Genomic DNA, 144,179 nt, shown 5'->3' on the forward strand with positions numbered 1-144,179 from the left:
AAACCTGACACACTTCCATAGGCATGCATATATGTTAGAACCCTGGCTGCCATGGCAATCCCTTCGGAACCATCCCCTATCCCCGCATCTTGCAGATATTATACAGTTGGCACCCTGCAGTAATGGCCAAGACTGGATATAAATTTGATTTTGGCTGACAACAGGGTAGCAGTTGTAAAACACATATGGCACTCACGAATGATGGCACAGGCACAGTTCCTGAGCCTGTACCATCACAGCACTTTACTGTTATGGCGCAGGGCATTACCAACCATGTGGAGTGATGAAATAGTGTGGTGCTGAGCAGAAAGAGTTAATAATATGACACAGGCAAATTCTGTTGGATGACACAGATTGGATATTTTTTTTATCAAATATGTTTCATCCTTTTTTCTCTTTCCTAAAAATGTAAAAAAATATAAATAAACAAAGCACTGTAAATCTGATGGTCAGCAATAAGCTTAGAAAGTTTTAGGCAATAAAAAAAATAGATTTACTCATTTCCCTAGTTCTGTTGCTTTGGTGGCATACAGTTGCAGAGCTGTGGGGACGTGTAACAACAATCTATGGGGTTTTCCTAAATAAATATTTGTTGGTGTAAAGTGAATAAAATTGTTGCCCTGTCTGCCTGTTGGGATACTCATGTTATATGTGTGGGACTACACAAGTCCCAGCTGTATAGTACAATGACATTGCTGATAACACATAGGATCTTCCCCCTGTCTGTTCTTGTGCAATGCTCTGCAGACACTTCCTCACAGCCAGCAGAAGAGTACAGAGGAGAGAACTCCTCCGGTTATTGTCAGCTCTGTGTTTGCAGGGTGAGGAGGGAAGATTCTTTGCCCAGCATTTGTCTCTCCACTGCCTGGAGAAGAGGAACCCCTGCAGCTGCTCAGCAGATCGGCAGTGCAGGGAGTGCAGCCAGCAGATCGGCAGTGCAGGGGGCGTGGCTTGTTGCTCCAACCAGCAGTCTTCGCAGTGATGTTCTGTGCACTGACACAGACCTGCTCCTCCTGCTCCCTCCGGTTTATGCACGGAATGCCATCAGAGCAGGGAAAGAAGCTGACATCACAGGTCATGTGATGCTCATCAAACTAGGAGAACGGGGCCACTGTACATGAAGTAAGTGAACTAAAAAACCCTTAAATCTGCTTAGTTTGAAACATGCAAAGAACATGCTAAAACGGAGTGCTTCCATGGGTTCCATTCCATATCTCCGCACTGCAAAAAGATAGAACTTGATCTATCTTTTTGAGGAACGGACGGATCGCGACGACATTCAAGTGAATGGGGTCGCAATCCGCATGCGGCAGCCCCATGGCCGGTGCCCGTGCATTGCGGGCCACAGTTTGCGGTCCATAGCACGGGCACGAAGGGGCAGCAGTCGTGTGAATAAGCCCTAAACCGCATGATCTGCTGTCCAGAAACTATGATTTTGGTTTTAGCATCAACAATACATTCACATTCATTAGGTAATCGTTAATCTGTTGTTACTGGGCAGAGGTCTAGACCAATCACAGCCAGCTTCTCATACAGCAAGAGTTTTCACCAATCACAGCCAGCCTCACAGACAACCTGTCTGGGAATTTCCCCAGCTCCTGCTGCTAGAATCATTATTCACCAGAGACAGGGGCTGAAGAGACATTCACTCCACTGAGAGCTGAGTTTTATGGGAACAAGAGGCCAATATAGGTATTTAAAACAAGTTATATATTTTTTATATTGTAGTATTGTGTTTAGAACTGTATACTGAACTAGATATATATATGTGTTTACTTACAGTTTCACCAATTGCAACCATACAAATTCAATTGCAAAGTACAAATACAAATGGCAAATTGCAAGCTAGTGTTGCAAACTATGAACTACTACAAATACCATACAAACATATTGTAATCCAAATTGCATACAACTATACCAGATCATACTCAACCAATCTGCAAATAGTTACTGCTAACTGCATACAGCCATTTTGTGATATCTTTTCAACACGTGTTTTGTACATGGACTATCTGCTGCGAAGTTAATAAAGAAGTTATTTGAAGCATTTGGTGTGCTCTCTAAACCTACTGTTTCCATAGAACAGCGCTAAAGGAATTACAGAGTAATAGACAGTGTGGTTAGACTAAAAGTCAGAGATATCAAAATTCTTCTAATGCCACAGTGCAATAACAAAGAGGGGCCATTACATTAATAATAAAGAGGAGGACATTATATTAACCCCTTTAGGATACAGCCTTATTCCACCTTAAGGACTAGGCACTTTTTGGAAATCTGACCAGTGTCCCTTTATGTGGTAATAACTTTAAAACGCTTTGACTTATCCAGGCCATTCTGAGTTTTTTTGTCACATATTGTACTTCATGACACTTGTAAAATGGAGTAAAAAAAATATTTTTATTTATCAAAAATACCAAATTTGGAAAAAATATTTTTTCCAAGTTTCAATTTCTCTACTTCTAGAATGCATAGTAATACCTACAACAATAGTTATTACTTTACATTCCCCATATGTCTACTTCATGTTTGGATCATTTTGGGAATGACATTTTATTTTTTGGGGATGTTACAAGGCTTAGAAGTTTAGAAGCAAATCTTGACTTTTTCAGAAATGTTCAAAAACCCAATTTTCAAGGACCAGTTCAGATCTGAAGTCACTTTGTGAGGCTTACATAATAGAAACCACCCAAAAATGACCCCATCAAGGTATTCAAAACTGATTTAAAAAACTTTGTTAACCCTTTAGGTGTTCCACAAGATTTAATGGAAAATTAAGATACAATTTCAAAATTTCACTTTTTTGGCAGATTTTTCATTTTAATATTTTTTTTTTCCAGTTACAAAGCAAGTGTTAACAGCCAAACAAAACAAAATATTTATGGCTCTGATCCTGTAGTTTACAGAAACACCCCATATGTGGTTGTAAACCGCTGTATGGGCACACGGCAGGGCGCAGAAGGAAAGGAATGCCATATGTTTTTTGGAAGGCAGATTTTGCTGGACTGGTTTTTTGAAACTATGTCCCATTTGAAGCCCCCCTGATGCACCCCTATATTATACTTTTTGTGAGGCAAGGTAACAAGAAATAGCTGTTTTGGCACCGTTTTTATTTTTTATTTACAACATTCATCTGACAGGTTGGATCATGTGGTATTTTTATAGACCAGGTGGTCACTGACGCATCAATACCTAATATGTATACTTTTTTCTATTTATGTGAGTTTTACACAATGATTTCATTTGTGAAACCAAAAAAAATCATGTTTTAGTGTTTCCATAGTCTGAGAGCCATAGTTTTTTAAGTTTTTGGGCGATTATCTTAGGTAGGGTATAATTTTTGCAGGATGAGATGATGGTTTGATTGGCACTATTTTGGGGTGCGTATGACTTTTTGATCGCCTGCTATTACACTTTTTGTGATGTAAGGTGACAAAAAAATGGCTTTTTCTACACCGTTTTTATTTTTTTACGGTATTCACCTGAGGGGTTAGGTCATGTGATATTTTTATAGAGCAAGTCATTACGGATGCAGAGATACCTAATATGTATACTTTTTATTTATTTATGTACGTTTTACACAAAGATTTCATTTTTGAAACAAAAAAAATCATGTTTTAGTGTTTCCATAGTCTGAGAGCCATAGTTTTTACAGTTTTTGGGCGATTATCTTGGGTAGGGTACGATTTTTGCGGGATGAGATGACGGTTTGATTGGCACTATTTTGGGGTGTGTATGACTTTTTGATCGCTTGCTATTACACTTTTTGTGATGTAAGGTGACAAAAAATGTTTTTATTTTTTACCGTGTTCATCTGAACGGTTAGGTCATGTGATATTTTTATAGAGTCGGTCGATACGGACGCGGCGATACCTAATATGTATACTTTTTTTATTGATGTAAGTTTTACACAATAATATCATTTTTGAAACAAACAAAAAAAAAAAACATTTTAGTGTCTCCATATTCTGAAAGCCATAGTTTTTTTCATTTTTTAGGAGATTAACTTAGGTAGGGTCTAATTTTTTGCGGGATGAGATGACGGTTTGATTGGCACTATTTTTGGGTGCATATAACTTTTTGTGATGTAAGGTGACAAAAATTGTTTATTTAGCACAGTTTTTATTTTTTACGGTGTTCATCTGAGGGGGTAGGTCATGTGATATTTTTATAGAGCCGGTCGATACGGACACGGTGATACCTAATATGTACATTTTTTTACTTTATTTGGGAAAAATAAGTTTTTGTTTATTTTTACTTGAAACTTTTAATTTTTTGGGGGAAACTTTATTTTTAAAAAAAATTTTCACTTTATTTTTTGTCCCACTTTGGGACTTGAACTTTTGGCGGTCTAATCCTTTACAATGCATTCCAATACTTCTGTATTGGAATGCATTGGCTGTATGAGTAATACAGTGAGTATTACTCATACAGTTTCCGGCCTGTGAGATCCAGGGGGCTGGATCTCACAGGCTCGTCACAGGAAGGCAGCACCGATGCCTCAGGAAGGCATCGCGCTGCCTTCCATGCTATCGGGTCCCCCTACAGCCCCACGGGGACCCGATGGCACCGCTGCCAGCCGCAACATTGAAAAGCCGCAAACCGCACATTTAGCCAATGATTTGAGCAGGCACCTTTTTGACGTACCGGTACGTCATGTGTCCGGAAGAGGGTAATAATATAGAGGGGGACATTATATTAATAATAAAGAGGAGGCATTATATTAAAAATAAAGAAGGGGCCATTACATTAATAATTAAGAGAAGGACATTATATTAATAATAAAGAGGGTTCCATTATATTAATAATAAAGAGGGTTCCATTATATTAATAATAAATAGGGGTCCATTATAATAATAATACAGCGGGGGTCATTAATATTAATAATAATTCTAATACAGAGGGGGCCATTATAATACACAGGGGGAATAATATTATGGGGACTGGGGGACTAACTGTATGGCTCTAGCACAGTATTGGGGGGCAGCAGGATGACAGTGTTGAGACACCAGGAAGGAGAGATAGTAAAGTGAGGAACCTAAAAAATTTCTGTGAAACTCTGCAGAGACGAGAAGGAGCTGAAAGAAGGTATCATGGCGGTCTTATCTCTGAATGAAGACTTTGGGGAAAGTCTACATCACAGGAGACATCACTGGATGTAACAGGTATGGTGTATATATAATAATGTCCATCCACTTATCCTTTGGGGGAGGAGATTGAGAATTTGAGCCACCTGGCCGCATCCTGGCCCCAGACTTCAGGTCACACTGTGCGTGTTCTGAATTCTGGGGCCTCACACCCATCTACTACATTATCTGTACTCAGAGAGTTATCACTGTGTTATCTGAGTAGTGTTGGGTGCAAAATATTCGAATCGCGAATATTAATCGTGAACATCGGCACTTCGAGAATTGGCGAATAGAGTTGAGCGAACACCTGGATGTTCGGGTTCGAGAAGTTCGGCCGAACATCCCGGAAATGTTCGGGTTCGGGATCCGAACCCGATCCGAACTTCGTCCCGAACCCGAACCCCATTGAAGTCAATGGGGACCCGAACTTTTCGGCACTAAAAAGGCTGTAAAACAGCCCAGGAAAGAGCTAGAGGGCTGCAAAAGGCAGCAACATGTAGGTAAATCCCCTGCAAACAAATGTGGATAGGGAAATGAATTAAAATAAAAATTAAATAAATAAAAATTAACCAAAATCAATTGGAGAGAGGTTCCATAGCAGAGAATCTGGCTTCCCGTCACCCACCACTGGAACAGTCCATTCTCAGATATTTAGGCCCCGGCACCCAGGCAGAGGAGAGAGGTCCCGTAACAGAGAATCTGTCTTCATGTCAGCAGAGAATTAGTCTGCATGTCATAGCAGAGAATGAGGCTTCACGTCAGCCACCACTGCAACAGTCCATTGGCATATATTTAGGCCCAGCACCCAGGCAGAGGAGGGAGGTCCCGTAACAGAGAATCTGTCTTCATGTCAGCAGAGAATTAGTCTGCATGTCATAGCAGAGAATGAGGCTTCACGTCAGCCACCACTGCAACAGTCCATTGGCATATATTTAGGCCCAGCACCCAGGCAGAGGAGAGAGGTCCCGTAACAGACAATCTGGCTTCATGTCAGCAGAGAATCAGTCTTCATATCATAGCAGAGAATCAGGCTTCACGTCACCCACCACTGTAAGAGTCAATTTTCATAAATTTAGGCCCAGAACCCAGGCAGAGGAGAAAGGTCCCGTAACAGACAATCTGGCTTCATGTCAGCAGAGAATCAGTCTTCATATCATAGCAGAGAATCAGGCTTCACGTCACCCACCACTGTAAGAGTCAATTTTCATAAATTTAGGCCCAGAACCCAGGCAGAGGAGAAAGGTCCCGTAACAGACAATCTGGCTTCATGTCAGCAGAGAATCAGTCTTCATATCATAGCAGAGAATCAGGCTTCACGTCACCCACCACTGTAAGAGTCAATTTTCATAAATTTAGGCCCAGAACCCAGGCAGAGGAGAAAGGTCCCGTAACAGACAATCTGGCTTCATGTCAGCAGAGAATCAGTCTTCATATCATAGCAGAGAATCAGGCTTCACGTCACCCACCACTGTAAGAGTCAATTTTCATAAATTTAGGCCCAGAACCCAGGCAGAGGAGAAAGGTCCCGTAACAGACAATCTGGCTTCATGTCAGCAGAGAATCAGTCTTCATATCATAGCAGAGAATCAGGCTTCACGTCACCCACCACTGTAAGAGTCAATTTTCATAAATTTAGGCCCAGAACCCAGGCAGAGGAGAAAGGTCCCGTAACAGACAATCTGGCTTCATGTCAGCAGAGAATCAGTCTTCATATCATAGCAGAGAATCAGGCTTCACGTCACCCACCACTGTAAGAGTCAATTTTCATAAATTTAGGCCCAGAACCCAGGTAGAGGAGAAAGGTCCCGTAACAGACAATCTGGCTTCATGACAGCAGAGAATCAGTCTGCATGTCATAGCAGAGAATCAGGCTTCACGTCAGCCACCACTGCAACAGTCCATTGTCATAAATTTAGGCCCAGCACCCAGGCAGAGGAGAGAGGTCCCGTAACAGACAATCTGGCTTCATGTCAGCAGAGAATTAGTCTGCATGTCATAGCAGAGAATCAGGCTTCATGTCAGCCACCACTGCAACAGTCCATTGGCATATATTTAGGCCTAGCACACAGGCAGAGGAGAGGTTCATTCAACTTTGGGTAGCATCGCAATATAATGGTAAAATGAAAATAAAAATAGGATTGAATGAGGAAGTGCCCTGGAGTCCAATAATATATGGTTATGGGGAGGTAGTTAATGTCTAATCTGGACAAGGGACGGACAGGTCCTGTGGGATCCATGCCTGGTTCATTTTTATGAACGTCAGCTTGTCCACATTGGCTGTAGACAGGCGGCTGCGTTTGTCTGTAATGACGCCCCCTGCCGTGCTGAATACACGTTCAGACAAAACGCTGGCTGCCGGGCAGGCCAGCACCTCCAAGGCATAAAAGGCTAGCTCTGGCCACGTGGACAATTTAGAGACCCAGAAGTTGAATGGGGCCGAACCATCAGTCAGTACGTGGAGGGGTGTGCACACGTACTGTTCCACCATGTTAGTAAAATGTTGCCTCCTGCTAACACGTTGCGTATCAGGTGGTGGTGCAGTTAGCTGTGGCGTGTTGACAAAAGTTTTCCACATCTCTGCCATGCTAACCCTGCCCTCAGAGGAGCTGGCCGTGACACAGCTGCCTTGGCGACCTCTTGCTCCTCCTCTGCCTTGGCCTTGGGCTTCCACTTGTTCCCCTGTGACATTTGGGAATGCTCTCAGTAGCGCGTCTACCAACGTGCGCTTGTACTCGCGCATCTTCCTATCACGCTCCAGTGCAGGAAGTAAGGTGGGCACATTGTCTTTGTAGCGTGGATCCAGCAGGGTGGCAACCCAGTAGTCCGCACAGGTTAAAATGTGGGCAACTCTGCTGTCGTTGCGCAGGCACTGCAGCATGTAGTCGCTCATGTGTGCCAGGCTGCCCAGGGGTAAGGACAAGCTGTCCTCTGTGGGAGGCGTATCGTCATCGTCCTGCCTTTCCCCCCAGCCACGCACCAGTGATGGACCCGAGCTGCGTTGGGTGCCACCCCGCTGTGACCATGCTTCATCCTCATCCTCCTCCACCTCCTCCTCATCCTCGTCCTCCTCGTCCTCCAGTAGTGGGCCCTGGCTGGCCACATTTGTACCTGGCCTCTGCTGTTGCAAAAAACCTCCCTCTGAGTCACTTCGAAGAGACTGGCCTGAAAGTGCTAAAAATGACCCCTCTTCCTCATCCTCCTCCTCCTCCTCCTGGGCCACCTCCTGTTCCATCATCGCCCTAAGTGTTTTCTCAAGGAGACATAGAAGTGGTATTGTAACGCTGATAACGGTGTCATCGCCACTGGCCATGTTGGTGGAGTACTCGAAACAGCGCAACAGGGCACACAGGTCTCGCATGGAGGCCCAGTCATTGGTGGTGAAGTGGTGCTGTTCTGTAGTGCGACTGACCCGTGCGTGCTGCAGCTGAAACTCCACTATGGCCTGCTGCTGCTCGCACAGTCTGTCCAGCATGTGCAAGGTGGAGTTCCACCTGGTGGGCACGTCGCATATGAGGCGGTGAGCGGGAAGGCCGAAGTTACGCTGTAGCGCAGACAGGCGAGCAGCAGCAGGATGTGAACGCCGGAAGCGCGAACAGACGGCCCGCACTTTATGCAGCAGCTCTGACATGTCGGGGTAGTTGTGAATGAACTTCTGCACCACCAAATTCAGCACATGCGCCAAGCAAGGGATGTGCGTCAAATTGGCTAGTCCCAGAGCTGCAACGAGATTTCGCCCATTATCACACACCACCAGGCCGGGCTTGAGGCTCACCGGCAGCAACCACTCGTCGGTCTGTTGTTCTATACCCCGCCACAACTCCTGTGCGGTGTGGGGCCTGTCCCCCAAACATATGAGTTTCAGAATGGCCTGCTGACGTTTACCCCGGGCTGTGCTGAAGTTGGTGGTGAAGGTGTGTGGCTGACTGGATGAGCAGGTGGAAGAAGAGGAGGAGGAAGCCGAGAAGGAGGAGGTGGCAACAGGAGGCAAAGAATGTTGCCCTGCGATCCTTGGCGGCGGAAGGACGTGCGCCAAACAGCTCTCCGCCTGGGGCCCAGCTGCCACTACATTTACCCAGTGTGCAGTTAGGGAGATATAGCGTCCCTGGCCGTGCTTACTGGTCCACGTATCTGTGGTTAGGTGGACCTTGCTACAGATGGCGTTGCGCAGTGCACACTTGATTTTATCGGATACTTGGTTGTGCAGGGAAGGCACGGCTCTCTTGGAGAAGTAGTGCCGGCTGGGAACAACATACTGTGGGACAGCAAGCGACATGAGCTGTTTGAAGCTGTCTGTGTCCACCAGCCTAAATGACAGCATTTCATAGGCCAGTAGTTTAGAAATGCTGGCATTCAGGGCCAGGGATCGAGGGTGGCTAGGTGGGAATTTACGCTTTCTATCAAATGTTTGTGAGATGGAGAGCTGAACGCTGGCGTGTGACATGGTTGAGACGCTTGGTGACGGAGGTGGTGGTGGTGGTGTTGGTGGTACATCCCCTGTTTGCTGGGCGGCAGGTGCCAACGTTCCTCCAGAGGCGGAGGAAGAGGCCGAGGCGGCAGCAGCAGAATAGGCCGAGGCGGCAGCAGCAGAAGAGGTAGCAGGGGGAGCCTGAGTGACTTCCTTGGTTTTAAGGTGTTTACTCCACTGCAGTTCATGCTTTGCATGCAGGTGCCTGGTCATGCAGGTTGTGCTCAGGTTCAGAACGTTAATGCCTCGCTTCAGGCTCTGATGGCACAGCGTGCAAACCACTCGGGTCTTGTCGTCAGCACATTGTTTGAAGAAGTGCCATGCCAGGGAACTCCTTGAAGCTGCCTTTGGGGTGCTCGGTCCCAGATGGCGGCGGTCAGTAGCAGGCGGAGTCTCTTGGCGGCGGGTGTTCTGCTTTTGCCCACTGCTCCCTCTTTTGCTACGCTGTTGGCTCGGTCTCACCACTGCCTCTTCCTCCGAACTGTGAAAGTCAGTGGCACGACCTTCATTCCATGTGGGGTCTAGGACCTCATCGTCCCCTGCATCGTCTTCCACCCAGTCTTGATCCCTGACCTCCTGTTCAGTCTGCACACTGCAGAAAGACGCAGCAGTTGGCACCTGTGTTTCGTCATCATCAGAGACATGCTGAGGTGGTATTCCCATGTCCTCATCATCAGGAAACATAAGTGGTTGTGCGTCAGTGCATTCTATGTCTTTCACCGCTGGGGAAGGGCTAGGTGGATGCCCTTGGGAAACCCTGCCAGCGGAGTCTTCAAACAGCATAAGAGACTGCTGCATAACTTGAGGCTGAGACAGTTTCCCTGGTATGCATGGGGGTGATGTGACAGACTGATGGGGTTGGTTTTCAGGCGCCATCTGTGCGCTTTCTGCAGAAGACTGGGTGGGAGATAATGTGAACGTGCTGGATCCACTGTCGGCCACCCAATTGACTAATGCCTGTACCTGCTCAGGCCTTACCATCCTTAGAACGGCATTGGGCCCCACCATATATCGCTGTAAATTCTGGCGGCTACTGGGACCTGAAGTAGTTGGTACACTAGGACGTGTGGATGTGGCAGAACGGCCACGTCCTCTCCCAGCACCAGAGGGTCCACTAACACCACCACGACCATGTCCACGTCCGCGTCCCTTACTAGATGTTTTTCTCATTGTTATGGTTCACCACAACAACAAATATATTATTTGGCCCAATGTATTGTATTCAAATTCAGCGGGATATAAATTTGAGGCCTAGTATTTAGGCGCTGGGTGACCGGTATGGATTTAGTGACAGAATTAGACTTGGAAATGCACAGAAGCGTGTGTGTGTGAAGTTATTCTGAATGACCCAATGTGCACCTTGAATATTATATACCCTTTTAGGGATAGATTTCAAATAGCTCTGATATAGCAGAAACCACTAAATTATGAAATTGCTAAATTGGGAATTGTACTTCAACCCAGAACAAAAAATGTGCTTTGACGGACACTAAATATCTTGCCCAGCAACAACAGTACAACGGTGGGTAACGAGAGATTTAGAGGGAATTAAATTTGAGGCCTAGTATTTAGGCGCTGGGTCACCGGTATGGATTTAGTGACAGAATTAGACTTGGAAATACACAGTAGCGGGTGTGTGTGAAGTTATTCTGAATGACCCTATGTGCACCTTCAATATTATATACCCTTTTAGGGATAGATTTCAAATAGCTCTGATATAGCAGAAACCACTAAATTATGAAATTGCTAAATTGGGAATTGTACTTCAACCCAGAACAAAAAATGTGCTTTGACGGACACTAAATATCTTGCCCAGCAACAACAGTACAGCGGTGGGTAACGAGAGATTTAGAGGGAATTAAATTTGAGGCCTAGTATTTAGGCGCTGGGTCACCGGTATGGATTTAGTGACAGAATTAGACTTGGAAATGCACAGAAGCGTGTGTGTGAAGTTATTCTGAATGACCCAATGTGCACCTTCAATATTATATACCCTTTTTGGGATAGATTTCAAATAGCTCTGATATAGCAGGAACCACTAAATTATGAAATTGCTAAATTGGGAATTGTACTTCAACCCAGAACAAAAAATGTGCTTTGACGGACACTAAATATCTTGCCCAGCAACAACAGTACAACGGTGGGTAACGAGAGATTTAGAGGGAATTAAATTTGAGGCCTAGTATTTAGGCGCTGGGTGACAGGTATGGGTTTAGTGACAGAATTAGACTTGGAAATACACAGTAGCGGGTGTGTGTGAAGTTATTCTGAATGACCCTATGTGCACCTTCAATATTATATACCCTTTTTGGGATAGATTTCAAATAGCTCTGATATAGCAGAAACCACTAAATTATGAAATTGCTAAATTGGGAATTGTACTTCAACCCAGAACAAAAAATGTGCTTTGACGGACACTAAATATCTTGCCCAGCAACAACAGTACAGCGGTGGGTAACGAGAGATTTAGAGGGAATTAAATTTGAGGCCTAGTATTTAGGCGCTGGGTCACCGGTATGGATTTAGTGACAGAATTAGACTTGGAAATACACAGTAGCGGGTGTGTGTGAAGTTACTCTGAATGACCCTATGTGCACCTTCAATATTATATACCCTTTTTGGGATAGATTTCAAAGAGCTCTGATATAGCAGGAACCACTAAATTATGAAATTGCTAAATTGGGAATTGTATTTCAACCCAGAACAAGAAATGTGCTTGAACGGACACTAAATAACTCGCCCAGCTACAGCACTAGGGACAGATTTAGCTGGATATAAATTTGAGGCCTAGTATTTAGGCGCTGGGTGACCGGTATGGATTTAGTGACAGAATTAGACTGGGATATGGCCAAAAAATGAACAGACTATTGCTGGTTAAATGCACTTGGTGTGACAGCTTCACCCTGATGTAGGCTTTAGCCAAAAAACAACCACACCATTGAGGGTTAAATGCACTTGGTGACAGGCGCAGCTTGCCCCTGATTTTGTATATGGCCAAAAAATGAACAGACTATTGCTGGTTAAATGCACTTGGTGTGACAGCTTCACCCTGATGTAGGCTTTAGCCAAAAAACAACCACACCATTGAGGGTTAAATGCACTTGGTGACAGGCGCAGCTTGCCCCTGATTTTGTATATGGCCAAAAAATGAACAGACTATTGCTGGTTAAATGCACTTGGTGTGACAGCTTCACCCTGATGTAGGCTTTAGCCAAAAAACAACCACACCATTGAGGGTTAAATGCACTTGGTGACAGGCGCAGCTTGCCCCTGATTTTGTATATGGCCAAAAAATGAACAGACTATTGCTGGTTAAATGCACTTGGTGTCACAGCTTCACCCTGATGTAGGCTTTAGCCAAAAAACAACCACACCATTGAGGGTTAAATGCACTTGGTCGCAGCTTGTGCTGGCGCACCACAAGACACAAAATGGCCGCCGATCACCCCAGAAAAATGAGACTGACAAACGGTCTGTGCAGCCTAAAAACAGTGAGCAATTGAGGATCAGCAGCTCAATGATCCACAGCTGCAGATCGATCAGTTAATCAAGTCCTTTGGAGGAGTTAATCTGCCTAATCTCGCCCTACTGTCGCAGCCGCAACCTCTCCCTACGCTAATCAGAGCAGAGTGACGGGCGGCGCTATGTGACTCCAGCTTAAATAGAGGCTGGGTCACATGGTGCTCTGGCCAATCACAGCCATGCCAATAGTAGGCATGGCTGTGATGGCCTCTTGGGGCAAGTAGTATGACGCTTGTTGATTGGCTGCTTTGCAGCCTTTCAAAAAGCGCCAAGAAAGCGTCACAAAAGCGCGAAGAAAGCGACGAACACCGAACCCGAACCCGGACTTTTACGAAAATGTCCGGGTTCGGGTCCGTGTCACGGACACCCCAAAATTCGGTACGAACCCGAACTATACAGTTCGAGTTCGCTCATCCCTATTGGCGAATATAGTTTTGTTTTTTTCCATCAGTAACCTCCCTTCTTGCTTGTGGGCCAATGAGAAGACTGCAGTGTCTTTGTCTAAGCTTAGCAGCATCCCTAGCAACCAATAGGTAAGTTGTCTACCCCTTACTATATAAGAACCTTCCCAGCAGCCCTTGTATGCAGTATTTTGCAGTTCAGAGAGACACAGCAGTGTTATTGCTGTGCTCTGTGCTTTCCACTCATTACATTAGATAATTAGATAGCTTATACATATATGTATATAATGCAGATAGTCAGTGCAGGTTGTAATGTTCTGCCGTGCCAACCATTTTCTCCAGTCTCTGGAAACTTCTAGCAGCTTGGAAAATGTAGGAAAAGTGACCCATTCGTATTTCGCACGTATTACGTGAATATTACATTGCCAATTTTTCACAACCAAGAAAATAATCTCAAATTCGTGAATTTGCAAATATATGACGAATATTCGCCCAAATATTCATGAAATATCACAAAATTCGAATATAGCCCCTGCAGCTTATTACTATATCTGAGGTGTTACATAGGACTGCAAGTGACATCTACTACATTATCTGTACACAGAGAGTTATTACTGTTACCTGTTGTGTTACATAGGACTTCAGGTGAATCTACAACATTATCTGTACACAGAGTTATCACTGTGTTATCTGTGGTGTTACATAGGACTGCAAGTAAACTACTACATTATCTGTTAAAAGGGGCATGCTCACAGGCTTGCCCCAAGTACTGGCAACCCATGCCACACCACTGGAGGAGCAACATACAGTTATAATAAACAATGCTCCAGAATTGTCATTTCATTTAATTATTTACTAAAACAGACATGCCAGGATGGGTGACAGGTAGAGATGAGGGGTACCCGGACGCAAACCCAGACTTTTTCACTGAAGTCTGGATTCGGGTTCAGTGTTCAGGTGATTTTATTATTTTTTGGCCCCTTTCACACGGGCGAGAATTCCGTGCAGGTGCAATGCGTGAGGTGAATGCATTGCACCCGCACTGAATCCGGACCCATTCACTTTTATGGGGCTGTGCACATGAGCGGTAATTTTCACGCATCACTTGTGCGTTGCGTGAAAATCGCAGCACGCTTCTACTTTGTGAGTTTTTCACGCAACGCAGTCCCCATAGAAATGAATGGGGCTGCGTGAATATCGCAAGCATCCGCAAGCAAGTGCGGATGCGGTGCGATTTTCACGCATGGTTGCTAGGAGATGACCGGGATGGGGACCCAGTGATTATATTATTTTCCCCTATAACATGGTAATAAGGGAAACGAATAGCATTATTAATACAGAATGCTTACTAAAATAGGGCTGAAGGGGTTAAAAAAATATATCATAATTTACCTCACCTAAATCCACTTGTTCGCTCAGCCCGGCTTCTCTTCTTTCTTCTTCTTTGCTGTGCAGGAGGAAAATGACCTGTGGTGACGTCACTGCGCTCATCACATGGTCCATCACATGATCCATCACCATAGTGATGGATCATGTGATGGACCATGTGATGAGTGCAGTTATGTCATCAAAGGTCCTTTACCCAGGTCCTGAAGAAAGAAGACAGAAGAGGAGCTGGGCTGCGCGAGCAAGTGGATTAAGGCGAGTTTAAAAAAAAAAATGTTAACCCCTCCAGCCCTAATTTACTAAGCATTCTGTATAAAGAATGCTATTATTTTCCCTTATAACCATGTTATAAGGGAAAATAATTACATCTACACAACCTTCAACCCAAACCTGAACTTCAGTGAAGAAGTTAGGGTCTGGTTAACATATTCAGTTTTTTATCACGCGCGTGCAAAACACATTGCACCCGCGCGATAAAAACTGAACAACGGAACGCAATCGCAGTACCTACTCGCGCGGGTTTGCCGCAATGCACCCGGGATGCATCCGGAGCCAAAACGTGACGCCCGTGTAAAAGAGGCCTTAACAGTGACCTCCACTGTACCACGCTGCGCCTTTAATAAAGGGTTCCACAGTCCCCTTCTCCCTTTAAAGTGACCTCCACAGCGGCCTGCCCTCTTAAGAGTAACATCCACAGCATCCTCCACCCTTAACAGTGACCTCCACAATACTCCATCTCTTAACAGTGATTTCCACAACACCCGACCCCTTAACAGTGGCCTCTACAGCAATCTGCTCCTTAACACTGACCTCCATAGCGGACCGTCCCCTTAACTGTGACCTCCACAGCAGCCTGCCCCTAGGGTGGCCAGAGGTCTGGTTTTAGGCCGGACAGTCCGGCTTTTCAGACTCCCTGTCCTCTGTCCAGCAGCAGGGCCTGGGCAGACGTAGGGATGTCCAGTAGAACAGCTCACTCTCAGACAGCAGTACTGTGCTGTCTGAAGCGTGTGCTGCATGGAGAAAGTCACCCTCCCTCCCACCCCTGCAGCCGACATAAGTTGATTTTTACCTTCATTTTTTGCAATCTTTGTCAGCTGTGGAGTGGGATGGGGCATGGACTAACTGGGTCAGGGGGTGCCTTTGCGGTACCTGGGGGGTGGGTTTTTAAGTCCATCTTTTGAGGGTGGCCTGAATGGCCACCCTACCTGCCCCCTTAACTATGACCTCCACAGCACTCCGCTCCCTTAACAGTGTCATCCTCAGCGCTCTGCCCCTTCAAAGCTGACCTACAGCAGTAAGAATAATGGCTGGGTTGTTATGGAAACTTGGTGTAAAACTGTGTGTATGTGGAGACTAAGGACCTGCAAGCTTCTAATGGCTGATAAGGGACATTTGGGATATGAAGAGAAAGATCTGCAGGCTTCTATTGGCTAATCTAGGTCATGTGATGTGCCATATTTTAATTTTTTGGGAACGGTACATGCTAGAGAGCTGAGACCTGGTATAAAACCTGCTGTACCCGTGTGCCATATGTAGTGAGTGTAAATGTGACGGTGTGGATTTTTTTAGTGGACATACACACAGCTTTATATTTTAGATATGGCTGTTTTTTCTAACTTATAGGGGGTATTCCAGTTACTCAAATTTATATGTTTCCCCAAAATAATAATAATAAAAAGTTTAATATGGGCAGCATTGTGGCTCAGTGGTTAGCACTGGTTCCTTGCAGTGCCGGCGTCCTAGGTTTGAATCCAACCAAGGACAACAATGCATGGAGTTGGTATGTTCTCCCCGTGTTTGTGTAGGTTTCCTCCCACACTCCAAAGACATACTGATAGGGACCTTAGATTGTGAGCCCCATTGGGGACAGTTGGATGCTAATGTCTGTAAAAAGCGCTGCAGAATATAGTAGCGCTATATAAGTGCATAAATAAATAGTGTAATTTACAGTTTTCTAATGTTCTCCCACAGAAAAATAATACCTTTAGAGGTTCGTCTGCCTTGTGTTGTCATCCTGTTCCCTATGGTGACTGACCTGTGTCATCTGCCTTTCACTGGTCGTTCATGTGCAGTTGTTGCCCGTTTCCGTCCTAGTGAGATTTCATCTGTGGTAAGTATCACAACTTGTAATTGCTTTTTGTAGCCAGCTACTAGGTACTAAGCATGCAGGGTGCCCAAACTTTTGCTTTGGTCTCTTTTCCTTTGTTATTTTGAAAATGTTAAAGATGAAGTAAAAAAAGGTTTTTGCTTAAAATACAAAGGGAAAGGGTCATCTTTAACTCTATGCCTTTTGGAGATCATCTCAAAGTGCTTAGCTGTTCATAGTAACAGTCATTACTGCATGCCACTGTAAATGCAGCAAAATGATCGAGCAATAATTCCTGATCATTGCTCTGTATGATAACCTATGTAAATGGACCATAAGCTGAATATTTCTATTAGGATCCAGGCCCAGGTCAAAACCTTGATACAAAGAAACACTCCCATTAAAAAAAAAAAAAAAAATACAATATTTCAGATTGCAAATCTCTAGATAACATTTCTTGTGTTTCTTTTGTTTTGACCCAGTTATGAGCTCATATTATATGAAAAGGATTTTCCCTGAAGACATTTTTATCTTATTTTATTATTTAAGCGGTAATGCAAGGATCCTAGAGGGGGCCAATTAATACAGCAGATGCCATTCGGCCATTTGGCGTTTCTGCAGTTTTGTCTTATTGTAATTGCTTGAATCTTCACAGACATACATTAAAAACTGAACACTGGCCAGAATTTATTTTCTGGTAGACTTGTTCCTCTTGCTTGATTTTTTGATTGGTTACAATAATGAGATCATGCCAGTGTTGTTTACCCTCTAAAAACGACAAAATGCTACAACATTGCAATACAGGTCACCCCAACAGTTAGAATGTTTGGTTGCGTTTTTGTTACAGTTAAAGGGGTTGGCCAACGAAAAATATTCTACACTTTTCAATCCAGGCCCTGGATCTGAGTACTTTTGTTATTCAATAAAACGTATCTGTATAGCGCCCCCTGCATTTTTTTCTTTCTTATTTCTTTGTCTGGCTCACTGTGATGGCCGCACATGCTCAGTTTCATCCCTCAACTGCCTCCTGAGCGGTGACAGGGAGAGAGTAGCAAAAGGTCTGCTCAGAAAGGACGCGCCTCCAGAGCCACCAGCTTGCTATAAATCTAGCAGAGCAATTGAAGCAGTGAATGAGGAGATCTCTGGATCTACATGAGGTGCAGGGCTGCTTCTCTGTTAGAAAGAGATTGCAATGTATCAAAAGAACTTTGATTTAAATTTTATTTTTAATTTATTTAATTTTTATTCACAGTTATAGTTCCTGTGTAGACCTATACAGCAATGAATTGCTTTAACTAGAGTGACTTAAAAAGGTTACAAAAAAGTTTAAAAAAAAAGTTTCTTTATTATAATCACTCCCTTTCCCCAGAATAAAAATGAAACAAAATTAAACAAAAATAATCTGTGTTTGAAAATGTCCTTACTGTCAAAATACAAAACTACTACCACTAAAAATTTAATAAAATGTGATCAAAAAGTCATACACCAAAATGGTATCTATAAATACTACAAATCTCCCCGGAAAAAGTGAGCCTCACATATCTCCATAGATGCAACAAAAAAATAAAAAAATAAAAAAATAAAAAATAAAATTATGGGCGTCTGAATGTTGATAAAAAGAAAGAAATAATTTTTATATAGTTTAATTTTTTTTTTTTACAGTGAAACACAAGAAAAACTACACAAATGTGGTATAGCTTTAATTGTACTCACCCAGGGAATTAAGTTAACAAGTCAGTGTTACCACATCAGGAACACCATAAAACCAAAACCCATAAAACTGTGGTGGTACTGTATTTTTTTCCCCCAATTCCACTCCAATTTAAAATTTCTTCACAGCTTTCCACTGTTATAAATATACAAGATTGCATGCAATATAAATGGTGCCATTAGAAAGTACAACTTGTCCAGCAAAAAACAGTTGAACAGCAAATAAAATATAAATTATGGCTCCCAGGGAGGCCAGAAGCAAGCAATAAAAATGCAAAAATGGAAAATAGTTTAGTAAGAAAGCTCTTAAAAAAGACTTCCGTATAAGCTGGCATGGTGTAATTCATATATAAAACACCATGCTCATTTTGTGTCCATATAAAAACCTGCAAAGTAAATAGTTGCGCACTTGCAGCATCACTTTTCCAGCTTGCCACTTTTCTCTTGATAAATAGTTTTCTTTGTGCTGTTAAACACAAAGGAACAGTATGAGTTTCTTGACAGTTTGTGAGCAAATTAAAATCAGTTCTGTAGGAACCGAGAGTAGGAAACCTACTGGGAAATTGCTACCGGAGCAATCTTTACATTACCCTCCTAACAAAGTGCAGTTTACTGAGCCAGCACTCTAATGCTTTCTTGGCAAGGGAAGATAATTGTAGTTGAATTCTTCTTAACTTTGCTGGCTCATTAGTATTACTTTATGTACTTACATAAAACACAATGAGTCATAAAAAAAATGCTAGACTCTAGATATGCTCCATCTTCTCTAATACAACATGTATCAGAGATATGCAAAGTTAGCAAGAGGGTGACATTAATAATGTTTGGGTTTAAACCTACCACTAGTGGATATTGTAATCAAAGTGTTCCCATGCCTTCGTAATTGGGGATATAAATTCTGCTTCGATGCACTCAGCAGGGTTATATAATTCCATGGAGGGCCTACAAAGCCTCTAAGTGGAAAAGAGGGAGCTGGAGTAACACTTAAAGGAGTTGTCCCACAAACATTCTACAGTTTCCAAACCAGCACCTGGATCTGAATACATTCGTAATTGTATCTAAACATATTTGTATAGCCAGTTACAATGTATCTGTATAGCGCCACCTGTTTTTTTTCCCTTTTTTTCTTTGACCTGCTCACTGAGAAGGCCGCACATGCTCAGTTTCACCCTTCAACTGCCTCCCGTGCTGTGATAGGAGAGAGCTCCAGCAGAAAAGACACGCCCCCCTGAGCTGTGATATGGAGAGCATGGACACACCCCCTTAGCTGCAGACGAAAAGACACTCCCCTAGAGCTGCCAGCTTGATATAAATCTAACACAGCAATGAATGTGAACGGTGAGATCTCTGGATCCATGTGAGATACAGGATTGGTGCTATGCTTTGTTAGATAGAGATTGTCATGTTCTATGATGTCATCTGATTTGTCATTTTTTACATTAATCATGTGATAACCCCTTTAAGTCTGAAAAACTAAACGGTATAGTGCCATGTTTTCAGTTTTACAACTTTATTAAAGAATATTTAAATATGATGTTATCTTGACAGAACTGTGTTACAGCAGGAAGAAATGCTCCCCCATCTTTTATATTGGACTTGGACTTTTTTTTTTTTTTTCAAGACCTACCATCTTATTAGATCCTCTGAAAGGCCAGTATCTCATTATATAGAATTTAAAGCACTGTATTGAAGTAATTTGCATTCCGATTAACCACTTCAACCCCGCTAGCTAAAACCCCCTTAATGACCAGGCCACTTTTTACACTTCTGCACTACACTACTTTCACCGTTTATTGCTCGGTCATGCAACTTACCACCCAAATTAATTTTACCTCCTTTTCTTCTCACTAATAGAGCTTCCATTTGGTGGTATTTCATTGCTGCTGACATTTTAACTTTTTTTGTTATTATTCGAAACGTAATTTTTTTTTTGCAAAAAAATGAATTTTTGACTTTCAGTTGTAAAATTTTGCAAAAAAAAAACGACATCCATATATACATTTTTCGCTAAATTTATTGTTCTACATGTCTTTGATTAAAAAAAAAAAATGGTTTGGGTAAAAGTTATAGCGTTTACAAACTATGGTACAAAAATGTGAATTTCCGCTTTTTGAAGCAGCTCTGACTTTCTGAGCACCTGTCATGTTTCCTGAGGTTCTACAATGCCCAGACAGTACAAACACCCCACAAATGATCCCATTTCGGAAAGTAGACACCCTAAGGTATTCACTGATGGGCATAGTGAGTTCATAGAACTTTTTATTTTTTGTCACAAGTTAGCGGAAAATGATGATTTATTTTTTATTTTATTTTTTTCTTACAAAGTCTCATATTCCACTAACTTGTGACAAAAAATAAAAAATTCTAGGAACTCGCCATGCCCCTCACGGAATACCTTGGGGTGTCTTCTTTCCAAAATGGGGTCACTTGTGGGGTAGTTATACTGCCCTGGCATTCTAGAGGCCCATATGCGTGAGAAGTAGTTTGCAATCAAAATCTGTAAAAAATGATTGGTGAAATCCGAAAGGTGCTCTTTGGAATATGTGCCCCTTTGCCCACCTAGGCTGCAAAAAAGTGTCACATCTGGTATCGCCGTACTCAGGAGAAGTTGGGGAATGTGTTTTGGGGTGTCATTTTACATATACCCATGCTGGGTGAGATAAATATCTTGGCAAAACACAACTTTTCCCATTTTTTTATACAAAGTTGGCATTTGACCAAGATATTTATCTCACCCAGCATGGGTATATGTAAAATGACACCCCAAAACACATTCCTCAACTTCTCCTGAGTACGGCGATACCAGATGTGTGACACTTTTTTGCAGCCTAGATGCGCAAAGCGGCCCAAATTCCTTTTAGGAGGGCATTTTTAGACATTTGGATCCCAGACTTCTTCTCACGTTTTCGGGCCCCTAAAAATCCAGGGCAGTATAAATACCCCACATGTGACCCCATTTTGGAAAGAAGACACCCCAAGGTATTCAATGAGGGGCATGGCGAGTTCATAGAATATTTTTTTTTGGCACAAGTTAGCGGAAATTGATTTTTTTTTTGTATTTTCTCACAAAGTCTCCCTTTCCGCTAACTTGGGACAAAAATTTCAATCTTTTATGGACTCAATATGCCCCTCACGGAATACCTTGGGGTGTCTTCTTTCCGAAATGGGGTCACATGTGGGGTATTTATACTGCCCTGGCATTTTAGGGGCCCGAAAGCATGAGAAGAAGTCTGGAATATAAATGTCTAAAAAATGTTACGCATTTGGATTCCGTGAGGGGTATGGTGAGTTCATTTGAGATTTTTTTTTTTTTTTTACACAAGTTAGTAGAATGAGACTTAGTAAGAAAAAACAAAAACAAAAACAAAAAAAAATTTCCGCTAACTTGGGCCAAAAAAAAATGTCTGAATGGAGCCTTACAGGGGGTGATCAATGACAGGGGGGTGATCAGGGAGTCTATATGGGGTGATCACCCCCCTGTCACTGATCACCCCCCTGTAAGGCTCCATTCAGACGTCTGTATGATTTTTACGGATACAAGGATCGGATCCGCAAAACGCATACGGACGTCTGAATGGAGCCTTACAGACGTCCGTATGCGTTTTGCGGATCCGATCCATGTATCCGTGGATCCATAAAAATCATACGGACGTCTGAATGGAGCCTTACAGGGGGGGGTGATCAATGACAGGGGGGGTGATCAATGACAGGGGGGTGATCAGGGACAGGGAAGTGATCAGGAAGTCTATATGCGTGATCACCCCCTTGTCATTGATCACCCCCCTGTAAGGCTCCATTCAGACGTCCGTAAGTGTTTTGCGGATGCGATCCATGTATCCGTAAAAATCATACGGACGTCTGAATGGAGCCTTAGAGGGGGGTGATCAATGACAGGGGGGTGATCAGGAAGTCTATATGGGTGATCACCCCCTTGTCATTGATCACCCACCTGTAAGGCTCCATTAAGACGTCCGTATGTGTTTTGCGGATCCGATCCATGTATCTGTGGATCCGTAAAAATCATACGGACATCTGAATGGAGCCTTACAGGGGGGGTGATCAATGACAGGGGGATCATCAAGGACAGGGAAGTGATCAGGAAGTCTATATGCGTGATCACCCCCTTGTCATTGATCACCCCCCTGTAAGGCTCCATTCAGACATCCGTATGTGTTTTGCAGATCCGATCCATGGATCTGTAAAAATCATACGGACGTCTGTATGGAGGCTTACAGCGGGGGGGGGGGGGGGGGGGGGGGGTGATCAATGACGGGGGGGGGGGGGTGATCAGGGAGTCTATATGAAGTGATCAGGGGTTCATAAGGGGTTAATAAGTGACAGGGGGGGTGTAGTGTAGTGTAGGTGGTGTTTGGTGCCACTTTACACAGCTACCTGTGTCCTCTGGTGGTCGATCCAAGCAAAAGGGACCACCAGAGGACCAGGTAGCAGGTATATTAGACGCTGTTATCAAAACAGCGTCTAATGTACCTGTTAGGGGTTAAAAAAAAAATCACATCTCCAGCCTGCCAGCGAACGATCGCCGCTGGCAGGCTGGAGATCCACTGGCTTACCTTCAGTTCCTGTGTGCGCGCGTTCACAGGAAATCTTGGCCATCGCGAGATGACACGTATATGCGTCACTCTGCGCAGAGCTGCCGCCTCCGGACCGCAGAACTGCGTTAGGCGGTCCGGAGGCGGTTAAAGGGATTGTCTTGAATGGGAAAAGTAGATTAAAAAGTTTTTAGTTTTTTATCTCAAGGTGATCTAGCACTTCTGTTTTGTTGCTCTCCACCAGTCTGTTTACTTGCACATGGCTGCCGCAACCAATCTCTGCCTTAGGCCCCTTCCAGACAAGAGAGTTCCATGATCCGGACTCGCAGCACGAGTATGCAGCAGTTCCTGTCCTGACCTCCCAGCACTGATGGGTCACATAGCATTAGATTGATTTATGATGCTATGTAACCCTTAGAGTACTGGAATGTATTGGATAACACTAACATAATGCCTTAGTGGTATATGTTATTATATACTGCATAATACCACTGAGGCCAGTGCTGTGTTGCAGAGGTCACATGCACGCGATATCATCACTGCAAAAAAGGCCAATAGAGACCACCAGAGCAGCAACACTGGAGCGAAGGGGGCTTGAACAGATATATATTTTTTTAATCTTACCAACTTCCTGTTAGCCGAATCTTTTAAAATCCCGGATAAACAAACACTTTCATGAGACTGCAAATTACTGCACATTTAGATGACCTAATTCAGATGTGGTGCTAGTCTTCAAAAACTCTGTAACCCCAATTTTTTCAATAAAAAATAAATTTAAAAAAATGATCTTAGACAACCCCTTTAATGTTAGTAATATCACAGCCTTTAACTTGTGAAAATACTCTGTCAAATGATCACAATGAGATTAGATAAGGTGTCCAATGTGCTCTTTATTCTACAAACCATCTATAAGCTAAGAATGATAGGCAATAACAGAGAGAACTACGGTAGTTAATGAAATAGACAAAAAGAGACCGACTCCTTCTGATAAACAGGCACTTCCCTTCCTTTGGGAGCATCTATATTTTATGAGTTAGAGAACTTCTATAAGAATTAGGCAGTTAGTATATCTGTTCCTCAATTGAATAGACGGAAATTGCAATAACATAGACATGGACAGATCTGGCAATTGCTTTGACAAAAAAAAATATATATACCCCCCCCCCCCCCCCTTCCAGATTCTGAATTACCCATGTAAATGGGTTATTAGTTAATTTTCCAGGGTGTCTTCAGGGGCGGGCTGGGCAGGCAGGCAATTTCCCCCCAGGCTGCCCTAAAAAAAAAAAAACGGCCGCTGGGCCGCCTATCTTTAACAAAAATTATTTCTATTTTTTATTCTTCAGGGCCACACCGCCGGTCACCACAGGCGGCGCGGCCCTGGATATAATTGCGGCGGCGGGCTGTGTGCTGTGGGGCAGGGGGAGGGACTCAGGGAGAGGCGTGTCCCTCCCCTGTTCTTCTGATAGGCTGCTGGCATTAGTGCCAGCAGCCTATCAGAGGCCGGCTCAGGCAGCGCGATGACGTCATTATCATTGCGCCGCCTGAGTCGGGCGGCACACAGCAGGGACACAGGCCAGAAGAGGCCTGCATCGCTGCTGATGGAGGTAAGCATTAGTGTTTTTTTTTTCTTTGCAGGGGGAGCTGGCACTATTGGGGGGGGGGGGAGCTGGCACTATGGGGGAGGGGAGCTGGCACTATGTGGGGGGGGATCTGGCACTATGGGGGGGGATGTGGCACTATGGGGGGGGGATGTGGCACTATGGGGGGGGGGATGTGGCACTATTGGGGGGATGTGGCACTATGGGGGGGGATGTGGCACTATGGGGGGGGATGTGGCACTATGGGGGGGGATGTGGCACTATGGGGGCAGAGCTGGCACTATGGGGGCAGAGCTGGCACTATGGGGGCATTTCTTAATGGCACATTATGGGGGGGGGGGGCACCATGGGGGAGAGAAGCACTAAAGTGGCTTTTTGGGGCTCTAAAGTGGCTTTTTTTTTTATTATTGGCATATATAGGGGAGAGCAGCACTATGGGGCATCTAGTGTTACTATAGGGGCATTATTTAGGGGCACTATGGGGAAGTGGGGGCTCTAAAGGGGCCCTTTGTATTGGAACATTATGGGGGGCACTATGGCATTTGGTGGCACTAAGGGGGCATTTTTTTACCGGCACATTATGGGAGGCACTATAGGGGAGAGCGGCACTATGGGGCATTATTTGGGGGCACTACGGGGGAGTGGAGCACTATTGGGGCATATGGTGGCACTAAGAAGGGGCTTTTTTTACTGGCACATTGTGGGGGGAGAGGAGCACTATAGGGGCATCTGCTGGGGCACTAAGGGGCATTTTTTTACTGGCATATTATGGGGGACACTATGGGGAAGGGGGAGAGGAGCACTATGCGGGCATTTACTGGGGCACTATATAGGGGTATTTTATACTGGCATACATTATGGAGACATTAGCTCAACTGCGGGCACTAAGCGGGGGTATTTCATGTACGGTCATATTATAGAGAGAATTAGTACTACTAGGGGGTATTATGGGGAGCTTTACTACTACTGGGGGGCTTTGAGGAACATGATTACTAGGGCACTAAAGGGGCATTATTACTACTAAGTGTGCTCTCGCAGAGAATTATTTCTATTGGTGGGATTTTGGGGAGCACTGTTACTTTGGGAGGCACCCTGGCATAGTATCAGCTTAGCACAATTATTTTTGGAGGACATTATCTTTATACTATTAGTGTCTGGGCGCAGTTATTTTTTAGAGCACTGGGGGCCAATAATTGTTTAAGGGGCACTATCTGTGTGGTAGCAGTATTTCCAGGGGGATTATTTCTGCAGTATAGTATTGGGGATGGCAGAAAAGGGTGTTCAGAAGATGTGAAAACGATGGAAATGTGGGAAACTAATGTCTGTTTGTCAATCTCTGCAGAGACAGGAGATGGCAGAAAAATCATCATGACGGTCTGGTCTGAATGGAGACGATAAAGAAAGAGAACGTCTACAACAAAGGTGATATCACTGGATGTAAGAGGTATGTGGCGTTATGTAGGAGAGGAGATGCTCCGGCTCCTCCACCTGACATCTGCAGAAGGAGGATTCAGAGCTGGGTGAGGACGGCCAAAGGGGGGCAGCAGGCCACGGGCGGGTGGCAGATGGTGGGGGGGGGGAACCACAGGCCTTAAGCAGGATCTGGGGAGGGAGGAGCTTCCTGGCTGTAGCCTGCTGTTTATTGTATAATGTGAAGCAGGCAGTGCAGCCAGGACAGGCCTCCCCTCTCCGTATGGTGTAGAGACAGGCCGCAACTATAGAATGTCAGCGGTACAGTGTTTGTTGGGAGTGGCCTATTATATGTAGGAGGGGCTTTAATAATGGGCGGGGCTAAAATGGGCCACTTGACTGGATTTGCCCCCCAGGACTAAGGCTGCCAGCCCTCCCCTGGGTGCCTTGCAGTCTGGCTAGCCAGGGTGGCTTTGAAGTTGATATACTGTAGGTTTACAAGCTATAGGATGGAGTCAAAGGGGTTGTATATTTTGGTCTAGGATTCCACATGGTTTAAAGCTGGCCATAACCATATACTTTTGTCGACTGACCCTGCCAAGAACAGTGGGTTCGGCCGACAAACTAATGCGAGTGGGGAACTTCTGACTCTCCCCTAAAAGATGATTCGGGCGAGACAATAAAGCCAAATCGATATTTTTTTGGTCTAGCATTCCAGATGGTCTAAAGCTGGTCATAACCCTATACTTCTGTTTGCCAACACACTAATGTGAGTGGGGAGCTTCTGGCTCTCCCCCAACAGATGATTCGGGGGAGACAATCAGGCAAAATCGATATATTTTTGCCTGATTCTTTTGTTCTTCGGTGAGATAAGCCACCACTAGAACAGTCTGGCAGCAGCTTTCTCTGCTCTCCCCATAGCATGCTCAGACATGTTCGGCCGAGCCAAACGTGTACGGGGGGCCTGGAGATAGTGGTCTGCCAAATGATCGTACAGCTATTGAATATGTATGGCCACCTTAAGGTAAAGACAGGGTCATACCTGCTGTCCACTGGATTACTCACCTCTCCAATTTCCAGAATATTCTGTGCTGCATGTGACCGAATGTGAAACATATATACACACACATTTTTACATGCATGCACCCAAATCATTCTGTAACTATAAAGCCAAGCCCAACCGTTCCCGCTGAATTACTAGTCCGGCGACATGTACACATAGATGAATAAAACAGAATCATCAACAGACCAACACAGATTTCCATTTTTAATTTTGCATGAGAAAAAAAATGCATCTCATCAATTATACACATCTTGGGTCTGATAGCAGCACATATATACAATGATGGACGAATGATACACACGTATTCTACACAATCAAGTAGAACTGGAAATTTCAGCAAGATGAATGCATTACATCATATTTAAAAGGAGAACCAAGACCGGTGAAATGAAAACATGTTTCTTCTATGAAAGGGAAAGTAAAGACAAGTATAGGGCAGGAAACTATTTAAACATAACAAAAAGACATGACTAATATTAGTGCAAATAAGGCATATGGTAATGCTCATCGTTACATTGTATACCACCCTCCCTGCCAAAGCGCCAAAGAAACCCCCCCCAACTGATACCTTCCTGTCAACTTTATCCCGAAGAATCTACCAGTCTATAGAGACTGGAGCATTATCTGACGTATACCTGGAATGTGAAGATATCCAATCGTTAAGAGGAGGAAAGACAAACTTGCATGAAAGTGGACACACGGTAAAGAGGGGACATGCTCCACCGCAATAAAAAGTGCTCTTCAAACTGATCTGGAGCAACAATAAATTAATGCCTCGTTTCTCTACGCACTTGTTCATACCGCAAATAACCTCTTGTAATGTAGGGTGATTTACTATCCAGTGTAATATAGCACCAAAAGAACCTAATATACAGTATGCTTTTGTACAATCCTACTGTACCTGAAGATGCTGGAAGACCATTTTAAACCCCAATAAACTATAAGCAGATACATATAATGCAGGCAGCCATTTTGGGGATGTCTCCAATAGTGTAGGTAACCGAGGCGAAGGTTTTGTTTTAGAGCTTACCACCTGCCATGTAAGCAATTCATTAATATTGTTCAATTAACTGGACAGAGATGAGAAGACACTAAATAACATAAAAAATTAAAAAAAGCCTTTTTGCAGACCACTACCAGATCTCGTGATGGACTATAGGGGGCAATTGTAGGAACTTGATAACATAGGATGCCAAACGCACGGTGAAGCCTGGAAACTACTAATTTCCAGGCTGCCCATGTACGTGCCATCTGAAACAACGCCAAGGACAGTTGCAGCCTGGCAATTGGCGGTAATCCACATGCAGAGAAGATGGCAGGGCCGCACCGTGTACAGACACCTTAACCACCTGCAGGTGCATTCTTTTTAGGCTACATGCAAGACTGCACTGCCCACATGCATTCCAAAATTTGCAGAACAGAACAGACCACCCATAATAGAAATGCCTATTTTTGACAGCAAAACAGACAAGAATAGGACATATTCTATTTTTTTTTGGAGGGCCACGGAACAGAACAGAGGCAGACAGCACTCGGACTGCTGTCCGCATCTTTTGTGGACCCACTGAAGTTAATAGGTCTGCATCCAAGCAGCAAAAATTGCGGCTCAGATGCGGACCCAAACAGCTGTGTACATTTTTTTTTTTTACATGTTTAAGGAAAAGAAAGGCCTAACCATTACATTTTCTTATGTAGGGTAAAACAGGGTTTCAGTTAGGGCCCTTGCAGACAAGCGTTGGTCACACCGAGTCCGCAGTGCAGCTCCCGGCCGGAACTCCCAGCAGTGCTGGGGGTCACATAGCATTATATTGATTTATGATGCTATGTAACCCTTACAGTTCTGGAATGTATTGTATATAACTGACAGCATTATGCCAGTGTTATCCAATACATTCCAGAATTGTAAGGGTTACATAGCATCATAAATCAATATAAGGCTATGCAACCTAGTCAGTGCTGGAAGTTCAGGCCGGGAGCTGCGCTGCGGACTCGCAGCGTGACAAACGCTCGTCTGTAAGGGCCCTTAGGGTTGAGTGATATAGTAATATACCGGTGTCAACGATGTGTTGCAGTATTAAGAAACAGCAATATGGCGATATCAACGTTTCCTAATAACTGCGGTATTTTGTGATGTCATAGGAGCGACCACATGTGCGCTGACCGCTTCTAAAACATCTGCGTCCGGCCGCCTGCACAGTGCATACTAGTACATTACTAACCGCAGCGGCCACCCCCGGCCCATCCTTGCTCCTATTTATTCAAGTCTCCGTCCACATCCGACGTCAGAATCAGATAACGGCTGACCACACAAGTGAGGCGGGCAAATATAGTCAGCAGCCAATCTCTCCCAGTTCCCCTGACTCCTGGCCTGCAAATGTCCTAGCCAAGGCGGGAGAAGAGGAGCAAGAGACCCTAAAAGATAGAAACGGCCCGGGTGTTACCGTCTGTCTATGGCGCCTTTCAGACGAGCGAGTTCCACGCATCAGACTCTCAGTGTCAGTATGCGGTTGCTCCCGTCCTGATATTCCAGCACTGACGGGGTCGTATAGCATTATATTGATTTATGATGCTATGTAACCCTTAGAGTTCTGGAATGTATGTCAGTGTTATCCAACACATTCCAGAACGGTAAGGGTTACAGCATTATAACTCAATATAATGCTATGCAACCCTGTCAGTGCTGGGAGGTTAGGACGGGGGCTGGCGCATACCCACATTGCGAGTCCAATGTGTGGAACTCGCTCATCTGAAAGGGGCCTATGTCTTTAGCGGCCCTGGCTCTGCATGCCCAGGATGATGGCAATTAATCTCTATACTCAATAGCAGGCATTACGGAATAATATACAGGTCATGAAGAGTCCCATCAGTATAAGCCTAATACAGTATGTCTCCCTGTTGCCCCTATACAGGAAGAACTAGACAACACTACTGTATGCGGGCCAGAAGACGTTATTATACCGATTGGGGGGTATATTGTGGCCAAGCCTAATACATTATATTGTGTCCCCCTTACAGTATAGTTCCTGAGTCCAGACCATATAATGTCTCCATTGCCCCATACAGTATAACGTCTCCTGGTGGCCCCATGCAGTATATTGACTCCTTGTGGCCCGCTGCCTGGCCAGCCCATACAGTATATAAAGTCTCCTTGTGGCCCGCTGCCTGCCCAGCCCATACAGTATATAATGTCTCCTTGTGGCCTACTGCCTGCCCAGCCCATACAGTATATAATGTCTCCTTGAGGCCTACTGCCTGCCCAGCCCATACAGTATATAATGTCTCCTTGTGGCCTACTGCCTGCCCAGCCAACCTATACAGTAGATAATGTCTCCTTGTGGCCTGCGGCACTGCCTGCCCAGGCACAAGCCATACAATATATAATGTCTCCTTGTGGCCCAATGTTATGTTATCTGGTAAAGGATATGGAAATATATATTTTTTCCTGTAAATCCTATGCCTACTTCCAATAGGAGCAATTGTAAAATGTTTTATATTTTACAATTAAAAGACCTGAAGCACAAGTCCGTGTTCTGAGTGTTTTTTCTTCTAATAGGTATTTGTGATATAGAACAGTGTTTCCCAACCAGTGTGCCTCCAGCTGTTGCAAAACTACAACTCCCAGCATGCCTGGACAGTCTTTGGCTGTGCGGGCATGCTGGGAGTTGTAGTTTTGCAACAGCTGGAGGCACACTGGTTGGGAAACACTGATATAGAAGATAGATTATATATATATATATCCATCTATCTCTATCTCGTTATCTCGATAAATTTCTTAATATCGTTATTATGGGAATATTTTTGATATCGCCCAACCCTAGTTTCAGTGTGCACTGTATAAGTAAGGTGTAGACAGGTGTAAGGAATCTAAAAATGTATATTCACTGGAATACGTGCACTTTGAAGACTAACATTAAACTTACAATATTGTAATTCGTTCAAAATTAGAAAATAAATCACTACTTTTGACCATTATTTCTCAAAGAGGGCTCATTCCAAATGACTGTTTATGTGTGCTCCGTGCCCTCTAGAAACAGTCTGCAAGCATGCACGCATATACTGTGCTGTATTGGCGATTTACAAGGAAATATATATTATGAGCTGGGAATAATATATTACTACAGTTTCCCAGAGCACAGGTGGCATAGTCTCAGCAGAAGTACAATATAGTATTTTAAAGGGAGTCTGTTGCCAGGAAATTCACTGGTAAACCAGGCACAGTGCCTTGTACAGCTAGCTCGCTATGTGTAATGATACCTTTCACTCAGTGATTTGTTGCTTTATTCTGCACAAAAAGTGCTTTTAATGAATATGTAAAAATCAGCAGTTAAGTACACAGAGGGCAGGTCCAAGCCACTCTGTGCACCCTTGCTCCTACTTCCTCCGTTAGCCCCTCCCTCGGCTTCTTGATTGACAGGGCAGGGCTCCTGCATCATCATCTTGCCTCGCCCAGTCAATCAAGGAGGAGATGGAGAGTCTGGCAGAGAAAGCAGGAGGCACAAGGGTGCACAGAGTGGCTTGGGCTTGCCCAAGGTGCACTTAACTGCTTATTTGCATATTGATTAAAAGTATTTTTTTTCTCCAGAAAGAAGCAATAGAATCAGCTGGGGTAGCTCTACAAGGCATTGTGCCTGGTTTAATGGTGGTTTTCCTGGTGACTCATTTTAAGGAGACTCTACCTAGAAAAAATAAAAATAAAATTGAATTGGATACTGAGTGACTTGACATTATATTCCAGTAAGAGTCATTTAAGAGATGAAACTTTCAAAGTAAAAAAAAGTGCCTTTAAATTTAATCTGAATATTTTTTATGGACTCATGTAGCAATTTCCAGTAAAATGTCACTATGTATGAATATCACATTTATTGTACTTCCTATCAACTTAAAGAGGACCTTTCACCTCGCCTGACATGTCTGTTTTAATAGCTTCATGCATTCCCCACGTATTAACCATTCTGGAGCAGCTATTCTTATGTCTGTAGGTTGTCCTATTCCTCTATTATTTATACTAGAAGTTATGAATAATTGCTAGCAGTCTGCAGAAAGGGTACAGAGGGGTGGTAACTAATTGGGGGGGGGGCGGGTGTACCTGCACAGTCTGACAATGACAGCACTGATTAGATACAGTGAGTCTTTGCAGGTACACCCCCCCCCCCCCCCCCCCCAACTGGTTACCTCCCTTACTGAAGGTTAATAGCAATTCATTCATAACTTCTAGTAGAAATAATAGAGGAATGGGACAACATAGAACCCTAAGAATAGCTGCTCCAGAATTGTTATTACATGGGGAACACATGTAGCTATTAAAACAGGCATGTCAGGAGTGGTGAAAGGTCCTCTTTGAAGGATCCAGAAAACCAACTTCACTGCAGTCAACCATTCTAGAGCAGCTTAAATGTAGGCCACCTTAGATATCTGATGTTGGTATTTCACGATCAGAGCCACAAATGATGAATGCCTTGTGTTACACAAGGGAAGCCCAATGAAATTCATTTATTACCAAAACATAAATCTAATTTCTCAATATGTAGACAAATTAAATAGACAATGCAAACATAAAATGGTCATTAAGGCTCATGTTCTCCCTTAAAACTAAAAATGATCAAAGCAGCATATGAAATAGTAATTTACCGTTTCAAAATTTGCAAAGTCCTGCACAATCAGGATTAGAAAGTTCATATTGTTCTCGACAGATCCAATCTATGCTGGATATGTAAAAACAAGACAGCACACAGACTACACATCAAGTCTTCATGTAAGCATGTGACAGTCTCAGAAAAACTTGTCATCAATCCTAAAGTGAGGCCTGGTTACATCGTCAGGGTTAATAAAGACAGAGATGGATTTTCCTGGGTTCTCAGTCACTAGCTGTTGCAATTTTTTGGCTAACCGGTCATCAGGTTGGTTATTGTCTCCGCCATCAGACTGTGGTGATGGTATGCTGGTGGTGCTCCCCCTTCTTTGGATATCCATGGTGAGCCTGTTTGCTGCCTTGACATGTTCTATGGCCGTTCGGAGGTGTTCTGCTGGATCGGACCTCACAGAAGAGAGCTTCCGAGCGTGTAACATAACAGTCTCCTCTGAAAGGTGCTCAAGCATATTGCACTGAGGAATGAAGTAATTGGGGCACATTTTGTTGACTAAGCAATGCTGAAGATCATCAATAAGACCCAAAAGAAAATGGGCAGCGTAATCGTCTTGAGCCAAGTAATTAGCTGGAAGTCTGTCACAAGCCCATAGCATCATACTACGGAGATGGTATGGACTGATAGCTTTTGGTCTTGATAAAAGCTTTATGATTATGGCTTTACAAGATTGATAGCCTTGCATTAAGCTACTGGAAATGCATTTCTTCAGCTGTACCTCACTTCTAGCAAACGATAACCTCCATTCATTATCTTTTTTACCCTTATAGGAGCAAGCTGGTACTAAATAAAAGCCACTTATTACTTCTTCTTCTGTGATCTTGCCATCCCAAAAATGGTTTTCCATTAGCCAACTCTGAGCTACAGCCGGCCAACCCTTGAAAGACACCACAGGAACAATATCGTACATCATGCGACTGCTACCAACGCCCAAAATGATCGTAATAATTGTACCATTTTTTTCGACCTTCTCTACCTTGGGCATCCCTCTCTGAGGTTTCTTCTGGATCTCAGACAACACAATGCTGATTGATTCATGGAACCAGTCTGCAACTTTTGTAGGAGAGAAAAAAAAATTAGTAGCCCCGTTGATATGGTCAACTATTGTACAACAATCTTTCCATTTGGCGATAGTCCCTTCATCAAACAAGCGAAGGCTAAGCCATGAATGACAGAGGGCAGAATGGCGCATATCCAGTGTGACCGGTTGGTTTCGGTCATGGAGTTTTAAAGCTGGCACAAGTAGAGTAAAATCCATGTCATAGTCGGTTCCACGGGCATAAACATTTAACTCATCCAAATCCAGGTCAACGACTCCTTCTCGAACACCGCCTGAAAGTAGCAAGTACTCATTGGCTACAGGCAACTTCTGGTCTAGTTTCTGAACCATACCTGAAAACAGAACAAGCAAAATGGTTAGCATACCAGCAATATAAAAGCATGGCTGTTAAAAGAGGCAATAGTAGGACAAAAATGCCCATTATTAGGCTACTTTCACATCTGCGTTATTGCCTGATCTGGTAGGGATCAGCAAAAACCCTTTCATCATGATAATACAACCGGCTGCATTCATTATGAACGGATCCGGTTGTATTATCTCTCAAATAGCCATGACAGATCCGTCTCTAAAACCATTATTTATCAGTCAATGGGTGCTGGTTACGTTTTCTTGTGTGTCAGAGAAAACGGATCCGGCACCATTGACTTGCATTGTGTTTCATGCCGGATCAGTCTTGCTCCACATACCAGGATGCGCACCAAAACGTTGCTTGCAGCGGTTTTCTGTCCGGCATGGGAACACAACAAAATTGAACTGAACGCATTCTGGTCAACTCCGTTCAGTTTTGTCCCCTTTGACAATGAACGGGGACAAAAAACTAAAGCGTTTTCCTCTGGCTTTGAGATCCTATGACTGATCTCAATACCGGAAAGGAAAAATGCTGGTGTGAAAGTAGCCTTAGAAAACCATTTTGCACAAAGGCTTAGCAGATCTAGGTACAGTACACAGTGTGATAAAAAATAAATAAAAAAAAATCTACGGCCTTTCCAGATTTGTTTTTAAAGAGGCACTAAACAGAATATAAACTGAAAAGTTAAAGGGGTTGTGTTGTACTTAGTATGGAACATGTCTGGTATTGCAACTCGGCCCTATTCAAGTGAATGCGGTTGAGTTTTAATACATATTAGCCCAGGTACCAGTGTTGTGCCGTTACTGTTGAGAATGAAAGGAAAAAAACAAAAAAACAAACAAAAAAACAAAAAAAAAACACAGGATTTTTAAAAGAGGTTGTCCTAGGGCATATGGAGATTGCAAACCAGCATTTGCACTTGTTCTGGCAGACTAGAGCTGTCCATGTATTAACATGGCTCCATGTAATACTGCATAATGGCTGCTGCATGGGAAAGGTTTTCCCGGTGGCTGCTTCTCCAGCAAAAACAGGGGTTTGCCGATGTTATCAGTAACCATTACCATGTTCACCACCATGGCAGCTGCCAAAGGGGTCGTCTATGGTGAGAAGAGGGGCAGCTTAGAGTCTATGAGGGAGATTTATCAAACTGGTGTAATGGAAAACCGATTTAGTTGCCCCTAACAACTAATCAGATTTTACCTTTCATTTTCTAAAGGAGCGCTGAAAAATGAAAGGTGGAATCTGATTGGTTGAATTGGATCTGATTTACAGCAGTATGATAAATTTCCCCCTATATATACTGGGCTACTAGGTCTGGAAGACCAGACCTGTCCTATCAACTGGTTAGCACTGGCAAAAGCAAGGCTTCTACTGACACAGCAAGCGAACAGTTAAGGTTTCATTCGAATGCGTGTTAATTATGAAGCTTAGTTTAAAATGTAAATTTTAGAAATGCTCCCGGGATGGACAGATACTAAAATGCCAGGGGTTTCAGACAGGATGCTTAATTAGACCAGGTGGCACTGCTGATGTAAACCTGCTACCCGCTCTCCGAAGCCTCGTCAGATCAATGCCAGGTCTGTCTGCCATGTTCTCAAGCTTTTAAGCATCAATTAAGAAAACTTTCAACTTGGCAGACAAGCCATATAAAAGTAAGCCAAGTGCATTAAGCCTTACTGAGGCTAATGGACATCAATCGGAGGCCTATCCATAATGCAAGAGTGGTTATAGGGGCAACAATGCATGTACAATTAAGCCTGGGAAATGGGCAGTTTCAGACGATGGCCTTAGACGTCTACAACTTGCATTGTTCACACATTTAGAATTTGCTGAATCAAATATCGGCAGCAGAAATCCAAGGCTAAAACGGATTTTCTCGGAAGGGCCACGTGGCTTAGTCCAACTGTTATTCACTGGACTGCTCTGTGTCCTTTCCAGAATCCCTGAGCGTAATAAGGGCTCATTCAAACAAACGTATGCTGTCCGCAAAAATACGGATCCGTTTTTTTTCGCGGACAGTTCAGCATGTCTGCAAAAAAACTGATTGCGTTCCGGTTTTTTGCTGATCCATAGGCTTCAATAGGGCCATGTCCTGAATTTCACTGACAAAGTATAGAACATGTTCCATTTTTTTGCTGAGCCGTGCAATTGAAGAAAAGGGGGCCATAGAAACAAATGGGAAAGCATCAAATCCGCAAAAAAACAGATCCGCATTTTTTGCGGACAGCATACAGCCGTCTGAATGAGCCCTTATGAACATGTTGTGGATTTTAAAATCCACTGAGAATGGATGCATTCTGTGAGGATTTACACAAGGAGGCTGGATCCAAGGTCTGACAGAATGCTGAATGTGTGAACATGGCCTTACTCTGATCAGAAGTCCACCGGGTGCAGTGAAAGCGTTCAGACCTCTTGTGTCTCAACCAGGGGTGCTCAACCTGTGGCCCTCCAGCAGTACATGCAGGCTGTCCAGGCATACTGGAGGGACGCAGGTGGTGTATCCCTGGTCTAAACTCAGCTGGTTTACAGTTCTCTTTCTAGTTTCACACTAGCGCTTGCGATCTCTCTGCATTCCGGCATTGCGTGCAGCAGTTTTCCGGATCTCCGCCAGTATGAAACTGTGCTGTCAGTTTTTTTCCCTGTAGACCCATTAGCCAGCGTTAGGTCAGTATTTTGCATCAGTATTTGTAAACCTACTCAGGAGTGAGTCCAAAATGGATGAAGCAGAAATATTTCAATGATTCTTTTTTCTCTGTAGATTCCACTACTGGTTTTGGCTTACAAAAACTGACCAAATACTGAGCAAATAATGACCGTTTGAAAGGGGCCATTCACTTGTAAAAGTGAGTACTAAAAGACAATGGAAACAGAACATTGTCTCCTTTGAAGGTCTGTTTGAAAACCCAGTTCAATTCTTCAACTGCAACCAGATCTACATTTAGAAGCTGTGAGAGAGAGAGAGCTGCGGCAGAAAGGACATGCCCCCAACTTCCCTGAGAAAGGACACATCCCCTGAGCTGCCAGCTTGAAATCTTTCTAGCATAGCAAAGGCTGGTGAGATCTTGGTATCCATGTACTATATCAAGGTCGCATGATTCCTCATTTAAAGTGAGGAAGCCTATATCATTTATCACCATTTCTAAGTCCAGACAGTTATAAAACTTGTATCTGCCAGACATCTCATAACCTGAATACATGAATACTACACAAACACACAGCTCTATGATTGTAAAATCAGATAAAGCCAATAAACTAATCATTTTATCACTGAATGTCACAAATACTATCCATATAGTGAATGCACAGAGAGAACTGTTTTGGAAAATGTTGATCTAGTGCAGACAGTCCTTTCATTCACCACTAGATGGAGCCACAGTCCCTATAGACCTACAGGCTGCATGCTGGGTCTTGTAACCCTCCAGGCGGATGTACTGAAAACCTTATTAATTGTTAAACTGATTAGGATATTCTTTGTCGACAGGCCTATTACTAGATCAATTAGGATCAGTTGTCTCAGTAAATCTTGTATTAACCATTGTTCTGGATTTAATAGGAAAGGCTGAGGAACATAAAAAAAAAAAAAAAAAAAAAAAAAAGTGGAATTAAAATGTAAAGGCTTTGCATAATCCAGAGAGTTTATAGGAAAAAGTGGCGCGGCTATTCACTGGTATAATGAGTTTTGTGCTTCTCTAAGCTCTAAATTCTAAGTGAAGGTATTTACATGGTTAGAGACTTGGAGATCACGCCACAATCCACAATAAGACAAGAGCAGTCGGAACGTTACTATAGAAATTTGCTAAAACGGCATAAATCACATCCTGTCGGGGATTACAGTGAAGTCAGCTGAAACCAGAGCTTAAAGTGGTCGTCCTGCCAGATATATTGATGACCTATACTAGTCAGGATTGATCAATATCTGATTGGTAGGGGTCCGATACCCAGGACCCCCACCGATCAGCTGTCTGAAGAGGAGGCGGTGCGGTAACGCAGTGTAATTCAAGTGAATGGAACGACTACCTGTAATTACACTACGCCACCGCTCCACAGGAGACAACACGTAGTGTAAAGTAGAGGGAGCGCCGCCTCCTCAAACAGCTGATCGGTGGGGGTGCCAGGCGTTGGACCTCCTCTGATCTGATATTGATGACCTATACTAGTCAGGATTGATCAATATCTGATTGGTAGGGGTCCGACACCCAGGACCCCCACCGATCAGCTGTCTGAAGAGGAGGCGGTGCGGTAATGTGTAATTCAAGTGAATGGAACGACTACCTGTAATTACACTACGCCACCGCTCCACAGGAGACAACACGTAGTGTAAACAGAGGGAGCGCCGCCTCCTCAAACAGCTGATCGGCAGGGGTGCCAGGCGTTAGACCTTCTCTGATCTGATATTGATGACCTATACTAGTCAGGATTGATCAATATCTGATTGGTAGGGGTCCGACACCCAGGACCCCCACCGATCAGCTGTCTGAAGAGGAGGCGGTGCGGTAATGTGTAATTCAAGTGAATGGAACGACTACCTGTAATTACACTACGCCACCGCTCCACAGGAGACAACACGTAGTGTAAACAGAGGGAGCGCCGCCTCCTCAAACAGCTGATCGGCAGGGGTGCCAGGCGTTAGACCTTCTCTGATCTGATATTGATGACCTATACTAGTCAGGATTGATCAATATCTGATTGGTAGGGGTCCGACACCCAGGACCCCCACCGATCAGCTGTCTGAAGAGGAGGCGGTGCGGTAACGCAGTGCAATTCAAGTGAATGGAACGACTACCTGTAATTACACTACGCCACCGCTCCACAGGAGACAACACGTAGTGTAAACAGAGGGAGCGCCGCCTCCTCAAACAGCTGATCGGCAGGGGTGCCAGGCGTTAGACCTTCTCTGATCTGATATCGATGGCCTATCCTGACGATAGGTCATCAATATACATGGCCGGACAAGCCCTTTAATGTGGATCCATGTTGGTATCCGTTTACCGTCACTGCAAACAATGGGGAAGATTTATCAAAACTGGTGTAAAGGAAAACTGGCTTAGTCACCCCTAGCAACCAGATTCCACCTTTAATTTTTTAAAGCTCGTTGGGATTATCAAAATGTAAAGTATTTTTATACAGTTTTTTCCCCACAACTGCAGCCTTCTATGTTACAAGGACACTTTTACATCAGAATTAAAGTAGCACTCTCACTAAAAAGTTTTATTCTCTGACCTGTTAGAAAGGTCCATGATGTAAACTGTAGTGACTATAGTGACCAGCCACTATATTTGTGAGTTATCCCCTGCCTTCTTAACCTCAGCTGTGTCATGTGACCAACACTCTGACATAGGAGAGGAAGTCAGTTACTTCTCTATTCATTACTAGGAGACTGATATTGAGGAATATATAGAGAAACTGACTTCATGTCCCAAAAAAAAGACGCTGTGTTATTTGGATAGTCGGAGTGTTGATCACATGACACAGCTGAGGATCAGAAGGAAGGGATACTTCGCAACTACAGCCACCAGTTAAACCATATAAAAAAAATACCTTCACTACAGTTTACTTCCGATAGGTACCTAACAGGTCAGTGAATAACATTTTTTGTGGGAGTGCTTCTTTAACAGCATAGTCCTTTGCAAATGAGCTCATGCTATTGCGGATTTGTACATCTCAGGGGTAATTGGCCACCCACAGACAGGGGCACAAAAAGTTTTCGGCAAAATTCAAATCAGACCTAAAAAGTTTGCCATGCTTCGCAATGCTAAATTATGGAGTTAGTGTCCGTAAAGCACCATCTGGCAGCACAGCTATATGAAAAATATGGTGCCCTTCAATAATATGTTTGGAGTGACTATGTTTAGCCGTGACCCCTTATTTTCTTAACTTTTAAAAAAAAACTTTTGCAAAGCAAGTTTCTGCTATATACTCCGTGTGATAAATGTGCCTCCGTATGTATACAAAATACTGTAGTGACAAGCCAGTCCTGTTAGAGGACTCCTAATTATCACTTCGGGACAAAAATACATTCACAATATCGGTGTGATACACTGTAACGACCACTAGGAGGCATGTGTGCTCTAATAAAACTGGATGATACAGATAGGCAACTAACTGCAAAATTCTCCTTACTCCAATTCTCTCTCTCTCTCTCTCTCTCTCTCTCTCTCTCTCGATTAACACCTTTCCTTTGTTAAACAAGTGTGTCTCAGTCGTTGCAGATTTGACAGAATCAGATTGTGTAGGGACATATGCTTAGTTTCCATTTTAGTCATACTTTTCTAGGGGGAGTACCAGATGAACTACAAACTTCAGATCTATACTGAGTCTGACTATCTTTTATATTCAAGCAATTTAGAGAAACTAAGTACAGCTGGAGTTCTCCCATAAAGGTGCTATGGTGTTCTATAACTACTTAAAAAACAAAACACCAGGCTGTATTTTGTAAGGTTCTGTTCACACTGCTGTCATGGTTTCACTTCTACCAGAGGCCACAATGACAGACCGTTTTGTAGGGGGTCTTTAATTTTTGGGATGAAAAAAAAAAAAATGCACCTTAGGCCTCATACACACGCCTCTTTGCGGACAAGAATAGGCATTTATATTGCCGGTGCCCGTTTTGCGGATCCGCGGTTTGCGGACTAAAAAACAAAAACGGCACGGCCGTGTGCATGAGGCCTTATGAGGAGAAAAATACGGTACTTGCATCCCTCATGTAATCGTTCTGGATCATCTATTCTTCTGACACGGTGTCATTCCTTTATTATTCCTGCTAGAAGTTATGAATGAATTACTAGCAGTTTGCAATGAAGGTCCAGCTGGGATGTTACTACTTGGGAGTGTGTGTATGTGCAGTCTGACATCCAATCAGCACTGCAGTGACAGATTGTGCAGTGAGACACCCCCAAATGGTAACGCTGGACCTTCATTGCAAACTGCTAGTAATTCATAACTTCAAGCAGGAATAATAAAGGAAAGATATTAGAATAGATGCTCCACAGTTGTTATTACAAGGGGAATGCAGGAGAGGTTACAGGACCACTAACAGGACATAAGGGGCCGTCAGATGTCTAGAGGCGGCTTTCTTTTCTCTCTTCATTGACAACACATACATGATAGTTTCAACTAAGCATGTACGTGTGTGTTTTGGGGGCAAGGAGTCGCCAGAGAGAGTCGTCTGGTTGACCGCTATTGAACATGTATAGGCTCCCTAAAAATGAGAAGGGGATACCACTGTCCATCATAAAAAATAAATAAAAAAATAAGCATCCTAGAGATGGAGTATCATCCAATCATGCCGAAAAACAAACTATGGCAAATGCTTATGTTTTTGTTTCTATATAATCTACATTGGATTACAATAAATGACTTATTGCATAAGACGTCTCAGCTACAATAAAGCAATATCCTCTTTTCTCTGGAGAAATGGCTACTGTGCCTTTAATGACCTGATACGCTGGTTTTCCAGCAGAGGGCAGCATCAGCGTTCATCTCGCTACATTCATAAAATGCAAGTCATCTTATTAGCTCGGAGATCTGAGGGGATTTACATTTAATGCTAAAGTTTTGGAATGTAAAAGCCTTTACCGAAAATGAATTCGGATTTACATAATGCATGATCTCCTTTGTACGGCGATTAAACGGATCAGGGCGCCACGGTTCCAGGACAAGATTCGTTTAGCGTGGTACACAACCTAGGCTACTTTCACACTCACGTTTTGTGCGAATCGGTCATGGACGGATCCGTTCAGATAATACAACCGTCTGCATCCGTTCATAACGGATCCGTTTGTATTATCTTTAACATAGCCAAGACGGATCCTTCTTGAACACCATTGACTTACATTGTGTATCAAGACGTATCCGTTTGCCTCTGCATCGCCTGCCGGACGCCAAAATGCTGCAAGCAGCGTTTTGGTGTCGGCCTCCAGAGCCGAATGGAGACTGAACGGAGACAAATTGATGCATTCTGAAGGGATCCTTATCCATTCAGAATGCATTAGGGCGTTTTGGACCGCTTGTGAGAGCCCTGAACGGATCTCACCAACAGAAAGCCAAAACGCCAGTGTAAAAGTGGACTAATAGCAGGAACCATTCACCGCTCCGTCTCAGGGGAAGGCCAGGCGTTCCCACTCATTTTCCTGTATCAGGAGTCAGAGGGTGAAACAGACGCGGCTTTCTTGGGCTTCCATTTCCTGCCTCTCTCCCAGCAAGACACCAGAGGGCCCACAACAAAAAGGAGACCACCATTAGCATATCAAGGAGAGGGTGATTTATTGAGGGATGGTAGGAGAATTTGCAGTTCTGACCCCACAATAAGACATCATGGGGCTGTGGGACATAAAACAGTGAGGGACGGCGTCCAGATTCTTCTCCACAGGTTTAACCCCATCAATGCCACAACATGTAAGTCAAGCCTGCCGTACAAATACAGACTCTGCTGACGGAAGGGGTAGACAGATATATGGCACAATAAACCTTTCAGAAGGGGGGCCCCTGCATTTTCTATTCAATTCAGTTTGGGGCACTAAATGTAGGACTCTCAACGCCAAGGTTTCCTAGCAGAGCACTAAACGTGATCTACGTTTTGTTCCCAAGCTTTAAAGGGGTTGTTTGGTTTCAAGAGGACAACAGAGAGTATCCGTCTGATCGCTACTTACGGCAGCACACAGCCGCTCTGGTTTCTGTTTACTCGGCTGCAGCAGTGACGTCACGTGACTGCTGCAGCCAATCATTGGCCTCTTTACCGTAGTCATGGTTCCACTGGGGTAAACAGATCTGGGCCAGGAGACCCAGGTAACTAAATGATCACTTATTTATTGTAGACAACCCCTTTAAGGCTGGGTTTTCACACAGCACTTCTTTTGTGTTTTAATGGAGTCAAGTTCAAAATCGTGTGGCTATTGATTTCTGGACGCTACGTGGAAATCCAGGCAAAAGCTAAAATGCTGAATAAATCCACCCAAAATGAGTGGTGTTCACAATCCTTATGCTTCATTCACACGTCCGTGATGAAATCTGTGATAAGATAGTAAGCGATTTGTCCATGAAATGATCGTTTTTTGCCCTCCGTGCATTTCACAGACTGCACAGCTGAGTTCGTGAAACACTGAAGGCATCTGTGTTTTCCACGGACCCATAGACTATAATGGTCGTGATGGATCCGTCAACACAGATAGAGCACAAATAGAGCATGAATGAAAGTCAATGCAGGACGGATCAGTTTTCTATTGTGTCAGTGAAAACGGATCCGTTCCCAAAGACTTACATGGTGTGTCAGGACGGATCTGTTTGCCTCTGCATCGTCAGGCAGACACCAAAATGCTGCAAGCAGTGTTTTGGTGTCCGCTTCCATAGCAGAATGGAGACTGATAGGAGGTAAAGTGATGCATTCTGAGCAGATCCTTTACCATTTAGAATGCATTAGGGCAAAACTGATCCGTTTAACCGTCCTAATAGCCCTGAATGGATCTCACAAACGGAAAACCAACACGCCAGTGTGAAAGTGGACTAATAGCAGGAACCATTCACCGCTCCGTCTCAGGGGAAGGCCAGGCGTTCCCACTCATTTTCCTGCATCAGGAGTCAGAGGGTGAAACAGACGCGGCTTTCTTGTGCTTCCATTTCCTGCCTCTCTCCCAGCAAGACACCAGAGGGCCCACAACAAAAAGGAGACCCCCATTAGTCATTACAAAAGCTTGCTCCACAAGTGCCATAGGTCATCCTGAAGTTTGGAAAACACCTTTTGAACCACATTGTCACTAAAATTCTACCAAGAGATGAATAGATACATGGATTTAAGGAGAAAACTGAAAAATATGAAATCAACAGATGCAATCCATCAGTGCGTCCACCAGAAATGGGTGAGGACCATTAGACTACAACCCGAATCAATAGGCTCAAAAGGTTAACGCACCTCAGTGATTTTTAATATGTGATCAATATACAAAGAAAACCAGTCTACAGTCGTGGCCAAAAGTTTTGAGAATGACACAAATATTCGTTTTCACAACGTTTGCTGCTAAACTGCTTTTAGATCTTTGTGTCAGTTGTTTCTGTGATGTAGTGAAATATAATTACACGCACTTCATACGTTTCAAAGGCTTTTATCGACAATTACATGACATTTATGCAAAGAGTCAGTATTTGGTGTTGGCCCTTCTTTTTCAGGACCTCTGCAATTCGACTGGGCATGCTCTCAATCAACTTCTGGGCCAATTCCTGACTGATAGCAACCCATTCTTTCATAATCACTTCTTGGAGTTTGTCAGAATTAGTGGGTTTTAGTTCGTCCACCCGCCTCTTGAGGATTGACCACAGGTTCTCAATGGGATTAAGATCTGGGGAGTTTCCAGGCCATGGACCCAAAATGTCAACGTTTTGGTTCCGAGCCACTTAGTTATCACTTTTGCCTTATGGCACGGTGCTCCATTGGAAAATGCATTGTTCTTCACCAAACTGTTGTTGGATTGTTGGAAGAAGTTGCTGTTGGAGGGTGTTTTGGTACCATTCTTTATTCATGGCTGTGTTTTGGGGCAAAATTGTGAGTGAGCCCACTCCCTTGGATGAGAAGCAACCCCACACATGAATGGTCTCAGGATGCTTTACTGTTGGCATGACACAGGACTGATGGTAGCGCTCACCTTTTCTTCTCCTGACAAGCCTTTTTTCTGATGCCTCAAACAATCGGAAAGAGGCTTCATCTGAGAATATGACTTTGCCCCAGTCCTCAGCAGTCCATTCACCATATTTTCAGCAGAAGAACAATCTGTCCCTGATGTTTTTTTTTGGAGAGAAGTGGCTTCTTTGCTGCCCTTCTTGACACCAGGCCATCTTCCAAAAGTCTTCGCCTCACTGTGCGTGCAGATGCGCTCACACCTGCCTGCTGCCATTCCTGAGCAAGCTCTGCTTTGGTGGCACTCTGATCCCGCAGCTGAATCCTCTTTAGGAGACAATCCTGGCATTAGCTGGACTTTCATGGACGCCCTGAAGCCTTCTTAACAAGAATTGAACCTCTTTCCTTGAAGTTCTTGATGATCCTATAAATTGTTGATTGTGGTGCAATCTTAGTAGCCACAATATCTTTGCCTGTGAAGCCATTTTTATACAACGCAATGATGGCTGCACGCGTTTCTTTGCAGGTCACCATGGTTAACAATGGAAGAACAATTATTTCAAGCATCACCCTCCTTTTCACAGGTCAAGTCTGCCATTTTAACCCAATCAGCCTGACAAATGATCTCCAGCCTTGTGCTCGTCAACATTCCCACCTGAGTTAACAATACTATTACTGAAATGATCTCAGCAGGTCCTTTAATGACAGCAATAAAATGCAGTGTTTTTTGGGGATTAAGTTAATTTTCATGGCAAAGAAGGACTAAGCAATTCATCTGATCACTCTTCATAACATTCTGGAATATATGCAAATTGCTATTATAAAAACTCAAGCAGCAACTTTTCCAATATTTATGTAATTCTCAAAACTTTTGGCCATGACTGTACAGGAGTGAAGGAAGATTCATTAGAGAAGGGCTATGAGGGTCCAATTAGTCATGCTTGATAGGTCCTGCACTGCTTCCAGGCCTGACAATGACCGCAGCATTACCGTATGTGAAGGAAAACCACCAGCACTGTAGAGCAGGGATCTGCAACCTTTAGCACTCCAGCTGCTGTGAAACTATAACTCCCAGCATACAGAACATACTCAGCTGTTTTCACAACTCCCAAAGAAGTGAATAGATAATTCTGGGAGTTGTAGTTTCAGAACAATCTGGAGTGCCGGAGGTTGCTGATCCCTACAGAAATATTTTACAGCATACGACTAGATTACTCGCTTGGGTCCTTTATGTACTATAATGTAGCCGTGTTACTATGTTATCGGGTCTCATGAAGAAAATATATTTTCTTAAATTCCCACAGGTTCTACAACACTAGCAGAACAGCTAGACCTCGGCCCTAGTATCCACATATGAAGACCGATATTATAAATGGCTCATGTTGATGGGCCTAGCTACGTATGTTGAGACCAAGGAACCCCAAGTTACACCTCTGATTACTAGTCTGATAGGAGTTTATATTTTGTGGGAACACAGTGACATGGCTGAACCTTAAAAAGGTTTTCCATAGGATAGGGGGATATATAATATATATTACTGCTCTATAACAGCTTTACAGCTCTGCTCTTACAATAAAGACCCCTTTCCTCCATCTGTACAGAGCACACATCTCCATAGGTGACCTTCACTTTTTTTCTTGCACTGGTCATTTAAACGTACGTAGAAAATGCCCCCCCCCCTTTCATGGCTAAAAAAAAAAAAGTTATATAACTGGATGTGAGCCCGATTAGCAGAGATACATCTGTATACAGAGCAGAGCGCGCAGCAGAATCTATAGAATCTCCTGGAAGACTTCATCTTCTCTGTGTACTTCTAATTCATGGTTTGCTCCCAGAGGCTCTGGGAGATGCAGCATTCCTAGAACGCACTGCTCATTTCGATATAGGAGAGATTGGCTAGTTAGAAAATATTGCACAGCTCTCTTTTCCCAGTTTTCATTAGTTTTTAAAATGAAATATTCATCTGGAGGTGATATACACAGCCATGGATGCTGGATATAACTTCTAAATAATAGAGCATGGCAAGATGAGATGACCTTTAATTATATCAGACGTCATCTGCTAAGAACATTTATTCCTCACCAGCGTCACCACCTCACCCTAGCGACATTATTTCCCCCAACCTATTGTTCTCGCGAAACACTAGGCCCCAATGCAGAATCTCTACCTGGGCTCTTCTGGCCCCAACATATGGATCTGATGGACCTTTCGAGCCCTCTCCGGCTACAGGGTGCTAAAGCAGCGTGCACCCTACATTTCCAGTGTTATGATGATTGCTGTGGTTTGAAAAAAGCTTAATTCGAGTCAAACTTCATTGTGTGATTTTCCCCTACCACCTGCCTTTATTCACACTGCTGTGTCACAACCATATGTTTGCCACCTAAACAGATTGTGTACCATTCGGCTTCTTTCACACGGGCGTGACGGATTGGGGCCGGATGCGTTCAGAGTGCGCTCAGTGAAACTCGCACCATTTTGCAAGCAAGTTCACTCAGTTTTGCCTGCGATTGCGTTCAGTTGTTTCGTTTTTTCCACGCAGGTGCAATGCGTTTTGATGCATTTTTCACGCGCATGCTAAAAAACTGAAGGTTTACAAACAGCATCAGTGAAAAACGCAGAGCACCCGCACTTGCTTGCAGATGCAATGTGTTTTTCACTGAAGCCCCATTCACTTCTATGGGGCCAGGACTGAGGGAAAAATGCAAAATACAGAACATGCTGCAATTTTCACGCAACGCAGAACTGATGCGTGGAGAAAAAAAAAACAAAAAAAAAAAACAAAAAAAAAAAAACACAAAACAAAAAATGTACACAGGCCCATTGAAATGAATGTGTCAGGATTCAGTGCAGATGCTATGCGTTCACGTCACGCATTGCACCCACGCGGAAAACTCGCTCGTGTGAAAGGGGCCTTTTAGTGATTAAATATACAGATTTCACACTGTCAGAACATGGCAGCGTATACAAAGACTAGGGGTACGTGCACATGGCAGTGTAGATTGTGAAAACTGCAGCACCATGGACGGTACCTAAGACTTGGAAAATCTCAGCTACATAGCTGCAACTATTACACTGTGGAATTTCCACATATGTGTGGAAAAACGTGTATAATACGCCCTGTGTGTGTGCACATGGCCTATAGATTCATCTACCCTATGGCTGGGCAGTGAGAGCCACGTGGCACCACCCATCTCTCCTGCTTTACAGAAATTCATCTAACAGCTAGCTAATGACTATGGCTGTTTTGTAAATTAAAGAGGATCGGTACAGGTCCATACTTCTAGTAGTCAAAATGTCCTAAAAAAATTTTGTGTGTCATTTGGCTACCATGAGTGAAAGAATACACCGGGCACACAGTTTATGAGGCCAGTGTGGCAGTAATGGGCTGCCATGTGTTTTATGTGCAGCTCGTACACAATTCTGTTATCTGTACAAGTCGTGCAGCCAAAAAAGTATTGCCATTCACACTAATTGATGGACAACCAGATGTATGTAGTTCTCAGCCATGTGACACACTAACCACCATGTATACAGCCACCCACCAGATGGCAAAGGACTGCATTCTGTATCAGTAGGTAATGTGAATGGTTACCATGCTGGTTCCATTGCCTTTAAGGCGACCATAAAGCTTGGGTTATCATGGAAATAATATTAATGACCTATACTGTGGATAGGTCATCAATATCACATCAGCGGAGTTCCGAGTACCTGCATGCCTGCCAATCAGCTGTACGGGAAGCTGTGGGCTCCCAGGTGCTTGCCAAGCACAGTGCCACACAACATATAGAGGTCGTATTTGGAACTGCAACTCCACCCCATTGGCTTGAATGGGGCTGAGCTGCACACAGGCTAGGGCAGTGCTAAAGCCCGCCCATTAGTTCCGGTGATGTCATCAGGAACACTGCTAGGTGGAAGCCTCCACTTAGTGTAAAAATATAAACAAAACAGCCCTTTTCCTGTGCGATGCAGGGCAAGGAAGAGCATCAGAGCATGAAATACTCCAATGCTTTACTCAGAGGGGCTGCCAGGGCAAAGAAGGGGATAAGTCCGGGTTCAGCTTTGAACTGGGACAGCCCCTTTTAAGTCCCCTTCCCCTGTGGGAGGGTGCCCGAGTAATAACTTCTAGTTCTCTCGTTTCTGGCCAAAGTGTGCTAATTGTCTTCTTTTAGATCTCCGGTATATAGACTTCTGCCTGACTCTGGATTTGACCATTTGCTGTCTGTGCTGACCTCCACACTGACCCCGAGCTGCCTTCCCCGATTCTTGGGCCTGACCCTGGATTGCAGAAACGCTGCCTGCCCTAACCTCGGCTTGTCCGACCACATCTTGTTCCGCAGCAGTGTCTCTTGACCACCATGGACCAGCAGTCTACTGAAAAAAAACGACTAGAAGTGGAAGCTGCTTTACATGATCTAAGACGGTGGTGGCGAAGGTGCCAAAGGCAGCACTAAGCGCCCTCTCTGTGAGCACCCGCAACCCAGAAAAAGTCTATGGTGTACCAATATGCCTTAACTTTTCTTGCCATTCATCAGCACAGGGCGCACTATGAACAGCACAGGCAGCGCACTGAATGTAGGCAGGCTACTATAGCTAAATGATAAAGTACTTGGAAGTTATACTATATTGGACTGTAGTATACAGGTTACATTGCTATGTTGACACTTTGCGATAAATAAGTGGGTTTAGGGATGCAGTTTGGGCACTGGTTCTGTAAAAGGCTCACAATCACTGGTCTAAGATACAAATAAACAATCAATCAGTGCTCTCCAATGCCACTTCCACCGCCACGTTCTGGTCCTCCCCGCCAGCACCTGCTTTCTCTAATTGCGGTTGTGACATTCCATGTATTGCTAGGATCAGTGATTGGCTGCTTGACGACCGGTGTGCACAGGATGTCACTGCTGCAGCCAGGAAGATAATATCAGTGGTGTAGAACTGGAGGGCGCCACTGGAAGTACCCTTTAAGAGTATGTGCTCTCCCTCTCACTTTCCCCATGTTAGGGTACTTTCACACTAGCGTTTTCCGGCATAGGGCTCTATACCGGAAAAGAACTGATCAGGCATATCCCCATGCATTCTGAATGGAGAGTAATACGTTCAGGATGCATCAGGATGTCTTCAGTTCAGTCGTTTTGACTGATCAGGCAAAAGAGAAAACCGTAGCATGCTACGGTTTTATCTCCGGTGAAAAAAATTGAAGACTTGCCTGAATGCCGGATCTGGCATTTTTTTCCCATAGGAATGTATTAGTGCCGCATCCAGCATTCAGAATACCGGAATGCCGGATCCGTCCTTCCAGTCTGCGAATGTGCAGACTGAAAAAAAAAGGTGAAAAAAATTAATGCCGGATCCGGTGTCATCCGGCAAAATGGAAAGACGGATCTGGCATTTCAATGCATTTTTTCGACTGATCAGGCATTTTTAAGACTGATCAGGATCAGCATCAGCTGGCATATGTTTTGCCTGATCCGGCAGGCAGTTCCGGCGACGGAACTGCTTGCCTGATCTCTCTGCCGCAAGTGTGAAAGTACCCCAACACATCTACTTTTACACATTTAATTTTGTATACGTTGCAGTCAGAATAGGATTTGTGTCCGTGATCACCTACAGCAGCGGTGGCCAACCTTACATACACAAAGAGCCTAAAAAAAAAAAAGTATGACTGCCAGGAGCCACAGGCTATACATTTACACACAGTTACCGTATTTTTCGCCCTACAAGATGCACCTAGGTCAGTGATGGCTAACCTCCGGCACTCCAGCTGTGCTGAAACTACGACTCCCAGCATACTCCATTCATTTCAATGAAGTTCTTCCACAGCTGGAGTGCCAGAGGTTAGCCATCACAGACCTAGGTTTTAACAAAGAAAAATAAGATAAAAAAATATATATTTTTCATCTGATCTGAGGTCTGCTAAAAATATTTTTTCTTGATGTTCATTAGCAGAGAAAAAAAATAAAAAAATATATTTTTCATCAGACCTCAGATCAGACTCCTAAATCAGATCCCCAATCCTTATCTGACCTACAATAAGATCACCAAACCTTATCAGACTTCCAAATTAAACCCCCAAAATCAGACCCCCAATGCTTGGATCAGACAACACAAATCGGACTCCCAGTGTCAGACCCTCAGTGCTCAGATCTCCCCTACATGCTCAGACCCCCCCTCATGCTCAGATCTCCCCCCCTTCTCAGATCTGACCCCCCATGCTCAGACCTGACAAGCCATGCTCAAACAAGGCCTCCATGCTCAGATCTGCCCCCCATGCTCAAACCTGAAACCTCATGCTCAGATCAGACCCCCATTGCTCAGATCTGGACCCCCCCATGCTTAGATCAGACCCCCCATCTTCCAGATCAGGACCCCCCCCCCATGCTCAGATCAGACCAACATTCTCAGTTCTATAATTTTAAATAAATCTCTTCCCTCTCCTGATCAGGCACTGGGCTCCTGCTCGGTTGGGCACCTGCTACTCTGCAGGTCTGACATGCTCTTCACTGTGACCTGATGAGCGCAATGTCAGGTCATAGTGCGTGTCTCCGCGTACTACGTTCTTACACTGTGTGCATCAGGACGTAGTGGAGAGTGAGCTGGAGCAGCAAACTAGTAACAGTGCCTGATCAGGAAAAGAGATCTGAGCATGGGGTGGAGAGTGCTTCCTGGCTTCACAGCTAGAGCCTCACTTGAAGAAGCAAAGAGCCACATGTGGCTCAAGAGCCACAGGTTGGCCACCCCTGACCTACAGTGTAACAATAGCATAAATTAGAACCTGGAAAGCGCACGCAGCAATACATATAATTACGATAATAACACCACATTAATAATGAGAGGCCCATGTTGTCTTGCGTTAATAGCTTTGCTCAAGGACTTCTGCTAGTAAAATATTCTGCTGACAATTCTCTTTTAGAGGAACCGCACCAACAGAGCTAATGTGTCTACTGAAAGTTTAAGTGCTTTATAGTGCGCGCTATACTGCAAAAGAAGCTGCAGGGCATTGCTGCTGAATGCGTTCTAGGGTCTTTTTAGAATGTTTTTTTTTTCTGCCATCCAGAAAAATGTGCATATAAAACCAGTTAAATTTATTTACAAGATTTTTTTGGCGCAATTCTGAAATATTAAAATGTTAATGAGCCCTAACAGGGTGGTGAAACCAACATCCACACTATATGAGCACAATTGGACTTTGCTCCTAGGTTAAAGGGGTTTTTCAGGAGTGAAATATTGATGAAATTTCCTCAGGATAGGTCATCAATATCTGAACATTGGAAGTCCAACACCACCGCTGATCGATGAGGCCGCAGTGCTTTGGTGAAATCAAAACCCAAAACTAGGTTAAAAAGGAGCATACTAAGCAAAGTGTACATTGGATAGCCGCTGTGCTTGGTATTGCAGCCCAGCCCAGCCGGTGTGGGTGCCGGATGACAGACCCCTACCCATCCGATATTGATGACCTATCCCAAGTATAGAAATGATACTGTCAGAAAACCCTTTAATGCAAAAATGAAAAACAAAAACCCCTAAAACCATTAGGCCGTCTGTGCCCGTATTGCGGGCCGCAAATAGCGGTCCAAAATGCACAGCCACTGTCCAAATGGACGGCCACTGCCGTTTATAGACGCAGACCTACCAACTTGAATGGGTCCGCGATCCGCACCTAAAAAAATAGGACGTTCTATTTTTGTGTGGTGCAGAGGCACGGACTGAAATCCCACAGAGGCGCTTCGTAGTGCTTCCAAAGGCTCCCAATCCGTGCCTCAGCTCTGGACCGTATCTTGCGGACCATAGACCCATTCAAGTCAACGGGTCCTCAGTCGTGATACGGCGTGCACACAGCCAGTGCCCGTATATTGTGGACCAGCAGTTTGCGGTCCACAATATGGGCACGGGCGGCCTACATTCATGTGCACGAGCCCTTAATGTGATATTTTAAAATAAGCTGATCATGGACATTTAACTCACAGCATTTGAGAGGTCTTTTTTCTGAGGTGTGAAGCAATGGGGGGAATAACACAAATCAGCCATTTAGATTTTTTCTGTTAAGTGAATTTAATATGATAAATGTAACAATGCTTTTGAGAAAATCATCCTGTCTGCCTACCACGTGCATGTTTGACCAAATTAAATTACAGCTCCCAATAAAAGCTTAGCTTTACTTTCATCTCTTAGGGCTTACTGAATGCTGGATATCACATGGCACCGGCTGGGTCCAGCTTAGCCAAGTGTGTGCAATGCTGCTGGAGGATACTTCACGCCGATCCTGCAGATGCTCCCTTACATTCAGCTGCTGCTGGTGTCACAACACGTCCTTAGGAAACAAGGGCAAAATTACTTCTACTCCATTCAAACCCACAAGCACTGAGGCTAAAGGCTGCAGACTGCCATACATAAGCATAGGGGCTCCATCTCATCTCTCTAATCACAAGGCAATGGCCTTATTTTCAGAAGTTTGACCCGAAAATGTAGGATTGTGTGTACTGGTAAGTCAAAGAGAATACCTCTAGAGGTGGTTCCCTCAATGATCCACCATCCAGTCTAGTGATGTAGTTTGAAGTCTAGCCAACACCACCAATGTTTCATTCACCTTGGACCATAAACAGTTTGGTCCCAATAATTGCCCGCTCGTCAGTGGAGGTGAGAGCTGCATTTACATGAAGCATTCATCTTTTCTGTATGGTGTGATCACTTAACACCTACAGATAGATTGGTTCTGGACAGCATATTGTCCTGTGTAAACTGGGATCTGCCGCCCAGAAACAATGATTTTGGTGTCCGCATCAACAATGCTTTCACCTGACGAATGAGGGTTTGCTCTTTCGAGTGATCGGCAGCACATTTATACGTCCTAATTATTGGACACAAACTTCTGTTCCCATGAATTGGTCGGTGTAAAAAAAAAAAAAAAGGAGGATACTCTAGACTGCTGCTGATTTTGGATCTATTATTAGCTAGGGCACTGGCCGGACTGAAGATGTTCAATAGCTTGGAAGTTACCATTAATAAAATGCATAATTAACAACAAGAATCCTCTCTTAACCCCTTGCCAACAAGCGCTGTACGTGTAAAGATTGCGCCCGCTCACCTCCTGCCGTGAGAAACATATCTATTCATGCTAATTTTTCATATGGACAATAAATTCTATTTGTCATCTTATTTTTCTCACCAACAGTAGGGGGCAAGATTTCTATAGCTGAATGCATTCAGAGAACTGGGGTGTCTTTTTAAGGCCCGATCACATGAGAATGGAAACAATAGTACAGCACATTAATCTTCCAGGCTGAGAACATCGGTCAGCACTTTTAAGGAAAATACATTATTTTAGACTTGTGGTTTATGGAGAGCATTGGAACAATAAAGCTACAGTTTTCCCTGATTTTATAGAGCTAGTAAGCGATTCGTCGTGTCTAATGGCGCTATAAAAGGGTGTTACTGGTGACATGGCTTTTGTGATTACCCAGTGTCTGTCTGACGAATGCTGCAACAGTCAAAAAAAAAAAAAAAAAAAAGTTATAATGTTCATATTAGGTTTTACACGGCAGACACCCGGAGGCAAAGTCCATGATGGTTGATAATCATGATACAGCCATTTAACCCCTCAGATACTGTGGTTATTTGAGAGGTATTTTTCTAGGAGTTCTGAGTTCCCGAGGCTTGAATGGCACCCCCATGCCAAGACAGAGGGAGCTGTTCAGCTGCTGTGGCAGCTTTAGGCTTTCTGAAGGATCCAAGACCTACCACAGCAATGCTCCTATGTCTGGAGGAACATAGCGAATCTCCCATAGACTGCAATGAATCACCATTGCAGGTTATGGGAGAAGCAATCAAATAATTGCATATTCAGGTCCCCTAGAGGAACTTTCAAAAGTTTAAAAATATATATATAAATTTAATCACACATCTTACCCCATATTTTATTTTTATATATATATATATATATTTTTTTTTTTTTTTATGAAAAAATAAACATTACTGGCATCACAAAATGTCCAAACTATTCAAATTTAAGAATTTATCAAGTACAGTGGACATCATAACATAAAAAAAGAAAAATGGATGATTTGCGGTTTTTTGTTGCTTCACCTCTCAAAAAAAAAAAAAAAAAAAAAAAAAAAAAATATGGAACAAAAAGTGATCAAGAACTCCCCCACACACCTATGTATGGTATCAATAAAACCTACAGCAGGTCATGCAAAAAATGAGCCCTCACACCACTCGGCAGATCGTATTAAAATACAAGAAAAACAATAAAAATGGGGCATCACTTTAATTTTCTCAGTCAGTACAATTACAGCAACAGTTCAGATTTACTACGCAGGAACTGCCGCAAAAACGAAACCCACAAACTTTTTTCCAATTCTACCCCAATTTTCCAGCTTCCAAATTGTACATTGTATGCAATACTAAATGGTGCCATTAGAAAGTACAACTTGTCCAACAAAACAAAAAAAATGCCCTCAGACATTGTGTAAACGCAAAACTAAAAAAGGAAAATTGGAAGGAAGAGGTTAAGTAAATACCTGTGCTTCACCCATGTTGTGTGTAGAAAAAAAGGTGCAGTCAAATGTGCAGCTTGAAATAAATGACACTACTCCCAGCCTCTAAGCAATAAGAGCCAATGCAAAACCTGAAATATTTGCGTTATTTGCACATCTCCCAGACGGTTTCCATTGCCTGACTACCATGTTCTGCAGCTAAGCAGTTGGTTCTGATACAGCAAGCTCCTGCCTGACTACGAGTCTATTGTCTGTACTCACATTGTGATGTGTGAGCCTGACCGATAAAACCAGGCCATTTATCGGGGAAGATGAGAGTTTGTATAAAAGGTACCAGTGATCACCCAAATGGTTATTCATTGGGTGATCGTGTCTTCCAGCAGATCATGTTGTCTACATCGCTATCTGCTGCCCAGGAACAATGATTTTTCCAAACGGCAGAGGCAATTATGGCACGTAAGTGTAGGCCTCATCTCCACCGACAATCAGGCAACTTTATTGCATTATGGCAAGTAGAAAATACTGATGAAATCCAAAAGTTACAGAGAGCGTAGATTACATAGACAAATCCTTGTCCACAGATGTATTATATGATTAACCGTGGGCATACGGGGTATAAAACACAAAGCACTGTATCATAGCTTTCAGGGACAAATGTCTAAATACAGTTATAGTGGCTTCCTAGGGTGAAACAGGAGTGTACTGGTATAAATACCAGTAGACACACGGCCTGATGGAAGTTTTGATAAATAAATGTGGATGCCACGGAGCTTTAAATCCAAACCACTCAACACACATTTCCCAGTGTTACTCAAAAAGCACCTAGGATTAAGAAGAGGAAAACATTTTTTTTTTTTTCATGAAACCTCAGATCAGACCCCCCCAATCTTCATCAGACGGCCAATAACTAAAAAGTTACCTCTCCGGATGGTGCCACCACTCATTCAGCCGCATTCTCCATACCCTGGAGTCATACAGGGTAAGGTCCTAGTGTGTGCACTACATCCTGAAGCTGTAGGCAGTTAGGACCATGCAGCGTGGAGAGTACAGTGTATAGAGAAAATGTAATCCAGCTCCAGATTTTGGAGTCAAACAGGTCACTGCACGGATTCTGGGCTTGCTCACATCCTTAGCAATAAGCCATTTGAAGGTACAGAAGGCATAAAGTGTGTTGTAAGTAAAAATCACTCCTTTATTGCAAAAAAAAAAAAAAAAAAAAAAGTACATCCCCACTGTCCTCTGATGCATTTTGACAGACAAGTGGTATTAATCATACATACACATGCCCTGCTTATATATGGGGTAAGTCAGCCCACCATAGTGTGCACACAATCAGCACTGATAGACTAATTAGATTCTAGGGCAGATTATAGCTACAGCCACACATAGGAAAGAAAGTTCAGTAAATACTATATTACATGCTAAAACTAATCATCCTATGTATTCCCTCAAAGCCATCCCTATGGGGGGAACAATATGTGCCAAGTGTAATTGCAGGACAAATGAGGCTGTCCTGATCTGCCCCCTGGATGTTAGAACGTGCCTTGGGCAAAGTAAACAGATTATCCCGACACCAATTACTGTTTGGTACCGACAAACAAAAACCAAAACGGGACCATTGCTCTGGTGATGGTGTCACAGTATAGCCCCCAATTTTTCCAGATACAACATATTAATAAATATTTACCCATACTCTATGAAGATGAAAAATCATCGCACGGTTGCAGAATTGTATTCAAAAAGCACCCACTATTGGGCAATCAGTTGCACCTAGTATATTGGGATCAGTAAGTACCCATAAGACCGAGTTACACTGCACTGGTTTTTATATATGTAGCACACATGCACGTAGAATGTGTATTTTTGCTAAACCTACCAAAAATCTGATTCTGCACCTTCTGCAGCGTGCGCTGGAGCATTAACGATATCACCACTAACAGCCAGTGCACCATGTCCGGAGCATCCAGACATTTTGAAAAGGTTAAATTGTATACCATAGGTGATCTAAAGCAATGTCTATTGAAACAAGAGCCAAACACTTATTCACCTGCAGGTTTGCATTACTGCAGAGATGGGCCTCATGCACACGACCGTTTTTTCGGGTCCGCATCCGAGCTGCAGTTTTTGCGGCTCGGGTGCGGACCCATTCACTTCAATGGGGCCGCAAAAGATACGGAAAGCACTCCGTGTGCTGTCTGCATCCATTGCTCCTTTTCGAGGCCCCACAAAAAAATAAATAAAATATAGCATGTCTACAATGGGCCGCCGGTTCCGTAAGTTGCTGAAGGCACACGGGCGGCTTCCGTTTTTTGTGGATCCGCAGTTTGCGGTTCGCAAAAAACGGCACGGTCGTGTGCATGTAGACATTGTATTTTATTTATATTAAAAGGAGTTGTCTCGCTTCAGCAAATGGCCTTTATCTTGCAGATCAAGTTAATACTAATGTATTGTTATTAACCATATTGCTTCCTTTGCTGGCTTGATTTGTTTTTCCATCACATTATACGTTGCACCAGTTCCATGGCTACGGTCACCCTGTAATCCATCAGTGGTGGTCGTGCTTGCACACTATAGCATCAGCCTCTCTGGTGGTCGGGACCGTGGGAGTACACATGGGCTAGGGCGTTGCACAATAGTGTGCAAGCATGACCACTGCTGATGGATTGCAGGGTGGTCGTAACCATGGAAACAAGCAATGTGTAATGTGATGGAAAAATGAATCCAGCCAGCAAAGGAAGCAATACGGGTAATAACAATACATTAGTAAGTGACTTGTATTAGCATTTATTATGTACAGAAAGTTATTTGCTAAAGCGAGACAACCCCTTTAAAGAGGACCTTTCACTAGTTTAAAAACCAACTATAAATCAGTGGGCAGAGCGGCGCCCAGGGGTCCCCCTGCACTTACTAGTATGTCTGGGCGCCGCTCCGTTCGCCCGGTATAGGCTCCGGTGTCTGCAGCTCCCTCTGTTGTACTGGGCAGAGTTTTTGCATTAGGGTTGTCCCTTGCTGCAGCGCTGGCCAATCCAGTGCACAGCTCATAGTCTGGGAGTCCCAGGCTATGAGCGGTGCGCTGCAATTGGCCAGCGCTGCAGCAAGGGACACTCTGCCCACTGATATAGTTCGTTTTTAGTTTTTAAACTAGTGAAAGGTCCTCTTTAAGAACACGGTACATAGTGGTTTAGGCTTTATACTAATTTTCCTTCTTCTGGTCATTTTTTATATGTTTGTATTGTCCATTTTCTAAACTGTGATGCCGTGTATGGGGTTGCCCAGCCCTCCTCATTAATTAGTCCATATCAGTGCTGATTGTGTGCCCACTATGGTGGGCTGACTTACCCCATATATAAGCATGGCATGTGTATGTATGATTAATAGCGGAAAATAGAGTGAAAATATGGTATATGCATTTACTCGTAGACTGTGGGTACTTCTTAGATGTGCACATTCCCCTAGTCTATGGGGAGTGTGCCAGCAGCTATACAAAAACATTTCCCTGGATATAAAACCTACTCTATAGGCTTTGGGATTACGTCACGTTCCCCAATCTTATACAATAATTAGGTTTTGATATACAGTCAGGTCCACAAATATTGGGACATTAACACAATTCTAACATTTTTGGCTCTATACACCACCACAATGTATTTGAAATGAAACAAACAAGATGTGCTTTAACTGCAGACTGTCAGCTTTAATTTGAGGGTATTCACATCCAAATCAGGTGAACGGTGTAGGAATTCCAACAGTTTGCCTATGTGCCTCCCACTTGTTAAGGAACCAAATGGGACAGAATAATAATCATAAATCAGAATTCATCCTGCTGCTCTTGTCAGCAGTCACATCATCAATAAATACAAGAGAACCAGTTCCATTGGCAGCTTTGCATGCCCACGCCATGACACTACCACCACCATGCTTCACTGATGAGGTGGTATGCTTAGGATCATGAGCAGTTCCTTTCCTTCTCCATACTCTTCTCTTCCCATCACTCTGGTACAAGTTGATCTTGGTCTCATCTGTTTATAGGATGTTGTTCCAGAACTGTGAAGGCTTTTTTAGATGTCATTTGGCAAACTCTAATATGGCCTTCCTGTTTTTGAGGCTCACCAATGGTTTACATCTTGTGGTGAACCCTCTGTATTCACTCTGGTGAAGTCTTCTCTTGATTGTTGACTTTGACACACATACACCTTCCTCCTGGAGAGTGTTCTTGATCTGGCCAACTGTTGTGAAGGGTGTTTTCTTCACCAGGGATAGAATTCTTCGGTCATCCACCACATTGTTTTCCGTGGTCTTCCGGGTCTTTTGGTGTTGCTGAGCTCACCGGTGCGTTCCTCCTTTTTAAGAATGTTCCAAACAGTTGTTTTGGCCAAGACTAATGTTTTTGCTATCTCTCTGATGGGTTTGTTTTGTTTTTCTCAGCCTAATGATGGCTTGCTTCACTGATAGTGACAGCTCTTTGGATCTCATCTTGAGAGTTGACGGCAACAGATTCCAAATGCAAATAGCACACTTGAAATGAACTCTGGACCTTTTATCTAATATTGAGGGAATAACACACACCTGGCCATAGAACAGCTGAGAAGCCAATTGTCCCATTACTTTTGGTCCCTTAACCCCTTAAGGACACAGGGCGTACATGTACGCCCTGTGCATTTTCAATCACCGCCGCGCGGCCGGCGGCGATCGGAACCCCGTGCCTGCTCAAATCATTGAGCAGGCACTTGGGGCAAATGCGTCGGGGGGTCCGGTGACCCCCCCATGTATGCGATCGCAGAAAACCGCAGGTTAATTCAGACCTGCGGTTTTCTGCGTTTCCGGGTTATTTGGGTCTCTGAAGACCCGATAACCCGGAACAGGATGGTGATGGTGGTGTGATTTCACTCCACCAATCACCATCCAGCGATCCTGAGTGGTGATGGTGACATCACCACTCAGGATTGCTTTCTGATTGGTCAGTGGGCGGTCCGGCGGCAGATTCAAAAGAGGCAGGCGCCCCTCTCCTCCTCCTTTTGTGTTCCGGCGCCGGAGGAGAGAGGAGCTGCCTGCACGTGTCTGCCACCGCTGCCTGCACCCCGATCTGTGCCCCCCAGGACCCGATCTCTGCCCCCAGCACCCCATCAGGTACATAGGGACAGCTAGGGAAAGTTTGGGATAGGCAGGGAAAAAAAAGGGAAAGGTAGTTTTTTTTGAACTTTTATTGCATCACCCCAGTTAGGGTGTCTGGGGTCCACAGCACAGCTGTGTGACCCTAGACCCCCCAGGGGTGCTGCCACTTGCCCCCCTCCCCCTGCCACTTGCAGATTTCCACAGTGGGCTACACTGAATATGACTTTTTTTGTCATTTTTTCAGTGACCCACTGGTAAATCTGATGGTGGAGCAGACGAATCTGTACGCCCAACAGTTTGTCGCTCAACACCCGGGCTCCTTTTTGGCCAGGCCCGGTGGCTGGACGCCGGTCAGTGCAGCCGAAATGAGGACATTTTGGGGCCTCGTGCTGCATATGGGCCTGGTCAAGAAACCCAGTGCCAGGCTGTACTGGAGTGGGGACGTCCTATATCAGACCCCACTTTACAGTACGGTTATGACACGCTCCCGGTTTGAGGCCATCCGGAAATGTCTGCATTATTCCGATAATGCAGCATGTCCACCCCGAGGTGATCCTGCCCATGACCGTCTGTACAAGATACGGCCGGTCATCGATCACTTTGGGGCCAAATTCATGGAGGCCTATGTACCTGGAAGGGAGGTCGTGGTTGATGAGTCTCTCATTGCGTTCAAGGGGAGACTCATTTTCCGCCAGTATGTGCCTTCCAAGCGGGCGAGGTATGGCGTGAAGCTATACAAAATTTGTGAGAGTACCTCAGGGTACACTTACAAATTTCGTGTATACGAGGGGCGAGATTCCCGGATTCAACCCCCAGAATGTCCCCCCACTCTGGGTGTTACCGGGAAACTTGTGTGGGACCTTATGCACCCACTGCTGGATAAGGGTTACCACTTGTACGTGGATAACTTTTATACCAGTATCCCCTTGTTCCAGTCCCTTGCCGCCAGATCCACGTCCGCTTGTGGGACCGTGCGGAAAAATCAACGCGGCCTCCCTGCCCACCCCCTCCAGGTACCTATCCCCAGGGGTGAGACCCGTGCCCTTACCACTGGAAACCTGTTGCTGGTCAGGTATAAGGACAAGAGGGATGTCCTTATGCTGTCCACAATTCATGGTAACGGCATCACCCCTGTCCCTGTGCGAGGTACCGCGGCAACGGTCCTCAAGCCCGATTGTATCGTCGCCTACAATCGGTATATGGGAGGAGTTGATCTCTCGGATCAAGTCCTCAAGCCATATAACGCCATGCGCAAAACCCGGGCATGGTACAAAAAAGTTGCGGTCTACTTGGTACAGGTTGCCATGTACAACTCTTTTGTACTATCCCGAAGCGCTGGCAGCACAGGGACATTCCTCCAGTTCTATGAGGCAGTCCTCAAGGCCCTGATCTTTTCGGACCGGGAAAGAGCAGGCCGGAGTACCTCGGGAACTGTAGGCGCCCGGATCGTCCCTGGCCAACACTTTCCAGGTGTGGTCCCCCATACTGGAAAGAAGGGACGAACCCAAAAAAAAGTGCAGAGTGTGTCGCAGGAGGGGGATACGGAAGGACACGACTACTCAGTGCGACACATGCCCCGATCATCCGGGCCTCTGCATTGACGGTTGCTTCAGGGAGTATCACACTTCCATGGAGTACTAAATTTATATCCCAATTTAGCACGGACATCGGATAAAAAAAAATGGTTCTCAGACTTGAGACACCCAAAAAAACTAAAATAATTTATTAAAAGTAGACATAGGTATTGCCGCGTCGGTAATAATCTCCTCTATAAAAATGCCCCATGACCTAACCCCCCAGATTAACACGGTCCAGAAAAAAAAAAAAAAAGGTGCAAAAAAAGGTTTTTTTTGTCACCTTACATAATAAAAAGTTTAATAGCAAGCGATCAAAAAGTCATATAGCCCCCAAATTAGTGCCAATAAAACCGTCATCTCATCCCGCAAAAAATGAGCCCCCACATAAGATAATCAGATTAAAAAAAAAATAGAAAATGACTCTTAGACTTTAGAGATACAAAAAATTTTTTAGGGTATCAAAAAGGATAATATAGTCTAAAACCTAAATAATTGTAAAAAAAAAGTTGACTTATTAGGTATCGCCACGTCCGTAAGAATCTCCTCTATAAAAATACCCCATGACCCAACCCCCCAGATTAACACAGTAAAAAAAAAAAAAAAAAAAAAATTTGTCACCTTACATAACAAAAAGTTTAATAGCAAGCGATCAAAAAGTCATATAGCCCCCAAAATAGTGCCAATAAAACCGTCCGCTCATCCCGCAAAAAATGAGCCCCCACATAAGATAATTGGCTAAAAGAAAATAAAAAAAATGACACAGACTTTAGAGATACCCAAAAAAAAAAAGTTGTATCAAAAAAGATAATAGTCAAAAACCTAAATAATTGTTAAAAAAAAAGTAGACTTATTAGATATTGCCGCGTCCGTAAGAATCTCCTCTATAACAATATCCCATGACCTAACTACCCAGATTAACACGGTTAAAAAAAAACCCCCAAAAACGGTGCCAAAACCGCTATTTTTGGCACTTTTCCATTTCAGTCCGTTTTTTTCTGGTAACAAAACAAGGGTTAACAACCAAACAAAAGTTAAAATTTATTACCCTGATACTGCAGTTTACAGAAACGCCACATTTGTGGTCGTAAACTGCTGTATCCGTAAAAGGGATGCTGCAAAAGGAAAGGACCGACATGGTTTCTGGAAGGCCGATTTTGATGGCCTTTTTTATTGACACCATATCCCTTTTGAAGCCCCCCTGATGCCCCCCTAGAGTAAAAACTCCCTAAAATTGACCCCATCTAAGAAACTACACCCCTCAAGGTATTCAAAAATGATTATACAAACTTTATTAACCCTTTAGGTGTTCCTCAACAGTTAATGGCAAATGGAGATGAAATATCAGAATTTCAATTTTTGGTAACCTTACCTCACAAAAATGTAATATAGAGCAACCAAAAATTATATTTACCCTAAAAATACTCCCCCAAAAAATGCCACCTTATCCCGTAGTTTCCAAAATGGGGTCACTTTTAGGGAGTTTCGACTCCAGGGGTGCATCAGGGGGGTTGAAACAGGACACGGTGTAAATAAACCGGTCCATAAAAATCAGCCCTCCAAAAACCAAACGGCGCACCTTTCAATCTACGCCCCGCTGTGTGGCCGTACAGTAGTGTACGGCCACATATTGGGTGTTTCTGTAAACGGCAGAGTCAGGGTAATAAAGATACAGTCTTGTTTGGCTGTTAACCCTTGCTTTGTTAGTAGAAAACATGGGTTAAAATGGAAAATAAGGCAAAAAAATGAAATTTTCCAATTTCATCCCCATTTGCCAATAACTCTTGTGCAACACCTAAAGGGTTAACGACGTATGTAAAACCAGTTTTGAATACCTTGAGGGGTGTAGTTTCTTAGATGGGGTCACTTTTAGGGAGTTTCTACTCCAGGGGTGCATCAGGGGGCTTCAAATGGGACATGGTGTAAATAAACCAGTCCATAAAAATCAGCCCTCCAAAAACCAAACGGCGCACCTTTCCCTCTACGCCCCGCTGTGTGGCCGTACAGTAGTTTACGGCCACATATTGGGTGTTTCTGTAAACGGCAGAGTCAGGGTAATAAAGATACAGTCTTGTTTGGCTGTTAACCCTTGCTTTGTTAGTGGAAAAAATGGGTTAAAATAAAAAATTTGACAAAAAAAAGAAATTCTCAAATTTCATCCCCATTTGCCAATAAGGCTACTTTCACACTAGCGTTCGGGTTTCCGTTCGTGAGCTCCGTTTGAAGGAGCTCACGAGCGGACCCGAACGCAGCCGTCCAGCCCTGATGCAGTCTGAATGGAGGCGGATCCGCTCAGACTGCATCAGTCTGGCGGCGTTCAGCCTCCGCTCCGCTCGCCTCCGCACGGACAGGCGGACAGCTGAACGCTGCTTGCAGCGTTCGGGTGTCCGCCTGGCCGTGCGGAGGCGAGCGGATCCGTTCAGACTTACAATGTAAGTCAATGGGAACGGATCCGCTTGAAGATGACACCATATGGCTCAATCTTCAAGCGGATCCGTCCCCCATTGACTTTACATTGAAAGTCTGGACGGATCCGTCCCAGGCTATTTTCACACTTAGCTTTTTTTTGCTAATATAATGCAGACGGATCCGTTCTGAACGGAGCCTCCGTCTGCATTATTATGGGCGGATCCGTTCAGAACGGATCCGCCCGAACGCTAGTGTGAAAGTAGCCTAACTCTTGTGAAACACCTAAAGGGTTAACAACGTATGTAAAATCAGTTTTGAATACCTTGAGGGGTATAGTTTCTTAGATGGGGTCATTTTTGGGTGGTTTCTATTATGTAAGCCTCGCAAAGTGACTTCAGACCTGAACTGGTCCCTAAAAATGTCGTTTTTGTAAATTGCTGAAAAATTTCAAGATTTGCTTCTAAACTTCTAAGCCTTATAACATCCCCAAAAAATAAAATATCATTCCCAAAACAATTCAAACATAAAGTAGACATATGGGGAATGTAAAGTCATCACAATTTTTGGGGGTATTACTATGTATTACAGAAGTAGAGAAACTGAAACTTTGAAATTTGCTAATTTTTCCAAAAATTTGTTAAATTAGGTATTTTTTGGTGCAAAAAAAAATATTTTTTTGACTTCATTTCACCAGTGTCATGAAGTACAATATGTGACGAAAAAACAATCTCAGAACGGCCTGGATAAGTCAAAGCGTTTTAAAGTTTTGAGCACTTAAAGTGACACTGGTCAGATTTGCAAAAAATGGCCTGGTCCTAAGGTGTAAAAAGGCTGTGTCCTTAAGGGGTTAACAAGTGGGAGGCACAAATGCAAACTGTTGTAATTCCTACACCTTTCACCTGATTTGGATGCAAATACCCTCAAATTAAATCTGACAGTCTACAGTTAAAAGCACATCTTGTTAATTTAATTTCAAATCCATTGTGGTGGTGTAAAGAGCCAAAAATGTTAGAATTGTGTCGATGTCCCAATATTTATGGACCTAACTGTATGCACCCCTTTTATTCCTTTATACATCCCATTTGTTGCACTTAGTGAATTAGGTTTTTATAAGGTTGATATTCAAAAAGGATACAAACTGAAAACAATGGCGTGGTATTAGGAGGAGGTGCTCAAACCCACATGCAGTTGTGCATATATATAGGGGAGCAAATCCTGCACTTGTGGCCCGTTGCTAATGACGATCCCCAGCAAAAATGCATACGGTGGAGGATGCCCGCAGCGGACCACAAGTACCACAATAGACATCTGACACAAGATAGCAATTATGTGGATGTGATAATCAATATAACAAAATAAATAGCAATTTGCTATTTTGTTATATTGTGATATTCAAAAAGAAGCCTACAGAGCCAGTTTATGCTACTTTTAACATACAGCACAAATGATTAAAGTCGGAGTGTCCTTCCTTGCACAAATGTCTCATTCCATTACGAATGTATACAATATGGCACTGGGATAAGCCCTTGGAGCTTAAGTCAGCATTTACGTTATGGGTCCCTAAATAATTCCTAAAAAAAACCATAGCTAGAAGCTATTGACGTGTCAGAGTTAATCCATGACAGTGCTCCCTTTATAGCTGAACACATGTATATGGCTTGTTCTTCTTTTTACAAAGTGCTGATTTGACAGTAAATGACATTATTGGATAAGTAGGGTCAAACCGTGGAAACTGCTTAGAATTCAATCCACGTCGGATAGATTTTCAGGACCACATCTCTCAAGAATGCAGGCTTTGCAATGGACCAAATCATCATGGCGATTTTATAGCCAAACCACAAAATGTATATTATATGTTTCAGAGACTGTGTCGGTAAAGAGCTGACTGCCCCACTTCATTATGGCTGACCATAGGTCCATGCCTGTATTGCGGGTCCGCATTATACGGGCATCAGCCTTGTGAACACTGAATCACGGATGCAGACCCATTGACTTGAATGGGTCCGCAATCACAAGATACAGTGTGGAGGCACAGATCGGAAGCCCACGGAAGCACTATGAAGCGCTTCCATGGGCTTTCGGGTCCGTGCCACAGCACACAATAGGACATGTCCTATCTTTTGCCGTATATTGCAGATCATGCACCCATTTAAGTCAATGGTTCAGCGCCGCAATACGGGATTCACACAGTCGGTGCCCATGCATTGTGGACTGTAATTTACAGTCCGCAGCACACACAGTCTGTTATAAGGAGCCAATGGGGGAAAAGATACCATCAGTGACAAAATACAGAATCACTCTAGAGATGTAATCTTATATACCTCTATTAAAGGTAACCTGTCACCATGATTTTGCGCATAGAGCTGGGGACATGGGCTGCTAGATGGCCACTAGCACATCTGCAGTACCCAGGTCCCATAGCTCGCTGCGCTTTTATTGTGTTAAAAAAACGTTTTGATTGATATGCAAATTACCTGATATGAGTCCTATAGCCGGAGATGAGTCAAGTGGAAAGGAGCCCAGCACCGCCCCGCGTCCTCCGAATCTCCTCCTTGCTGGCCGACATCACAGAGCTGGAGCGCCGAAATCTCGCGATGCGTGAGCTAGCGCATGCGTAGTTCGTTCCCTGTGCTGATGCCAGTACAGGGAATGAACATGATGCCGACACTGCGCATGCGCTAGCTCGCGCATCGCGAGATTTCGGCGCTCCAGCTCTGTGACGTCGGCCAGCAAGGAGGAGATTCGGAGGACGCGGGGCGGTGCTGGGCTCCTTTCCGCTTGACTCGTATCCGGCTACAGGACTCATATCAGGTAATTTGCATATCAATCAAAACGTTTTTTTAACACAATAAAAGCGCAGAGAGCTATGGGACCTGGGTACTGCAGATGTGCTAGTGGCCATCTAGCAGCCCATGTCCCCAGCTCTACGCGCAAAATCATGGTGACAGGTTTCCTTTAAAGGGGTTGGCCAGTTCAGGTAAGGGTGCATTCACACGACCGTATGTATATTGCGGTCCGCAAAATGCGGATCCACCAAGACAAAAGGATGGTGTCTGTGTTGCATCATTTTTTGGTGGACCCATTGTAACAATGCATTATCCTTGTCCACCAAACAGACGAGAATAGGACATGTTCTATCTTTTTTTTGCGAGAATGTGGAACAGACATACGGATGCGGACTGTACACGGTGTGCTGTCGTTTTTGAGGACAAACTGAAACAAATGAATCTGTGTATGATATGCACCAAAAATACGGTCGTGTGAATGGGGCCTTACTGCAAATCCCTTTTAGGAGGACTACATGGCACTTACTAATATAGCCTTTGTTGCTATTCGGCACCATTTTCTGTATTTCATAAGTCACGTCCCCTTGTTGGCCGTCTTCTTGGCTGTCCACACAGAGGTCCTGCCCATAGAATGGTCACATGACCCTCCATTAGAAGCCATCTTATGGACAGGACCTCTATGTGGACAGCACAGAAGATTTATCCAAGGGGATGCCATCTGATGTCAAGGGGACACTATGGGGGGGCCTCATCTATACTGTAGAAGTTAAAACCTCATCTGCTTTTAACAGCCTTTAAAAACGAATGCTGAATTGATACAAAACAGGGGTTAAAAGCAGATAGACAACTAGAAAATAGATGCAAAATGGCCATGAAGACCTGACTATCCGTTTTTAACAGCTGTTTTCTTTTCACTGTCCTGTGGATTCAGCTTTATACATCAGTTCTTATAATTATCAAGGACAATGTGACCATAAGGAAGGCGGCAAATTACATCCATTGTATTTTTTAAAGCAACCTAGGACACAGAACACTGTCTATTCTTTGTGTTTGAATAGGACCATTTCATCAGAAAATTCCAGTATAATTACAGTGTCCTGCATCGAAGCAGTGATATTGAGGTGACTGATAGAGTGTAGCACGGGTCAATAAAAGTAATTAGCACCATGTCAGAACATTTCACAGCCGCAAGGTAAGCAAGAGTAGAAGCGATAAAAGTCCCATACACTGTACATACGTGTTGTCTTGTGTGTGAGGGATGATATAGTCTCAACAAGCAAAACCTCCAGACTCTGCACATAAACACCTACAATAACCCACCAATTGTATCAAACATCTCAGTTTCAAATACTACGTGCTGCACCCATCCACTTATGCCTCCTTGGTACTCTGAAGGTGAATTAAGATGGATATGCTATTCGAGTATAGACCGGACAACTACCAAACTGAACGGTGACCATTTAAGGTCAATGATCAATTCACAGGAGGATCTTCAACATAGACCCTTGGTCCGAGCTGAGAAAGGCTGCAACATGCATCATTCAGCTCAGATTTACCCCAAGGCTCATCTGTGTTAGGCCCCTTCACACTTGCGTTGTCCGGATCCGGTGTGTACTCCACTTGCCGGAATTACATGCCGGATCCGGAAAAACGCAAGTGTACTGAAAGCATTTGAAGACGGATCCGTCTTCAAAATGCTTTCAGTGTTACTATGGCAGCCAGGACGCTATTAAAGTCCCGATTGCCATAGTGGGAGCAGGGAGCGGTATACTTACAGTCCGCGCGGCTCCCGGGGCGGACTGTGATCCATGCGCTTGGGGCGCCCTGACGTCACTCTGGAGCGCCCCGGGAGCCACACGGACGGTAAGTATGCTGCTCCCCACTACACTTTACCATGGCTGCCAGGACTTTAGCGTCCCGGCAGCCATGGTAACCACTCTAAAAAAAGCTAAACGTCGGATCCGGCAATGCGCCGAAACGACGTTTAGCTGAAGGCCGGATCCGGATCAATGCCTTTCAATGGGCATTCATTCCGGATCCGGCCTTGCGGCAAGTCTTCAGGATTTTTGGCCGGAGCAAAAAGCGCAGCATGCTGCGGTATTCTCTCCGGCCAAAAAAACGTTCCGTTCCGGAACTGAAGACATCCTGAATGGATTTCACTCCATTCAGAATGCATGGGGATAATCCTGATCAGGATTCTTCCGGCATAGAGCCCCGACGACGGAACTCTATGCCGGAAGACAAAAACGCAGGTGTGAAAGAACCCTAAGAGAAAATGTGAACTGCACATGGATGCCAAATGTGTGTCCCCCGTCCAAAACACAGATTGCTTGCCTGAATGCAACCTAAGGGTACGTCCACGTGGAACAGAAAATCTAATACAGGGTATGAAGCATTATAGTATAATCTGCTTCATTTCAGCTGCAGGTCTTGGGGTTGAGGTTGTTTGTATTAGGATTGGTCAGTCCATACATCTCTAGAAGTACTCCATGGAGCACCATATTTTCCCCTACAGCCGATTGTTGTACAGAGGAATACCCATGTAATATGCCATGCTTTGGAACATGGGGGTACAGCATGGGCACATAGAAGTCAATGGGCACAGTCTCATGGCTCTAAACAAAAACAGATCCACAATGCGGCTGTGTGTAGGAACGCTAAAAAGAAACTATATGCTGAAGATGAATGCAAAGCACTGGTTTTGTAGTAGTTAAATATGTATTCGCTATGGTATATATGGCGCCAACAGATGCTGTAACGAAGATTACAGTCACACCAATCCCTATTCCCTGGTGGGACTCACAGTCTAGGAGTCCAATTATTCTGTCAGTGAGATGTGATATTTTGGATGAAAACCACAAAGCACGGGAACAACATACAAACATCCTTCTTATAACATGCTTTAGAATTACTTTGGAGTCTGTAGCGTCAATGCAATACATAATATCACAAGGTATGAAGAGTTATATTACAAGTCAATATGCAAATGTGGTCTCCTCCGAAGGATGAAAACTGCCTCACTAGATCCAAACCAAAACCAAAGTCTCCACCAAAAGGAGGAGACAACCAGAATCGGCAGTAGACTTGGGGGTATGGTTCTTATTGAGAGAACCTAGCGGGTGTTTGCTCCATGGGAAATAAGAATGTAAATGAACTTTTCTGCACAAAATGAAGAAGTGTCTCTCTTAAGTCCTCTGCAATGGAGGCCCCCATCTGCTTTTCCTATGGCACATTGCTCATAAGTCTCCACACCGTACATCTGATGAGGCCCTTTTCTTCTGTCCATTTCACTCATGCGTCTGTCAGAGCAGATCACCTCTGCCTGTGTAAAATGGCCGCACAGTGCACGGTTGTCTCTGTACCTGGGGCTCCTTTGGATGCCAGTTAGAGTGGAACAGTTCAAAATACAAAAAAGTGACCATGACCTCTTGGAGGACATACGTGCCACAAATATATTCTGAAAATAATAAGGTAACATTTTTAAACACTGTCCACGCCAAATTAAACTGTTGCCATAGTTGCCCTGCTCACGTGAAACTACACATTATATCAAAACTACCAATACAAAATATGTAACCCAATTTAAAAGGGCATCTGTCAGAACTGTGCCTACGTGCCAGTGCCTGACCTGTTGCAGGTGTGCTTGGCAGCTGAAGACATCTGTGTTTGTCCCATGTTCATATGTGCCCGCATTGCTGAGAAAAATGATGTTATAATATATGTAAATGAGCCTCTAGGAGCAACTGGGGCGTTACCATTACACCTGGAGGCTCTGCTCTCTCTGCACTTTGACAGGGCCTGGTCAAAGTGCATGCGCAGACCGAAAAGCCGGATCTGTTTTGCCGCAACACTTAATGCCGGATCCGGTACTAATACACTTCAATGTAAATTAATGGCATTCAGGCAAGTGTTCAGTCTTTTTGGCCGGAGATAAAACTGCAGCATGCTGCGGTATTTTCTCAGTCATGAATAGGCAAAAAGATTGAACTGACGACATCCTGAATGGATTAGGGTACTTTCATACTTGCGGCAGGATCACCATGTCGGATCCGTCCTGCGGCTATTTCGCCGTGCCGCCGCTCTGTCCCCATTGACTATAATGGGGACGGGGGCTGAGCTCCGGCGCAGCACGTCGGTACACGGCGAAAGCCGTCGGACTAAAAAGCCTGACATGCAGTAATTTTAGTCCGGCGGCCTCCTCCCCCGTCCCCATTATAGTCAATGGGGACGGAGTGGCGGTCCGGCGAAATAGCCGCAGGACGGATCTGACATGGTGAACAGCCTGTCGGATCTGTCCTGCCGCAAGTGTGAAAGTACCCTTACTCTCCATTCAGATTGCATTAGGATAAAAAAAACTGATCAGTTCTTTTCCGGTATTGAGCCCCTAGGACTGAACTCAATGCCGGAAAAGAATAACGCTAGTGTGAAAGTACCCTTATTCAGTTTGCATTTGTAAAGAATAATCTAAATAAGCTAAAGCTTAAAAAAAAAAAAAAAGTAAAAGTTGCAGTTTACCTTAGTTCTCTGTAAAACAATGAAAACCCCTAGGTCTCACGAATTATTATGGTAGTCCAACAAATAACATTAGGACCGTTTAATCACCACGTGCACTAAATCAGGAAAAGGTGAATGGTCATTAAAGTGTTAAGTGTAAGTTCCCCCTCTTTCCTTAGACTAATGAAATACATGTAATATGCACAGACTTTCCGGAACGTGTGCCTATACATTATGTTAATGCATGCACTATAAACAAGGGGCCAATTAATAATCGAGAAAGCGCGCGTTAATTAAGAGTGTACCGCGGCCTTAAAGCCACTGGAGCGTACCAGGCTTCTGCACAGAACATTATTTTGCGCTCTAAATTAATTGTGCAGCGGTGTGAAATCCCTACTTGTATAAAAATGGGAACAAAAATGTTTGTCGGGAAGACGCGACGGCAGATTTGTGTTTACTTAATTTCCTTCCTCAGACAGGCGCTCGGCTCTACATAAATCTAAATTTAGAGGAGGGCACGGAAATAAAGAAGTCTTCTATTCAAAGCCAATTCTGCCGCTTGTCAGAATGGAATAATAATGAGACGACATATGAAGCGGTACGAGAAGCTGTATGAACTGTTCGGTCAGTTACCAGGCTCAACGACTTACAAATATTAACTCTTGCCCTGTGTAGACCCAGCTCTACAGCATGTCCACCTGCGGGGCCAGACCGGGGAGCGCCTGGAGAAATGGAGGCCAGACAACAGATCACGATGCTGGTAGGCAGCCGTGAGAAGTAATCACTCTCAGCATCTTCATTTGGAAGCTTGAGGGTAATACAACCTACTCTATTTTATCAGTAGAAGACATCATTGCTTCCTGAAATAACACAGCGAGCCGGTGAAATCTCCGGCCGTATATTGATTAGTAGTTACTACTTTCTCAGTCCATGAATAGGACATTGTAATAGCCTGTCAGATCTCATCCTGAACCAACTGGAACAATTCCAGACGTTTTCCACTGGTAAATAGGAACGGCCAAGCACTTGCCCTATATAATGTAGTACTGAGCAGTAATACAATATCCAAAATCTATGGGGCTTTACTGCACCTCCAAATGCTTCCAATTTTATTCAAAGATATAAATAAGCTTTTCTTGTTGGATTCTGTGGGAATTAGACCCAAGAAATATTGTGGCAGAGGTACAGAATAGCTCTGTTATAGGATGCTGTTTGGAGTCACTAGATGGTGCCCGAGTTGCAGGGACACATATGTAAATATGCTCAGGCGCACAGCATAGCCACTTGCATGAGACCTAATACAAGCAAGTGCCCGTTAACGAGGCTTTGTCAAAAAAGTAAACTGATGCACATTTCGATTGCCCTGCTTATGCGCTCTCAATGCTTTCCAATAGGAAATGGAACTTAATGGGATGGCCTTATGAACAATGTCACCTCTGCACAGGATAGGTAAGAAGTGTATGATCACTGGTACCTTCAACAGATCACAGGAACAAAGGTTCTCAAATCCCCACTGTGAACAGAGTGGTGGTGCACATGCGTGACCACCACTCCATTCAATTCTATGGGACTGCCTAGTACAGAGTTCGGATATCTCCATCAATCCTGTGGACAGGTGGTAAATGACAATTTTTGTGTACACACAAATTATCTAATTATTATAATCGGCAGTACATTTACACCGCCAGATAATCTCTAACTCTGCGATTCTCGGCCCAGGGCCCTCAAGTGCATTAAGGGGGTTCCCCAAATTTCATCTTTTATAACGCCATGCATATTGTTTCTGGTTCCCCCAGTTGCCCTTACCTCCATTTACCCAATATAAAAGACTTTATGTGGACTATGAAGAGTGTCTATGATCAGCTAACATCAGCTCTTCTGACTTTATGACACATGGGGTGCAACACTTCAGTAACTCTCTCCTGTACAAAGGTGGTCATATATAATTTTCTCAGCTACTGATCACGTGTCAGGGTGAGCAAAGATAAATGAATAAACCAAGTGATACTGCTTTTAGTGACTAGAGTCTTATCGTAGTAACTGAATACAGTATGTACCAACTTTGCCTTTCAGAAGGGACTATAAGGACATGTCCAAAGACAAATTACATACACATTCATAGGGTGGAACCGCGCGCTAAAGGACTTTGTAACTGACTAATAGTTATATGGTTGGAGGTTAAAGGTCTAACGTCATATGCAATAAATCAAGCTTAAGAGCTGAAATCGCTACTCCCAATTGTTCTTCAGGTAGCGTACACAAGGGACAGTAAAATAAATCAGCCTTTTATTGAAGATTTCAGATAGCTTTGGGTCAGTTGGGTACTGTCTGAACACAAAACTTATTACGAGTTTCGGGATGGCAATAAGCAGACCCAAAGCACTAACCACAGAGGAAAAAAGATTTCTTCTCTCACTACCAGATACTTAAAATACTTAAAGTGGATGCCCAGTTTGAGTATATTAACCCTTTCATGACCAAGGGTCATTGATGCCCCAGTGTCCAGGTCAAAATTTACAAAATCTGACATGCGTCATTTTATGTGGTAATAGCTTTGGAACACTTACTTATCCACGCCATTCTGAGATTGTTTTCTCGTGCCACATTGTACTTCATGATAGTCATATATTTGAGTCAATATATTTCACCTTTATTTATGAAAAAAATCCCAAATTTACCAAAAATCTGGAAAAATTCACAATTTTCCAAATTCCAATTTCTCTGCTTCTAAAACAGAAAGTGATACCTAATAAAATATTTATTACTTAACATTCCCCATATGTCTACTTTATGTTGTCATCATTTTGGAAATGTCATTTTATTTTTTTAGGACGTTAGAAGGCTTAGAAGCAATTCTTACAAGTTTTAAGAAAATTTCCAAAACCCACTTTTTAAGGACCAGTTCAGGTCTGAAGTCACTTTGTGGTGCTTACATAGTGGAAACCCCCATAAATGACCCCATTGTAGAAACTACACCCCTCAAGTTACTCAAAACTGATTTTACAAACTTTGTTAACCCTTTAGGCGTTCCACAAGAATTAAAGGAAAATGGAGATGAAATTTCTAAATTTCACTTTTTTGGCAGATTTTCCATTTTCTATATTTTTTTTTTCTTTAACACAGGGTTAACAGCCAAACAAAACTCAATATTTATTACCCTGATTCCGCGGTTTACATAAACACCCCACATGTGGTCGTAAACTGCTGTACGGGCACACGGCAGGGCGCAGAAGGAAAGGAATGCCATACGGTTTTTGGAAGGTAGATTGTGCTGAATTGGTTTTCTGAACGCCATATGTTTTTTATTTTTGTGCCGATCGTCTTGTGCAGGGGCACATTTTTTGCAGAAAGTGTTGAGGTTTTTATTGGTACAATTTTTGGGTACATAGGATTTTTTGATCATTCATTATTACACTTTATGGGGCAAGGTGACCCAAAAATTGCGTGTTTTGGAACAGTTTTCATTTATTTATTTTTACAGCATTCATCTGAGGAGTTAGGTCATGTGATAGTTTTATAGAGAAGATCGTTACGGACGTGGCAATACCTAATATGTATACTTTTTCTTATTTATTTAAGTTTTACACAATAATAGCATTTTTGAAACCCCAAAAAATGATGTTTTAGTGTCTATAGTCTGAGAGCCATAGCTTTTTTATTTTTTGGCCGATTGTCTTAAATAGGGTATCATTTTTTGTGGGACGAGGTGACGGTTTGATTGGTACTATTTTGGGGGTCATAAGCCTTTTTGATCGCTTGCTGTTGCACTTTTTGTGATGTAAGGTGACAAAAATAGCTTTTTTAGGCACTGTTTTTTTTAATTTTATTTTTATGGTGTTTATTGGATGGGGTCTATCATGTGATATATTTATAGAGACGGTCGTTACAGACGTGGTGACACCTAATGTGTATTTTATTTTTTCATTTTTTTTTATAGGAAAAGGCAATTTCTTTTTATTTACATTTTTATTTATTTTTTACTTTTATTATTTTGACTTTTTTTTTTTTTATCAGTTCCCTCTTGGATCTTGAAGATACAGTGGGGCTGATAGTTGTACTATACTTTGCAATGCTCTTGCATTCCAAAGTATAATACTTCCAGATTGCCTGTAGGTGGCAGCACTGGACGCCTTTGCCATGGCAACCGGACCCTTTTGCAAAGCGTCCGGTTGCCATGGCAACCATCGGGTGCTGCAATCACAGCGCTGCAGCCCCGATGGTGGAGAGAGGGAGCTCCCTCCCTCTGTTAACCCCATGGATGCCGCAACAGCGGGATCTATGGGGTTACAGGAGAGTGTCAGCATAGAGCTGACACTCTCTGCTGATGGGGGCGGCTCAGTAATGGAGCCGCCGCCATCGCACACAGCAGGGGGATCGGGGGGGCAGCGCTGGAAAGGGGGGGGGGGGGGGGTCGGCTAGAAAATTAATGCAGGGGGCGGACCGCATGCCACCAGGGCAGTAGATGAGTGCAGGAGAGGGGCACAGATGGGGGGCACCAGGTGCTTGGCATGAGTTACACTATCAGCTTTCAGGCTCTGATCTGCAGAGCGCAGATCAGAGCCTGAAACCGGCATTTTTTCACTGCCGCAATCCGATTGGTTAGTCTGCACAGACTACCCAATCGGATCGATTGCCGGCAAGGGGCGACTCCGATTGGTCCCTTGCCGGCATTACTGCACTGTATGCTGTCCATGACAGCATACAGGGAAGGGGCAGAAGCTTTAATCCAAGCGCTTTGCAGCACTTGGATTAAAGAGCTGCCAGAACGTTTATATACGTGGTAGCTGCACAGGGTATGTGCAGCTATCACGTATATATACAGATTGCGGTCGGGAAGGGGTTAATGACCCATCCATAGGATAGGTCAGTGGTGGCGAGCCTATGGCACAGGTGCCAGAGGCGACACTCCGAGCCCTCTCTGTGAGCACCCGCACCCTGGAAAAAGTCTATGGTGTACCAATATGCCTTAGACTTTTCCTGCCATTGATCAGCGCAGAGCGCACTATGAACAGCACAAGCAGAGCACTGAATGTAGGCAGGCTATTATAGCTAAATGATAAAGTACATGGAAGATATATTATATTGGTATTTAAGTTAACTTGTTGTATTGGCACTTTGCCAAAAGTTGGTTTTCGGTTGCAGTTAGGGCACTCTGTCTCAAAGGTTCACCACCACTGGGATAGGTCATCAGTAGCAGATCGGTGGCAGTGTGACTCCAGGCACGCCTGCTGATCAGCTCTATGAAGGAGCCGTAGCACTTGTGTGAGCGTTGCGTCTTAGGCCTCCGGCACACGACCATATGGCTTCTTCAGTGTTTTGCAGTCCCTTTTTCACAGATCCGTTGTTCCATTTTTTGTTTCCGCTGTCTTCCCGTTTCGTTTTTTCCGTATGGCATATACAGTAATCACATAAAAAATTGGGCTGGGCATAACATTTTCAATAGATGGTTCCGCAAAAACGGAGAGGAAGCATTTCCGTATGTGTTCCTTTTTTTGCGGACCCATTGACTTGAATTGAGCCACGGAACGTGATTTGCGGGCAATAATAGGACATGTTCCATCTTTCAACGGAACAGAAAAACGGAAAAGGAATGCATATGGAGTACATTCAGTTTTTTTTTTTTTCCGGAAACCATTGAAATGAATGGTTCCGTATACGGAACACAAAAAAAGTCCCGTAAACTGAAAAAATAAAAATAAAAACTGTTGTGTGCAAGAGGCCTTATTCAGTGCTTACCGCCAAGCCACCTACCTTGAAGTGCAGTGCAATTACAGCTGTTCGCCCCATTCTACTTGGATGGGAGGATTTGTCATCAATATAATGAAATCGGAACAATTTTCTGGTGTACAGTTTATTAAAAACGACCCTATTCCAATTAAATATAATTCCTGAAATATTGACACCTGTCACTGGCGCTACAGTTCTGGCATCAAGCTCTTCACCTCTGCTGGTCTGCACTAGGCCAGAAGTGTGATGTGCTGCCTACACACCCGCCACTGCTGCCAGCCAGTCAACATTGCGCGTTATGACAGTCACATGTCACTGCTGAAGCCATTAATTAACCGGCTGCAGTGACATGCGCATAGATGGCATGCCGCACTTTCAGTCCAACGCAGACTAGAAGAGGTGGAAAAGGGAGCTCTGTGCTGGAACCCGAGCACCTGTGACAGGCGATTTTTATTTCTGCATCCTTAGGCCTCAAGCACACGGCCGTTGTTTTGGTCCGCATCCGAGCTGCCGTTTTGGCGGCTCGGATGAGGACAGCACTCCGTGTGCTGTCTGCATCATTTGCTCCGTTCCGCGCTTTGCAGACAAGAATAGGCATTTATATTGAAGGCTGTCCGTGCCATTCCACAAATTGCAGAACGCGCATGGACGCCATCCGTGTTTTGCGGATCTGCGATTTGTGGACCGCAAAACACACCACGGTAGTGTGCATGAGGCCTTCCTTGCAATATGAAAAGGGGTTCCTGATCTCAGAGAACCTGTTTGAAGTAAAAATACTGGGCAGATTTACTAATGGTACAGTTTTAATGGGTGGAAACATTGCGGTCACTTACCATGCTGACTAGAGCATAACACAGACAGATCGTTAATGGGCTGCCGTCTCCAAGTCTGTTTTACTGGATTCAGAGTTGCGTACTTGCATCCTCCTATTCGTGAATTGCTGTCTCATCACATTCTATTTAACTCTGTTCAATGAGTATGAAAGCGCCCCCCCGCCCCCCCCACACACACAAAAAAGGGATGTAAAATATGTCCATCTTTGAGCAATGCTGTCACCACGGCCGATTCGGTTGCAGGGACCTACATGAGCTGAAAAGGGTGGTCTGCCTGTTTACAAGTATGGAATGAAGCCTGCCATTACCATACAATTTACAGAACTCAGTCAAGTGGAGAAGATGTTGATTATAGCTCAGCTTTCAGAATTCGCAATCGTATCATACAGTACGTAGAAGAGCTGCAAAAAATATGTTCAAGCCAAGCAAATGACTGACGTTCCCAGCTATTGCTGATGTGATGGGCAGTCCGGTAAGTAAGCAGCACAAAGCAGGGAGTAGTCCTTCTCCTCTAGATAGTCAAGCAGCCATCAAAGGTGCCAGAAATCGCATACTCCGCATAAGTAGTCTTGGTTATGGAAGTCAGAAGATCATTGGAGAAATAAAAAAAATAAAAAAAAGGACTATTTAGAAAGGTGGAAGCGAGTGTCCATAGCACCTAGCTTTCCTTCTTGGACTTTAAAGGGAATCGGTCACCTAACTAAATAGATTTTAAATCTAAAGCATGTCCTTACAGCACTTCATACCTTCTTTCCATATGTTTTTCTTTGGAGCTGGTATTATATCTTCATAAAATCCACATTTATCCATACACTAATGAGGCATTAAGGTGTCCAGAGGGGGTTATTTTCATTCAAAGGGGACCCATCCAATGCCCAGGCCTGACCCCCTACAGAGTCCACGCACGCCTCTCCTCCACTCAAACTATGCCCGCAGCAGCGCCGCTGCCACCCACCACTAGGTTGCTAGCAGTCAATAACCCCACCCGCCCTTTCCCTTCTGCATCGCCAACAGGCACAGTGCCGAACATTGCCTGCGCTCTTCCGGACCAACTGAGGGCATCAACCTCAACCGTTTCACTGGGCATGAGCCGAAAACATCCAGAAGTGCGCAGGCAGTATTCAGCACTGTGCGAGATTTAGAGGCGTTTGTGAAGGGAAACGGCTGCAGCTAAGGCGCTTGCTGAGCAGGCGCCATCTTTAAAGCCCTGACCTCCGGTGTACATGTACGGTGAAAGTCATTAAGGGGTTAAAATGGGAACATTACGGATTTCTTTTTCAACGACTGTTGCAGCATTCGTCAGACAGACACTGGGTAATCATAAAAGCCATGTCACCAGTAACACCCTTTTATAGTGTCATTAGACACGACGAATCGCTTACTAGCTCCAAAAAGTCAGGGAAAACTGTAGCTTTATTGTTCCAATGCTCTCCATAAACCACAAGTCTAAAATAATGTATTTTAATTAAAAGTGCTGACCGATGTTCTCAGCCTGGAAGATTAATGTGCTGTACTATTGTATCCATTCTCATGTGATCGGGCCTTCCTGTTCAAGTGACTATTACAGAGCCGTCCTACAGAAGTGAACGGGGAAGCCATACTTGTAACTACACCTGCTCACCGCTGCAGTTGTGATAGCGAGCAGGTAAACAATGAACAGAAGGCGGCGCTCTAACAAGCACTGCATTCTCTTCAAACAGCTGACCAGCAGGGGGTTCTAGGAGTGGCCGCCCCACAGATCCGATATTAAAGGTTCCCTGAAATCCACTTGAAATGGTTGAAAGCTGAGGGTGAAAGCCACAGGATAAACTGGCATACTGCCGATTGAAAACCTGCAGCACAAGACAGCTTCCACTGTTTTCCGCAGATTTCTGAAATCTCATCCACTTTGCTGCTACTGTATAAATGCTAGATTCTAAACGCAGTTCGGCAGCAGAGAATGTGCAGTATTCGCGCCACTTATGGCCGTATCCCTTAGACTACCTATTACAGAGGCAGCTTCTCCGACCACACAAGCTCAGGGTGCATCAGAAGCATCAGAAGTGTCGCAGCCAATAAGTGAGAAGGAAGAGGCTCCATTTCCAGGATAATGTTCCATTTTTATGTCAGATTGAAGGGGGTCACTTTAGGAATTCTACATCATTCCTATGGAGGAGATTGAGAAAAACGCAGAGTGCACATGGACTTGCGGAGAGAAATATGGACACGTGTGCATGAAACCACAAAATAAGTATACAAAGAAATGAACATCTCAGTGAAGCAGTGACAGGAGATAGCCACATGCAGCTTTACAGTATCACTCATATGATACATGAACACCGTTTTAGGCAGCTGAAGCAAGTGTTCTCTCTTTGTCCGAGTGGAATGCCCGTTAATTAGATCAGATCCTCTTGTACATGGGTAGCGGTCATTACGGCTATTGGGCAGGTCGGTCAGTAAGGATCAGAGCACAGGGACCGGCTTCTCACCAGCAATGGACACATTAGATGGATATTCTCAGAACGCAATCAAAAGAATGCCAGAAGGGGGCGTATTAAGTATGTTGCAGGAATAGCTATACACTTGAGCATTTGTAAAGGACTACAAGGTTAGTTAAGTTAAGGGGGTTATCCGATTTCTGAAACATCCCCCCCCCCAATGTGACGGGCCCATCACAGGTAATCTACTTGCCCCGCTCCTGAGCCGCTGCCGCTTCTCCCTGCACAATGATTAAAACATCCGGGGTCGGAGAGGGAACAGCCGGTGGCACAGGGGACGGGGACGAGCCTCCCTAGCATCGTGGGTGATGCTGGGGAGGCTCGTCCCCGCCTGCCATTGGCTGCAACTCTGCCCTCCCCAGGCACCAGATGTTTTTATCGGTGTGCAGGGAGAAGCAGCAGCGGTGGTGGTGCACGGACTAGGAGCAGCGCCAGGAGCGGGGTAAGGATCCATTCACACGTCTGTTATAACACTGTTTCCCTTCCGATTTAAATCGGAACGTTTTTTCGGATCCATTAATTTCAGTTGCCTCTGCAAAAATGCGGAATGAATTCCGAATCACGGAATTCATTCCGGTTTCCTATTTTCGAGTATGCAGATTCTGAAAAAAATAAAGTCCCACTTTGTGTTCACGTCTCTTAAAAGGGGTTCAGAGCTAAATCCGGACATATCGCCGTTTTTACCCCTCCAGCCCCCCCTTTTTACAAGCTAGAGCAGCGCTAAAGCCCGCCCATTAGTGCTGATGACATCACTGAACTCACTGCTAGGCGGAAGCGAGAGCATCGGATTCATATCAAGGAGACTGAGTGGGGGAAGAAGGGGATATGTCCGGGTTCAGTACTGAACCTGGACAACCCCGTTAAGGTGGATTTAGATGTGTGTGTGTAGATAATCAGGAAGATTATTGGGAACGAACATTGCTGCAAACGCTTGTTCCTGACAATCCGCCCGTGTAAAGATGCAGCAGATCACGCGATGAAGGAGTGGAACACTCGTTCATCAGGTGAGCCTCGCCTTATTACAGGCGCCAAAATTATTGTTTCCAGCCAGCAGATGGTGCTGTCTACTGTGATCTACTGGCCAGAAACAGTGCAGCTGTATGAGGATAAGGGATTGCATTAGCTATCCCTCGTCTTGATACTGTGGAGGTGATCGCCGTATGGAATGCTTCCTAAGGCTGGGGCTACATCGCATGCAATGTAGTCGGGAGTCAACTTGCAACAGGTCACTACTGCAACACAACAGCTGCAAAAAAAAAAATATATATATAAAAATACAACTCCACTGTTGGATTTCTGGCCGCAGGCTGCAAGTCGCACAGGACTTTACCATCCTAGATTACAATGCAGGCTGCAAATCACAGCTCTAAATGAGGTGCAGACAAGTGGCGACTTTTCTGAGCCTTGCGGTCACGCAGTCGTGTAGCCTCAGCCTTATCCAGCTCGACAGGCTAAGCACGTCCACTTTCCAAAACTGGAGTGATCGGTGTAACAAGGCAAATGCAATGCAAAAAAAGGTCATCAAATTTTTGCACAAATAATTGCAAAGCCATGCACTGCACAGCCTGACGCAACGCCCCGCTTCAGAGATCAGACAAGTCCTTTGATCTGGCTGCTTTGCGGCCCATGACAATGAAGAAAAGAATACCCTCCAGCTCACAGCGTAGGATTTGTGATCACATGAGTTGGCCAGATATCAGAGGCCCACATTATTCCAACACAAAGCCTTCAGACATCTTGATCCCCTTTTGTAACCCGATTATATACGTGGGCATTGGAGCGTAAGCGCGTGTACTCTTACATTTTTCTTGTCTTCATACCAACCTTCAAACACCTGGTGGAGAAAACGGATCATTTACATATTTCTATAAGAGCAGCAAACTATTCAGGCACTTCATGCCACATTAGGCAATTAACGTTCCTGCACTGGAATTCCAAGGCTGCCGAAGGGGAAGTCACTGGTGAATTTACTTTGCCACAATCAAAATATAATTAATAGCAACGCTCCAATTTTCTCATTCTTTACAGTACCTAGAGCCTGCGTTCTTCTAATCCTTGTACAAAAGACAACAATTAGTGGAAATGAGAGGGGTGAACTAAGGACAATTCGATCTCCAAAGCAGGCATGATAGTTTGACGAGTTCCCCTTCCTGGAGCGTGAACAGCTGTCCGATTTCACTTGCTAAACCCTTAATAGTAGGACAATGGCTAGCAGCATGCACATTTTCACTTTTAGTGACCTATTATACGGTCTGACTCCGGTTCAGATTTCTAACACTGACTGATACACAAATTGCACCCCCTCCTCCCCCACCACAGAAGACAAACAAGGCTGAAATGCATGGAATTCCCAGGATGGAAGCACTTGTAATCAGGCTTGTAGATTGCTATGGAAACACGAATCATAAGACTACTGACCAGGATCAGGCAGGCAGTCCTGTTAGCTGCCAATGATCAATGCAATGGGCTACGGTATAAGAGTGCAAGACAGATTAGGTTTATGCAAGGTGCCCAATTACATACGGTAGGTTCAAAACTGAGAAAACTAAGGAAAGGAATATTTGCATTGGCATATTTTTGGACAGATCGTCCTAGTTCACTGCAGAAGAGAGATACAAGGTAACAACACAATGTATAAGGCACACAGGACTGTCAGTTTATTCACTGTGAATATGACGCAGATATTAGTGGCCATAATTACGTAGTTTTCACAGACGTGTGTATGTCTACCTGGTTCAAAAACCATCTGAACATTGCATTAAAGGGGTTATCCCATGACTAATGTAAAAATTAAAATCGGACCTCATATAGTACATGACAACCTCTTACTAATAAAGCTAGAACCAGCCCTGCCCTTCACATGGATCCAGAGATCTCCACATTCATTGCTCTGCTAGATTTACTATATCAAGCTGACATCTCAGGGGGCGTGTCCATGCTCTCCCCATCACAGCTCAGGGGGCGTGTCCATGCTCTCCCCATCACAGCTCAGGGGGCGTGTCCATGCTCTCCCCATCACAGCTCAGGGGGCGTGTCCATGCTCTCCCCATCACAGCTCAGGGGGCGTGTCCATGCTCTCCCCATCACAGCTCAGGGGGCGTGTCCATGCTCTCCCCATCACAGCTCAGGGGGCGTGTCCATGCTCTCCCCATCACAGCTCAGGGGGCGTGTCCATGCTCTCCCCATCACAGCTCAGGGGGCGTGTCCATGCTCTCCCCATCACAGCTCAGGGGGCGTGTCCCATGCTCTCCCCATCACAGCTCAGGGGGCGTGTCCATGCTCTCCCCATCACAGCTCAGGGGGCGTGTCGGCGTGTCCATGCTCTCCCCATCACAGCTCAGGGGGCGTGTCCATGCTCTCCCCATCACAGCTCAGGGGGCGTGTCCATGCTCTCCCCATCACAGCTCAGGGGGCGTGTCCATGCTCTCCCCATCACAGCTCAGGGGGCGTGTCCATGCTCTCCCCATCACAGCTCAGGGGGCGTGTCCATGCTCTCCCCATCACAGCTCAGGGGGCGTGTCCATGCTCTCCCCATCACAGCTCAGGGGGCGTGTCCATGCTCTCCCCATCACAGCTCAGGGGGCGTGTCCATGCTCTCCCCATCACAGCTCAGGGGGCGTGTCCATGCTCTCCCCATCACAGCTCAGGGGGCGTGTCCATGCTCTCCCCATCACAGCTCAGGGGGCGTGTCCATGCTCTCCCCAGCTGAAGGATGAAACTGAGCATGTGCGGCCTTCTCAGTGAGCAGGTCAAAGAAACAAGACAAAAAACTGCAGATGGCACTTTACAGATACATTTTATTGAATAGCTCAGTGGCTAGGCTAAATTTTTTTTATTACATGCAATTACAAAAGTATTCATATCAAGGTGCTAGTTTGAGAAGTGTAGAATATTTTACATGGGACAACCCCTTTAATATGAAAAGCTTCTCACAAGCAGGAGCAGCACAGAAAGCAGTCAGGGAAAAGCAGTGAGGGGAGCAGTTGCAGTACTTGCTTGGGTGGTAATTTTCTTCACTCGTAATGACACCTCTCGTTTCTAATGACTGATTGACACTCCAACCAATCAGTAACTTAAGGTGTAACCTAACATATGGAAAAACTCCTTGAATAATATATATTTTTTTTAAATTCAGTTGTATTATGTAGCTGCTCAAACCATACTTTTTGGGACAGGAATAAGACATTAAAGGGAACCTGTCATCTAGAAAATGCATATTAAAACGCCAGCAGTACCTTATTGCAGCCTGTAGCATGATTATAAAAGTCTTTGTGTCTTTTCTGTACAATGCGCCAGAAGTCTGAAAAAAAGACTTATTCAACTGGCCACGCTATGTAAAACGATAGTCTTGAAGTCAGGGGGGCAGCGGCTTTCTCGTCTGAAGTCAAGCGTGCCCCAACGCCCTTCCGGCCCCTTAGCGTTTGATTGATAGGAATTCGAATTCCTTTACCACTGGACGCTCAAACATAGTCTTGCGCGTGCGCTTTGTCCCTGCAGACAGTGACTGCGCCTGCGCAATGTTTCACTCCGCTGTGAAGTAGGCTCAATGAAAAGACACTCGCACATGAGACCCTGCGCATGCGCGAGACTACGATCAAGTGCCCAGCAGGGAAGGAATTGGGTATTCTATCAATCAAATACTAAAGGGGCGGACAAGGGGGCGGGGCACGCTTGACTTTATGAAGTCAAGGGGGCAACGGCTTTCTTGTCTGACTATCGTTTACATAGCGTGGCCAGTTGAATAAGTATTTTTTCAGACTTTTGGCGCATTGTACAGATAAGACACAGACTTTTATAATCATGCTACAGGCTGCAATAAGGTACTGCTGGCGGTTTAATATTCATTTTCTAGGTGACAGGCTCCCTTTAACAGCTTTTAAAGTAGCTAAGAGAAGGAATCCATAAAGCTTAAAAAGGGGTTGCATCATGTCCCCATATGCACCACCGCCCTCCATTCATTTCTATGGGGCCGCCAAAAAAAGCAGAGCGCTGGTTCGGCTCTTTCCATCAGCCCCATAGAAAAAAAATTGGAACGGTGGCTGCGCAAGCGCGGTGCGTCCTCTGGTTTTCAAGGCTTCAGTTACAGGATAGGTGTGGGTCCCAGAGGTGGGATCCGCTCTTATCAGACTATGGGGGCATATCCTAGCAATAACGCCCCATTGTCTGCAATTGTATAACCCTTTTAAATACAATAAAGGATAACTCAACTTACAAGATAAAATTCCTTAAAGGGCTTCTGTCACCCCCAAAACACAATTTTTTTGGGGGGGCTTTTTAAAATCCTTATTTAACGACTATTCCCTATTTAGGGCTCTTACCTTTATCTGTGGCTTTGTTTCCTTAAAAATCGATCTTTTAAAATAAGCAAATCACTTCACTACCAGCAAGTAGGGGCGTCTGCTTGCTGGTGGCCGCCGCAAAAAAAGCCCCCCTCCTGTTGATTAACAGGGCCAGCGAACACTCTCCTCCTCCGGCTGGCCCTGTCAGCATTTCAAATCCCGCGCCTGTCTTCATTCGGCGCAGGCGGTCCGAGAGAAGGAGGCTCGCCTCATCAGCACTCCCTCAGTGCGCCTTCGCCGATGACCTCTTCTCTTTCGGTGATGTCATCGGCGCAGGCGCACGGAGGGAGTGCTGAGGAGGCGAGTCTCCTTCTCTCAGAGCGCCTGTGCTGAATAAAGACAAGCGCGGGATTTGAAATGCTGACAGGGCCAGCCGGAGGAGGAGAGTGTTCGCTGGCCCTGGCAAACAGGAGGAGGGGGCGTTTTTTTGCGGCAGCCACCAGCAAGTAGACGTCCGACTTGCTGATAGTGAAGTGATTTGCATATTTTAAAAGATCGATTTTTAAGGAAACAAAGCCACAGACAAAAGGTAAGAGCCCTATATAGGGAATAGTCGTTAAATAAGGATTTTAAATCGCCCCAAAAAAAATTAAAATTGTGTTTTGGGAGTGACAGAAGCCCTTTAAATTCTAAAGGTACATAAAAATAAGATACTGATACTCTGCTACATTACCAGTACACTCTGAGACCATAAGTCACACCATTGGAAGGTACATATAACAGAGTAGCAGGCACACTTGTTCCCCATGACAGGTCTGTAAAGGTATTTGTCAGTTATAACCTCCCATCTGATCCTCAGCTGTCTCATGTGAATGGCACTGATCCTTCAAATAACACAGCATCTTATGTCTGGACAGGAAGCCAGTTTCTCTATATATTCCTATGGGAGACGCAATGTCAGTCTCATAAGAATGAATAGAGAAGTAACTGACTTCCTGTCCTGTGTCTGTTGGAGATTGTTGGAGAGTTCACATGACACCGCTGAGGATCAGATGGGAGGTTATAACTCACAAATCCAGTCACTGGTAAGAAGTTTACCTTCACTACAGATTACATCATTACTGTTTTAACAGATCAGATTAAAATAAATGTATGGGAGTCCTACTTTAACTGTTTATGGAGAAACTGTATAATATTTTAAAAAGGTGTAAAGAGTACAACAAAGTATAGAAATAAATGTTCAGCACCCAACACTCACAAACCCTCATCCTTTGCCTAAGGCCATGGTGATATAGGGATATAAAAAGCTAGATAAAAAAAAAATAATAATAAAAAAAAGCTGAAGTTCACTGCCGTAGCTTAAATTTCGATTTGTTAATTTCTTAAAATTCAGTTGGAGTCTGAATCTGATCCGATTTGGGTCCAAATAAATTACTTTAAGGTTCTAAAGAAAAGAAATCACAAAAATAAAATGTATTTCTTTCGAACTGTAACTCTTTAGAAAAATTTAAAGGGGTTCTGCACTTTGTTTAAACTGATAATCTATCCTCTGGACAGATCATCAGCTTCTGATCGGCAGGGGTCCCGGGTGTCGGATCCTTGAATGGAGCTTAGCCCCGCCCAGGCCAGTTAATACAAGTCATAACGTCACCCGGCCAGCAGTAAACCGTGAGAAGGCCGCGGCGCTGCTGGAGCGCCGCTGCCTTCTCAAACAGCTGATCGGCGGCGGTCCTGGGTGTTGGACCCTCGCCGATCAGAGGCTGATGATCTATCCAGAGGATAGATCATCAGTTTAAACAAAGTGCAGAACCCCTTTAATTTAATTCAATTCAATATTTTTTGCTATAGCACAGCGGCATTCCTTAGTTCACGGCAACAAAAATATTGATGGGGTGAACAGTATTTTTACATTTTCTCAAATGGCGGTCATGTACTGTATTAGACCTCACCGGCATAGGTCCTGTTGACCAGCCATGGCCACCTTCAAGACTATGACGTCACGTTTATTATTTCATCTTTTTATAGGTCTCACAGAAGGAAATAAAATGTGAAGCGTTACCACATTAGCAAGAGTGGTGGTGTACTTTCCTTTTCCACATGGCTGATTTTCTCCCTACATACCCTTTCTTCTTCTTTAATAAATGGCCCCGACTAGGTTATCACCTTAAGTAGAACTGTCATTATAATATTTGCTCTCACGCAGCGGACATGCCCTCTTTGGGTTAAGACAAAAACCTACTCAAATCCATCCATCCTAACCTAAGGTCAGTTCATCTGTTTTAATATTCAAGCATCAGGCAGAGAACATGATAACATAAGCCAACATGACTCAGGATCCTCGTCCTATAGTGTCACATTAAAGCTTTTATTAGGAAAGATGTATCTATTCCATTATGGAAAGTGCATCCACATTCTCCTTGTCCGTCACAGCCCATTCTGCATCTATTTATAGGTGGGCTACTAATCTGAAAGCACCATGTCCACATCCCACTATTCACTAAGCAAATGGTTTTCATCTAATATAAGCTACCCCCCCCCCCCCCCCCCGGCTTCCCTGGCAAAGCACTTATAAAAGGTATCTTTATGGGCACACAAACTGCAAAGAAATAGATAGAAACGCCACATTAAATTAATAGCCCTGCATAAAAGCAGCATGTAGAACAGTTGGCATGTAGGCGCACACGCTGCAGAGAACATGGACAGGATGGTATCACACCACGGTAACAGAAAGATGGCCCTAACATATCTTCCCAATACAGATGATCAACAATTAAAACTGCAGACATACAACAGAACATCACACAAAGCAACAAAATAGGACACAAGGTTTGCCTCACATCCCGGGACCTGCTACGGCATTTCTGCTTTATCATTTGTAGTAAACATAAGTAATAAAAGAATAATAGAGAAACCACAGCTAATAAGAAAAGCGGCCCATCAGAAGATGAAAACCATTTACCTCATATGACTAGGGAGACCAGGAGACAATAGTCTGTTCTTAGAAGACCAGCAGGTCCATCCTGATCAGGTAGGGGGTTCTACAGGGTATGGGTTCCCTGTTCTTATGATCTGTGGGGGTCCCAGCGGTAGGACCCCTTGTTGATAGGACATAACTTGTTATCACTGGAATACCACTTTAAATAAAAAGATTTAGAAAATGTATGGCAGCCAGAAACCTTTAAGCCATTCCTACTTTTAAATTCATAGAAATACATAGACCAGGGGTCCTCAATATCATTCTGTGTGGCCACCAACCATCTGGTGACAGACATGTATGTCTATGTCTTGTGGCTGCTCACATGCATTTGGATGGAAATCCTGGAAGTGTAACTAGACATTTCTGATATATTCTGTATCCATATGCCATAAATATAGTATTTCAGTTGGTAATATCCCTTTAACTTTTATTTTCGGCCCTTGGGATTCCTTCAGTCTGAAAATGTGGCCCCTAACAAGAAAAGGTTTTACACCCCTGCTCTAGAAATAAATTAGGGAAGGGCACTGCACACTATAATGCTATAGCAAACCGCTAGGGCAGCGTTTATGTTGTGGAATTTGTTTCTATGCAGGAAGGAAGACGGGAGAGCAGAACTTCAGAAAGTGGGGCTGGGTTAGCAACAGATGACTGCCATGTACTCTTGAAAGATACAGCTGCTTCACTGTCACATGGGAAGAGCTGCTGCACCCCCACAGAAAAGTGAGACAACCAGAGCTGTAGCACAACAGAAGACGTCTGAGCTGACTTTACTTCACCATACATCCAGCATACTTAGCAACGTTTAGCTTGGTAAAAATCAGGACAGTGAAAGCCCCGCCCCGAGGAACACCCAACGCCACCAGGAAATGGCCATTTATGGACGGGTTATCGTTAGCCCCACCCATTTCTGGCCCAGGACTTTGAAAACCAGGGACAGTCCCGGCAAATTCAGTAGAATTGGCAACTATCATGTGAGATGCTCCAGCTATATCTGGCTACAGATGCTACCCAGTTATCTCAAGTTCTGAGAGAGACAGATGTTCCTTTCTAACACCACAGAAGTCAAGCCATATAATTGGACACATTATACATTGTGAAAATCAATTAACTTGTGTCAGATCTATACTTAGTATCTGGCCCACTTATGAGGCAATATCATACTCTCCATACATAAACCTCAGGAATGGGCTCCTCACAATTTACTGTAGTATGTGACGTATGACAGAGAGAAGGATAACACCTAGCAGCCATGAGGACTGCACACACATCGGAATATCTCAAGTCCTGATGAAGTAAATGAGGAGACATGCAGCACGGTTCCCCCAGGCTGTATTTTAGTAATAAGTAATGCAATGCTGAAGACATACACGGCACAATTTTTTATCAACTATCGGTCCACACCGGTTTAATATGACTCAGTGGGCACAAAGGGCAATCCATGACTGCCAACAGCAGCTGCTGGGCTAGGTAAGAGGTCATCTTGAGTATGGTGTCTGCAGACACCAAGATGATAGATCAGAGGCTAGGCCTCACCTGAATTAGCCATACCGTGACATGACCGTCAGATTACATTATTAAAATATCAGGTATACAATGTATAAATTATACTCCTGCAAAGCTACGGCAGCAGCATAATGGCGATGTACTGTTCGTGTAGAGACAGGCCACGTGGGTATTCAGGTATGCCAGTTCTGAGGTGGGAATATCTAAGTGTTGAGAACAGACTAGATGAGGGAGATTTACCAAAACTGGTGTAAAGTAGACCTGGCTAAGTTGCCCATTTTTCACAGCTCCGGTGGAAAGTGAAAGGTGAAATCTGATTGGTTGTTATGGGCAAACTAGGCTACGTTTCCCTTCTATCAGTTTTGATAAATCTCCTCTATTATGTTACAAATAAGGCCTTATTCACACACCAGTGAATTACAGAGGTGTGCCGTCTGTGTTCTCCATGGAAAGCACACGGGAGTATTGAATTCAATGGGTATAATCAGCCATAGAAAACAGCAAAGTATGCACTATTTTGGTCCATTTTCCAGACCAAAAACGCCCATTCGGTATATGGGTCTGTGAACACCACAGACAGCACACAGACACCATTCAGGTTTGGTCGTTTTTTTCAGGGACCACAGCAAGCACCCCAAAAACAGCAGTCTACGGATGAATATCTGGCTTGGCTATATTCCCTTGTCAAATCACAAGTCTTGTGGAAAGCCAGATTTCGACTCATAGGAAGCAACTTCCAATAGGTAAAATGCATAATAACCGTGGAGCCCCAGTTATAAGGTCTGCAACACTGTGAAAGCCAGATATCGCTCAAAAGGAAGGAAAACCAAGCAAAGGGGTGTCCCCATTATAGAGATAACCATATCCAACATATTAAGTGTCCCCTATGTCAAGATCCAGCTCTTTTACAAGCCTTAGGACTCAGTCACACATTTGGCACGGAGTCATAGCAACCAATGACGCTGTGCGCTCGTGCACCCAGCAGAACTGCTTTTCACAGACATTAGTCCGTAAAAATCCACATGTGTCTGAATAAGGCCTTAAGGATGTGACAGGGGAAGACCTAAGCCAGTTATCCATCCACAGACAGCTGTTTCGGGGTGTTGCCCCTAACAAGCAGCAATGCCTTGGAGACTACTCAAACAAAAACAGGCTCTCCTTCCTGTGAGGGATATCTGGCTTTCACTGTGTTGAAGACCCATAACTGGGGCTTCACTTCACGGTTATTTTTTATTTTACTGTTTCCCAGGGAGCTTTGCACTTTGGATTCCTCTGGTCTCCCTAAGATCAGCTATTGTTTTGTTTCACTTCCCATAGGTGGCACTGCTGTGAGGGTTCTCTCTCTTAGGGTACTTTCATACTAGCGTTTTTCTTTTCCGGCACTGAGTTCCTTCAAAAGGGCTCAATGCCGGAAAAGAACTGATCAGGTATAACCCCATGCATTCTGAATGGAGAGTAATCCGTTCAGGATGCATCAGGATGTCTTCAGTTCAGTCATTTTGACTGATCAGGCAAAAGATAAAACCGCAGCATGCTGCGGTTTTATCTCCGGCCCAAAAAAAACTGAAGACTTGCCTGAATGCAAGGCATTTTTTTCCATAGGAATGTATTAGTGGCGGATCCAGCATTTAAAATACTGGAAAAGGTGACGAAAAATGCCAGATCCGTTTTGACGGATTTGAATTTGAATGCATTTTTCTGACTGATCAGGCATTTTTAAGACTGATCAGGATCCTGATCAGTCCAAGGGTACTTTCACACTTGCGTTGTTGGATTCCGGCAGGCAGTTCCGTTGCCTGAACTGCCTGCCTGATCCTGATCAGTCTGAAAAATGCATTGCAATACCGGATCCGTTTTTCCGGTGTCATCAGGCAAAACGTATACTTTTTGTTGTTGTCATTTTTTAAAGGTCTGCGCATGCGCAGATCCGAAGGACGGATCCGGCATTCCGGAATTTTGAATGCCAGGATCCGGCACTAATACATTCCTATGGAAAAAAATGCTGGATGCGGCATTCAGGCAAGTCTTCAGTTTTTTTCGCCGGAGATAAAACCGTAGCATGCTGCGGTTTTATCTTTTGCCTGATCAGTCAAAATGACTGAACTGAAGACATCCTGATGCATCTTGAACGGATTACTCTCCATTCAGAATGCATTAGGATAAAACTGATCAGTTATTTTCCGGTATAGAGCCCCTGTGACGGAACTCTATGCCGGAAAAGAAAACCGCTAGTGTGAAAGTATGCCAGTTGGCATACACTTTGTCGGAGCTGGCAGGCAGTTCTGGCGATGGAACTGCTTGCCGGATCACTCTGCCTCAAGTGTGAAAACAGCCTTAGGAGATACTCCTTTGCATATCCACTTCCACAGGGCTGGTTTCTTTAAGGAAATACAGCACCCGAAAGCAGGAACCATTGCTAGAAGATGCTCTGGAAATCCTCTTTTCAGCCTTGCATTACACACAGAGGGCAAAAAACAGACACATGGAATTAAATGGACGCAACACAGACATTGTCACAGATGTGTGAAGGGGGCCTAAAACGAACCAAATTGATCAAAAGATTGGAAAATGCGGCCTATTAGGCTACTTTCACACTAGCGTTCGTCGGTCCGCTCGTGAGCTCCGTTTGAAGGGGCTCACGAGCGGACCCAAACGCCTTCCGTCCAGCCCTGATGCAGTCTGAATGGATGCGGATCCGCTCAGACTGCATCAGTCTGGCGGCGTTCAGCCTCCGCTCCGCTCGCCTCCGCACGGACAGGCGGACAGCTGAACGCTGCTTGCAGCGTTCGGGTGTCCGCCTGGCCGTGCGGATCCGTCCAGACTTACAATGTAAGTCAATGGGGACGGATCCGTTTGAAGATGCCACAATATGGCTCAATCTTCAAGCGGATCCGTCCCCCATTGACTTTACATTGAAAGTCTGGACGGATCCGTCCGAGGCTATTTTCACACTTAGCTTTTATATGCCAAAATAATGCAGACGGATCCGTTCTGAACGGAGCCTCCGTTTGCATTATTATGATCGGATCCGTTCAGAACGGATCCGATCGAACGCTAGTGTGAAAGTAGCCTTACCCTGCTCCAATCTCTTTCAGCAATAATCAATATCATTGCATATTACTCAATAGAGATCAGTTTTACTTCACGGAAGAGGAACATCAATACATTAAACAGACCGTCTGCTATGTAATCTGTTAGCTCTGAATGCAGCACGAGACCCTCTTTTTATAAATTTTTTTGCTGATGATCCAAATAAGATTTCTGGAGGTCAGCATATTCCTGAATAAAGTGCAGGTGGAGCCTGTCAAACATTCGCGCGACTACTCGACCTCTTAAACCATCAGCATGTTTCAAGGGCAGAGAGGATACGGCCTGGTTTTATAATTTGCAATCAATTCTAGACATTTTTGCGAAGCGCCAAAAGAATGAAAGGTTAGAGAATATTAAAAAAAAAAAAGAGTGGGAGAAACTCCATTTTTATATATATAAAAAAAGATAGGTCGGCTGAAAAAGGTTAATCTGCCCTCCAGAGCACTGTGAGCTGTGGCATGAGCAGAGCTTAGCCTTGGGCGAATTCTTGGCATACCACGGGTCAGGAAGACCATGTTCTGGGACATAGCTCAGCAGACTGTTAATTTTTACATCACTTTCACAAAACCTGAACTGGTAACCGTAATAAATCATTTATAGCATTAATAGGAAACAGGATCACAATCTTTTGTTCCCTTAATGTAAAAAAGGCAAATTATAATAAAAAAAATAAAAAAACACTGCGTTGCTCCATTATGCTTCAGATCTCAAGTTTTGTTACCAGTATGAAGATGCTGATTTCTTAAGTGTGTCCAGGTACTAACTGTACTGTAATGGCATGTAATCATCCCAAAGAAACAGGAGCCTTTTCTGTAAATGTAACTTTGCAATTATTTTTGTACGATAATGATACTATAATCTGTGCATTTGGTTTTTAATGTAATGATACTAGCTTGTACATTACAACTAGGCCTCATGCACACATGTATCCATCTTACGGTCCGCAAACCGTGGATCCTCAGATACCGGCCGTGTGCATCCTGCACTGGACGAGGGCCCTATTGTAGAACTGCCCATTCTTGTCCACAAAATGATCAGGACACTTCTACCATTTCTGCGGCACAGCCGCATGAACATACAGACGTAGTCAGCACATGTGGCCCCGTTGAAATGAATGGGTCCACATCCGATCTGCAAACAATGCGTTTGTCCTTAAATTAGAGCTATAGGCTTTATAGGGGTTATCCAATTTCTCAAAACAGCCCCTCCATGTGCCGGCCCCTCACAGGTAATATACTTACCCCACTCCCTGCATCGCCGCTGCTGCTTCTCCCTGTACACGGATAAAAACCCATCTGGTGTCGGGGGGGGGGGGGGGGGGGGGGAAGCAGCCAATGACAGGCAGGGACGAGCCTCCCTAGCGTCACCCACGATGCTAAGGAGGCTCCCCCCCGTCCCCACCTGCGGGGTAAGTATATTCCCTGTAAGGAGCCCGGCACATGGGCGTGCTGTTTCAGAAATTGGATAACTCCTTTAAGGGGTGTAAAGGGCCATTTTATTATTATGAGCAATTTTTTTTATTGGGGAGATTAGGCTTCATTCACAAACGTGAAAAAAGGCCATCACATGGCTGTTTTCAGAACCAATTAAAGTCTGGGTGGCTATTTTTATGACCGTTTTTTTTTTTTCCTTTTTTAATGCTCAGTCAGTCAATAGGGACGTTTTTAAAGCCGCTTAGAAAGGAGTCACCCATCTGAAGGCCAATAAATACTGAATACTTTATAAAAAAATAAAATACTTAACCACTTACAAGTCTGGGGACACTCAATCCTCACTGGAGACAGCAGGACCTGATGCGCCCAGTGTGATGATGTCACATAATGACGCTGGGTCCTGTTGCCATTGCATGTGCAAGGAAATATTTTTTTCCTTGGCACACTGAAGAATGAGGGCCACTAAGGGGGGTATATTACTCCTACTGAGAGGCACAAAGGAGGTCTTTAATCATACTAGGGGCACCATGGCAGCCACTTGATGTCCAGGGGATCCTATGGGGGGCATTACGTATACTCTGAGGGACACTGCAGGGGTTTGGATGTTTAAAAAAAAAATAATAATAATAATTCATCCATTTTTAATAGCCTTTAAAAATGCTTGCAAAACAGCCATTAAAAATGGACATACGGCCAGAAAACTGAATCAAAATGGATAAAAATGTATCTGTTTTTAAAGGCTTTTTGTTGCCACTGTCATGGGAACGTACCCTTAGGGATCATGCACATGGTAGTTTAGGGTGTGTTCACATGCAGCAGATGAGTTGCAGAAATTACTGACTGACTCCTATGAATAGGCCCTGTAGTAATCTCTGCCATGCGAGTACATGTCAAGGCTTACTTCACACGAACCATACTGAACTTGTCCGAGTTCTGTCAGTGAAAAACCGAATCCACCCCCCCAGTTTACCGTTAGTTTGCTTCAGTGTATACCGCAAATCTGTTAAATTCCAGCATTTTGTCTGTGCAAATGCAATTAGTTTTTAACGTCTTTCACACAGTGAAAAATGGACAGTTCTTAAGTGTGGTTCAGCTTTTTCACCGACCCAAGACTTGAATGGACCAGTTCTGTATGAAAAACGGATTAAGACAGAACATACTGTGATTTATCCTGAATGGACAGATGGTCAGTGAAAGACCGTGCTCGTGTGCATAGACCCATTGTTCACTCCAAATGCGAGGCACTGTAAAAATGGACCGCATCCGGATGGAAAACTCTCTTGAGTGCAATAAACCTTAAAGGGACCCATCCTCGGGTACCTGATCGGTGGGGGTCTGACACCCGAAACCCCCGCCTTTCAGCTGTTTGAGAAGGCAGAGGTGCTTATAGTAGCACTGTGACCTACTCTCAGCTTTTCATCAATCACACAGCCTAGGCGCAGCCCAGTCCGGGGCTACCATACCAAGCACAGCCGCTATACAATGTACGGCGCTGTGCTTGCTTTGGGTACATTTGCGGCAGAGGATTCCGACAGGCAGTTCCGTCGCTGGAACTGCCTGCCTGATTCTTATGACAAATGCACTGAAATGCCGGATCTGTCTCTCCAGTGTCATCCCAAAAAAAAAAAAAAAAAAAAAAAAAAGGATCCGGCATTTTTTTTTTCAAATTTTTTGCGGTCTGAGCATGTGCAGATTGCAATGCAGGATCCGTTTTGCCGGAACACTTAATGCACGTCAATGGGAAAAAAAAAAATAACGGATCCAGCATTCCGGCAAGTGTTATCTCCGGAATTTTGGACGGAGAAAAAACCGTAGCATGCTGCGGTATTATCTCTGTCCCGAAATGTCAAAAAGAATGAACTGAAGACATCCTGAATGGATTGCTCTCCATTCAGAATGCATTAGGATAAAACCGATCAGTTCTTTTCTGGTATTGAGCCCCTAGTACGGAACTCAATGCTGGAAAAGAATAACGCTTGTGTGAAAGTACCCTTAGCCGGGAGAAGGCCGCAGCGCTCACAGGAGCACCAGTGCCTTTTACAACAGCTGATCGGCGGGGGTCCCTTTTGTCGGACTAAGCAGATACTGATGACCTATCCAGTTCTAAAGTCTTGGGAAACCCTTTTAGATTCACATTGTGAATTTAACATGCACATTTTGTAGAACCTGCTGCCTACTGTTTCTGTAGTTCATACGGAGCAACATGTTCATCCTTGGTGCAGATTCTGTGAGGAAATTCTCACCGAAATCAGTGGGAAGCCTAAAAAAAACTGATCTAAATCCACACCAAAAAAAGCTTTAGGCCTCATGCACACAGCCGTGGTGTGTTTTGCGCTCCTCAATACACGGATGGCGTCCGTGCACGCTCCACAATTTGCGGAACGGCACAGACAGCCTTCAATATAATGCCTATTCTTGTCAGCAAAGTGCGGACAAGAATAGGACATGTTATTTTTAATTTTTTTGCGGGGCCACGGAACGGAGCAACGGATGCAGACAACACACGGAGTGCTGGCCGCATCTTTTGCGGCCCAATTGAAGTGAATGGGTCTGCATCCGAGCCGCCAAAAACGGCGGCTCGGATGCGGACCAAAACACCGGCCGTGTGTATGAGGTCTTAAGCAGGAAACCACATGGCATATAGGTGTGGATTCTGTGCCTAATACAACCATGTGGACATGTCTTAAGACTATTAGGGCCATTTATCAAACTGGTGTAGCCCCATAGCAACCAGATTCCTCCTTTCATTTTCCACAGGGTCTGTGAAAAATGAAAGGCTAGAATCTGATTGGTTGCTATGGGGCTACTAAGACTGTTCTACTTTACACCAGTTTGATAAATGACCCCGTATGTTCTCAGTGCATATGCTCTGCAGATTCACGCTGAAAATCCGCAGCGTTTACAGTAGCAGGTGGATTATACTTCAATCTCATCCAACTAGCACCGAATCTGCGTGGAAGTTTGACACGTGGTGCGGATTTTACCCTCTGCGACACATATAGTGAAACCCATGGCAAAATCCTCATGTCACAGATCTCTGTTGGATTCTGGAATTGTGGCATGCTGGGACCAGACTCTCCATATAAAGTGGTATTCCCCTGTTTCTAGGGGGCAGAAGCTCCGCACATATAGCACCCCACAGTGTGTACTAGGAGGACGTGCAGTTTCCAACGCGCTGCTATGTTCACTGCGCCTCTGGCCGAAAGATGCAATGGGTACATAAATATAACATGAACCCCGTGGATGATCTAAAGCCAAATATACAGCACAACCAATTATTTGCATTATTTATACTGTTTGACCAATGAAGCCTAGCGGGCCAGCGCATGCCTTCACGATTAGATCTCGCTCCCACATACTGTAGGTAAAGGAAAAATACGTATCAATGTGGCCGGCACTCCAAAAAAATAATAATGCGATTGCCAAAGCAACAGCAATTTGCAGTCAGTTTGATACACTTAAGAAAATGTAATCCTCCTCACTGTAATGCTCTACTTAATCTTCTCTAAGCCATTATTCTATGCAGAAGATCTCAGTGTTAGCTGGACATGACCCATTTTCTTTGGTCAGCACACCTTCCTTACAGAGTGGAAAAGCAATCCTATCACGCAAGAGGAGCTTTGGAAATAAATTGGATTTCCGACTTGGAGAAACTGGCGACAGTCACCGCGGTGGAATAGAATGCAAGCTTAAGGGCTGCACGCATTAGGACACAATTTGCACCCTATGAAAATGTCAACTACTATTAGATCACCATGCCACAGTCTAGCGGTGCTCCCCTGGCCCCCATTATCTGCAGATCTTCCATCAACTACAAAGCTACCTGATAACATTAGGGTATATAGGTTGTCCTGCAACTCTACAGCATGCTGGACTGAACAGACGGTTCATATGTTCTCCTGAGACACATGGATTTCTTAGACGTCTCTATTAGCCATAGCAGAGAGTTACAAGAAAGAACAGCTTCTGCACAACCAGTTTTTGAATGGGCACCATGCTATATGTCACCAGCAGCATCAACATCAGCTATTCATGGGCAGAACTGGATTCAGAAATAGGGTTGTCCAAAGTCAACCCCTTTTAACATGAAGGCTTAGGGAGTCATTTACTCAAGCCCTGCATTCCACAATTCGGTCTTCAAAAAGTCACAAATTGGACCTTTTTTTTTTCCAACATTTTGAAGTCCTTTGTGCTAAGTTTTTGAAACTTTTTGCATTTGTACAGCACTCACTCTCTGCTGGGTGTGAACACAGCCTAAGGTCTCCTGCACACGAACATGTGCTGCACCGTTCTGTGCGTATTTCGTATCACGGATGCGGACCAATTCATGTTAATGGGTCTGCAAATCTGGAGATGCGGAACGGAACCCTACGTAGGGCTTCCATGGGGTTTCGTCCCGTACTTACGTTCCGCAAAAAGATAGGATATGTTCTATCTTTTTGCGGAACGCGGACCCATTAAAGTTAGTGGGTCTGCGATCCCCTGTGGCTGCCCCACGGTTAGAGTTTGTGCATCAGGAGGCCTAAAGCTTTTATTTTACCCACATATATAACAAATAACGTATAAACGAATAGAAAGTTCTACAAATTCTCTCAGGCTGCTTATCTACACACTCTTCCACATTCCCAGAAGTCGCAGCCGTTCTGCCCGATGCTATTTAAGGCTGTCTGCTGCTCTAATATTATACCACTAAAGAGATGTGTCGTGGTTAAATAATACCAATGCTGATACATTATAAAGCGAAGAATAATTTCCCCATGAGCTGGACACTTCTTCAAAATTTTCTCAGCAGGAAAACTCAAAATGATCCGACTGTAACCAAGAATAATCTAAGTAATTGGAGAACTGCAAAAGACAAATACTGCATATAGAACAAACACAATCCGGTATGAACAGCAGTTATGAAGTCCCCTACTGACAATTTATGATGGAAAATACGCTTTAAGAATGTAGGATCAAATAACTAAGTCCTCCGGCTTTACCATTACTCAATTATTAGTTGCAGAAATGGAGGACAATAGGTTGTAAAACAAAAAAATAAATAAAATAAAACAGTCGGTCCTCTATTCCCTTGACTCTAGAGAAGGTGGGTTGCCTCCAAATAAAGCTGGACATACTCAAGAGCTTTTGGCCAAATGATTGGTTGGACAATAGTTACGTATTCTTCTCAACTCCACTATCCTTCAGGCAGCTTATCTCCTACACAAACAAATCACTGGTCATGTTGAAAGCCAACATTTCCAGTCCTTCTCCCTTCCGCCGGGCATCAGTTGTCAGAGGAGAACCACCAGACCTTAGCTCTTCAGACATGCCTGATGAAATAGTCAGGCTCGGACAACTTTCATATAAATGTAAATGACCCTCATAACATTTAATAGTTAAGGGGTTTATCCCATAAATAAAAAATGATAATCTAGTACATGACAACCCTTTTTCTAACAAACCTAGAACCAGCCCTGTTCCTCACATGGATCCAGAGATCTCCACATTCATTGCTCCAATTGTTCTGCCAGATTTACTTGAAGCAGTCAGCTTGGGGTCATGTCCTTTCTGCTGCAGCTGGTGCAGGTAAAGGATGGAACTGAGCATGTGCTTCCATCTCAGTGAGCAGGACAGAGAAATTAGAAAAAGAGCAGACAGAAGGTGGCGCTGTACAGACAGAATACATTGAAAAACTCAGTAGCTATACATTTTTAATGACATGCAAGTGCTCACATCCAGGTGCTTGTTTGAAACCTATAAAATATTCTTCGTGCGACAACCCCTTTTCATTCAAAATGATGACTATGATCATGTCCATGGCCAGCTTTACATATAGCACATGCCTAGAATACTGCACCGATTTCTTTATGTATTTTCTTGATGCAAATATATAATGCATGTGTATGAAGAACTCTACTGTACAATAGAAAAATCCTTCTACACGAGCAACTATGAGCTTAGTCACATCACAGAGGACATGAAATCCACAGAGATAGCGGTAATAACTGGTAATAAGATACCAGTACGTTTAAATACTGGTATTATCATATTCACAAAAAAGGAACAGACATTCCCCTATCCAAAGTAAAACAAAAGTATAGTATTACACAACACAAATGACGAGCGTGGATGATGAGGGATGCCACAAATGATGTACACACTGGTTTTCCAATCCCTCTGCTCTCGGTCACTCATTAAAATGAAATAACAATTCCCTGTAGGAGAAGCTTTAAGCAGTCTATGAAATGGAAATATTTGAGTCCCACGTGGGCGACATATTTAGTACTGTTCGTACATATTTAGTTTAGCATTCTGCAGTCATGATGACAATATTCTCCCAGGCCAGATTGCATTTATGTATATAACACCTCGTATATAAAGCTGGAAGCAGATAACATAGGAAACGCCACTGACCATGGGCGATGGCTACAGCTTACCTCCTCCCCCTCCCTGCATAGTGACCTTTGCACATGTCACTAAGCATGCCTAGAGCACACTAGAAGTCAATTGGGGAGATTTATCAAAACTACTGTAAAGGAAAACTGGTTTGGTTGCCCCTGCGCAAACCAATCAGATTGATCCATTCATTTTCCAAGGGAGCTATGAAAAATAAAAAGTGGAATCTGATTGGTTGGTATGGACATCTAAACCAGTTTTCCTTTACACCAGTTTTGATAAATCTCCCCCAACGAGTGTGCTCTGGCCTAAAGGTTTCAGTAAAAGAATCTCTCTGAATTCTGTTACTATCAGTTCTGATAGATGCCTACCTCCATAACTATGTACATAAAAAAAAAAATTGAGCAAAATATTAGAAAAAACCTTAGCTGCATTGTAAGCTGTTCTACCCAATGACTACGTAATAGTCCCAACATTTTTTCATTTTTCCCACCAGGACTGGATCTGAATAGTTCTGTAATTGTCAGTAATTAAAATACAGTATAGCAACTAAGTTATTCAATAAATGGCTTCTGTTTAGCGCCACCTGCTCTTTACATTTTGCTTTATTTCTCTGTCCACATCTGTGATATTGCTGAGGTGGTCGCTCAGTTCCAATCTTGAACTGCCACCAGCTGGCTCTTCTTTAAGAAGCTGTGACAATTACTGAGAGACAACTGCAGCAGAAAGGACACGTCCCCTGAGCTGCCAGTGGGAAATAAATCTAGCAGAGGAATTGGAGCAATGAATGGGGATTGTTGGATCCATATCAGGTACAGGGCTGGTTCTTTGTTAGTAAGAGATTGGTGCGTATTATACAATGTCTGGTTTTCTCATTTTTTTATTTTTTACATTAACCATGGAATAACCCCTTTAAGGCTGGAAACCTACATGCCGTTTTTTTTAAACAAAATTTGGCTCAGAACCAGCATCTGTGAATCCTGTTGTATAGGGACAGTGGTGACCCAGTCTTCTGTCAGCTTGGGTTATCTTCTTCTGGATCTCCGTATTGGAGCATGCTGAGAGTACAGTATAGGCTTAAGATGAAATGATTGGGCCTGTCATCGCACATCAAGAGATAGGAAAATAACAAGCCTCAGTTTCCATGGACCGCACAAACTCATCCGTTTTGTTGTCTGAACAAATATTCAATCAAGTTGCAAGGAACTAATGATATGGCAGAAGCATGACAAGACGAGTGCATTCATAAGGCCTGAATTATGGCCAGAACGTATCCTACAGAAGAGATCGGCTACATTATCATGAACATTAGTTCGAATCCCATAATAGATGCTTGTGCTGCGCGGATCCGACAGGTCATAATAAACCATTTCTGCCAATATGACAATAAGAGGACTACAGAAAAGCGGAGCAATTATTTCAAAGGTTTAAGGGAAAAAATTTATGAGGAATTTTTTTATTGTAGGTGTATTTGCAGTTAGTTTCTAGACTGGAGTTGCTATGCACACCTGCGCCAAATGTATGAGAATGGGGCACAGTAGTAATAAATTTGTCACAAGCTAGGGCTGCACGATATGGGAATTTTGTGCGATTGCGATAACGGTATGCAATGCGATATTTTAAGGGAATTGTGCTAGAGGTCAATTTGCTTGGATTTTCAAGGCAAAAGCACACAGAAATTACTGATAATGCTGAAATGTAGTTATGCTTAAAGGGGTTGTCCAGGTTCAGAGCTGAACCTGGACAGCCCTCCATTTTCACCCAGGCAGCCCCCCTGACATGAGCATCGGAGCAGTTCATGCTCCGATGCTCTCCTTTGCCCTGCGCTAAATCGCGCAGGGCAAAGGCATTTTTCTGAGTTCCGGTGACGTACCGGGGCTCTCTATGGGGCTGACAGTAACCCCGGTGACGTCACCGGCACTGATGGGCGGGATTTGGCTCTGCCCTAGCCAGTAAAACGGCTAGGGCAGAGCTAAAGCCCGCCCCTCAGAGCCGGTGACGTCACCGAACACACTGCTGGGCGGAAGTTACCGCCCGGCAGTGTGTTATTGAAAACACAAGAGCCTGTGCCCTGCGCGATCTAGCGCAGGGCACTGGAGCGCATCGGAGCATGAGATGCTCCGATGCTAGGCTCAGGAGGGCTGCCTGGGTGAAAATAAGGGTATGTCCTGGTTCAGCTCTGAACCCGGACAACCCCTTTAACTCCAGAACTGAAATGCAGTGTTTTTCAAAATAAAACATCTTTTACTGAATTAAATAACATATTTGCATTACTGCAAAAGTACAAAATACTAAACGTGCCATTTTCTTACTAGCACTGCACAGGACAGAGAAATAGAATAAAAAGAAGAACATTTGTTCATTAAAATAACGACTTGCCTCCAGCCCCTCCTCCCTCCCCACACTGTAACTGATGTATCGCCGGCCGCGCTGTGCAACATAGCGGCCGGCGATACATCCGTGTCAACCACGTAAAAAAAGTCGCACTGCCACTTTCCCCCCCACTTTTGGGGGGGGGGGGGGGGGGAAGTTTGTTTTATAAAGCGAAAAATATGGTAATACAATTGCAGCATTTTTGGGTCGGCCAATTGGCGATTGCGATATGGCGATTTACTGCGATTGCTTTGGCGATATATTGTGCAGGCCTATCACAAGCGCAATGTAGTTGTATACGAGGGTGTGTGTGTGGAGTTGCGACATTTTAAGAAGTCACACTTCATAAATGTGAAAGAAAAATGATCTACTGTAAAATCCTGACCAGATTTTCACTCCGCATGTGTAAGGCGGGGGGGGGGGGGGGGCGCAGCGGTATTTATAAAAAAAAAAAAAGCTAACTTTTTGCGCAAGTGACCCCAAAGCGTCGTGACCTTTTGAAGCCATAGTTCATAGCTGTGAAATACAGAGAGACATTCACTATACCTGCCTAGAAATCCGCTACTCACGCCGAATGTTTCCTCATTTCATTTTCAAAGTTCTTCTTGCAAGGTGATCATAAAGGCTGAAGCCGACGTTCGCGACAAAGAATATCTGCATTATGTAACAGATACAGAAATAAGTGTACGCGCCCCATCGTCTCTAAGGGTTATTGTAAAGGAGACGTTTGTAATTTTGTCTATGCAGAAATACAACACAATGCACCGTAACGGTAGTATTATCTGTGTGATAACCTCTTCTTACCTCACATACAAGAATACAAAACGACATTCTCGGAAAGGGCAGATCCGGTAATTCTGCTCAAGAGCAACTGTCCATAGACATAAGATAATGGGCGACTATCTTATGTGCATGGGGGTGTCCTGACATTTCCTCCACAATGTCAGGAGAAAGACTGGCTGCTGGATTTAAAGGGAACCTGCCATAGCAAAATGCAGTGCAATCCGCAGGTAGCAGGTTACAGAGCAGGAGGAGACGAGCCAATTGATACATAGTTTTGTGGGTAACGATTCAGTAAAACGTGTAATTTATACATTATTCATGCTGGCGCTAGACATCAATGGCAGCCTGTCAGGCAGGGAGTAGCCTGCTGGAGATGTCTGGATCCGGCAATACCAGAAGCTACCCGATACTGCAAAAGTACAAAATACTAAACTTGCCATTTTCTTACTAGCACTGCACAGGACAGATAAATAGAATAAAAAGAACATTTGTTCATTAAAATAACGACTTGCCTCCAGCCCCTCCTCCCTCCCCATACTGTAACTGATGTATCGCCGGCCGCGCTGTGCAGCATAGCGGCCGGCGATACATCCGTGTCAACCACGTAAAAAGTCGCACTGCCACTTCCCCCCCACTTTTGGGGGGGGGGGGGGGGGGAAGTTTGTTTTATAAAGCGAAAAATATGGTAATACAATTGCAGCATTTTTGGGTCGGCCGATACCCGCTGGCCCCATGAACTATAATAGGGACCAGCGAAGATCCGGTCACAACCCTGTATATATGCAGAGAATTGGCCGGACGAAAGCCGCTGTGCCTGCTCCCTGCCAGAACAGCCTGCCGGATATAACAGCGCTAGTGTGAAACTAGCCTGAGAAAAAAGCAGAGATTTAAAACTATAAAATTACCAGTTTAGGCCTCATGCACACGGCCGTGCACCACGCATGCGGACCTATTAACTTGAATGGAATGGAGTCACGGAACTAAACACCAGAAGCACTACAGAGTGCTTCCGTGGTGTTTCTTTCTGTTACGCACCGCAAATAAATGACACGTCATATTTTTCTGCGGTGCGGACAGACCACGGACCCATTCAAGTTCCTATCTCACGGATGTTGCCCATGCGTTGGGCACCACAACTGCCGGAACGGCCGCACAATGGCCGTGTGCATGGGGCCTTACTGAATCTTTTCTCACAAAACTATATATCATTCTGCTCTAGATCATGCCGTCTGCAGATTAAACGGTTATTTCCATCTTGGACATTGCGGGCATACCACTAGGATAGTCTACCCCAGTGATGGCTAACCTTGGCACTCCAGCTGTGGTGAAACTACGACTCCTAGCATGCTCCATTTATTTCTATAGAGTTCTGAGAGCAGCCAAGCAAGAGGGGCATCTTGGGAGTTGTAGTTTTACCACAGCTGGAGTGCCAAGGTTAGCCATCACTGGACTCTACCCTATACTTAGAACGGAGCCCACAAAGTGCTGGAGAACACATTGTACATGAGCGGCCGCCCTCCATTCATTTCAATGGGACTGCCGAAAATAGCCATTTTCCGTAAGCCCCATAGAAGTGGATGGAGTGGTGGCCGCGCTTGCGCTGCGACTTTCCCATTCATTTCAATGAGACTTCTGAAAACATGTTCGGCACTCCATAGAAATAAACGGAGGACGACCATTCATGGCAGATACGCCCCTCTGGCACTTCTCCGAGCCCCCACCTATTATTGGTGACATATCCTAGCCAATGTCCAAGATGGGAGTTTGCATTTTCATGGTGAGAGGTTCCCTTAAAACATGCACAATTCTTTTGTTCTCAGTGGACATAAGCAGCCACCACTAAGGTATATGGCCAGCCTTATGGACGATAGACATTTGCCGCAGTGGAAACAATGATCTGCTGTACAATTGAGTGAAACGCTAAGGGTTCATGTACATTGATGCGTTATGACTCTGTACAAGCTGTATGGAGAAGCTACATGCCACTTATAGGAATCTGGTGGATGTGTTGTGAAGGCTCCTATGGAGTTCCTACGAATGTCAAGTTGCCCAAATAATCGCATTTGTGATGCCTTTCTAGTTTGCCAGAATATATACAGCTCTGCAATTCGACAGCATAAATATTTGCTGCAACTAGTTCTTCTAAATGAAGGATTTAAAGGACACTTCCTACTAACATCCCTAAAGTCGCTATACGACTACACAATTCATTCCACAACTGTAGTCACAGATACTAAGCTGCTTACACACGTCTAGCCAGAAAGTCCATTTAGGTCATGTAGGGTTGATAACCCAGCACCCAACAACAATTATGACTGAGAGACCTGGTTACCTTTACCAGTTGAAAATCATTTGGGATCTATGCGATACCCTGGCAAGGATAAACCAGTACAACCATACTGGGACTGTTCTTAGATCACATTACATAGAACATACATACAAATCATCTAGGCCATGTGTAGAGGAAGCACTGTTCCAAAGCCAAAGCACAGAGCCAAGAGTTGTGCAGCTGGCATAATCTGGTGCCAGACGGATGTCCTCATCTGCCACAAAACAGTCTAGGATGCGGAATACTAACTGGGCTATGAGCACAAAGACCAAACTCCACCAGCAAGTACCTGTATGCATTTATGTATTTAGGGACACCAACATATTGTGCGGCAGTGTGTTTGGAACGGTTTCAATTGGCATTTTTCCTTAAAACTAAAGCCTACTGATCGACTACAGGGAATGCCTGCAAGGAGGTTCACATGGACGTTGCTCTTGCCAGAAACTTAAATAGATCATGTGCTTCAAGGCAGCAGAGACGCTCATGTCTAATCTTGTAGAAACTTTAGCATGAGAGGGCCATTGTCCTACAAACTGGCTCCCTGCAGTTTAAAGGTTTAAGAAATCAGTCACTCTATGATATGTGCAAACAAGCTCAGCATAGGAAGCCCATGAAGAAACCATTATGCCTCTGTGAAAGAGACACAATGAATGTGAGGGGACTCATGAAACAAAATAAAGGGGCCATTTAGAGGACATTTCATGAAGGAACTGATCTTATCGGACTGACTACACATTTAATAAAAAAATAAAAAATAAAACATTTTAAAATCAAAGTACCCTTAGATGGTAGAGCAATGTTACAACAAAGTGAGACTGAAAACTCAGTCCAAAGACAATGCAATTCATTCCAGAAACTTCTATGTCACAGTAGGTACTAAAGGTGGACATATGAAAGAGGTAGAGTAGACATGTCTAATGGTGATTACTCAATCATGACTGGGAATAAAAGATATATATTTCACCATCTTAAAGGCAAATGTAAGTAGGTAAGGAGCATGCTCGGCCAACATTTCATATAACCTCTCCTCACAGCGGTGGTCATTAGGGATGAGCAGACTTCTGTTTTCAAGTTCAGCGTACAAGGTTCAGATTATCTAAGAATTCCGTTATGGACTCCGCTACCACGGAACATGGTCCATGATAGCAGATTCCATAACTGAATTCTTAGATAACCCGAACCTTGTATGCAGAACTTGAAAACAGAAGTTTGCTCAACACTAGTGGTGATGGATGGGAGGGATGGGTTGGGTTACTGCGGTCCCAAATTCTAGCCATCTGTGGTCAGAAATCTAACATTTATCCCCGTCTATAGGTTAAAAAATGTTAATTGCTGGAATACCACATTGAGCCCTGGAGTTTGTACAGTGACCTAGACTTCAGAAGGCTTTGTATTAAAGAGCTATAAGCACTTGTGCCCACGTATGGTGCTGCTATGCAACACCACGTTCTACAGAAGAATACCTCCTTAGTGTTGCACGAGGGGAAGCAAACAAGGTGTTCTCATAGATTCCAAATGAAGCCACGAGAAATAAAAACCTGTGAATTCTGCCATACAGTATGAACAAGTCTCAACGAAGTATTACACAACCAAATTGCAATAGTCTTAATAATAGGCAAGGAACATTTGAGAAGTGCCTTGATCATAAACCTGGATCTTAAGAACGTGACAAATTCAAACCTCAAGTGTGAGTTGGTCTTCCAACTTTGCAGGCAGGCCCCCCTCAACTTCCGTATAAGTGTTTTTGTGCGCATCCGATCCACATTTTTTGCAAGTCAGATGCGGACCCAATTCCTTCAATGGAGCTGCAAAAAATGGTGCGCTGTCCACATGTCCGTTCTGTGGCACCCACAAAAACAAAAAACAGAACATGTCCCGTTCTTGTCTGTATTACGGACAAGACAACTCTCTGGAGGGCTGGACGTTCCGTTCTACAAAATGTGGACCGCATATGGCCACAATTAGTGGACGACAAAAATGGAGTGGAGAATAAAAATCAGGATTGGATCATAGAAAGAGTTAAGATAGAACTTCTCTTTTTTTGAATTCACTCAAGGTTTTGGCTTCTAAAACGGCATCAGAAACCTGACCGTACGGCCGTGTCCATAGACTTCCGCTCTGACACAGAATGATCTACACTGCCACATAATACAGAGTTAAAAAATGACTATACATTCTATCAAATTTCATCAAAATGTTTGGCAATAATGCTGCTTACTGCCACTGCTGGGGTTAAATGCTGCATATCACTTGACCATAGAATACATAAAACACAAATCTAAAAGCAACCAATATTGGATTATTTGCCATACTAAACTCTGCTTTAGAAAAAACCATCAATCTGGAAAAGCCTTGAAGTCGTTCCGAGGACGGCTGTGCTGTCTAGCAACGTACTGGGTGATGGGTTTATTTTAATAAAGAATGAAAAATACAGAGGAGGCTCATGTATCATGGGGATAATGTGAGTGTTTCACAGCCATGGATACTGCCCCCAGCTGACTGCAAATGACAGCAAGAGCCTAATACAGTCATACATCTTTCACACGGCAGGATCGGCGGTTTCATTCAATTCAGCGTGAAAACAGAAATGGGATTGAAAAATAGGACAGTGACACAAATGAAAATAATATTCATGATGATCATAAATGGCCCATTAAGATAAAAAGAGCTTTGTACTAGCCTGATGAATACCTGATTTATGCTAATTCCCAACACTAGGGCCTAGTTCGGAAATTTAAAGAGACACAGACCTCTCTCATGGTACCGCATGCAACAGAACAAGCGCGTCTTTCAGATGCCAGACTGCACCACGTTAATAAGAAAGCCTAATTTTTTCTCACCAGTCGCCCCCGGTTACAGTACATATGGACCGCGAGGGCTTTTGATACAACCATCTAAAAAAAAAACTAAAAAATAAATAAACCCAACCCCTGCCTCATCCACTAAAGGTCAGTTCTCCAGGGATGTAGGAATGATTTCTGTGCTCAGTGGAAAACGTATTAATAAAGCTGACTGGAAGACAGAATGGAAAATTCAATTTTTGGAAGATAAATGTATTTTGAGCACTTTTAGCTGTGTGAAACGTGGACATACATGAATGGTTAGAATTTACAATCTCAAGACGCAAGCCTTGAACCATTGCACGTTCCTTGGAGAGCTTATTTTTGTACTTGCTCATGCAGTAGCAGGACACCTGTCAGATGTTCAGTCGGTGAAGACCTCATAACCGGCATCATATGAAAAACTGGTTTCCGTGCAGAAATATGGGCAGATGGCCAAAGGGCACTTTTGGCGTTCCATATTTCTTCTGTACGGTGTTCTATAGAGACACAGTGGCATCTTTTCTACAGAAAACGTCCCCGAATTCTGGCTCACACGTATCTAAAGTTTTAAATACTTTTTCCACCACTTCTGACAAGGGGTGGGCCAACTAATAGGTGGTATAAACATTGACTAGACAGGCTGAAGGTGCGCCACTTTTATCATCAGCCACTTTGAGAAATCTTATACGTTAGTAAATCTGCACCCCGGTGTTAAAGAGGTCATCTAATATCAGTGTTTCCCAACCACCGTGCCTCCAGCTGTTGCAAAACTACAACTCCCAGCATGCCTGGGCAGCCTTTGGCTGTGCGGGCATGCTGGGAGGTATAGTTTTGCAACAGCTGGAGGCACACTGGTTGGGAAACACTAATCTAAATTACATACAAACTCAGAAAACTCTTGTAAAAGGATCAATATTCACTGTTTTCATCCTTGATTCCTCCAGCGCTGTGCTCCTGTCCACTCCGCTTCTGAGATCATCTTCCTGGCTGCAGTAGTGATGCGCCATGCACAGAGATCACCATGCAGCCAATCACTGGCCTCAGCAGTCATGTCCCTTAGGGCTTAGGCTACATGCACACTGTGTGCTGTCCGCATTTTTTGCAGACCCATTGAAGTGAACGGGTCCGCATCTTATCCGCCAAAAAAAAAATATAACAAAAACGGACGGACACGGAAACAAAATACGTTAGCGTGCATGTAGCCTTATACTGCTGAGGCCAAAGAGTGGCTGCATCGTGGTCAATTTTTGGCTCAGGCAGCAGAGAAACTAGAATCGGCCGCAGCCGTCCTCCAATGTCAGCAGGCCATGCTCCACAACCTCTTCCGGCTGCTTGAGCACTCAGCTAGGAGACTTTTACAGCCTTCTACCAGGAGCAGAGGCAAGAGACTGGAGCGTTTACAGCAGAGACCAAGGGCATTTAGCGGTACGATTGGTAATATTGTCCGGGGGACAGTGCGTTTTGTTCAGTATCAATATTAATTATTATACATAAAATTTTGTCCAGGCCACATATTGTCTAAAACCAGCCCTGATGGCATGGCCTCACAGAGCCCTGTTATCATCATCAAGTCTGTCTGGGATTGCATGAAGGGACAGAATGACTTGAGCAAGCCTACATCCACACAGGATATGTGCCTGCCTGCCTGCCGGGTTCCTTTAAAATAACTGTGTGCCAGTCTACCTAGAAGAATTGATGCAGAGGGTGGTCACACCAAAGGGTGGTCATTTGCTTGTTCATTCACTTTGCATCGTCAATTGATAAATGAGAACCATTAACACATCTACTTTACAAAGCCTTCTAACTTTGCAGCATATTCCTCACACCTGCCTAAAACTGTATGCAAGGACTTGCTTCATCCACATCCATACTATAGACCAGGGATCAGCAGTCTCCGGCACTACAGCTGTTCTGAAACTACAACTCCCAGAGTGCTCCATTTACTTCTAGGAGAGTTGTGAGAACACCAGAGCATGTTTGCACGCTGGGAGTTGGAGTTTCACAGCAGCTGGAGTGCCGCAGGTTATTGATCCCTACAAAATGTACTATAGAAATACACGACGCAGAGGTCACAATGCAGTACCAAGGCTTCATCCTGATGATGGCAAAGACCATGGAACATAAAACAAGCTCTGAGGGACCTGGAACTCTCTTGACCAGGGATGCCCAACCTGCGGCCCTCTAGCTGTAGGGTGTCGAGGCATACTGGGAATTGTAGTTTTGGAACAGCTGGAGGGCCGCAGGTTGGGCACCTAGACTTACACTCCTGTGCATTTACTTCAGCATCTTCATGTCTTGGCTGTATACTGCATAATGAGGCCTGAGGGTCTGTTTTGTCAAAGAAAACTATGCATTTATTATACACCTATCATCAAACCAAATTCGTGTTGTTGCAACTTGCTGAAACTGGATTATCAGGACAAGCTACAACCCATACATGGAATCATCTAGACGTTTGCATCCAAAGACAAGAACACTTATACAACCTCCATGTATGTTCAAGAATACATGTGCAATGAAATATATATATATGCCCATACCATTCCAGGAGTATTAAAAAAAATATAAATGTTTTCACTGTGCACATTTAGAAGGAACGTCAGACAGAATACGTTTCTCAGCTCCTCGGACATGCCCCTTTTAGTAAATATGATCCTCATGAAGGTTCAACAACTGCAGCTCTACTTACTAAAATATATTCACTAAAACTGAAAGTTGACGGGTCCTCTGTAAGGGTGGGTCAGATCACGTTTTTGCCATCTGTTTAACATATATTGTGGGGGAAAGAAGGGGATACAAAAGCGTAGCACACCACGATTTTCCATTCTGCAGAGTCCGGTAAAAAATGCCTACGATAGATAGAGATATCTATCTATCTATTTTTCACTTTACAATGGAACTATGGTGATGGATGCCACATGTCTGAACTCTATGGTGATGGATGCCACATGTCTGAACTCTATGGTGATGGATGCCACATGTCTGAACTCTATGGTGATGGATGCCACATGTCTGAACTCTATGGTGATGGATGCCACATGTCTGAACTCTATGGTGATGGATGCCACATGTCTGCCACATGTCTGAACTCTATGGTGATGGATGCCACATGTCTGCCACATGTCTGAACTCTATGGTGATGGATGCCACATGTCTGCCACATGTCTGAACTCTATGGTGATGGATGCCACATGTCTGCCACATGTCTGAACTCTATGGTGATGGATGCCACATGTCTGAACTCTATGGTGATGGATGCCACATGTCTGAACTCTATGGTGATGGATGCCACATGTCTGAACTCTATGGTGATGGATGCCACTGGATGACACATGTCTGAACTCTATGGTGATGGATGCCACTGGATGACACATGTCTGAACTCTATGGTGATGGATGCCACTGGATGACACATGTCTGAGGCATCTGTGAACGTCAGTGTTAAGCGAAACTTAGTTTGTATTCTGTATGGAGACTTCAAATGTATGGGCTTCGTGGAGGCAAAATACCCTAAGTCCAAAATCTCACGAGACTTCATTGAATAACTTCAGACTTCAACTTGGAAACCATTTTAAAACTGGGATCTGAAGACGCCTTCAGAAGAGACTGGTACCCCGGTACCAAAGCCGACTTCGGATTACAGTTTTCAAAGTTGTAGAATCGAATGTCAAAGTTCTTCACCGAAGTCCCACGAGACTTCACCTCCGCTCAGCCCATACATTTGAATGCTGCACAGAGACAGATCTCCATACAGCATGGAAAGTTTTGAAAGAGGCGACTGCGGATCTATAATCCAAAGCGCACTTCGCTCTACACTAGATAACGTACATGTTTATGTACAATAAACAGATGGCAAAAACCATCATGTGAACCCAGCCTGAGAATTCCTAAACACGCCAGGAAAATCTCGCTCTTCCTTGTTGGGCTACTTTCACACTAGCGTTTTCTATTCCGCTACTGAGATCCGTCATAGGATCTCAATAGCGGAAGAAAATGCTTCAGTTTTGTCCCCATTCATTGTCAATGGGGACAAAACTGAACTGAACGAAACGGAATGCACCAAAATGAATTCCGTTCCGTTTGGTTGCGTCCCCATCACGGATAGAAAAACGCTGTTCGCAGCTTTTTTTTTTGTCCGCGATGTGGTGCGGTGCAGGACTGATCCGTCCTGACACACAATGTAAATCAATGGGGATGGATCAGTTTTCTCTGACACAATAGAAAACGGATCCGTCCCCCATTGACTTGCAATGGTGTTCAAGACGGATCCGTCATAGCTATAGAAGACATAATACAACCGGATCCGTTCATGAAGGATGCAAGCGGTTATATTATTGTTACGGAAGCGTTTTTTGCAGATCCATGACGGATCGACAAAAAAACGCTAATGTGAAAGTAGCCTTAATGCCCATCTGGTAAATAGCAATGATCGTTTACTTCCTGAATTATCAGCGCCATCTCTTCGCTTGGACCACACAGTCGCGGCCTGACCCTTTGCATCACACAGCCTCTTGTCAGTCTGTCTCTGCTCGCCTATGGGATGCAGACTGGACTGCATAGAGAGACTGGCATCTGGTCCAAAACTGAACTAAACGAAACGGAATGCACCAAAATGAATTACGTTCCGTTTGGTTGCGTCCCCATCACTGATAGAAAAACGCTGTTCGCAGCTTTTTTTTTGTCCGCGATGTGTCGATCCGAGTTTTCTTCATTTGGAGAGTCATGCGGAGCAACTGAATGGAACTGGTAACGTAAAAAGATCAATAAAAAAGGAAATTCCCGCCAAAACAAATTTACTGGAGGGACATTACAAATAGAGGAACAGATGAAAGAATTCCAGGAGTGCTCCTTTATATACATGAGTTGTAGAATAAATCCACTGTGACCATATATTCTACATCTGTGGTCACCAGCGACCTCCCTATCCAGCTGTTTGCATGGATTTTGTTGATAAGAGTTTCTGTTCCAGAGTTATGATCATTTTTCTTAATATACAGATTAGGCCTTTGGTGCAATGAGGGCATCGGCATTGCTCTTATTGCATCCAAGCTCCACTCCTTTCTGTAGTCAGCCCCTTCATTACTGCCTGACCCCATCATTCATAGCAGCCAGGGGAGCTGCTGGTCACAGAAAGGAGCAGAGCTTGGATGCAACAAGAGCAATGGTGACACCCTCATTGCACCAAAGACCTCATCTACATATTTAGAAAGTATCATAACAGGGGAGCAGGGCCTGGAATCGACAAGAAAAACGGATTCCCTTTAAATAAAATGTTAAATCCTGTTTTCCCCCTCAGATAGAAGCATCTCAGACAATTCTGGTTCCCACGGAAGGGCAGGCGCCGATTACTTGCTACAGAACAGAAGGTTAGGAGATCTTTCAAATCCCATCCGCACACACTAGGGCTGAAATGATTCATTGATTTAAATCGATGAAATCGAGCCAAAAAATCCTAGATGCAGATTCCCTGCATCGAGGATTCGTTTAAATCACATGACCACGGAGCGGGAGTGAAGGGAAGCTTCTCACCGCTCTGTGGCCTCCCGACTCAGCACCGCGCTGCAGGGCCTTGCGTTCACACATCGTCAGCGTGCGGGCTGACGCTGTGTGTGACATCAGGTCCCAGTGCATGCTGGGATGAGGACGCGCCTCCTGCGGACTCCATGTGCCAGCGCATGCTGCGAGGAAAGGCAAGAATAAAGTTAGCAGCACCAGCGGCGGGGAGGGAAGGGGGCAGCTAAGATTTGGCAATGGCATGTATAAAGTTATTGGCCGGGGGGAGAGGGGTTAATTGGGGCACCTGTGATTTGGTAATGGCATGTATAAAGTTATTGGCGGGGGGGGGGGGGGGTTAATGAGGGCACCTGTGATTTGGCATGGAGGGGCTGATACGGGGGCGTGAGGGACATTGAGGCACTGGGAAAGGGGGACATCATGGCAGCCTGTTCCTCCACCAGAGTTCACAACATAGCCTTAGGTACACATTCTGGCAGAAGAACAGCCTGCTGGAGTATACCGTATATTGGGTGTAGCTGGATACAACCAGCTATACGCTCTCATTGACTATAATGTGGTCCAAGGCCATCTGGCCACGTTCCGGCATACATGCCGCGTATCGTCCAAAGCTTTTCTGTCCTAACAAAACCCAGCTTGAATGCTGTAACAAGGCCGGACCCCAGTACAGCAGCCGGCAGATAACCCAGCTGTACCCGATATGGTACATTCCGGCTTCTGACCAAAAACACTTCTGCGTGGTTGAGCCCACAGGCTGGACTTTGGATGCAGTGATGGCTGTGCAGCACTGACACCTGCAAATAGCGCCTGTGAATAGGGAGAGGCTGTGACCCGACAACTGGAGAAAAATCCAACGGCGGTTGTCGCAGCAACTTGGAGTGACAGTGGAACCCCATTACACTGCACTGCGAGGCTTGTGCAGCCAGTCACTGTGCAGCTGCAGCCTTAGAGGATTTACTCAAAGCTTCATTTAAAGGGTTTGTCCAGATTAAGATAACATGGCTGCTCTCTTCCAGCAACAGCGCTATACCTGTCCATAGCCCATGCTCGCTACTGAGGTTCAGCTCCAATGCAAGCCCCAGGAGCGGAGTCGTTTCTGAAGGAAAGCAGCCATGTTCTTGTAATCCTGGACAAACCCTCTAAGACTTCTTTATAAAAGGTGCAGCAAAAGAATATTTCCTTATTGTGCAACAGCCAAGAGGCGGCAGGAAGGCGACACGGGCCACCAGTGCACGCGGGAACTGCAGCATTGACTCCACAACGGGGCAGTTCTTCCAGTGTAGTCACAGCACGTCACAAAGTGTATTCTCTGCGACCCGTCCATGTGAAAATACAAAGTGTAATATCACTGGGAGCTAAGGGTTAATCTCCAGGACGTTGGGTCCTTCCATGAGTAAGTGTAGGAACAGTCTCAAGGAGGCGTGCAGATCCTTCAGGAACCGCAAAGAAGCCGGAGGAAATACTTCATTTGTTGCTGTGCTGAAGTTTAGGCTTTACAATCAATGTCGGCTAGATCTCCTCCACAGTCCCAGTGCTGCACATACAGCATTCACCAGGCAGGCAATTCCAGATAATTCTATTATAGATAGACCCATAGGATTCCAGCAATGTACTACGTGTCTGATGTGTCATCGTTTATCTACAAAGATGACGCATATATGAACCCACACGTCATGTGAGCTCTGTGCTAATGTCATGGGTTACCTTGTTGCTAAGTGATTACTCTCCATGAGCCTTGGACCCAATACATGCATGTTGGCAGCAGAGGCACATGTGAGAGGCAGACACAGACTTGCCTGCCATGTAGCACACGTGACCTGCAGTGCGCACACATGTTGGCAGTAGAGGCAGGCACACGTGACCTGCAGTGCGCACACATGTTGGCAGTAGAGGCAGGCACACGTGACCTGCAGTGCGCACACATGTTGGCAGTAGAGGCAGGCACACGTGACCTGCAGTGCGCACACATGTTGGCAGTAGAGGCAGGCACACGTGACCTGCAGTGCGCACACATGTTGGCAGTAGAGGCAGGCACACGTGACCTGCAGTGCGCACACATGTTGGCAGTAGAGGCAGGCACACGTGACCTGCAGTGCGCACACATGTTGGCAGTAGAGGCAGGCACACGTGACCTGCAGTGCGCACACATGTTGGCAGTAGAGGCACACGTGACCTGCAGTGCGCACACATGTTGGCAGTAGAGGCACACGTGACCTGCAGTGCGCACACATGTTGGCAGTAGAGGAACACCTGAGAGGCAGACACACATGACCTGCGGTGTACATACATGTTGGCAGTAGAGGCACACATGACCTGCAGTGTACATACATGTTGGCAGTAGAGGAACACCTGAGAGGCAGACACACATGACCTGCAGTGTACATACATGTTGGCAGCAGAGGCACACATGACCTGCAGTGTACATACATGTTGGCAGCAGAGGCACACATGACCTGCAGTGTACATACATGTTGGCAGAGAGGCAGACACACAGACCTGCAGTGTACATACATGTTGGCAGCAGAGGCACACATGACCTGCAGTGTACATACATGTTGGCAGCAGAGGCACACATGACTTGCAGTGTACATACATGTTGGCAGCAGAGGCACACATGACCTGCAGTGTACATACATGTTGGCAGCAGAGGCACACATGACTTGCAGTGTACATACATGTTGGCAGCAGAGGCACACATGACTTGCAGTGTACATACATGTTGGCAGCAGAGGCACACATGACCTGCAGTGTACATACATGTTGGCAGCAGAGGCACACATGACCTGCAGTGTACATACATGTTGGCAGCAGAGGCACACATGACCTGCAGTGTACATACATGTTGGCAGTAGAGGAACACCTGAGAGGCAGACACACAGCCCTGCAGTGTACATACATGTTGGCAGTAGAGGAACACCTGAGAGGCAGACACACATGACCTGCAGTGTACATACATGTTGGCAGCAGAGACACACAGACCTGCAGTGTACATACATGTTGGCAGCAGAGGCACACATGACCTGCAGTGTACATACATGTTGGCAGAGAGGCAGACACACAGACCTGCAGTGTACATACATGTTGGCAGAGAGACAGACACACACCCAGCCCTGCCATGTAGCACACATGACCCAGGTTACCTAGCATGGAGAAGATGAAGTCCTTGGCCGTGTGGATCTCCAGGGCTCGCTGGTCGTCGTACTCCCGCTGGTCGTGCTTGCTGAATTCCTGGATGAGTTTGTTCAGCTCCTCTATCCGAGCTCCAGACCTGAAGTCCAGCTCCGGGGCAGCGGGCTTGCTGCCTCCCCCTACAGTGCCGGGCTTGGTGGGGATGGGAGCCGCCATCTTCACTCGCACAGGCAGCAGGATTAGACGAGAGCGGCGCTGCCTCCTTCCTTCCCCTCCCCGGGATGGTGGCTGATGGCTGCCGTCTGGGAGTGTGACTGACACCGGACTGGAGGAGGAGGTCTCTGACTGAAAGGGTTAATGGGAGAGCAGCCAGCCTGCTAGAGCAGCTGGAACTGTCAAGCTGGGAGGGGGGTTGGTGGACGGAGAATGTTGCATTCATTAGCTGCTGAAGGGTGGTTCACCCCCCTTTCAGAGAAGGCAGGAATGGTTCCGTCCCTGGTCTCCCCCTGTGCAGGTTTAGTGCCTCATTCACATGTCAGTGTTTGGTCAGTGATTTCCATGAGCCAGAACCAGGTGCAGATCTTTCCTTTATACCTTATGTCTGTGGAGCTAAGATCCGGGTTTTGGCTCGCAATCACTGACTAAACACTGACGTGTGATGGAGTCTTAAAGGGGTTGTCCGGGTTCAGAGCTGAACCCGGACATACCCATATTTTCACCCAGGCAGCACCCCTGATGTTGGCATCGGAGCATCTCATGCTCCAATGCACTCCCTTGCCTTGCGCTGGATCGCGCAGGGCACGGGCTCTTTTGTTTACAATAACACACTGCCGGGCAGAAGCTTCTGCCCAGCAGTGTGTTCTGTGATGTCACTGGCTCTGATGGGCGTTCTTTAGCCATCTTACTGTAATGTAAAGCCCATCCATTAGTGCCGGTGACGTCACTGGGCTTCCAGGCAGCCGTATTGAGAGCCCGGTTCGTCACCGGAACTCCTGAAAATGCCTTTGCCCTGCGCGATTTAGCGCAAAGGAGAGCATCGGAGCATGAACTACTCTGATGCTCAAGTCAGCAGGGCTGCCTGGGTGAATATGGAGGTACCCCTTCAACCCCTAAAGTACCGTCAGTGATTTGCCTAGGGTGTTTGGCACCCGGGGCGGGTATTTTCTCTGGCACCCCCCGCCCCCCCTCCACTAAACTTAAAAAAAATTGTAGACCCTCACAGTTGTATTGCCCTCATTGCATACCTCCAAATCGCAAAGAGGTACAATATGTGCGGCGCGCATTGCTTAATTTTTTTCTCCATATTAGGCCACACCTCTTACTCTGCCCAAAGCATATTTACTGACTGCGGCAGCTGGGGATCGGTTAGGTGAGTATAAGGGCCTTATGCCCTCCGGGACATATGGTCCGTGAGCGGCATACATCGTGCGAACGGGAGTGCACAGCATCATAGGTTACTATGACACTGTGCGCATCGGGCCGCCTGCGGGGCTATTGTCCTGCACTCATATGATCTTTTTTACAACATGTGGAGCCCCTGGGATAATTATTTTCTTACGCTTCAATATCCATTTAAATATTAGCATGTAAATCATCAGATTATAGAAATTGTTCTGGTCTAATATACAGGTAGAAACCAGACAGACACCATAGTAAGGAGCAATGTAGTAAATGTAGTAATGCACACTTGGGAGGCATGTCATTGTACAACCTTCACAGTAGTTTTGTCCAGATATGTGCCCCCTCACAGTAGTTATGCCCATATTATGCCCCCTCACGGTAGCTATGCCCACACTGCGCCCCCTCACAGTATTTATGCCTTCACTGTACAACTTTCACAGTAGTTATGCCCACATTGTGCCCCCTTAAAGTACTTATCTCTTTATTGTGCCCCTTCACAGTAGTTATGCCCTCTTTGTGCCCCTTTCACAGTAGTAATGCCCTATCTGTGCCCCCTTCACAGTTGCTGTGTCCTCTCTGTGCCCCTTCAGAGTAGTTATGCCCTCACTGTGCCCCCATAACAGTAGTAATACCCATTGTGCCCCCTTCACAGTAATAATGCCCACTCTGTTCCCCTATAACAGTTATGTCAACCCCCTTCACAAGAGTAATGCCCCCTGTGCCCCTTTCACAGTAGTAATTCCCTCTATGCCCCCTTCATAGTAATAATGCCCATTGTGCCCCCTTCATAGTAGTAATGCCCATTGTGCCCCCTTCACAGTAATAATGCCCATTGTGCCCCCTTCATGGTAATAATGCCTATTGTGTCCCATTCATAGTAGGAATGCCCATTGTGCCCCTTCATAGTAGTTATGCCCTCTGTGCCCCCTTTGTAGTAGTAATGCCCTCTGTGCCCCTTCATAGTAGTAATGCCCTCTGTGCCCCCTTTATAGTAGTAATGCCCTATGTGCCCCCTTTATAGTAGTATTGCTCTCTGTGCCCCCTTTGTAGTAGTAATGCCCTCTGTGCCCCTCCATAGTAGAAATGCCTGTTGTGTCTCCTTCACAGTAAAGCCCTCTGTGCCCCCTCTGTGTTAAAAACAAAACAAAAACAGTAACTACTCACCTTGCTCCAATTTCTGACGCTCACAGTCCTCTCTCCCCTGTAGACACAGATCGCTCTGCATCACTGTGTGGGAGGAGCTTAGGAAGATTCCCGGGGTGCAGATGTAATACCCCATACCATTCCTACACCTTCTACTGTCTCTAATGGGTTAACACATAATGCCATCTGTGTATTTATTATAGGTCTTCCTTTACTGTGAATTCCTAATGTTGCTATTAAACTGTTATGTTCATGTAATATGCCTGGTTCACCAGTAGGTGGCAGCGTATATGGCAGAGCTATCTTTAGATAGAATTGAACGTACCATTCCATTCTCCCTTCTTTTGGGCAGAAGTGGGCTAGTCCTGCTTCCTACTAAAGGGAGGGGCTGCAGAAAGTCTTGGCAGTATAAGCCTGGGCACCGTCAGAGCCAGACATGTAGCTGCCAGTGCAGTCTTAGCTAAGCTCGCGATAGAAGCAGATATGTGGAAGATGTAGCAGCAAGGGGAAAAAGTTCTCCGGCTGTGGCAGGAGTCTCTCCAAAGGGAAGCAGTTCATAGAGCACCCCAACTCCTTGCTAATTTACTCACTGAGTGTCAGGAGGGGGATAACAGCCAAAGGCACCCCAATCCAAGGATACCAGAACTGACCAAAAGTCCAGTAACCAGACCCAAGCTGAATTTAGCACAGAAGAGATAGCAGAGTACTCAACTTTGCCTGCCAGTTTATGCCATAGCCTGCTGGAACCAAGAGAAAGCCTGAATACTGTTTGGATGCAAGTTTACGCTCTTGAAATTTATCAAGGTCTGAACTCGAAATGTATTCTCCTTCTCTAGCCTCAACTATCCCCCTTTATTGCTTCAAAGCCTAACGCCGGGGATGGGCTGTATCCAGGTAGAAGCACCGTGACACATAGACTATTAAGGCCGCACCACACCACTTGGGATTCCTATACACCTGGGACACAAACGTCCCTGGGGGTGGCACGTTGCACAGGCTCCACCCACACAGGCCGGCAGCGCGGTCCAGCTTTATCATTCAGTGCTCCGGCCTGAAGAAGAGAAGCAGTGCGGGTTGCTGGTCAGTGAGTGACAGGACCGCAGCTCCCGGCACCTCCCCTTAGCACGCCACCGAGTCCCGAGCCCATTTTTTGCATTTTTGTTTTTTCATCCCCATGTTCCAATAGCTGTAACTTTTCTATTTTTCCCGTTCACATAGCCATATGTGGGCTTATTTTTAGCAGGACAAGATGTATTTTTTATGGTGCCATTTATTTTATCGTCTTTTATTGTAAAATGGGAAAAAATTTGTTGTGGGGCTAAATAAAAAAAAACAGTTAGGCTACTTTCACACTTGCGTTCAGTGCAGATCCGTCTGGTACCTATAATGCAAACGATGGTATCCATTCAGAACGGATCCGTCTGCATTATATTTCTGAAAAAAATCTAAGTCTAATTGTTAGTCAGACGGATCCGTCCTGACTTTGCATTGAAAGTCAATGGGGGACGGATCAGTTTGAAATTGCACCATATTGTGTCAACGTCAAACAGATCCGTCCCCATTGACTTACATTGCAAGCAGCGTTTGGGTGTCCGCCTCCTGAGCGGAATGGAGGCGTAACGGAGCCAAACTGATGCATTCTGAGCGGATCCGCATCCACTCAGAATGCATTAGGGCTGTACGGATCCGTTCGGGGCCGCTTGTGAGAGCCTTCAAACAGAACTCACAAGCGGAACCCCAAACGCTAGTGTGAAAGTAGCCTGATGCTACCAAGGTTTTTGTGGTTTTGACATCCCGGCGTAGATGATATGACATCCTTAGGCCTCATGCACACGACCGTTGTGTGTTTTGCGGTCCGCATATTGCGGATCCGCAAAACACGGATGGCGTCCGTGTGTGTTCCGCAATTTGCGGAACGGCACGGACAGCCATTGATATAACTGCCTATTCTTGTCCGTTTTGCGGACAAGAATAGGACAGGTTATATTTTTTATGCGGACCACGGAACGGAGCAACGGAGTGCTGTTCGCATCTTTTGCGGCCCCATTGAAGTGAATGGGTCCGCATCCAAGCCGCAAAAACTGCGGCTCGAATGCGGACCAAAACAACGGTCGTGTGCATGAGGCCTTATTCTGCGGCTCAGTACGAATCCAGCAATACCAAACTTCTATAAGACTTAAAAAAAAAAAAAAAAAACTTTGCAAAAATCAAACTTCTTTGCATCATCATTTTCTGACAGCCATAACCTCTTTATATTTCGGTTTACAGAGCTGTATGAGGGATTATTTTTTTGTGTAACAAACTGTAGTTTTTATTGGTACAATTTTTGTTGTACAATAGTTTAATGGTTCATACTTTTTCAGACGCTGCGATACCTAATATGTTTATTTATTTTTTGTTAATATATTTTTATTTGTAAAATTAAGAAAGGGGGATGATTTAAACTTTTAATTACATTTTTATTTTTATTTTTTTATTTTTTTACTATTAGCTCACTTAGGGGGCTAGTACATGAGATCTTTTGATCCCTCTCCTATTCACCCTAATAGAGATATTTTAGGGTAAGGCTACATGCATACGACCGTATTTTGTTTCAGTGTCAGGATGCGGACCCATTCATTTCAATAGGTCCGCAAAAAACACGAACAGCATCAGTATGTCCGTTCCATTGCTAAAAAAATAGTGCATGCCCTATTTTTTTCTAGTTTGCGGACAAGGATAGGCATTATTACAATGGATCCGCAAAAAAAACGGATCCGCAAAAAAAACATGGATGCCATACGTAACATCATCCGTAATCTGAGGACCGCAAAACACATACGGTCGTGTGCATGTAGCCTAAATTGGATTTTTACACTCTCCATTGAGCTATGCCTCGTGCATAGTCCAGTATGGAGATTGCCATGATGGGCCTGGACTTCAGCAGCATCCAGGCTGCCATAGCAACCAATTGGAGCCCAGTGATTTCACAGTGGGGGCTCCGATCGGAAGGCAGAGGGAGCCGCTTCCTTCGGCCTTCACTCACAGGTGCAGTGATCAGCATTGATCACAGCACCTGAGGGGTTTAATGACGGGGGTAGCTCCATCGCTGCTTCCCCTCAGTGCAGCCTGGTGCTGGCTGTATGATACAGCCCGAACTCGCCATGTATGGAGTGGGCCCACTGCAGAGGCCCGCTCCATACATCTCCTGCACCATGGTACGTCACGGTGATTGAAGGGGTTAAAAGAGGATGGCCTCTTCTCTCCATCTGCCATCAGGAGCTTTATCTTGCCGGTATGACTGACGAGGAGATGGTGGCTGTCCTCAGTTCCCAGGTGCAGTCTGTCCTACCTATTGGATGGGTTGCAGACTCCCTCCGTGCCTCCTGTATCTTCTGGTCCTTCTAAGGAATCTGGTGTGTGGGAGTGCCGTTCTCAGAGGCACACCAGCCCCCTGTGGTGCTTGTCCTAGCCCCCCGCTTGCGTCGTCGCCGGCAACAAGAGGGCCCCATGTTCTCTGCCTCCGCCCTCTGCTGCCTTGTGCCTTGTGCCATTCAGTGCTTCTAGCCCCATGTTCTGGCCCCTCTGCTGCCTGCACCCTGCTCCTTACCCCCACTGAGCTGTCTAGCTGACATGGGCAATAATAATTCCTCCTCTTTAGCTCCTGATAGCCTATCACCTGCATACATACAGGTTGCTGGGGGGCTGAAGAGAGGCTGCTGGGGGGCTGAGGAGGTGCATTGGGGGCTGATATGAGGCACTGGGGGCTAAAGAGAGGCTGCTGGGGGGCTGAAGAGGGGCACCGGGGGCTGATATGAGGCACTGGGGGCTGAAGAGAGGCTGCTGGGGGGCTGAAGAGGGGCAACTGGGGGCTGATAAGAGGCACTGGGGGCTGAAGAGGGGCATTGGGGGCTGATATGAGGCACTGGGTGGCTGAAGAGGGGCACTGGGGGCTGATATGAGGCACTGGGGGTCTTATCTGAGGTCTGATTGGGGGTCATTCACATTGGGGTCTGATCTGAGATCTTATTGGGGTCTTATTAACATTGGGGGTCTTATTGGGGCTGTCAGCTGAGGTCTAATAAACATTGGGGGTCTGATTGGTGGTCTGACCTCAGGTGTAATAAAAAATATATTTTCTTATTGCCCCCCTCTAAAACCTAGGTGTGTCTTATAGGGCGAAAAATGTGGGTATGTATGTATTTTCCTCTCTTCTATAGTGCGGGTCTGTATGTATGTATGCAGAGTGGATTTGTGTATATATATGTGTGTGTGTGTATGTGTATATAATATATACATACATACATGCGCGCGGCGTGTGTGTTTGTGCTTTAGGGTGCACACCCTAATGCAATAGGCTGCGCACGCCTATGACTGTATTAACAGCTTGTAATCCTCATCCGATGGGCCCTACAGAAGGCATGGGTGGCCCCATCTTATAGGCGGGACCAGATTGACAGAAGGCGTGGCAACAAACATAGGCGGGGCAGCAGTACTTTAGTGCAGCACAAAATACCGCCCAAGCAGAACCATACACCACAGAGCAGCACAGAATATTGCCCCAGCAGAACCATACACCACAGTGCAGCACAGAATATTGCCCCAACAGAACCATACACCACAGAGCAGCACAGAATATTGCCCCAGCAGAACCATACACTACAGTGCAGCACAGAATATTGCCCCAGCAGAACCATACACCACAGTGCAGCACAGAATATTGCCCCAGCAGAACCATACACCACAGTGCAGTACAGAATATTGCCCAAGCAGAACCATATACCACAGAGCAGCACAGAATATTGCCCCAGCAGAACCATACACCACAGTGCAGTACAGAATATTGCCCAAGCAGAACCATACACCACAGAGCAGCACAGAATATTGCCCCAGCAGAACCATACACCACAGAGCAGCACAGAATATTGCCCCAGCAGAACCATACACCACAGAGCAGCACAGAATATTGCCCAAGCAGAACCATACACCACAGTGCGGCACAGAATATTGCCCCAGCAGAACCATACACCACAGTGCAGCACAGAATATTGCCCCAGCCAAACCATACACCACAGAGCAGCACAAACAACTGTAGCCCGTGCCGCAGTATCCAACTGTGTGGCTGTCCTGAGAAGAGTGATACAGTTGAGTTCAGGAGGTCACCTATGGGTGCCAGCCAGGTGTATAAGTACCTGATGCTCCTACTATTAATTAATACTTAGAGCATCAGGTCATTAGGCACCCAGCTAGTGGCCTATAGGATAGGTCACGCAGCCCCTTGGACATCGGCCCACCAGGTAATTTCCCTGTAGGGTCTATGGCTAGTCTGCCCCCGGAATAAGGCGTTACTACCGAGCTGGGCATGACTTAGCGCCTTTTGAATCTGCACATAGTTTGATCTGCGAGGAGAATTTAAAGTGGTAGCATGGGTAAAATCTGTGGCTAATGGGCATCATTTATGCTATGAATGTGACAATGAAATCTACACAGCTGCTGTGAGATTCTGGTAGATACCCTGCATGTTTCTGCTTTGGAAAACCTGCCGCTGACCCATCCGCTGTGGACATACACTAAGCCTCATTCACACGTCAGTGTTTGGTCAGTGATTTCCCTCAGAGACTGTGAGCCAAAACCAGGACTGGAGCCTCCACAGACACACCGTTTAAAGGAAGGATCTGTACCTGTTCTGTGTTTGGAGCCTCACCTGGTTTTGGGTCAGAATCACTGATGGAAATCACTGACCAAACACTGACGTGTGAATGAGACATTAGGCTTTGCCCACAATCCTTACGGCAGGTCAATTTCTGCATGGAAAAAATACATGTGTACATGGAGTTTGGAAACTCTCATTAACTTTGCGGGTATCATGTGTAATATGCTTCATAGATAATGCACACAGAGGATATTTTACACACGTTGAGATTGACCCGCAGATTCTGAAACCCGCAGCATGTCAGTTGTTTGTGTGGATTTTGCAGATTTCACACTTTGCAGTGAGTGAGATCTGGGGCAAATCTGTGACAAAATCCTCAATATCTGCATGGAAAATCCGCAGAAACCACGCTGCCGTGTGAATGTGCCCTGAGGGTGGCTGTGAAAAGCTACAGCGTTTGTGCCAGCTTTTAATGCAGTTTTTGTACCAAAGCCAAGAGTAGATCTAGCAGTGAAAGAGGAGCATACGGTCCTTGTTATAGTTCTTCCACTGCCATGCATTCTGAAAAAAATGCACATCAAAAGTGATGAAAATCTATCTATCTTATATCTATCTATCTATCTCATATATACATATATATATATATATATATATATATATATATATATATATATCATATCTATCTCATATCTATCTATCTCATATCTATCTATCTATCTATCTCATATGTATCTATCTATCTATCTATCTATCTATCTCATATCTATCTATCTCATATCTATCTATCTCATATCTATCTATCTATCTATCTATCTATCTATCTATCTATCTATCTATCTATCTCATATCTATCTAACTATATATATATATATATATCTAATATCTATCTATATATATATATATATATATATATATCATATCTATCTCATATCTATCTATCTCATATCTATCTATCTATCTATCTATCTATCTATCTATCTCATATCTATCTATCTCATATCTATCTATCTATCTCATATCTATCTATCTATCTCATATCTATCTAACTATATATATATATATATATATATATCTCATATCTATCTATCTATCTATATATATATATGTATATAACTATCTATCTATATATCTTCTATCTATCTATCTATCTATCTATATATCTTCTATCTATCTATCTATCTATCTATCTATCTATCTATCTATCTATATCTCTTCTATCTATCTATCTATCTATCTATCTATCTATCTCATATCTATCTATCTATCTATCTATCTATCTATCTCATATCTATCTATCTCATATCTATCTATCTATCTATCTATCTATCTCATATCTATCTATCTATCTATCTATCTATCTCATATCTATCAAATAAAATCCGCTTTATTGGCAGGACTAAATAAATTTTAGCATTGCCAAAGCAAGTGGGAAATAATTGGGTAGGGTTGTGGGATGGGGACATATACAGGGTGGGGGTATAGGAGTCCATGGTATATCAGGCTCCTCTCAGTCTATGGCAGGCAGTAATATATTGTTCTGCTGTGGCCGCTGTGTTCTCCCAGCAGTATGGAGAGTCTCTCTTCCTCCTCCATGGAGATGAAGGCTGGGCAGAGATCAGACAGTCTCCTGAAGTGATTCTCCCTCACTGCTGAGTATTTGGGGCACTGTAGCAGGAAATGAGCCTCATCCTCCACGACCTCCTGGTCGCTCTGCTGCACAGTCTGCTCTCCCTGGGCATGTACCTCTGTCGGTGACGCCCGGATTCAATTAGCAGGCTGTGGGCGCTCAGTCTGTACTGGCTCAAGATCTGTCGGTCTTTTGGATTGGGGAGTTTCTCCAGATATGGGGCCAGTTTGTACTCCCTCTGCAGGCTCTGGTATACTGTCAGCTTCTGGGGTGTTCTTATGTCATTCCTCCAGACGCTAATATACTCCTCTTTGTACTTGTGTATCGTCCTTTGGATTTCGCCCTTTGTCAGGCTATATTGGTTGGTGGCTTGGACAGGCTGGGTTTGGGTGACTTGTTGCAGTGTGCTTTGTTTTTCTGGGATTTCTTGGTGTAGCAAGGCTTTGTGATGGTAGGATCTGGGACTGCTGCTATGATGATGGGCTCTGAATGATAGCGCCTTTTTCTGGACAGCAAAGTACAGTGGGAATCTGCCCAGTTTTGCTCGACAGGTGCTGTTTGAGGTGCTCCTGTGGACCTGGAGAAAGAGTTTGCAGTGTTTATCTATCTATCTATCTATCTATATATCTCATATCTATCTATCTATCTATCTCATATCTATCTCATATCTATCTACCTCATATCTATCTACCTATCTATCTATCTCATATATATCCAAAACCCTCTAGACACACCGATCACGCTGCAGGAGATAACAGAGAGAATCTTAATGATAAAGAGTAAAAAAGCCAGCGGCCCAGATGGGATCCTTCCAGAAATGATCAAATACAGCCCACCAGGTATCCAGGCCGAATTAGTAAAATTCTATAATGTTGTGCTGAGTCCCGGCTACTTCCCCCAGAGCTAGAACCAGGGCATCATCACCCCCATACACAAGGGCGGAGACAGGTATGACCCAGCCAACTATAGAGGGATATGCGTCAGCAGCGACCTGGGAAAACTCCTTAGCAGTATCCTGAATAAGAGGATCCTCAGCTTTCTCACCCAGCACAACATCCTCAGCAGAAGCCAAGCAGGCTTCATACCAAACCACCGCACCACGGACCACATCTACACCCTGCAGAGCCTCATCAAGAGCCATGTTCACAATACAAAGCATGGAAAGATCTATGCCTGCTTTGTGGACTTTAAGAAGGCCTTTGACTCAGTGTGGCATCTGGGCCTATTCCTGAAACTTCTTTAAAGCGGAATAGGAGGAAAAACATGATGTTTTCAGAAGTTCCTACACTGAGAACAGATGCAGCGTGAAAGTAAAGGGAGAAGAACCCTGTTTAACATCTACATCAATGAGCTGGCGGCGGCTCTGGAGTCCTCCACAGCACCTGGTCTCACCCGCCATGACAACGAGGTGAAATTTCTCCTTTATGCAGATGATCTTCTGCTACTATCGCCAACTGAGTCTCCAAGATAACCTGAAAATCCTGGAGAAGTTCAGTAACACTTGGGCACTGCCCATCAGTCCAAAGAAAACCAACATCATGGTATTCCAGAAAAGAAACCGAATAGCAGCCGGGCGTCCTCCCTTCCTGCTAAACAACTGTCCACTTTCAGAAACCGACAGCTACACCTACCTGGGCCTAGAAATCAGCCAATCAGGGAGTTTTAAGAAAGCCATGGAAACACTGAGGCAAGGCGAGCAAAACCTTCTATGCCATGAGAAGGCATCTGTATCACCTTAAAGCACCAGTGACCATCTGGCTTAAAATCCTTGACACCATCATCGCCCCGATCCTCCTGTATGGCAGTGAAGTCTGGGGCCCAGACATATACCCAGACCGGGCAAAGTGGGACTCTAGGCCAACAGAACTATTCCACCTAGAACTCTGCAAACACTTTCTCCAGGTCCATAGGAGCACCTCAAACAGTGCCTGTCGAGCAGAACTGGGCAGATTTACACTCTACTTTGCTGTCCAGAAAAAGGCGCTATCATTCAGAGCCCATCTTCATAGCAGCAGTCCCAGCTCCTACCATCACAAAGCCTTGCTACACCAAGAAGCCCCAAAAAAACAAAGCACACTGCAACAAGTCACCCAAACCCAGCCTGCCCAAGCCACCAACCAATATAGCCTGACAAAGGCGAAATCCAGAGGACGATACACAAGTACAAAGAGGAGTATATTAGCGTCTGGAGGAACGACATAAGAACATCCCAGTAGCTGACAGTATACCAGAGCCTGCAGAGGGAGTACAAACTGGCCCCATATGTGGAGAAACTCCCCAATCCAAAAGACCGACAGATCTTGAGCCTGTACAGACTGAGCGCCCACAGCCTTCTTATTGAATCCGGGCGTCACCGACAGAGGTACATGCCCAGGGAGAGCAGACTGTGCCAGTAGTGCGACCAGGAGGCCGTGGAGGATGAGGCTCATTTTCTGCTACGGTGCCCCAAATACTCACTCACTTAGGGAGACTGTCTGATCTCTGCCCAGCCTTCATCTCCATGGAGGAGGAAGAGAGACTCTCCATACTGCTGGGGGAAGAGGAAAACACAGCGGCCACAGCAGCACAATCTGCCATAGACTGAGAGGAGCCTGATATAACATGGACTCCTATACCCCCACCCTGTATATGTCCCCATCCCCCAACCCTACCCAATTATTTCCTACTTGCTTTGGCAATGCTAAAATTTATTTAGTCCTGCCAATAAAGCTTATTTTATTTGATTGATTGATATATCTATCTCATATCTATCTATCTCATATCTATCTATCTATCTATCTATCTATCTCATATCTATCTATCTATCTATCTATCTATCTCATATCTATCTATCTATCTATCTATCTAGCTATCTATCTATCTATCTCATATCTATCTATCTATCTATCTATCTATCTATCTATCTATCTATCTATCTCATATCTATCTATCTATCTCATATCTATCTATCTAGCTATCTATTTAGCTATCTATCTATCTATCTATCTATCTATCTATCTCATATCTATCTATCTATCTATCTATCTATCTATCTCATATCTATCTATCTAGCTATCTATTTAGCTATCTATCTATCTCATATCTATCTATCTATCTATCTCATATCTATCTATCTATCTATCTATCTCATATCTATCTGTCTATCTATCTATCTATCTATATCATATCTATCTAGCTATCTATCTATCTCATATCTATCTAGCTATCTATTTAGCTATCTATCTATCTCATATATATCTATCTATCTCATATCTATCTATCAAATCAAATCAAATCAAATCAGCTTTATTGGCAGGACTAAATACATTTTAGCATTGCCAAAGCAAGTGGTAAATAATTGGGTAGGGTTGGGGGTGGGGACAGGTCCAGGGTGGGGGTATAGGAGTCCATAGTATATCAGGCTCCTCTCAGTCTATGGCAGGCAGTAATATACTGTGCTGCTGTGGCCGCTGTGTTCTCCTCTTCCCCCAGCAGTATGGAGAGTCTCTCTTCCTCCTCCATGGAGGTGAAGTCTGGGCAGAGATCAGACAGTCTCCTGAAGTGAGTCTCTCTCACTGCTGAGTATTTGGGGCACCGCAGCAGGAAATGAGCCTCATCCTCCACGGTCTCCTGGTCGCACTGCTGGCACAGTCTGCTCTCCCTGGGCATGTACCTCTGTCGATGACGCCCGGATTCAATGAGCAGGCTGTGGGCGCTCAGTCTGTACCGGCTCAGGATCTGTCGGTCTCTTGGATTGGGGAGTTTCTCCAGATATGGGGCCAGTTTGTACTCCCTCTGCAGGCTCTGGTATACTGTCAGCTTCTGGGATGTTCTTATGTCGTTTTTCCAGACACTAATATACTCCTCTTTGTACTTGTGTATCGTCCTCTGGATTCCGCCCTTTGTCAGGCTATATTGGTTGGTGGATTGGGCAGGCTGGGTTTGGGTGACTTGTTGCGGTGTGCTTTGTTTTTCTGGGGCTTCTTGGTGTAGCAAGGCTTTGTGATGGTAGGAGCTGGGACTGCTGCTATGTAGATGGGCTCTGAATGATAGCGCCCTCTTCTGGACAGCAAAGTAGAGTGGGAATCTGCCCAGTTCTGCTCGACAGGCGCTGTTTGAGGTGCTCCTGTGGACCTGGAGAAGGTGTTTGCAGAATTCTAGGTGGAATAGTTCTGTTGGCCCAGAGTCCCACTTTGCCCAGTCTGGGTATATGTCTGGGCCCCAGACTTCGCTGCCATACAGGAGGATTGGGGCGATGATGGTGTCAAGGATTTTAAGCCAGACGGTCACTGGTGCTTTAAGGTGATACAGACGCCTTCTGATGGCATAGAAGGTTTTGCTCGCCTTGTCTTTCAGTATTTCCATGGCTTTCTTAAAACTCCCTGATTGGCTGATTTCTAGGCCCAGGTAGGTGTAGCTGTCGGTTTCTGAAATTGGACAGTTGTTTAGCAGGAAGGGAGGACGCCCGGCTGCTTTTCGATTTCTTTTCTGGAACACCATGATGTTGGTTTTCTTTGGATTGATGGGCAGTGCCCATGTGTTACTGAACTTCTCCAGGATTTTCAGGTTATCTTGGAGACCTTTCTCAGTTGGCGATAGTAGCAGAAGATCATCTGCATAAAGGAGAAATTTTACCTCAGTGTCATGGAGGGTGAGACCAGGTGCTGTGGAGGACTCCAGAGCCGCCGCCAGCTCATTGATGTAGATGTTAAACAGGGTTGGACTGAGGCTGCAGCCCTGTCTGACTCCTCGGTTCTGCTGGAAATAAGCCGTCCTCCTCCCATTTACCTTCACGCTGCATCTGTTCTCAGTGTAGGAGCTTCTGATGACATCATATGTTTTTCCTCCTATTCCGCTTTCAAGAAGTTTCAGGAATAGGCCCGGATGCCACACTGAGTCAAAGGCCTTCTTAAAGTCCACAAAGCAGGCATAGATCTTTCCCTGCTTTGTATTGTGGACATGGCTCTTGATGAGGCTCTGCAGGGTGTAGATGTGGTCCGTGGTGCGGTGGTTTGGTATGAAGCCTGCTTGGCTTCTGCTGAGGATGTTGTGCTGGGTGAGGAAGCTGAGGATCCTCTTATTCAGGATACTGCTGAGGAGTTTCCCCAGGTTGCTGCTGACACATATCCCTCTATAGTTGGCTGGGTCATACTTGTCTCCGCCCTTGTGTATGGGGGTGATGATGCCCTGGTTCCAGCTCTGGGGGAAGTAGCCGGCACTCAGCACAACATTGTAGAGTTTTACTAATGCGACCTGGATACCTGGCGGGCTGTATTTGATCATTTCTGGGAGAATCCCATCTGGGCCGCTGGCTTTTTTACTCTTTATCATTGAGATCCTCTCTGTTATCTCCTGCAGCGTGATCGGTGTGTCTAGAGGGTTTTGGAAATCTTTGATTTTTTCCTCCATATCCTTCAGCTTTTTCGTGATTTCTTTTTGTTCTGGGCTTTGATCCTCCCTCGAAATGGCTTTGTACAGGTCCTTGAAGTACTGGAGCCAGATGTTGCCGTTTTGGATGTGGAGGTTTGTGTTCTTGCTGGTTTTGTCCATCTGCTTCCATAGTTCCCAGAAGCAGTTGTCCTGGAGAGCGTCTTGGAGTTGGAGGAGCTTGGTTGAGATGTTGCCTTGCTTTTTCTTTCTGAGGGTATTTTTGTATTGCCTTTGTATGTTGTTGTAGGCTTCCCTCAGGCTGGGGTTGTTCGGATCTTGGTGTTTCCTATTTGAGGCCATTCTTAGCGCCTTCCTTATATCTTTACACTCCCGGTCAAACCAGCTGTTGGGTTGTTGCTTTTTTGGCCTTCTGTTGCATCTTTTGAGGTCAGACATTTCCGCCATGGTGCAAAGTATATTATTAAAGTCCCTTACTGCGAGATTTACTCCTTCTGGATTCAGCTCATACACTTTCCTATGGAAGTTATGGAGCATCTCCTGGATCTCTGTGCTGTTTATGGTCTCCATATACTTTGGGGCTGACATCTTGGACCATTTAAAAGATGGAGGTAGGCTGAAGAGGCCGGTCTGCTGTGATGTTTGTGCCGGTAGTTTACTTGTGGATTTTATGTATAGGAGCAGTTGGTTGTGGTCGGACAGGTGTGTCTGTGGGGTGACTATGAAGCTACTAACATTTTTGGGGTCCATATCTGTGATGGCATAGTCTACCACACTGTTGCCTACATAGGAGTTTAGGGTATATCTACCAAGAGAGTCTCCCTTGGTGCGGCCATTGAGAATATGAAGTCCGAGGCTTCGACATAAGTTCAGCAATGTTCTGCCCCTTTTGTTTACTGTGCTGTCATAGCTGTTCCTCTCGGTGTGCACTGAGCTGTCACAGTCAGTGTCTGCTCCGAATATATAGACATTTCCGTCAGTTGTCAGGTAGTCTCTCTCCCTCCCTGTTCTTGCATTGAGGTCTCCAAAGATCAGAACGTTGCCCAGGGCCTGGAAATGAGCGGCTTCCCTCTGTAGGATCTCAAAGCTGTCGGGATTGAAGTATGGAGACTCTGGTGGGGCTATGTATGCTGCACAGAGGTAGATGTCAGCCGGAGAGGTGAGGATGGAGCGGGCTATCCTTACCCAGATGTGGCTGTCTCCTCTCTTTACTGGTCTGATCTGCTCATGGAGCTCCTCTTTATACCAGACTAATATAATCTATCTATCTATCTATCTATCTATCTATCTCATATCATCTATCAGTCTCTGTGTCTATCTGTCATTGATTTGCGAAAGTGCCTAAATGCTGTTTTGTTGCAGCATCAATAATAAGCCCTTTTCCTGAAGCATATAATGTGAAATATGGAGGTCATATCACATCATAGTCAGTGGAAAGATCATGATGATGTGACACTGACTGCAGTCTGCTGTATGACCACAGTTCACACTAGCGTTAATATATTCCAGTATTGAGATCCGTGATAGGGTCTCAATACTGGAAAAAAACGCTTCTGTTTTGTCCCCATTCATTGTTAATAGGGAAAAAAACATAACTGAACAGAACAGAACCGAATGCTCCAAAATGCATTCCGTTCCGTTCTCATACCAGAGAGCAAACCACAGCATGCTGCGGTTTGCTTTCCGTCCTGGGATGCGGAGCAAGACGTCATTACCCACAATGCAAGTCAATGGGGACGGATCCGTTTTCTCTGACACAATCTGACAATAGAAAACTGATCCATCCCACATTGACTTTCAATGTAGTTCATGACGGAGCCGTCTTGGCTATGTTAAACATAATACAACCGGATCCGTTCATAACGGACGCCGATGGTTGCATTATCAGTAACGGAAGCGTTTTTGCTGAACCCTGCCCGTTCCAGCAAAAAAGCTAGTGTGAAAGTAGCCTAAGTTTACCAAGCACAGCACCGTGCATAGTATAGTGGCTGTGATTGGTATTGCACTCAGCCCCGTTCACTTGAATAGGGCTGAGCTGATCCTAGGCCACATGATCGACGCATGTGTCATCACTGGCTGAGGAAAAGCTGGAGAAGGCCGCAGCGCTCACAAGAGTGCCGGTGGCTTCTCAAACAGCTGGGGTGTCGGACCCCCACTGATCAGATACTGATGACCTAGGAAAGCTCATCAGTATCAAAATCTTGGAAAACCCCTTTAATTACTAAGAATAATGAGGCAATAATTTGCCTTTAATGTTCTGATGGTGGGGACCTAGATAAGGTAGGACAATAGATAAAACTCTGTGCATCTCATCTGTCACCACCTTGAAAAGGGGCCTATATCACTTACTGGAGACAGTAATAATCTGACATTTCAATTGACTCCCTATCACTGCAGCTGCCATAGCGCGCACACCACTCTACTGTCTATACAGGTAACAGAGGGAGGACCAGCGTGGTTCCAGTATAGCCACCCCTTATATAGCACCATACGTGTCCGACAAGCTAGTCCCATCCATGTGAAAGTATTCAGCCAAGCCCAAAGTGCATGTTACAGGGGGAAGCCAAATGATCGTTGCGAGCTCTATGTGTAGAAGACATAGAACTCTATTTAGATGTTGCACATAGTCAGATGAGACCACTTGTCACATTCTTCTTATATTTGATTTCTTTAAGCAGAAATTTGTAGTCAGCACAGATTTTCCTCCCAGCACTAACACGATCTCTCTCTGTCTGTAAAACAGCCACCGGTTAGTTATTGAATGTCAGAGAAATGAGTGCCATCATGTGGTGGCACTGCGGAAAGGCTACTACACCAGAGCTGCTGCTCCAAGCCCTCTCTGCCCTGCTGACTCTGGAGGACCGCCATGTTGGCATAGGGAGACTTATAGCTCAGGCACTGTAAGGAGGACAAAGATGACGCTATTTTGTGTGACACCTCTGATGAAAAACTTTAAAATAAAAATTCAATCCAGTAACAATTTATTCTAATAGTCTACTAGTGAAAGGCTATATATATATATACACCGTGCAGTATATAAACATTTCACTGGTAGACTATAATAATGAAATGTTACTGGAATAATTTTTTATTTGCATATATTAGAAATAAGAGAATGGATTCTAACAAGCAGTGGCGCAGGCAGAAGATTGACAGGACTGAAAATCCGGTCCTGTCATTCAAATGGCTGGTGGGTAGTGTTGAGCGAACTTGTGTTTCATGTTTGGCGTACAAGGTTCGGGTTATCTAAGAATTCTGTTATGCATTCTGCTACCACAGACCATAACTGATGGTCCGTGGTAGCGGAATCCATACAGAATTCTTAGATAACCCGAACTTTGTATGCCGACTTCTTTCCCTGTAGGGACAACCCTTCACAGATAAAGAGTTCCTGCTAATGAGACAAATCATAGTAACATAGTACATAAGGCCAAAAAAAGACATTTGTCCATCCAGTTCGGCCTGTTATCCTGCAAGTTGATCCAGAGGAAGGCAAAAAAAAACCTGTGAGGTAGAAGCCAATTTTCCCCACTTTAGGGGAATAAAAAATTCCTTCCCGACTCCAATCAGGCAATCAGAATAACTCCCTGGATCAACGACCCCTCTCTAGTAGCTATAGCCTGTAATATTATTACACTCCAGAAATACATCCAGGCCCATCTTGAATTCTGTTATTGTACTCACTATCACCACCTCCTCAGGCAGACAGTTCCATAGTCTCACTGCTCTTACCGTAAAGAATCCTCTTCTATGTTTGTGTACAAACCTTCTTTCTTCCAGATGCAGTGGATGTCCCCTCGTCACAGTCCTGGGGATAAATAGATGATGGGAGAGATCTCTGTACTGACCCCTGATATATTTATACATAGTAATTAGATCTTCCCTCAGTCGTCTGTTTTCTAAAGTGAATAACCCTAATGTTGATAATCTTTCAGGGTACTGTAGTTGCCTCATTCCAGTTATTACTTTAGATGCCCTCCTCTGGACCCTCTCCAGCTCTGCTATGTCTGCCTTGTTCACAGGAGCCCAGAACTGTACACAGTACTCCATGTGTGGTCTGACTAGTGATTAGTAAAGTGGTAGGACTATGTTCTCATCACGGGCATCTATGCCCCTTTTGATGCAACCCATTATCTTGGCAGCAGCTGCCTGACACTGATTTCTACAGCTTAGTTTGTTGTTTATTACAATTCCTAGATCTTTTTCCATGTCAGTGTTTTACCATTTCGTTAGATTCAATCTGCTCACCTGTTGTGTGCTGCTTCTAATACTGTTGACTTCTTATGAGCTAGAATTGCTTTTGGACCTACCCAGACACTAGTGCCAGGTAAGAAAAAGGTAGAAAAGCTCTGCTCTAGAACACTGTATTTGTACACCCCCCCCCCCCCCCCATCTTCAGACGGGATCGATCTTCTATTTATTTCATTGTTCGTGTTAGTCAATATTTGTTTTACATAGTTTTCTTTAACCATTTTTCATATTTACAGTTTCTATTGATTCTGGTATTGGTGAATAGGTGGGGACTGTATAAATAATTCTAGGTAAGTATGTGAAGGTGCTCCTGCCATATCTGCAGCTGGCTAAATAGATCCAGGTTTAGTTCCGTGCGTTACTCAGGGTTCATCTCATGCTATTATGCTTATAGCCGTATCAGTCGCTAATCATGGGGATCCAGCGGCATTGGATGTGGGGTATTTGGAGGCCCAGTGGCATGACAAACTGACCACACATGACCACCCTCTCGCTCTGTATAGAACCTACACAGTGTAATCACTTCAGGGATGAATGTGTAGTTATCTCTGGTTAGGTCTTGGGCCAAGGCAGAGGTGTTGGTAGACCCCCTAAAATACTTGGGCATAGTGGGGCGGGAGGTTGCAGATACAAGACCAGATTCTGATTTTGCTCTGAGAAAAGTCTGCTAGTGAAACGTTAAAGGAAAACTCTGCTTTCGATCCTTTCACAGATAACATTTTCAATTACAATTATATTGCTTAAGACCTCATGCGCATTTTTGTGGTCTGCAAACTGTGGATCCGCAAAATATGGATGTGTGTATGGCACACTTTACACGGGCCCTGTAGTAAAAATGCCTATTCTTGTCAGCAAAGAAGACAAGAATGGGACATGGTCTATAACTTGTGTGACGGACATGCTGTATGGATGCAGACAGCATACCGGTGACATCGGTGTGCTGTCCGCATTTTTTTGCTGTCTCATAGAAATTAATGGGTCTGCGTCCAAACCGCAAAAAATGCAGATTGGACGTGGACCCAGAACGCTGCTGTGTGCATGAGGCTAAGCTAATCTTGTACTGGTTTTGAGCTGCAGTATACGTCATCTTCTTTGGCCCTCACAGGCTAAGGGTATTTTCACACTTGCGGCAGAGGATTCCGGACTGATGGCATTTGTCAGACGGATCCGGATGCAGATCCGTCTGACAAATGCATTGAAATACCGGATCCGTCTCTCCTGTGTCATCCGGAAAAACGGATCCGGTATTAATATTTTTTGGCATTTTTAATGGTCAGTCCATCTTACGTTTTTTGGACAAAGAAAATACCGCAGCACTGACCCCTGATATATTTATACATAGTAATTAGATCTTTTCGGAATGCCAGATCCGGCATTAATTTACATTGAAGTGTATTAGTGCCGGATCCGGCATTAAGTGTTCCGGATCCGGCACTAATACACTTCAATGTAAATTAATGCCAGATCCGGCATTCCGAAAAGATCTAATTACTATGTATAAATATATCAGGGGTCAGTGCTGCGGTATTTTCTTTGTCCAAAAAACGTAAGATGGACTGAACTGATGCATCCTGAACGGATTGCTCTCCATTCAGAATGCATTAGGATAGTAGAAAATTGGTACCTGGAATTTTACTTTCCTTGAGTCCGAAGGCAGCACAGAATGGGTTAACGTTGACCTCTTTAGTTTCATAGGACCGCCCACCTAGATTTAAACAATCAAACAATTAGTCAATCACATAATCAGTACACCTATAAGGTCTGGTGAATTGCAACTTCCCCTTGTATTAAAAAATAGATCCACACAGTTGCAGAACAAAAATACAATTTATTAGGGAGGGTACGCCTGTGCTGCCTTCGGACTCAAGGAAAGTAAAATTCCAGGTACCAATTTTCTACTTTCCCTTATCGTCCTCGGCAGCACAGAATGGGATTTTTATAGATTCCAAAGGGGGGGATTATACCGAAACCGAACTTTGAATGCCTGTGCCAAAGGCTGAGCTCCTGGACTCGATGTCGAGGCGATAATGCTTTGCGAAGGTGGAAGGAGTGGACCAGGAGGCTGCGCTGCAGATTTCTTGTATAGACACCTGCCCGTATTCCCCCCAAGAGGCTGCTGTCGATCTCGTGGAATGAGCCTTGATGGAAAGTGGTGGAGTTTCCCCCTCTAACAAGTAGGTTTCTGTAATGGTGTTCTTTATCCACCGGGCGAGAGAATCCTTGGATGGCGTTCGCCCTCTTCTCGGTCCAGAATAAAGCAAAAAAAGACTTTCGTCTAACCGGAACTCTTCCGTTCTTCGCAAATATGTTTCTACTGCTCTTTTTACATCCAGCATATGTAATTGCTCCTGTTCTTCATCCGCCGGATTTGGAAAAAATGTAGGCAAGAAGGCTTCCCTATTAATATTCATAGTGGAAGGAACCTTTGGTTGAAAAGAAGGCATAGTTCTAATCAATATCCCATCGGGAAGGATTCGTATATATGGATGTCTGGAAGATAACGCTCGTAGTTCCCCCAATCTTTTCGCCAAAGTAATGGCTACAAGAAACAGGACTTTGCAGGAGAGATATCTGATGTCCACCTGTTCCAACGGTTCAAAGGGTGGCTTTGTGAGTCCCCTTAGTACTAGGGATAGGTCCCACACAGGAAATGGTTTGTGCACCACTGGTCTCAGCCTCTTCAAGGCCTTGAAGAATCTGAGGATGGAATAGATATTTATTCTCTGTCAAGATATTAATGGCAGTCATCTGGGATTTTAAGGTATTCGGCTTCAAGCCCATATCAAATCCTTCTTGAAGGAACTGAAGAATACTGGAGATGGTTATTTCCGCATATCCTTTCCCAGACAACCAAGACCGGAATTTTCCCAATACTTTGGCATATTTCACGTTGGTAGAACGCTTGCGGGAATTCATTAGTGTGTCAATGACCGAAGCTGGTAGGCCCTCTTCTTCTAATCTGCTTCTCTCAACATCCAGGCCGTGAGGTGTAACCTGTCTAGGTTCTGATGAAATAGCCCCTGCTGGAGGAGAAGGTCGGGGGCACATGGAAGCTTCCAATAGTTCCCTTCGGACAGCTGGAGAAGAAGAGGAAACCATGACCTCCGGGGCCAAAATGGTACTATCAATATTACTTTGGGTCTTTCTACCGCAATCTTCTGTAGAACCCTCGGTATGAGGGGTACTGGTGGAAATAGGTAGACGCATAGGTGACTCCAAGACATCGAGAAGGCGTCTACCACTGTCGGCCCGTCGTGCTTGCTCAGGGAACAGAACTTCTGGAGTTTCCAATTTTGTCTGGAGGCCATCAGATCCCAGGTTGGACAACCCCATCTGGCTATGATTTGCTTGAAGTAAAGCGGATTCAAACCCCACTCGCTCGGACTGACTGTCATCCGACTCAGACGATCCGCTTGTATATTGTAACAGCCTCTTATATGAATCGCTCTTAATTGCAAAAGATGGGATTCTGCCCAGGTGAAAATCCGTTTGCATAATTTCATTAAGGACGGGCTCCTCGTTCCTCCCTGTTTGTTCAGGTAGAACACAGTGGAGAGGTTGTCTGAGCGAACCAGCACCGATTTTCCTTCCAGGAGAGTCTGAAAATGGACCAGCGATTCCAGAACAGCCTTCATCTCCTTGAAGTTTGAGGACTGTTGCAGATCCTGGGGAGACCATTTCCCTTGGATCCATCTGTTCTGTACATGAGCTCCCCAGCCTCTGGCTGACGCATCCGTGGTGATTACTATCGGTGACAGATACTGAAATGATTTCCCTACTGTGAGCTTCTCCGTCTGCAACCACCAGTCCAGACTCTGAATAACGGATGGCCTCAGGCTGACTCTTCTCTCCAAGTCGCAATGACTGGTGCCTCTTGCCTGTATCATATTCCATTGAAGGTCTCGCATATGGATCTTCGCCCAGGGGACCGCATCTATGGTAGAAGTCAGATGACCCAAGGTCTTCATCACTCTGCGTACAGATGGCTTGTGAATGGATCTTAAGGTTCTCACTTCCTCTCTGATCTTCTGACTCTTGTCTGAAGGAAGGAAAACTTTCATGCAGCGGGTGTCTATCACCATCCCCAAGAATCTTTTTGACGTCGTAGGGGAGAGCTGAGATTTCTTCCAACTCATTATGAAACCGAGGGACTGGAGAAGAGAGATGACTGTACGGAGATGAAGTTGTAGCTGTTCCTCCGTTGCTGCTGCCACTAGCCAGTCGTCCAAGTAAGGGTAGACTTGAATGGCCTGTAAGCGTAGATGTACTGCTGCCACCACTGATATCTTGGTAAAGATTCTGGGCGCGGATGTCAGCCCGAAGGGCAATGCTCTGAATTGAAAGTGCAGGATTTTCCCTGCTCTCCTGACGGCTACTCTTAGGAATTTCCTTGAGGAAGCTCCTATGGGTACATGCAGGTAGGCGTCCTCCAGGTCCAGGGAGGCCATGAACTGATCTTGCTGAAGAGTGGACACCACCGATCTTAATGTTTCCATCTTGAAATGGATTTTTCTCAGAAAATGATTCAGGTATCTGAGGTCTATAACGAGACGCCAATCCCCGCTTGCTTTCGGGACTAGAAACAACCTGGAGTAGACTCCCTTTTTTTCTTGACCTCTTGGAACCCGTTCTAAAGCTCCTTTCTTTAGAAATTGGTCCACCAGGTGATCTATACGAGGGTCTTCTCTTTGATACAGAAATCTGCTTCTTGGCTGATGAAGAAACTCTAGCGAGTATCCGTCTCTTACTAGATCCAGAACCCATTTGTCTGTAGTGATTCTCTCCTAGTTGTTGTAGAAGTAGGATAAGCGCCCTCCTACAAACTGGCTTTCGACGTCAGAAATCAGTCTTGGAGTTCTTACTGATGTTTTCCTTTCCTCTCGCTTTTTCAGAAGAACTGGGAAGGATTCTTCTGTCTGACCGGCCTCTGCTAGATCGCCCACGATAGCCTGTTCTGCGGTAAGGCTGCCTGCCAAAGGGACGAAAATTCTTCGGACGATTCTTGGTCTTAAACTGAGGGAACTTCAGGGATTTCTCATCCGAATTGGATTCTAACAGCTTGTCTAGCTGAGAGCCGAACAATCTCCCAGGCTCAAAGGGTAAAGAGCAGAGGTTGGTCTTAGAGGCAACATCTCCTGCCCATAGCTTGAGCCACAAGGTTCTTCTTATTGAATTTGAGAGAGCCATATCTTTAGCCAGGAATCTCAGCGAATCCACTGGGAAGTCGCACAAAAATTCAGCGGCCATTTTAAGGGACGGCAGTTGAAGGAGCAGGTCTTCTCTGGGGACTCCGTCCTCAATGTCCCTTCCAAGGTGACTTAGCCAGATTCTGAGGGCCCGAGCCACTGGTACTGCGGCCATGGCTGCCTTACTTAACGTGGCCAAGTAAGAATGCAGTCTCTTTAACAAGTTATCCGCTTTTCTGTCCATCGGATCCCTCAGCAACGCGGAGTCATCTGCAGGAAAAAAGGACCTTTTAGCCAGCCTCGTTACCGCAGGATCAACTCTGGAGGGAGCCTCCCAGCTTGAGGACTCAGAGGAGTCGATTTTATTGACAGAGCGGAACCTTGAGCCAGGATCCATCTTTTTCAGGGGACATTTACATTCCTTCTGGAATATGGAGTCCAGCACTGGATGGCTTGGGAGGACTGAAGCTTTTTTCTTTGGAAAATAAAAGAGACTCTCCTTGTCCTGTGCAGCGACAGGGTCTTCCTTAGTCTCCATTATTCCCTTTACTTCTTTAATTAAGCGATTCGCATTCTTCCTATCAAAAAGGAAATTTTCCTCCATTTTAGAGACTTCCCAATCGGAGTCTGAATATTCGCTCTCAGCCGTCAGAGACTCGTCAGAGGATGAGGAGACAGGATCGCGCTTTCTCTTTTTGGCCTTCTGTTTCTGCTTTGTCAGAAAGGACTTAAAGAGGCTCATTAGCCTTCTGGACTCTGCGTCAGACTCGACCTCCGGCTGAGTACAGGAAGCGCAGATATTGGACCGCGAATCCTCAGGTAAGGGCTGAATGCAAGAAATGCAGCGGGACTGCTTCCTCCTTGACCTCTTGGATCCAGACGATCTATGAGAATGGACGGAATCCGCCGCCGTACAGTTGTCACAGTAGTCCTCTCGCTGCTCATCAGGTAGGGGCTGCTCACATGACAGGCAATATCTGTGTCTGTGCTTCTTAGACTTCTTTCTCCCTGAACCAGGAAGCCCAGACATCTGGAACAGACAAAACAGACATATCATGAGCAAAACCAGCAAGGCAAACTAGTCAGA

At 44.7% G+C, this 144,179-nt stretch overlaps 1 protein-coding gene across 1 annotated transcript; it reads right to left on the reverse strand.

Moving 5' to 3' along the window:
- Positions 1 to 32,588: 32,588 nt before the first annotated feature.
- MB21D2 (Mab-21 domain containing 2) lies at positions 32,589 to 119,181 on the reverse strand. Its single transcript, XM_044291103.1, has 2 exons — positions 118,497 to 119,181; positions 32,589 to 34,351 (listed from the first exon to the last, which is right to left on the reverse strand). Exons 1-2 carry the CDS (start codon positions 118,699 to 118,701, stop codon positions 33,087 to 33,089), a joined length of 1,470 nt encoding a protein of 489 aa, XP_044147038.1. The 5' UTR covers positions 118,702 to 119,181; the 3' UTR covers positions 32,589 to 33,086.
- Positions 119,182 to 144,179: the final 24,998 nt, after the last annotated feature.

The sequence above is a fragment of the Bufo gargarizans genome, chromosome 4 (genome assembly GCF_014858855.1).
Source record: "Bufo gargarizans isolate SCDJY-AF-19 chromosome 4, ASM1485885v1, whole genome shotgun sequence".
Classification (NCBI taxonomy): Eukaryota; Metazoa; Chordata; class Amphibia; order Anura; family Bufonidae; genus Bufo; species Bufo gargarizans.

Excerpts from the sequence above, each read along its gene's own strand:
- MB21D2 (XM_044291103.1), bottom strand. The coding sequence starts at position 118,701 with ATGGCGGCTCCCATCCCCACCAAGCCCGGCACTGTAGGGGGAGGCAGC. Across the intron at positions 34,352-118,496 it reads CTTCATCTTCTCCATGCTAG|GTATGGTTCAGAAACTAGAC; the intron begins GTAACCTGGGTC and ends TTCTGTTTTCAG.